We start from the raw sequence: 126,018 nt of genomic DNA on the forward strand, positions 1-126,018 counted from the left end.
GAAACCTCCTATGCCCAGATTCACCACAACTTCTTTATATTTAAACTAAATTTCTCTATTATATTGTGAGATATGTGTGGGTATGAGAGATTGTAAAATAACATATTCTAGTGGATTTTACTCCTAAACAACCTGTAGGCGTAGGCATTATGCTAAACTATATAAATCCCTATGTCTCTCTAAATTTATTTTTATTCATTTATTTATTATTTATATCATGGATGAATGTGAAGAGTACCGTATCAAAACCCAAATCACCATTGTGAGTCGGGGATGATTCTTTCCTCCATTCCGGTCTATTATGCGAATTCTAAGCATTAACAATTGGTACCGTTTGTGGGATCGACTAATCTTCTGCACTAGAATTGGAATTATGATGATTCCTAAGCTCGTGAGATTGTCTCCAAATTAATAGATAAGATTTTTTTTCAATTTTAATATTTTATTTTTTCTTTTACTTCATCAAATTTTATTGCATGGCATGCACAGTTCACGTGACAGATGCACTTTGCACACCATGCACAACAAACATAAGGGTGAATGTCGACGTGCACCCAAGTGTTTCATGTGCAGGGCCAATTGCCTTCATGCACAGTGTAGCCAAGGTCTAACCACGAGGACGACTTCCACTGCCGACTCCTCATTGCAGTGCCACACTGTATGTATCATGCACAATGCCTGTAAAGGGAGCATGTCAACGTGCATGTTGCACTGCTAAGCCTTGATTGTTTCATGTGCAGGGCCAGCCGCCTCCATCCATAGTGTGACCCAAGTCCGACCAGGAGGAAGGACGACTTCCACCACCAATTCCTCACCACAATGGCGTATTGTGCACGTCGAGCACAATGGCGCATTGTGTACGTCGTGCACAGTGGGTGTAGAGACAGCATGTCGAAGTGCTCGTTGCACAATCAAGCTTCTGTCAGCTAGTTAGGCCACCACACTCCGCCTCCTGACCCACAAGAGTTTTCTGTTGTGCCCTAGGGGAGGCCGCCGCCTCTACATCAGTCCACCATGAGAGTCCCCTATATGCAATTTGAGCTATGACTAGTGCCCCTATCAACCACTCAAGCTTAGGCTACATGTAACCCCTATCTAGCTTGTCAGAGATTTTTGTCGCCTGCAAGGTGTTGCTCCTAGCAGAGGTGGTTGCCACCTCCACATCAGTTAGCCATGAGAGTTTTTCTAATGTGATGAGCTGTGAGAATTGCCCTTGCTAGCCACTAGAGAGCTCAGGCCACCAGCGACCCCCACCTGGCTTGCCTGAGATTTCTATCATCGACAAGATGTTGCTTCCTACAGAGGAGGTTGCAACTTCCACACTAGTCAGCCACTAGAGTTCCTCGTCCACATCCAAGTAAGGTGACCGACAACTCGCCAGCCACGTGACAATGTCTTTTGTTGCCAGTGTCTAACTTGTATGTGGAGTCTACAGCCACCACGATGTTCCCTACGCATAGTGAATTGATACTGTCTACGCTCACGAAGCTCGATCATGAGTTCATGCAGCACTTCCCTTCTATCCAACAATGGCTCACCAGCACCATGCTACCCTCAACACTGTGCCACACCTTGCCAGCCTCACTGAGGTAGCATCTCCCCACCCACTTGGCGATCGACATCTCACCGACCTCATAACGGGGCAGACAATCTCATGACTATGGGAGAGGAAGCTAGTTGTCTAGCTCGCCACCCCCGGTAAGTAGGTTCATCACCTTTCCTCACCTAAGTTATCTTGTCACCCATTGGTGAGCAACCATTATAACACGGGCAGGCAAGCAACAATCTGCCATCAGTACATGTGGTGGGCAATGAGCATGCAGCAATAACCCTCACCCAGTGCAACATCTTGTCGCCCTATGGAGACCAAGCTTTCACGCACTGTCAGTTCCTCACTATCCCTCATGTGCTTACCCACTCTAAGTTTCTCGCCCAAATTATTTTGGGCGCCTACTGTAAGTCTGACTCGCCACACTTAGCTATTCGCTCAAGAAAAGAAAAAAAAAATTAAAAACAAAAGAAAGAAGAGAGAAGAGAGAGAATCATTCAGAAACAAACAATCTCCATTGTTGCAAAAAGACAGACAACTTCCCTAAGCAAAAATCATTCATCAGCGAACAATCCCAGTCGGGAAAAATAAAAGCAAGATTGCTCTGAAATATACTTTGCCAGAAATAACCCGTGCAGTACGGAACATCACTTACAATGCCCCTCTTAGGCATCTTAATCTGTCTCCATCGGAATAGACTGTTCGATAACTGCGGGTATCCTAGGATTTCATCAATGCCAAAGCATGGTTGCCCCTAGCCATTGTTTGTGTGTCACCAGTCTTCACCACACTTTAGTGGAATGGCATAGGTTTGCAAATTTCAAACTTGTAATTTGTATTACACTAACTTATGTGGTTTTTGATAAAAACCTCTCATGGCAGTCAAACTCTGCATCCTGCCACAATAGTGTGGTCGAGCATCCCCTCAAACAACAAAATCGAGTCCCCAGACTTTAATTTAATCTCGTCCTCTAAAACGTTGATATATTTCTAGATGCTCAAACCACCATGATGCTGCATTTTCTCTACTTAATAATCCATTCATAAATAGAGAAAGAGATAGAAAATAGCTTTGGCTATTTCTAAGATTATGGGTTTCTAATTTTTTTTCTTTAGTGTAGAAGATATAATACAATCATCCAAGCAATGAAAAGTATTTTTTCCAAAGCACATGGAATAATGTAGATCTGGTGGTCAAACATGAACTTGGTATCTAAATAGAATCCCAAAAGGAATAAACTTTGAAATCCAAAAACAAAAAAATAAAAATAAAAACAAGCAGCCTCATATAGAAAGATCAAAATCGCATAAGGATATTCAAAGAAAGAGAAATGGCAGACTGAGGGAGAGTTCGAAGTCATGGCATCGTATAAAATACAAATCTTTTTTATTGGTTCTCTTATATTAACAAAGACTAGTATATAAATAGAGAGAGAAGAAGGAGAGGTTGAATATTTGAAAGATGGATTCATTTTTTAGCCACGGTTGGTACTGTTTCAGGGGCTTTGGGAAAGGAAGGGGGGAGGGGACAAGGGTGCCTGAGGAAGTGAAAAAGAAATTGATGTGACATAATGCTACGTTAGTTTGTGAGATCCTTTTGTATTCCTAATGTTTTTCATATTTTATAAGATGAACAACTTAAACTAGATGTAGCAAGTTCACTGTTGCTTAGTGAAAAATAGATAAAACACATTGTCTTCCTTTTTGGATGAGAAAAAACGAGGGAGGAGAGAGGTTGTGACCATTGTAGTGTGAAATAAAAGAATAAAATAAAGATATAAGAGCACTCTCATTAAAATAGCTAAACTCAAACCCAAGTTTTAGCTAATATGACATGAATTTTTCTTTGCCTATTTCATTTACATCTAATATCTACATTAGATTATCCATATATTCTTTATAGAATAAAATAATATTAATTTATTTTTTAAAAAATTAAAATTATTTAATTTTATTATATTTTACCATTCTACCGATTATTATATGTTAATTAAATTGATGCAATCAAATCATGGTAAGAAGGAAGAAAATATTTTTATTCCATTTGGCCATTCTACAGTAACTATCAAATTTGACCCACAAGACTAACTTACTGTAGCAAAAAGCAATCATTTTTACATTTGCATAATCCAATGCAACACATTTGAGACTCTATTAGCCAAACACTCTCATTGGATTTGAATTTGCATAATCCAATAAGTGCTCACCATGAAATCGAGATTTTGGTAATATGGAGCATGTGTAGATTTGTTGGTTAAGACATAAGACTATCTATCCTTGTTCATCATCTGCTTTTATTCTGTTTATGATGCTTCGATTTGTTGGAATGGATGGTTCTTTAGTAGATCCACCTGTAGTTTCTTTCATTTGTGCCGGTTTTTGTATATTTATTTCATTTCTAGTGCCTGTGGGATGGCAAACGAGCTTCCAACCAAAAAATGCAATACAATCCGCTTGCCCAATCAACAAATGACGAGGGTTGAGGGACATAGGACCGCTCTGCTCAAGCAGGGGCGGCGGGAGGGCAGCTACCCACCTGCATAGGGCTGACATCATGATAGTTCCAGACATCTAAACCGTGGAGGTATATTCTAATGTGAAATAGGAAATTTTGTTATCCTCAAATTTTATAAATTACCCTGTAATTGTTATTGAAATTCCTCCACTATGCAAATGTGTTTTATTTATTATTTGTCATACTAGAAAATTAAGCTAGTTAACCTCCGATTTTCATGAATCTACGGCCTATGAAACTTCCAACTGAATATGTATAGAAAATATATACTGGAAAGCCTAACCAAAAGTAACCAATAATATTGCACCATCACCCTCGGCTGCCTAAAATCCAGAAGCAAACAATTTCCATTCTTTAGACTGAATGAATGGGATTTTATGGGACAAGCCAAATTCCTATTTTAATTAAGGGTTATTGTGGGATGATTTATTACATGCTTGTTCAAAGTTCTGACAAACAAGTTGCATTGCATACAATATTTATATATACGAAGTGAGTTGACCAACTTTAAAGACAACATTGCAAAACCATGCCCTAACCGGTGTTCTGCATCCCAGCAGCAATACCTTTCATTGTTAAAATAAGGGTGTCTTCCAAACCTGGAGCATACTCGCTCATTGGGTTAAGCTTCACAAGCTCTGCAGCTGTCTTGCTTGATTCTGTGTATTCCTTTGACAAGTGGGGCCTCACCTTCACATGGTAGTCAGGGTCACGGATGCGTTTCAGCGTGTAGGCTTGGCAGACATTAAGAGTTGTGATGTAGGAATCACGAAGACGGAGTCTCTGCCTCAAATATGGGTCTCCTTCCAGTAGATCCTTATGCCCGGCAATCTACAAAAATTACAGGAAAGAAATTGGTTTCCACTGCATGCAGCTGTACATCATTATATCAATTAACTTTTTTAGAAGAAAAGAGAACTGTGAAAAAAGGGAGGGGGTGCTATAATGAATTGTATTCACGCAGCCAAAAAAGAATTTTATTTTTTCTTGAAGGAAACATGGATGAGGTATCCCAATTATGGGGTCCCCATCAGCTGTCATTCTTAGAATATTCTTCTATTGTAACTAACTTCTCATACACTTGCCCAAAATTACTTCTCATATACACAAGGAATGAATAGCAGAGTGCCGGATACTGAAATCAGCTTCTCTTTCCACAAACTCTCCTTCTCACTACCACCAACATGGAATCAAAGCAAGGATTTGATCATTTGCCTCTGTTAGCTTAAACTTCATTTTCTTTTTCCTTTTCTATATTTTCTAGTTTCCCTCAATTCTCATTTTCAGACCTAGATGCCCAACTGCACTGGTTCTGAAATTGTATTCCTGGTTCTGAAGTTGTTGTCAAAAGAATTGGAAGACATCATAATTGGGGTTCTTAGTGATTTGGGCTCAACAGTTTCGATTTGGGACCAGCTCGAGTCATTTTTGGATTTTGGATCAGCCTGGGTCGTTTTTGGATAAGCACATAAAAAGTTCGGATCAGAGATTCAGTCTGGTCTTACCAGCCTAAGTGCATAGTTTCCAACCTAGTTTCAACTCAAATAAACCTGATAAGCATAATGTTGACGATGACACATCTTGAACATTTTTTCTGGTTCAGGTATCCAGTGACCAATACAGATAGAATTTCTGATGGTTCATTGATTTTCGGTTGGTACAATGCCTAATGCTTTCTAGCATAGAACCCAGCATTGGGTCCACTCTATAGCATCTTAGATATGCAAAGGTCATTTGGGATCATTTGCAACGTCTATTCAGGAGTCAAGAATGTCACTTGATGTATCAATTTTAGAAACAAATACTTTGGTCTTGTGGGTGGCAATCAGAGTTTGGTGGAATATATTCTTAGGTCATGAGTGTTCTCAAGGAGAGAAACCTCTAACCCATAACTTTTCACTTACATACTGAATGGTCACGTAGATGACATCAGGTTGAAACAGCTTTTGCAGCAATGCCTCCACACTGTAGACTCGGGAAACTTTTGGTACTTGGGAATTGAGGTTGCAAGATCTTAAGCATTATGTTATGCGAGGGGAAGTAAGTACTTGACATCCTCGAGGTGATGGGATTTCTAGGTATTGGACCCATTGATACTCCCACAGTATAGCCAAGTCAGCTCACTAACAACTCCAATTCCACCTTCCTGTGGTAACCAAGCTGCTCTACACATTGTCTCCAACCCCACATCCTATGAGAACCGAGCAGATTGAGCTATATTGTTAGCATCTTGATCTCCAAAGTCTTGATTGATGATCTTGATTTTTTATCTCCTTATTCTCCTTTCATTCTTTTAAAATTCAATAACATTTACAAATCTATTGATCACAAAACTAAAAGGGCATAAGTTGAGGAAACATTAAAGACACATGTCAGGAAAATTAAAAGGCTACCAAATCTAGATAAAAATTAGTAATTTAAATAGATATATTATTTTTCATTTAATAAGTTCAATTTTAAATAAGAATTTACAGTTTAATTAGATATATATATTTTTCCTTTGACAAGCGTAACTTGTTATATGTATGTACCTATTACCTATCTAATTTCTCAAGCATCTTCTTGTATTCTATTGAGCCATGTCAACATTCTCTTAATAAATTTATCCTTTTACTATTTTCTGAGGTTTTTTTATTCTCACCTATAGTCATTTCATTAAGTTTTATTGTTTCCTTAATTATAATAGCATAACTTCCTTACTATTACAAAAGACCATTAATCCGTTCCTATTTACAGAAGACCTTTCAGTTTCTACTTTCTAAAATAATTGACCATAAATATCAATAATTTAAAAGACATGAGTTTTAAAGGTCAGAAACACCTCGTCTTCTTTTATGAGGCTCAACATTTTCGTAATTATCTTAATATTTTATTGTTCCTTAATTTTCTTACTCTCTAAATTACAACACAACCTTTCCACTTTACCTATTGTGATCATTTACTTGAGACCGTTTATTACACTTCTACTATTTTAATTTAACTAATTATCATTTGTTGCATAAAAAGCCCTTAGATTTTCAATTACCAAAAGAAGTTAAAGAACCATTGATTTCCATTTTCCACTATCCCAACGACCCTTCGGGTTCCACTTCAATTGTAATTATTACAAGAAATCAGGACTTTTTTCTTTTTAATTTGGGTTAATTTAATTAGTCCCTAGGTTTTCGCCCGTTTGCAAAGCACTCACTCAGTTTCATATTTTATTATTTACTCCTTGTTTATGAAAATTTTTGTAATTAGATCCCTCCATCCATCTTCCGTCAATTCATCTAATAGCGAGGTTGCCAACTTGCATTATTGCCCCACACCATCAATTAGAGCATGCGACGTCAACACCATAATTAAGAAAAATCTAAAATTAAGAAAAAAAAATCTAAAAAGTTATAAAAATAGATAAAAAAAAATTAAAAATAAAGGTAACTATTTCAAAAGGTGTAAATATTATTAAGAAAAGTTGAAAATATTTTTAAGAAACTTCAAAAATACTAAAAGGATAAAACAATGAAACATACAAATTAAAACTACAAAATGTTAATAATTAATTTAAAAAAGATAAAATTTAAAAAATAAGTTAAAACTATAAAACTAAAATTTATTATTTTGAAACAAAAAAGAATAAACTATAACATTATTTAAACCTAGATAACAAAAAAAAAAAAAAAAAAAAACTTAGGAACTTATGAAAACTATTTGAAAAATATGTGAATATTAATTTCGAAAAATAAAGTTAAAAATATTTATAAAAATAAAAGTATTTAAAAGGAAAAAAAAAAAAAAAAATCTAGAGGGAGGAGGGGTTTGCCCTCCCCAGAATCGGGCTGGCTCACCAGCCATCCTATGTAGCCTTAGGGAAGGGACCCCCCTCCCCGTGGGTTGCAACATGGGTCGCAGCCACGTACGGGGAGGGTATATTCCCTCCCCAATAGGTGTTTTCTTTTAAAAAAACAAATTATTTATCTTTTTTTTTTAAATTATTATTTTTTCTTTTCATATTATTATATTTTTAATAAGTGTATCACATGTTGCACTCTGAGTGGTTGCCATGTGGCAATAATGCCACTTGGCAACCTTGTCGTTAGATGACCTGACGGAAGATGGTTTGAGGGATCTAACTACAAAAATTTGCATACACAAGGAGTAAATAATAAAAAAAGGAAACTGAGTAAGTGATTTGCAAACGGACTAAAACCAGGGACTCATTTTATGATGATTTTAGGGACTTTTTCCTATTCATAGCGTTGGGGTACGAGTAGTATATATGATTCTCAAAGCACAGTTTTATCCCTATGAAACCACGTCTTCAACTATCCGATTAGAATATTATTTAACAGACAATTATCTTATGCAGCCATATCATACATCATGGATGGATGAATGAATACCAGAGACTTGGATCTGAAACCAGTGCTCTTTCCAAACATTTACTCCATGTCATTAAAACCCTAAAGTAAACAGCATCACAATATGTTTTAAAAGCAAGCATTTCTGAGTGGTATGAAAGGTGATTCGACCAAGTTAGGGTTTATGTTTTGAGCAAAAGTAAGAGCTACTGATTTATAATTTGGTGAAACTAAAGATTATTATGGCAATGGGTTTTCCGCTTAAATTACCTGGAGGAGAAGCTGCTTAGTTTCTTCATAGTTGGCTCTCAATTGCTCTCCAAATGACCACAGTTCTTTTGACACTAGGAGCTTGTCAAAGAGAGCCGCAATTCCTGGGTCTCCCTTGGCAAACACCATCTCAACTAGGTCAATTGTGACCCTGAAGAAAGGCCACTGATTATACATCTCCTGAAGTATGTGCAGATTCTTTTTGTTCTTCTCAATTATGTTCTTAAACGCTGCCCCAAATCCAAGCCACACTGGTAGATGAAACCTTGTTTGGGTCCATGCAAAGATCCAAGGAATTGCACGGAGGGATTCAATGCCGCCACTTGGCTTCCTTTTTGATGGACGACTTCCAATGTTCATCCGACCATATTCCAACTCTGGTGTTGCCTGCAGTGTTAAAGGAAGAGGATCATATAATGCAGTGAACAATCTGACAACTTTCAGGGACTTGCGAATTATTTGAGGAGCACACTATCAATAAAAAACACTGATCGTAAAAGTGGACACCTAATCCAGGTAGCTTTCAATAAAATACATCTAATAAGTAACTGAATTTTAGTGGGGTACAGCAATGGATGACAGGGAAGCATATGAGAGTGAATGTAGATGAGATTGTAACACCCCAATCCAATATTATTAGGGATGTAATATGGATAATTTTATTGGGTCGGTTTAATGGGCCATATTGGATAAGTCCACGAGCTGTTATTTATTGAGATTAGCAAGAAATTTTAATTAGGCCCACAAGTTCTAGAGTTCATTTTAAGGCTCGTCCAGATTTAGATAATGATTTTTGAAGGGTATAATAGGCCAATAATTTTAGAAGCCCAATTGAGGTTTATTAGATTATTTTGAATAGGCCATGGACCCAAAATTTATTATGATGGATAATGTAATCTTTCTATGTTCAAATGAAAATGAAGATGGTACCATGAGGTTAAGGGGTATGTTGCATTGCCAGAATGGACACATTGGTAGTGCATCCGGTATTGTCGTCCTTGTGTATGGATTCCCAACCCATGGCCACGGAAGGAATTAGAATCTTCAAGATTCGCTAAACGTAACACACGGGGATCAACAATGGATACCGACTAATGAGGAAAAGTGAAAGACAAGGCTTTTAATGCACATTTTAGGTTCATGTTCATGTTATTTACCATGTAACAATGATTTTCAAGAAATCCTATGTTTATATTATGTTTACTGTATGATGTGTTGCTTATTGAGTATTGTTAAGATATAAAATAAATAATAAAATCTACATCTTTTCATCAGTTTAAGTTTTTGGGACAGTTGGTGATTTCACAAGTATTGACTCATTTTGGTATGCTTTTATGTTTTAACCACCCTAGATGAGGATCATTTTGAGGATGGACGCGAGACGGGAGGACTTGATTTAGAGAGGCGAGATAGAGGCCTACATCATGTACAAAGCTTTTAAGTTATGATTTTTATAGTACAAGGTTTGAGAAATTTTTAATAAGTGCTTCCGTAGACTCTTTTATATTTTTAGTATTTTGATAAATAATGAATTTGATTATTTTATGGGTTCTTTTGTACCTTGCTCTTTGTTTAGAAGAAAAATTTATAAAGGCGAGGTTAGTAGCACATTGATCCCTCTATTTTCTTAAATTAGCGTTATTCATAACCCTAGGGGGACTGGGTGTTACAGAGATATCAAATTAAAAGCAGTACTGGACTAAACCGCAAGTTAGCATGGACTCATCATTCTAAATGTGGAGGGAAGTTTTATTACGAATGTTACTTCAGATATATTGTAAGAAATCAGGAAGGATTCGTAAAGAACTTACGAGGCGGAAGTATTCAACAAAACGAGGTTCCTGGAAAACTATGGAGCGGTATTCCTTTGTTGCAATAACTGCCATCTCATCCATGAGTGCACGCCATTCGGGCTTTGGTGAGATAGGTGGATGCATGCCGTGCTCAAGAGTAGCAGCTGTGAAACGTTGCAGTGTTCTAAAGCACAAGTGCTCCTCCCCAAATGACTGTTCAATGACTTCGCCTTGAACTGTCACACGAAGTGAACCATGAATGGTGTCAGGTGGCTGAGATAGTATAGCAAGATGGGTGGGTCCTCCTCCTCTACCAACTGTCCCTCCACGGCCATGAAACATTGTAAGCTTAACCCCAAATTGCTTTGACACCTTTATTAGCTCTTCTTGAGCCTTATATAATTGCCAGGCAGCAGATAGCCGGCCTGCATCTTTTCCGGAATCTGAGTACCCTATCATTACTTCTTGCTTTCCATTGATCCTATTTCTGTACCATTCTATTGAGAAGAGTCGAGCCACAGCAGCAGGAGCAGCCTCAAGATCAGCAAGCTTTTCAAACAATGGGACAACTCTTAAAGGCTTCTTCACATGACATTCCCGTTGCAAAAGCTCGACGGCAAGCACATCTGATGGAGCTGTTGCCATTGAGATTATATAGGCACCAAAGTTGTCCAGTGAAAGTTCTGAAATGACATGGAAAGTGTCCAAGACATCAGCAATTTCATCAGTTTTGGGAAGATCAGGCCCAAAAAGAGGACGCTTGCCACTGAGCTCAGACAAGAGCCATTCTTGTCTGTGTTCCTCTGACCATTCTTTATAAGACCCGATGCCCAAGTGCTTTGTGATAGCATCAATAACATCAGTGTGCCTGTCTGATTCTTGCCGGATATCAAGTTTTACAAGTGAAAGCCCAAAGGTAGAAACTTGTCTTAAGAAATCAAGAAGGCTACCATCAGCAATTGGCCGGTCACCACATGAGCAGAGTGACCTGTAACAAAGTTCAAGAGGCTCCAGGAACTACAAGGAGAAACAAAAAAATCAACACCATAGACAACGCACTTTTGAGCCAGGATAAATTACCTGGGTCTCATGTCATGTTCAAGCTATCGCAAATTTGGGGCAAAGCAAATTTGTTGAGGGATTGAAGTTATATGATATAATTACAAAAGACCTAAATGTGCCTATAGCCTTGGCCTTAAAAAAATCTCAGCAATACATTAATGATCTTGGTGGTTACTTGCATATGTCGGAAGCAATAAATCATGCACAGCAAGATGAACATAATTGCAGCTCAATCACTAATTACACAGAGAACTTGTAAATTATAGTAGAGTTAAAAAAAAAAAAAAATCTTTACTATAAAAATATAATATCCACAAGAAACTCTACTACCATGCCAAACAAGATAGATCAGAAACAAAAAATATGAAGTCATTTGAACATAGAAAGATTATCTATGTCAAGTTAAAAGCAAGCCAGCAGCAAAAATTTTCAGTTCTTCATGGCCATTGCTCAAGGAATAGGGAGGTTAAATGATGTATTTATTACAATTAGAACATAAAATTAATAAATAAGGAAAAATACTACAAGGGTTAAAAAAACTAAATAACAGAAAAGGAAAAAGAAAAAAGATTAAACACCCCTTATTTATGAGGTTTTATAAATTGTAAATATTGTTGTCAAACTGAATCATTCGAGGATGTATTCATTTAAAGCTTAACCAGCTATTCTAGGTTTTTTCCTTTTTCCTGTTAAGTAAATAAGCCATAGTTAAGTGGAAAAGTAGAAAGATCCCATGTGCTTTGCCTTTTTGGGCTTTTAGGACCTAAAATTTGGCTTATGTTGAAATCAAGGACCTTCCTCCATATTTCCGTTCTATCAGCAACAAAAAAATTAAAATTATATTCATATTCATCAAAATAAAAGATTAAAAAACAAGTTGTCATTGGCTCACAATGAGGTTCTCTCAACATGGCCAACCCAAGCTAGAGGTTGGCTGTGCTGTAATATCCCCAAATGAGTATAGGAAGGTGGTAAAATGGTATCAGAGCCAATCCTGACCATAAGTATGGGAGGCTTGAGCCATGTCACCTACAGCTGAATGGCCTGATGAGGATGTCGGGAGTTTAAGGGAGGGAGATTGTAATAAGCTATATTGAGTATGTGAGTGAATAAGATCCTACCTTGTTTGGAAGGAAGAAGTTCTTGCCCTTTATAATGATTCCAATTGTAACATTGGGCAATTTTTTTAGAATTATAGGCTCAAATATAGCTTGGGTTTTTATTGGGTTGTTATATGTTCAAACTTGAGCATGGGGATTTTACCCCTTGTGCCGTGCAAACCCAGGGACCACCCCTCATGGGATACCCCTTGCTAAATGTTTGCATGGTCCAACCCATGCGCCGGGGGGGGGGGGCGCTCAGGGATCTGTCCACCTCGCATAGATAGGCTGCATGGAGGCATGAGGAAGTCAAGTTTGTTGTAAATATGATTTCATGTTATTTTTGTTAATAATTGGATAAAAAGTAGAGCAGGGTCCTTGACTTCAACATAGTCAAAGCTAAGGTTCTAGAAGTCCCATTTAAATTCTCTGGTCTTTAAAACAAAAAGGCTGAAAGCACAGTAAGTGTATCTTTATTTTATCTATAAAGGTTGGTTAAGGTTTTTTGTCTGGTACATGACAAGTTAGAATAGACTCTATTGTCAACAAGAGATCACCATTAAAGCTAAATGCAACTGCTCAGTTAATATAACTTCCACAACCAAAATACATAAACACTAGGCAAAAAAAAAAAAACAAAAACTGCCCCCAAGTGCCTAATAACCTAAAGGCAAAGAACGTAAGTATTTGAGCACCCACTAAAGCAAAAATGTTGTGAAACCACATCAGATCACCAGAACAACATATTTCTGCAACATTAAAATGTCATTGGGAAAAAGAACCAAGTATACAGTTTTATATATCTCAAAGAAACTGGATAAAAAATCAGCTAGACTATCCTCACATCCTCAACAAGAGAAATTATTAGAATAGTAAAGACCTGCTCAATGTTAGTGAATGTTGTGTCTTCAGGAATATCAGAGATCCCATTAGCTAATAAGTGACGAGCACGCTCACGTGTGTTATACAGCTTGTCTCTTACATCACCAAGAATAACACGATATGGCTCATTTGGAGGAATTTGTTTCCAAAACTCTGCATCAATTAACCATTAAATGCTTCTGCTAATATTTGATGAGTTCAATTTACAGTAAGAGAATGAGTTTCCATAACCAAAATAATGAAAAATTGTGTTCAGATATACATTTCTATCAATGACGAAACTGCTACAAATGAAAATATTATAATTGTATACCTATGTAGTGTTTTGCATCTTTCTTTGAGGACCTGTGAAGTTCATCAGCATGAACACGAAGTTCATCACTGCAACGCCACATTGATAACTACCGAAAAGGATAAAGAAACAACATTAGATTAAGATTGTGATGATGCTCTCTACAGACTGGGTTTGGCAGTGTCTGTTTGATGCCCCGGGGGGGGGGGGGGGGGGGGGGGGGTAGCTAACAGACATTAATTGAGGAAAAACATGTTCAGGAGTGCCAGTATGGTTTAGATACCTCAAACATGAGATCCTCAATCTGGGAAAAGTACAAATTAGCTGCCATCATTCTAGCCAGTAAGCATACGTCCCTTGTAACTTCAGGAGTAACCCGGGGGTTCCCTGCAGCAAACATAAAATAGTTATAAGCAAAGCACCATGACCACGAGAGGCATGCATGCTTGAGAGAGAGAGAGAGATAATGAAATCAAATAGACAAGGAAATTTATAAACTTTAAGTACATAATGAGGAAACCTGCCAAAACAACTGTATAAAAATTTTATCTCTTCTGGCTGAGGTTGCATCATGGTAAATGATATAAGCAATTCTATACTTTTACTTTGTTTTGATAAATTCCATTCATCTTCTTCCTACCTTTTGTTTCATGTCTCTAATAGAAATAAGATGATTGTGACTAATATATTGAACTTTTTTAATGATCAAGGCAATCAGGAAACAACATGCAAGTTGCGTAAGTTCTAGTGGTCGAAGGGACGCACCATCCCGATCGCCACCCATCCAAGAAGAGAATTGAATGAGAGGAGCATTGTAAGGAACACGTTCATTGATCCCTAGGTTCTTCAAAGCTGTATCAATACGGCGTAAGAATTTTGGTACACCTTTCCAGATTGTCTCATGGAAGTAGCTCATTCCAGCCCTCATCTCATCTTGTGGAGTTGGTGGTGTCCTTCGTATTTCATCCGTACGAAATGCAGCTTGAATCTATATCATAAAAACAGAAAAAAAGTGAACATATTGTGGATAGTTATTCAAAAAATGATGCTGCACAAAATGTTTACCAGCAGTTTATGAACAGAAAATCCATTTAGATCATGAAGAATGTGAATGGTAATGGGCATTTTTCTGCTAATTAGAATGCATTTAGGTGTTTTCTTTTGTATACTTCCTGTGTACATGGGCATCGCCTATTTCATTCTTATTAATAAAATTGTCATTCTTACTTAAAAAAAATAAAATAAAATAAACTAAATAGTCATGCCATTACAGTCTTGAGTTACAAAAAATATGAAGAGAAACTCTCAGCATAACTAAGTCTTAATCCTACCACAAAATCTGACCAGTTATGTAAAGAAGAGATGAAAGGTAAGATAAGAAAGGTCTAGGAGACCAGTGATATACAAGCATGATCAGAACAGGAGGTTCCAAACATTTTGATCATGTACCCATTAGATTAAGAATATATATGCAAACGAATAACCACTAAAGTTTACACCTGAAAACTAGCAAATGAAAACGAATCTTCTGAGCAAAAGATAACATAAAACAATTATCTTTATAGAAAGGGTTAGAGTAAGAGCTTCAGATTGACAAATGATCAGCAGAAAGTAATAAAGAAGTAAGCTTACACCATATGCATAGCTTTCTATATAATTTAAACCATTAGTTATTATTTATATTTGAAGAATCAAGATATCTATATTAACTCTTTTAACTCTCTTTCTTTTGGGCTAAATAATTGAAGGAGAGGAGTGGATGAGACCAATTAAGCATAATGCAGACCCACCTCAAGATGAGAACACTTTATCGGCTAATAGTAGATAATGTATCTCAAAATACAGACAAATAAATGAGTAATGGTCCAAGTCAGTTCTTGTGTCTCCAATGTACTAGAAATTTTCAAAATACAATTGCATGTTCTTTAATGAACGAAGCGAAGAAGGGGAAGAGAAAAGCTTCAGATGAAGGAGAGAAACTAGCAATAATGATTTTAGGAAGTTCTTTTCTTTTTCAAGTCAGCAATGGACTCAAGATTTGAATACATCAAATGCATATATTAATATGGTAGATTTTAATATAAAGTTTCATAAACGTGTATTTCAGAGAGAGAGAGAAGCCTCATATGACTAAAAAAAAATAAAAGATTTCCATGGCAAATTTTGGGCACTAGGCGTCTAACTTGCTGCACAATAGCTCACCAGTCAAAGGTCGTACCCAAGCACACAAGAATTAGATAAGAGAGCCGCCTAACTAGACGGAAAAGAAAAAAGCCACCAAACTATGCCCTAAACCCACCAAGTCCTACGCCACAAAAACAAACTACCCCTCCAAAGATTATACAACACTAAAACCCTACACACTACATATTGAACTTCCCACACACCAAGGACCACCCCCCCAACAAGACAAGTAAAACCAAAATTATGGACTTCATGCCTTATCAAATGCAAGATTATCAGGTTGGAAAGACCCTTTGAAGAAGCTGAGATTTATTAGGTGATTGGTGGAATGGCTAAAGATAAAGCTCCGGGACCAGATGTTTTTTCTATGGGATTTTTCCAAGCTTGTTGGGATATTGTGAAAGATGATGTCATGCGAGTTTTTCTCGAGTTCTATTCTTTTAAGAAGTTTGAGAAATGCCTCAATGCCAATTTTCATCGCTCTCATCCCAAAGAAACATGGGGCTATGGAAGTTAAGGATTTTCTTCCTATAAGTCTTGAGAGTGGGGTTTATAAGATTATTTTGAAGGTTCTAGCAAATCATTTGAGCATGGTTATGGAACAACTTATTTCTAAGCCTCAAAAAGCCTTTGTTCGGGGAGATAAATTCTTGATATGGTTCTCATTGCCAATGAGTGCTTGGATAGTAGATTGATGGATGGAGTTCCAGGGATTCTATGCAAGCTTGACATGGAAAAGGCGTGTGATCACGTGGATTGGGAATTCCTCTTCTATATGCTTGGGAGGTGTGGCTTTGGCGAAAGGTAGATTTTGTGGATTCGGCATTGTGTCTCTACTGCTTACTTTTTAGTACTAGTTAATGGCACCCTTGCTAGATTTTTTAATAGTTCTTGTGGCCTGAGGCAAGGGGATCCGTTGTCTCCCTTTCTCTTTGTTATTGTTATGGAGGCACTTGTTCGGATGGTGGAGGCCGCTGTTGGTGGACGTCTTTTATTCGGATTCTCGGTGGGAAATGGTATAATGGTTTTATCATAACTTCTCATCTCCTTTTTGCAGATGATACTCTTCTTTTTTATGAGGCGGATTGTGGCTAGAGTCAAGCTTTAAGGGCAGTTATGTTATGCTTTGAAGCTGTGTCAGGTCTCAAGGTGAACCTTTGTATTAATAGCTTGGCAAGTTTTTTTACAACAATCTTGGTATTAAAAGCTTGGCGAGTTTTTTGGGTTGAAAAGTGGCTTCTTTGCCTATGAAATATTTGGGTCTTCCACAAATTTTTGGGCCTGTGGAAGCATATAAGAAGAGGCTGGGATACATATTCAAGAAATATCCACTATACAATGGGTAATGGATCCAAGGTCGAGTTTTGGCATGATGTATGAGGCGGCAATAGGGCACTCAAGGAAACTTATCCACAAGTTCATGGTCTGGCAAGGATGAAAGAATCCTCAATTGCAGACCTAATAATAATCTCCAATGGTATTCACCAATGGAATGTTACATTCCTCAGAGAAGCACAAGATTGAGTATTTGATATTTTTTCGGCATTCTTTGACATTGTGTATTCCACCCTTCTGTCGAGGGGAATGGAAGACAGGATTTTATGGTGCCCCTCTAAGAAAGGGATATTCACAATCTACTCTTTCTACCAAACCTTGACCATGCACAACACAAATCCATTTTCCATGGAAAAGCATTTGGAAGACAAAGGCAGCTCTAAAGGCATCATTTTTTGTATGGGCGACTTCTTTGGGGAAGATCCTCACTCTAGATAACTACTTCGAATTATAGTAATTGATTGGTGTTATATGTGCAAGAAGAGTGTAGATGCTACTTCATTGTGAGATTGCTTTTGTGGAACGAAGTCTTTAATTGGTTGGGACTAGCTTTGGTGATGCTGAGAAGGGTAAGTGACCTCCTCACTTCTTGAAGAGGCATCCAGGGCAACTCTCAAATTGCATCCATATGGAAGTTGGTCCCAATACGCATATGGTGGTGCATTTGGAGGGAAAAGAATGCAAGAAGCTTTGAAGATCAAAAGCGGACAATGGATGAAATTAGAAACTTATTTTTTAATACTTTACTCCATTGGTCAATTGTAATTGATTTTCATGGCATGACTTTTCATGAATTCCTTGTATCACTAAACTAGAAAGTTTAGGTGTTGCTCTTGTATATTCCCGTATGGACTCTTGTGTATTCTTTTGATCAATAAAACTTTGTTTATAGATCAAAAAAAATATTTGGGTCTTCTGTTGGGGGCGACTTTTAAGGCTAAAGCCATTTGGGATGGGGTTGTTGAGAAAGTTGAGAAAAGGTTGGTTGGGTGGAAACAGATGTATTTATCGAAAGGGGGTAGACTCACGTTAATTAAGAGTACCCTATCCAACCTCCCCACTTAATTTTATCCTTATTCCCTTTGCCTGCAGGGGTGGCTAATAGGCTTGAGAACTTATTTTGGGCTTTCTTGTGGGGTGGAGTGGGGGAGGAAACTAAGTTACATCTTGTTAATTGGAATAAAGTTTGTTCTCTGATTTCCAATGGAGGCTTAGGGGTTCGTAACTTGACGACATTCAATAAAGCCCTATTAGGAAAATAAACGAGAGGCAAATTAAAGTTTGGTATTGCAAGGATTATTAGCAAGCTAGATATGGAAAATGCATATAATCATGTAAACTAGGACTTCCTTCTTTATTTGTTGAAGAGATGCGGCTTTAGGGAGAAATGGTGTACATGGATTAGATGGTGCATTTCAAAGGCAAGATTCTCAATTCTGATCAATGGCAGCCCAAAGGGTTTCTTCAACAGCTCTCAAGGCCTAAGACATGGAGATCCCCTATCCCCACTTCTTTTTGTTGTCATCATGGAGGCCCTAAGTAGGATGTCATCAGTTGTGGTTAGAAACGGTTTTATGACTGGATTTTCAATAGGTGATCCGAATAGGGGCCTTATCTCGATTTTCAATTTACAATTTGTAGATGACACACTAATTTTTTGTGAGGTAGAGCAAGACCAGCTTAGGGCAATGAAGGCGCTTCTTCTATGCTTCGATGCAACGTTAGGTTTGAGAGTGAAATTCGATAAATCAGAGTTAGTGCAAGTTGGGAGCATCAATACTACTCGGCAATTGGCCAACACACTTGGGTGTAAGTCACATCTTTTCCTATGACATAATTGGGATTGTCGTTGGGGGGCTGCCTCACAGGCCTTATCTAGTTAGGATACAGTTATTAAGAAGACAGAATGAAAATTGGCAGGGTCAAAGAGATTGTACTTGTCGAAAGGAGTTTGGGTGACTCTAATCAAGAGACTCTCTCTAACTTACTGACTTATTTTTTGTCCTTATGTCCAATTCCAATTTGCATGGCGACACGGATTGAAAATCTCTATCATGATTTCTTATGGAGTGGGATGGGGGATGTATTCAAGTTTCATCTAGTCAATTGGGATAAGGTCTGCAAACAAATTCCTTTAGGTGAGTTGGGGATAAAGAACTTGAGAAAGTTTAATCAAGCCCTGCTTGGGAAATGACTTCGGAGATACAATATGGAACCAGAAGCCCTCTGGAAACTAGTGGTTGATTGCAAACATGACAGCTTTTGGGGGGTTGGTGTACAAGAGAGGGGAATGGGTCCTATGGTGTGGGGGTTTGGAAGCACATAAGACGAGGGTGGGGGAGGATACTCGTACAAAATTTTGAAGGGACATTTGGTGTGGGGAGGAGGCTCTAAAGGACTATTTCCCATCCATTTCCTGAGTGGCATGTGATCAAGAAGCTTTGGTGGTGGACCTCATGGTTCGTTCAGGAGAACAAGTCCAATGGAATGTCACCTTTAGTAGAGCAGCCCAAGATTGGGAAATAGACAATTTCAAGGCTTTTTTCAGCCTAGTGTATTCTATGAAGCTAGATGGACAACGAGCTAATAAGTTGTGGTAGACACTTGCAGGTAAGGGTACTTTATCAGTTCACTCCTACTATAAGTGTCTTACACTTCTACCAAATACTCATTTCCCATGGAGAAGACTGTGGAGGAATAAGGTGCCTCCCAAAGCACTCTTCTTCACTTGGATAGTGGCCCTACATAAGATTTTGACAATCGATAATCTGTGAAAGTGCCAAGTAATTATTTCAAATTGGTGTTGTATGTGTAAGAAAGCTGGCGAGACAGTGGATCATCTATTGGTACATTGTGAGACAACTAGAGTCGTGTGGAGCAAAGTGTTCAATCGAATAGAGTTAAACTGGGTGATGCTTGCTATAGTGGTTGAGTTATTGGCCAGATGGAAAATTCCAAGTGGTGCTCCATAAATCAAAGCTATGTGGAAGATGATCTCTATATGCATTATGTGGTGCATATGGCGAGAGTGTAACAAACGAACATTTGAAGATAAGGAGTGGATACTAAAGGAGTTTCAATTTTTATTTTTCTGTGCTTTATTTCTTCGGTCTATAGCTATAGATTTTAATGGCCTAAATTTACAAGATTTTCTTGTTTCCTCTATAGTGACCTGGATAAGTTTTATCTCTTGTATACTACTATCTTGTGTACTTGGGCTATGCTTATCCTTATTAATACTACTGTTTACATAAAATAAAAATAAAAAAAAGAATTGGGAGAAGACTCTCTATCCTTAAGGGAGTAACTTGCTTCAATGGCTTTAAACAAGGCTTCAAGGGACTCCTCCTCAACATCACACGCAAGTGACACCACTTGATGGATATCCTTCAGAGTCTTCAAGACCAGGGTGAAGACGGCTGCTCAATGGGAGAGGATCCTCTTCAGAGAACATTGCCAAGTCCAAACTAGAGTAAGAAGCTAAAACTCCCCACTCCACCCCTTTCAAAACCAAATCCATCCTTGTAGTAACCAAGTTTGCTAAATCCCTAACTTTTGCCTTGGCTCCGCAGGTGGTTTAGCCACAATAGTCTTGTTGGCATTATTTGAAGCAAATGAATGAACGGGCATTTGAAGAATGCTAACAGAATCTGTTACCTCAAACTTACCGAATTACACCCATTGGAAAATCTGTCCTCTAGACTGTGGCTTTGATGGTTCCTTGACACGGTGACTAAACTCTCTAAATCATGGCCCATACCCAATCCTAATTTATTATCTACTCTTTCTATGGTGGAGGAGAGGGTAACCCATTGCAATAGTCTTGCAAGATTGAGGTTTTAACACTTAGGGCAGCCCACAACGACAGAGATAGGTAACAGAGTTTAATCACCTTCTGAACCACATCCTGTAAACCATTGTTACTTGAAACTTGAGACATTGTCATAGTTGGCTGAAGAAGGAAAGGACCTAGGTCATATTCGGGCTACAAATGTTCCTGCCTAAAATCATTGGGCCTTTGGGTTGCTTTTCTTTCAAGATTTAGGCCACACCTTGTACCTGTCCCAATCGAGATGTGGCCCAGCTCTTGATAAAGCCCATTTAAGACATGGTTTTAAGCCAAGCACACATATTTATCTTGGGATTTAGGATGCATTTTAGGTCTTTATCTTGGGATTGATATTCCTCACGTGAAGCCCCAAACATGCCTTTCCTTCTCTATTGCCACCCACTTTAAGCAGGCTTAAAGTTAGGCCCACATAACCTAAAACCAAGTGCACCTCATCTTTCAATCTCCCCAACTGAGAACTCATCCTTTTTGTAAGTATCATTGACAGCAAGCGCCTCTTCCTCTATAACACGCAAAGTGATAAGAGTGTTGGAATTAGGCCCATGAACATGGGTCACATTTGGATGGTCTGAGCATGTCTATGCCCAATGGGAAACTACCAGAGGAAGAGCAGGGTGTCAAAGGAATCTGCTGGCCATTTAAAGTTAGCAGATTCTATACCTTGTACAGCTTTGACAACTATCTTTTATAGTTGTAAATCTTTTATTATTTCCTTAATTACTAGCTGTAGGCTATCTTTAGGTAAATCTGTATATGGTAGTTTAGCTGATTTTAAGGGTTGAAGATTAGCTTGTATTCTGTATATATAAATGGGAATTCTCCACTGAGAGATTAACATTTTTTGCTCAAAAATCTCTAAGTTTGTCATGGCATCAGAGCCACAATTCTGAATTCTCACGTGTCTCTTGTCCAACTCAGCCCCAGTTCAATCTTTGTTCTTCTCACGTGTCTCTTGTTCTCAAGTCCAACTCAGCCCTAGTTCAGTCCCTTGTTCTTGGTTATTCTTGATCAAGTTCTCTCAGCCTCATGTCTTCAGATAAGGATGCTTTCCTGGTTTGTTTTAATGGCAAAAACTACTCAGCCTGGGCATTCCACTTCAAAATATTTGTCAAAGGCAAGGATCTATGGGGCCATGTTGATGGCAGCAACCTTGCTCCCTCCTAACAAAAACAAAGATAAGGATTAGCACGCCAAGTGGGAGGTCAAGGATGCTCAAATCATGGCGTGGATTCTAGACTTGTTGAATCCAACATCATCTTGAACCTTCAACCCTCCAAGACTGCAGCCGAGACATGGACTTACCTCAAGAAGCTCCACAGTCAGCAAAACACTGCTCGTCGGTTCCAGCTTGAACATGACTTGGCCAATCTCCAACAGGACAATCTCTCTATCTCTAATTTTTACTCTAGCTTCATGAATCTTTGGGCTGAATATACTGATATAGTCTATGCTACCTTACCTCCTGAAAGTCTTAGTTTTGTTCAATCTATCCATGAAACTACTAAGAGGGATCAATTTCTTATGAAATTCAGATCTGAATTTGAAGGCACCAGGTCTAATCTTATGAACCTCGAACCTGTCCCCTCCTTGGATGCATGCCTTAATGATTTGTTTCGCGAGAAGCAGTGCCTTCTCACTCAAACCACCATGGAACAACGTAGATCAACCTTTGTTCTTGTGGCTTATGCAGCACATGGCAAGCCAAGAGGTAGGGATATGAGCACTGTTCAGTGCTTTTGTTGCAAAGAATTTGGCCATTTTGCTTCGACCTATCCCAAAAAATTCTGCAACTATTGCAAAAAGGATGGCCATATTATCAAGGAATGCCCTACCCGACCCCCCAAGAGATCTAAAGCAGCATATACTAACCCCTGAAATGATTCAACCAATGATCATTTTTGCATTCTCTGCTTTAGGATTCTTAGGTAAACCCTTCTCTACATCACCTCCTTGGTACTTTGATTTTAGGGCTTCCCATCATATGACAAATAATGTTCATTTCCTTACCAATATAAATAAATATTCTAGAAATCTCAAGATTCATATTGCTAATGGCAACCATTTACCTATCATAGCCACCGGTGATATTTCTCCTTCTCTAAACAATGTCTTTGTCTCTCCTAGTCTTACCACTAATCTAGTTTCTATTGGTCAGTTGGTTGACAATGATTGTAAAGTGGAATTCTCTAAATTTGGTTGTGTTGTGCAGGATCAACAATCAGGGAAGATGATCGCACGGGGCGGGGCAGGGTGGGGCTGAGGGGGGGGGGGGGGAGGGCCTAAAGTAGGACGTCTTTTCCCTCTCCAATTTCCTTTGTATCCATGTTTTTCTTTGCCCTTTGTCACTTGTAATTCTGCTCATGTTGATTACTGAGCATGGCATAAACATCTCGGATGTCCAAACTCTAATGTACTTCATGATTTGCTAAATTTCGGTTTACTTGGGAGTAAAGAGTTACCATCTCTTAGTACTGTTCAATTTGATTGCAATTCTTGTCGACTTGGCAAAAGTAAAACTCTGCCATTTCCCACTCACACACCAAAATTAGTCTAGCCTTTTAATATGATACATAGTGATGTGTGGGGTATGGCACTGGTTACTTCTCATGCTAATTACAAGTACTTCATCACTTTTATTGACGACTATAGTCATTTCACGTGGATTTATTTCTTGATTTCTAAAGATGGATTATTCTCTGTTTTCAAGCTCTTTCGTGATCATATTCAGACCCAATTTTCTGCCAATATCACAATCCTTCGCTCTGACAATGGGGGTGAGTACATGTCTTATTTGTTTAAGGAATTTCTGCAAACTAATGGCATACTCTCTCAATGGTCTTGTCCTTCAATCCCCCAACAAAATGGGGTGGCTGAAAGAAAGAACCGTCACCTTCTAGATGTTGTTCGCACCCTTCATTTAGAGTAATATGTACCCTCTCAGTTCTGGTGTGAAGCTCTCTCCAATGCTGTCCACCTCATCAACAAATTGTCTTCTCCCTCATTGAACCACGTCTCTCTTTACACTCGGTTATTTGGTCACACTTCAAAGTATTCTAACCTTTGTACCTTTGGTTCTATGTGCTATGTTCATCTTCCTGCACAAGAACGCACAAAACTCACGGCTCAGTCAATCCAATGTGCTTTTTTAGGATATTATGTACACCATAAAGGTTTTCTTTGCTATGATCCAAGTCTGCGTCGTATTCGGGTTTCTAGAAATGTCATCTTTCAAGAAAACCAATATTTTTTCTCCACTCACCAAAATCCCCTTTCTCCTTTATTTTATGTTCTTCCCTTATTTACTAACTCTTATACAGATCCCGGACCTTCTAAGCCTCTCCTAGTGTATCAACGAAGCTCCTTCGCCACATCAAATCAGACTTCCGCACCTCTCGAGCCCCCTCAAGTTCATTCCCAAACTGTTGATCTTGTTCCATCAATTGCACCTGCTCCTCTCAGACACAGTACTCGAATTCATAGACCCCTAGATAGGTTTGGTTTCACCCCTCCTTTATCCTTGACAGTCACCTTGTCTTCTACTCCTATTCCATCATCTTATAAGCAGGCAATGGAGCATGAGTGTTGACGGAAAGCTATTGAAATATAATTTCTAGCACTTGAAGAAAACTAGACCTGAGACCCCTTGGCAGTAAGTTGGTGTTTTCTACCAAGCTTCGTTTCGATGGATCCATAGACCATCACAAGGCTTGGTTGGTGGTTCTTGGCAACAAGCAAAGAGTATGGCCTAGACTATGATGAAACCTTCACACCAGTAGCCAAGATGACCATCGTGCAAACCATAGTAGCTCTTGCTGCATCTCAATCATGGTCTTTATATCAAATGGATGTTAAGAACGCATTCTTACATGGTGATCTCAAGGAGGAGGTTTACATGAAACTTCCCTCTGGTATGCCTACTTCCTCACCTAATGATGTTTGCAAACTAAAACACTCTTTGTATGGTTTGAAGCAGGCATCGAGAGTATGGTTTGAAAAGTTTCAATACACTCTCCTTGGCTTTTCCTTCACTCAGAGTCAATATGACTCCTCCCTTTTTCTACAGAAGACATCTAAGGGCATAGTTGTTCTCCTTGTTTGTGTGGACAACATCATTGTCACTAGTTCCGATATGGAGGGCATTTCTAAGATTCAAAAATTATTGCATTCTATTTTCCACATGACAGACATTGGCCAGCTCACCTACTTCTTGGGGTTAGAGGTGCATCATCCAAGGTATCTTCTTGAATTAGCACAAGTATATTTAGGATCTAGTTCAGTTAGCCAGACTCACAGACACTACTTCTATTGATATCCCCATGGAACTTAATGTGAAGTACGAACGTGACGAAAGGGAGCTTCTTTAGGATCCTACTTTCTATCAGAAGCTGGTTGGTAGTCTTATCTATCTAACCATCATTCGACCGGACATCTCTTATGCTGTCCACACCGTCAGCAAGTTCATGGAAGTAATAGGTAGATTTGAGTTCCCCTATCTCTCTAGGAAAGGTGGGGTGTTTGCTCTCTATTGTTCTTCTAGAACGTAGAGTTTTTCCTCCTAGACGCCTGTCTGAAGAGTAATTTGCTACTATTCTTTTTCTCCTTTACCATGGAGGAGGAACTGTCAAGTATGTATAGGGGGCTTAGCCTCACAGAAGAAGAAAAACAAGAAGTCAACCTATCAGAGGTGGAACTCCTAACCTCAAAAGAAAGATGCAAAAAATGCATAGTGCTACTTGTCGCTACTAATAGAAAGGTTAACAGGGGTGCGTTTCAGGCCACTATGACTAAGGCTTGGAAGGCTGAGGGCCTTGTAACTTTTAAAGATATTGGTACCAATAAGTTTTTAGTCAAGTTCCACTCCGAAACAAAGAAGAATAAAGTCCCTGATTGGGTGCCCATGGTCCTTTGATAAAGCTTTGGTATGCCTCCATGAATGTGTTAGTTGCACTACCCCAAAGGATATCAAGTTTACGAAGGAGCCTTTCTGCGTACAGTTACATGATTTACCTTTTGTAGGGATGAATAGAACTATGGGGGAAAGATTGGGTGCAACCATTGGCTCGGTCTTATCTATTGATGTTGATTCTAATGGCATGGCATGGGGTGCCTACCTTAGAGTAAAGATCCTTGTTGATGTTACTAAACCACTAGCTAGAGGACATGTGCTGAACATGGGGGACAAAAGCGTATGGATTCAATTTAAATACGAATGCCCGCCTATGCTCTGCTTCCATTGTGGCATTCTCTTACATGCAAAACTACATTGCCTGAACTTAGATAAAGTTGACAAACCAAGAGGTGGCCAGCATGGCTAGTATGGGCCATGGCTAAGGGCAGAGTTTCAACCAAAGCCTTCCCAAACTTTCAATCGATGGCGGGAAGGATGAGGACCCAGAAAATTGGCGCCAAACCATTGGTGAAGCAAGAAGGTGCAATGATGTGGGGCTGGGAAGTGACGCTTTAGGGTTAGCTGCCTTGGCCTTAGAACGAGTTGGCATAGGGTGCTTTGACAGTAGTCAATTGATGGGCACTAAAAATGGCAAGGGCACCAACCTCGACTATCAAATTCACCCTATCTTACCAATTCGGGTACGTGCAGATAGCCTTGAGACACCCCCTACAGGTGCCATGCAGGTTGAAGACACGGCAGGTACCAACAAAAATCTCCCTCACAACCTTCCCCATGCAGCTCTCTTTGCCAGTCATATGTTCCCCAAGTTAGATCAGGTTTGTACCTCACCTCAAACCTCCTCTGAAAAGGCAAATGAGCCAACTGTTAGAAACGTTACTCCTAATTGGAAGAGGAGGGCTAGGGGAGTTGGTAATGGGGCCCAAGATGTCTCTCTTGAGACTGCAATGCCCAATGGCCCAAACACCAGTAGCAAGAAGAGGAGTGGGTGTTTGCACCCAGGCCCATCTTGACCCAGAAGAGGGCCAAACAAGCTTTGTTGGCAGTGGCTATGCAACAGCCCCTGCCACCCTCCAACACTTAGCTTGGAATGATTGAGGGCTTGGGAACCCTCGATCAGTTCGTGAACTCCACCTCATGGTGAGAGATAAGGCCCCAGAGTTAATCTTGTTAAGTGAAACTAAATGTAGAAGAGGAAAAATTGAAGTGATTCATAATAAACTAAAATTTGATAACAGTTTTGTAGTGGACTGTATTGGGGGCAATGGGGGGACTGGCTCTCCTATGGAGAAAGGATATAGAAGCTGAGTTAGTATCCTACTCACAGAACCACATTTCAGTTTCTGTGAAATGGCTCCACAACTGGTATGGATAGTAAATGGCTCCTCACTGGCTTCTATGGGCAGCCTATGGTAGCCAAAAGGAAAGGGAGTTGGGACCTATTAAGATTACTGAATCTTGGACCTCATGTTCCTTGGCTGTGTATGGGAATGAGATTATCTCCCAAGATGAGAAGTGTGGTGGCCCTACCAGGCCTCACAAACAGATGGAGGACTTCAGTCAAGTTCTTATGGAATGTGACTTAGGGTACCTCAGCTATTTGGGTTCTAAATTCACTTGGTGCAACAAGAGCGAGGGTGGTGACTTCACTATAGAAAGACTAGACAAGGCTCTAGTTAATGGGGCTTGGCATCAGGTGTTTGAAACCAACTAGGTATATGAGCTTCCAGTCTAGTCCTCAGACCACAATTCTCTTCTCATCACCTGTTTGCATCATGGGTCTAAGCCCTTGCGTAGACAGAAAATATTCAGTTATGAAGCTGCCTCGGGTAGGAAGGAAAGATGTGAGAAAATAATTCGAGAGGCATGGAACTAGGGTTTGCTGGGAGGATCTAGAGTTGTTGTAACCAAGGCAGGTTTGGAAAGGTGCAGAGACAAGTTGTTGATTTGGAGTAGGGATACTTATAGAAACCAAAAAGCAGTCATTGATTAGAAAAGGGAAGCTCTTAGGTCCTTACAGGATGCTACTACTGGACACTCTAATGAGCATATTACTAAGCTGCAGTGAGAGGTGGATGATTTCCTTGAGGAGGAAGACCTGAGATGGCACCAAAGGGTCAAACAGAGATAGCTGCAATAGGGGAATAGAAATACTAGCTACTTTCACAAGTGTGCCACCTAGAGAAAACAAGTGAATTCCATAAATAGCATTCTCAATGAGGATGGAGTGCTAACATCTGAGCAAGGGGAAATTGGGAAGTTCTTTTAGTCCTACTATGAGACACTCTTCTCAACCTCACATCCTGTGGGAATCTCAGAGATGCTCTCTAATTTTATGCCCACTGTCACCACAGAGATGAATTTTTCCTTACAAAAGGCCTACTCGACGGAAGAGGTGAAAAAAGCTATCTTTTAGATAAACCCTTTGGGATCACCTGGCCATGATGGTTTCCTAGCCATGTTTTATCATAAACACTAGTCCATTGTAGGAGATGATGTAGCCAAAATAGTTACTGAGATGCTTAACTCAAGGCAAGGCATTCAAGAAGTCAACCATACATTTATCACCCTTATCCCCAAAAAGAGCTCTCCTAGAGCCATGACAGATTTCAGGTCGATTAGCCTATACAATGTCTTCTATAAGATCATTGCTAAGGTCCTAGCTAACTATCTGAAAGGCATCCTCCCCAACCTGATCATCTTTACCCAAAGTGCCTTTGTTCTAGGGAGAATGATTTTAGACAACATTGTAGTAGCTTATGAACTATTACACTCAATGCAGAACAGGATGAAAGGGAGAAAAGATGTTTTATGGCTCTTAAACTCAACACGAGTAAGGCCAATGATCAAGTGGAGTGGGACTTCCTGAAGGTAGTAATGTAGAAAATGGGGTTTCATTGCAACTAGAATGATGTGGTGATGCAATGTGTTAGCAGTGTTAGCTATTCACTGTTGGTGAATGGCATCCCTCAAGACACCTTCAAACCAACTAGGGGCATCAGGCAGGGAGACCCCCTTTCCCCGTATCTTTTTATTTTGTGTTCTAAATTTCTTAATTTTTCCTTGAACCAAGCTGAGCAACAAGGCTTAATCATGGGAATTCCAGTTGCTAGGGGTGCCATCAAGATCAACCACCTGTTTTTTGCTGATAACAGCCTACTTTTCTGCAAGGCAACCCCTCTTGAATGGAGCAGACTACACTATATCCTCTACTCTTATGAATATGCTTCTGGATAGTAGCTCAATTTGGAGAAAACTTCTATTTTCTTTATCAAGAACAAAAAATTGGATATTCAGAATACCATTCTTAATACTGCAGGCATTAAAGCATCTGACCCTTTTGATAAATATTTGGGCCTCCACTCCTATATTGGAAGATTAAAGGCTTGAGCATTCCTCCCTATATTGGATAGGATCAAGGCCAAGATCTCTAGCTGGAAGACCAACTCCTGTTCAAGGCAAGTAAAGAGATCTTGGTCAAATCAATACTCCAGGCTATTTCAACTTACTCCATGGGTATCTTCAAAATTCCCAAGTCTATCCTCAAAGGCCTTAACAGATTGCTGCAAGCCTTTTGGTGGGGACAGAAGGACCACAAGTCAAAACTGCATTGACTAAATTGGCAGACCCTTGGTAAGGCTAAGAGTGCAAGAGGCCTAGGCTTTAGGGATTTTGAGGATTTTAATCTTACTCTACTCGCCGAACAAGGATAGAGAATTGTCCAAAAACAAGCCTCATTGGCAGCTCAGGTTTTGTAGGCCAAGTACTATCCTAAGTCTGACTTCCTCTCTGCCAAAGTTAGAAGCAATGATTCCTTTATGTGGAGGAGTTTCATGTTTGCAAAACACCTACTTTCTAAGGGGCTCATCTGGAAGATTGGAAATGGGAAGACTGTGAGAATTTGGTAGGATAAATGGCTTCCAATCCCAACTTCATTTCGAGTCCAATTCCCTATCAATACCCTTTAGGCTGAGTCCAAAGTGTTTGATCTCATAGTTTAGGACCCTGTCCAATGGAATATTCCTTTGCTCAATACTCTATTCTCTAAACAAGAAGTAGAGGTGATATGTCAAATCCCCATTAGCCCCTGTGGTAGCTCTAACTCGTTAACTTGGAGGTGCTCAGCTAATGGAAAGTTTTCAGTCAGGAGTGCCTACTAACTTCAAGGGTCCATCAGAGACAACAAATCAAGCCAAACCTCGAATACACATTCTGAGCAAGACTTTTGGCTCAAATTGTGGAAACTGAGGGTGCCTAATGCAGTCAAATCCTTTATCTGGAAAGCAGTCAAAGAATCCCTTCCAACTAAACTCAACCTTCATAGGAGGAAGGTGGTAGAATCCCCATGCTGTCCTATTTGCTTGGTAAACCTTTAGTCTGTTGCTCATGCTCTCTGGACCTATAAAGCAGCCTAGGATGTGTGGAGTATGGCTTCAAGGAAGATACAGAAGACCAAAGTCGAGGGAGGCTCATTCAAAGAGGTCATGGTGGCCCTCATGTCCCACCTATCTGATGAGGATCTCACAGAAATAGCTATCACATCCAAACAGATATGGTTTCGAAGGAATTCATGGGTCTTTGACTCAAGCTTTGCCTCACTAGGACAGGTCTCTCAGCTTGCAAAGACAATGATTAGTGACTCTCAAGCCTACCGTGGGAATGAAATTGCTAAAGCAAGGTTGGCTAACCCTGCTTCAGTCAAATGTCATAGCTACCCTATGCTCCCCTAAATCTTTATTTCCTAATCCTCTTCTGAGTGAAGCAGCTGCTGCTTTAAGTGCCACCAATTACTGTGCTGAGTTGGGTATCCAAAACATCATCCTAGAGGGTGACTCCCTCACAGTAGTGAACTCCATCCAGCAGGCAAAGGAAGATTGGAACTCGGCTAGCATACTTGTTAGAGATATCAAACACCTCCTGTTTGGTTTCTAAAGTTGGTTTGTCAGACATGTATCTAGAAATGTCAATATAGTGGTTCATTGCTTAGCCAAATATGCTTTAGGCCTTGAGACCGAGTAGCTACTTGTAGGGGACTATCCCCCTTGTATTCATCATCTACTTTAATTAAAGAAGTACCACCATTTCCAAAAAAAAAAAAAAAAAGCAAGTTCATGCAAGCCACTCTGCATCTCCACCTATCCGCAGTCCGACGTATCATTCAATACATCCTTGGCACACCTAGTCGTAGCTTATTTTTCCCTACTAGTTCTTCACTCCAGCTACAAGCCTACAGTGACGCTGACTGGGCCGGCTGCCCAGACACAAGGAAATCTACTACCGAATGGTGTATGTTTCTTGGTAATGCACTTATCTCTTGGAAGTGCATGAAGCAAAACTATGTCTCCAAATCATCAATTGAAGCAGAGTACCAAGCGATGTTTGCTGCATGCTCCGAGATCATTTGGCTGCACGATCTCCTCACAGAACTTGGTTTCTCCCAAGTTCAAGTTCAACCTACTCCACTACATGCTGACAACACTAGTGCCATCCAAATTGTTGCCAACCCTATCTACCACGAATAAACTAAGCACATAGAGGTTGATTGCCACTCCATCAGGAGGCCTATGACCACCATGTTATCACCCTCGCACATATCTCCACTAATCTACAGATTGCGGATATCTTCACCAAATCCATGACACGTCAGCACCATAATTTCCTTGTTAGCAAATTAATGCTTGTAGATTTACCAGCATCAATTTGAAAACTACAAGCATCAATTTGAGGGGAGATGTCAAAGGAATCTGCTGACCATGTAAAGCCAGCAGATTCTATACCTTGTACAGCTTTGACAACTATCTTCTATATTTGTAAATCTTTTATTCTTTCCTTAATTAGGATATACTAGTTGTAGGCTATCTTATGGCAAATCTGTATATGTTAGTTTGGCTGATTTTAAAGGCTGAAGATTAGCTTGTATTCTGTATATATAAATGGGAATTCTCCACTAAGGGATACACATTTTTTTCCTCAAAGATCTCTAAGTTTGTCATAGGGGCCCTGCACTGCCTCCTGCTTTGGTGAGGGCTTACGAAAATGCAGCTTCGCCTCCTTAAATACACCTCTATGAAAGACCTGCTACCAGTAAAGTTGTCTTCCCCTCCCTATCATCACTAAGGAGGACCCATCCCATACCTTTGTGAGCTAGCGAGGATGACGAGAAAGCGAAGCTCCATAGGTTTTTCCTCAAAGAAAGGGTGGAAAAAATCAGTAAAGAGATGCACTTCTGGAAGAAGGGACGCCCTTCTTGACCATGGCAACAGACAAATCTGACCCAATTAGGAATTCACAGGCAAGAATCAACCCAATATTCTAGCTCCAATGATTACCACAACAAAAGTACGAGAAGAAGTGGAAATTGAAGCGGGGCCAGTTTGATTTCGTTGGTTTGTAATTGAAAAATGCTTCTAGGCAGGTAAGATGGAACAAAACAAGGTTCCAACTGATTTGAAGGTGAAGCTACCAAACCGTCTCCTTGAAATTCTTTTTTAACAAAACAATTTTCTGCCCTAACGTTTTGACAGAATTATAGAATTACAAGGAAAAATTTTTGGGTTTCATTATATGACAATTAGGAACATGCAATTGAAAATATATCTAACAAACTTACATACATGATATCAGGAAAAGATTTCCCATCAATGGTATTCACATACCTCCCTTTGCAAAGCCTCGTCAAGTTCCTGCTTATCATCAGGAGTAATGTCCTTGGCATACAACTGAGTCAAACAATCCCTTATCCTGAAAATATTAACGGAAAACACTAACAAGAATCTTGAAAAAAAAGATCCCATCAAACTCTAATTTGTGTACTATTAGAATGCATAAGCAAGTAGCATACAAAAATACAATGGTGTGCTGGAGACAGATTATACATATCCTCAACAAGTTCATTACCATGTAGACTTATGCAATTGCTCTTCTAGCATAAGACAACTAACTATCAAGGTAAGTGATAAACGAACCTTGCATGCTTTTGCAGCAAAGATCTTCGAACAGACTGAGTGGGATGTGCAGTTAGAACCAAATCTACCGTCTGGTTCTTCACAGCATCAAAAACTTCTTCAGGGGACTTCTTCAGTTGCCCCACAAGCCTCTTGAAAGTCTCCTCAATGTCTGATTCAGTAGTGGCAGAGTTCTCATCAGCAAAATCTCCCTTCTTTAACTTGATCCTCCTCCGGTAAGCTATTTGAACTTCTTCTGCCAAGTTGGCCAAATTAAGCATGTGAGAAAATGATTTAGCAACAACAATTGAGTCCCCAGGATCCAAACTCGTTAGGACATTCCCAAGCTCCTCCAACTTTTGCGGACTATGCTTCCCTTCGTACTCAGCTGAAAGCTCATAACAATCTTGAACCTAATTCATAACATATGGTAATAGTTAATCAATTGCTCCATTATTATCAAAAAATCTCGTACGATTACCCACACAAATTTGTAATCCCTTCATTAAGTCTATCCATCTAGAACATTTTAGAAGAAACTTCATATGTGAAACCTAATTCCAACCTGGAAGACTGGTCACACCAATGACTTCATTAAATAACACTATGGGAAACTTTCTTGATTTTGTGTGTTTTTCTTTTAATATTCATAAAATTATTTTATGGATTTGAAGAAGTGTAATATTAAGGAGAAACAACACCTAATCTATGTTCTATTAGTAGAAATGATTAAAAAAATCCAAGAAAAGCTAGGAATTGTTGCAGGATTTAAAGATTTCTCTTGACTAATCAAATCTGTCAACCCCTTTTTCTACAAAAATTAAAGAATTAAGGACTCCCCTTTTTCAATTTGCTGCCAGATTTTCCAAGAAATTATAGGAGTTATTTGCAAATCTATCTCTAAGGAAACCAACTCCTAAAGGAGTCCAACACCCCTATCTGCTACCAGCTTTGGTAAAGAGCCAAGAAACAAGTTTAGGATTTTCCTTCTTATTCGTTGCCAGCTTGTGCTGGAGATATTTGAATTTGTTCAAAATCTTATCATTAAAAACAGAAAAGAGAAATCTACAGGGAGTAGAACCCTATTTTCGGTAGCCTTGAATATAGGGAAACACCTTCAATGAACTTTGAAATATTTTTTAGCACACTTTATTTCTTTGGTTTTCTGCCATTGTACTCAATGGAACTAGTGCTCATGATTTTCCTTTTTCTTTTTTGGGTTCTTAGAAAGTACTTGGCATTTTCTTTTGTATACTCCCTATATATTGTGGCACTGCCTATTACATTCCTATTAATAAAGTTGTTTTTACCCATAAAAAAGAAGCATCTACATCACGTATGACACCATATGGCACCATGGAACATAAGTGACCTTCAATATCAACTAAAAACTTAAGAATATTTGTTACATCATTTTTTGGGTTGTGAAATAATATTTTACAATTTAAAAAAAAAATTACAAAAATGTGCTTTTCTATGCTTTAAGCTTGCACAAAAAGCCCCAAAAGCGAATCTCTTTAGCATTGGTACTTGCACTTAAGCGTGCTTTTAATTACATGGCTCCTTGCTGACCACTCATGGGGTGGCCAACAACGGGCATCTAAGCCACCCATGGCGTGGCAATGGGGCCACCCTATTCTTTCTTCTTTTATAGTTTTTAATTTAAATAATAAAATTTTTCAAAATATTTCTCCAAAAATTTCACTATCCTAACATATCTTCAATGTGGCCCATAACTTTCACAAAATCATCTAAATTTCACCTCAAACTTTCATCTTAAAGTCTCAATTTTTTCTCCACATCTAGAACATTTGGGTGCAAAATGTCATTTTCCCTTACTCATAAACAAGACCCTAACCCAATTATTTCAAATCATCCATAATTACCCCTTGTTGCCACCCCTTCCAGCTCTCCAAACTCAAATATTATCATAAAAGTCATAGACCTTCTATTTTTGGTCGCTCTTTGGTGGTTTAGGTGAGTTTTCTTCAAGTTTTCTTAAGTTTCTCCTCAAAGATTCAATTGTAATTCTTAAACAACCTTTCTAATGAATTCTTTATCCTTCTTGAATGGTTTTATCATTAACTCAAGGGAAAGAATTAATCTTTCACACAAATCAGTATAATTTCATCAAGATTCTCTACCGGCCATTGGTTGCGTTTTCAATAGGTTTTGGTCAAGAATCCTATAAGGTAAGTGCCTTGTTACACTCTAATGTTGATATTTGGTGGAATCATTTTCAAGGGTTCAGCATAGCAGAAAGATGATAAACTATGCTCCAAGAGTGCTGTTTGGCTTTTTAAATAATCTGTCAGCGATAGGGATAGGCTGATTTCTTGTTTACTAGCATTGATGCATCTTATTGATTTGAAAAAAAAGGTGGAATTCTATTATGATCCTAAGGGTTAAAGGTTTAATCAAATTAGTATCCAACAGTCCTAGGGCTTTTGGATCAATGGTTGGGTCTTTAACAATTGATATCAGAGCAAGGATCAAGTCACGGGTTCAAGTCATAGAGGGGCGACCTATATAGGCTGGATTAAAATGTCTTGGTACTTTGTATGAGCATAGTGTTAAGTCATTGAATACTGATAGATGATGTTGAACTCAAGATTTCAAGTTTCATATGATTATAAATCTACACATGGATTTTGATGATAACAAATGAATTCAAAGAATAAAGGAGTTTCAAGTTCAAGTTGTTCACACAATGGAATCAAGCACATCAAAGAACCAAGTATGAGCAAGAAGGAAACAAGTTCACATTAAAGTCATAGAGTAATGTTGTAAATCTCTTAAAATTTGAAATTAGGATTAATGCTCAAAATTAATATTTTATCATAAAGCATTAAAATACATTTTCTACATGTGCATGAATATTTTTGAAAATTAAATTTGATGATTGATTGTCATCTTTTGCATGTGCATGCCTTGATTAAAGGGTTGAACTTTGAAAATATTAAAGATGATTGATTGTCATCTTTCACATGTGCATGTTTTATTTGAATATTTTCAAAAGTGATTGATGCTTTTTTAGACTTATACAAAAGGTAGATGATTTTGTTTGAAATATTTGAAAAGTAAAGTGTGCTCATTTTGTCATATACAAAAAGTAAAAGATTAGGTTTGAATTTTTTGAAAAGGAAAGTGTGCTCATTTTGTCATATGCCAAAAGTAAAAGATTAGATTTGAATTTTTTGAAAAAGTGAATGATGTTGTCTTTGACATGTGAATCTTTTTAAATTTGAATATGAAGTCTCATATGCCTATAAATAGATCATTTGAGAGCTTCACATTCACAACATCCAGAGCATACAACATTCATTCAAAGCTTTCATTCTCTCTTCTCTAAGCATTGAGCCTTAATCCTTATTCATTTTGAGAGATATAGTTTGTGCTGTATTGTTCTTATTTCACTTATTGAGGAGTGTTTTCTGATAACCTATCCACTATCAGCTTTTGTATCAGAAAAAGGGTGTGTATAACCCTTGTACGTGTAGAAAGTATTCTATACGGGGAATAGTTGAATCACCACTTGTAAGGTGATTGCAAGTGTAGAGGGTGTTCTACACGGATCCTTTGTAGCGGTGTTGTTCAAAGGTGTAATAGGTTTCTATCTCCACCTAAAGGAGATTGAATAGTGAATTTGGGAATCCTCAAGGGGTAACTTGAGGCGAGGACGTAGGCAGTGGGGCCGAACCTCGTTAACATACTGAGTTTGCTTCTCTCTTACCCTTACTCTTTATATTTATTGTTATTTCATATTTTGTTTATATTTTATATTATATATTTGATTTATAATTGTTATTTTTTTTAATACAACTCAATTCACCCCCCCTCTTGTGTTAGTCATCTGGGCAACAGATGAGTAAAGCCGTCAAAAGACAAAAAAGCTACCACCAGGTCAATGTCGATAGAGTGGGCCACCATGGGCGTCTCATTCGGAAGTGTGGTGGAATGTTGAGGGTTAAAGGTTTAGCCAAATTAGTATCTAACAGTCCTAGGGTTTTTGGATCAATGGTTGGGTCTTTAACAATTTCGTAAGAAACAAAGTTCTTATAATTTGTTTGCATATTCCCAACAGCACTAGATTAGGTTTTCATTAAAATGTTTATGACCTGCATGATTTCACAATGAATGAATGAATGTTAAGGCAGCAGCACAAACCATGAGTAAGCATCTTCTTTTTTTCATGCTTCCTAGAAGACTTGGGATGAATTTCTAGGTCTTGTAGAATTTTCTACAACACTGCAGTCCTATACCAAGGTGGCTGTTGGTGTTTTCTTAAGAGTAAAATTTGAGACTAAGCATACAATGAGTTTTCTTGTAAATGGTTCAAACCTAGTATCTTTAGGACACTTGTATAAATTACGGCATCTAATCTTCTATGACACCAATGCAGGTTTCTCAATCAATTCACCTATGCTATAGAAACTAGTTGCAGACCCATGCAAATGAGCGTGAATAATGAAATTTGTAGTGAAAATAGTGTGTGTGTGTGTGTAATTTAAAAAAAAAAATGAAGAGAGAGAGAGAGAGAGAGAGAGAGAGAGAGAGAGAGAGAGAGAGAGAGAGAGAGAGAAGATGTCAAAGCAGCCCCATAGCAAAGATGATGATGGTAAGAAAAAGGAAGGGACTGGTACAAAGAAATTGATTCTAGACCTTGAAGCTTCCAAAACTTGTTAGTTAAGAGTTCAAGATTGATGTGGTAAAAATATCAATACAAACTAATATTCAATATATGCTTGGCAATTAAATGTAAAGAAAGCTACTGGATGCAGAGAACTATATATATATTTTTATAAGTAAGATAACAATATATTAATAGTTGCAAATAGGCATAACCCAAGTACACAGGAGGTATACAAACAGCATACACACCTAGTTACATAAAAGATGCAGAGAGCTATATTGCATGAAGAAAGTTCTGACCAGGTAGAAAAATAGTTTGTGCTTAAATGAAATAAATAACCAGCCAGTTTATGTTCCTCAAATACATTGAAGACTACTTGTTCCTAGGCTTTTATGACTACTGCTTAGACAAATAAGCAGGTAAACCTTTGAGCTTCCAAAATTTATGAGTTGGGAGAAAATGACGTGGTTTCTATTTTTTTTTTTTTTTGGTTCCTTTCTTCTCTTTTCATCAGAAAATGGAATAGTTGGTTAAATAGAAAATCCAAAAGAGGTTCATGGCCAAGGGTAAAGCTAATGTGGCAACTTGTTGAGCATTTGACAAACTCCATCTCATTTTATATATTTTAACTATGATCGTGGTGACAGTATTACGACATTGCATTTGAGCAGAGTTTAAAGCTTAAAGCCACTAGCGGCTACTGCAACAAGCCAAGAAAAAGAGAACCCAAAATCAAATGAATGAAGGATAGAATTTCTATTTAAATCTACCGTATGCAACCTAGTTTAAAAGGCTATCAATAGACAGAGTTTCAGCAAGCTTCAAAACTGAAACTAGGGACTTAAAACCATATTTTAGAGGCCTGATGACTTTAGGAAGGCTACTTTTGAATAAGGTTAGACATGAGCATAAAGCATATCTTAAAACAGATATACATTATATTATATATGTGAGATAAGCTAGACTACATGCATTCTGTGATTATTCAATGCTGAAGCTAATCTTAAAGCATATAACAAATACCTTTTAAGTGTTGGATATGTTAATGAGGGGTAACTATTTACAAATATGATTGGTAAATTTGTAAAGTCAAGTTGATATACATTACATTATATATGTGAGATAAGCTAGATTGCATGCATACTGTGATTATTCAATGCTGAAGCTAATCTTAAAGCATAAAACAAATACCTTTAAGTGTTGGATATGTTAATGAGGGGTAACTATTTATAAATATGATTGGTAAATTTGTAAAGTCAAGTTTGTTATATTCTTGAAGATAAGGAGTGAGGTAAGATGATATGATGATACACCCTTATTAATACAACTTTTTGATAATATGACTTCTCTCAAAAACTTTTCAAGTTATGTATGTGTTATAAAGTATTGATCCTCTCTCTTTTTAATGTAACTTATATGATATACTATGTTACAAAGTTTACTCAAGTTTTTATGATCTTGCTAAGTCGATGCAATGAATATACCACGTTATGAGAAGTTATAAGAAAGAAAAGAACAAGAGAAACTGAAATGAATACATGACATGATGGGAGCTGATACCAAAACTAAAAGGTAGGGGCAGTTATCCTGTATGGACACTGAGGATTCATTTAAGTGCATCAACATTTGTTGAGTAATGTCTATATCTTAGACACGCCTCCACTCGACCATGCAAGATCCTTGTCATTGTCAACACACAGTGTGTAGGCAACTGAAGAGATCAAACGAAAAAACAATTTTTATATGTATGTAATGTTTTAACAGGATTGTGTTTCTCAAGATAAAAGATATTTATAAGTTTTACCGTATTCTTTAGGTTATAATTACCCAAGATACTATTGAAGACAGCACTATAAGGCGAAGAATCTAGAGTATGAGTCTTTGACTCTTTACCTAGAAAATACTTTTAAATAAGTACTTGAAGCACAATGGAAACTTTATGATCAGTATGCTATTCTCAGAATGACGACCAAGTTAGTATGATATTCCTCGAATTAAAAATTGAGTTGAATGTTAAAGTTTCTATTTATAAGTGTGTTACATGGTCTGTTGATTGAGATTATTAATAAAGGTTGCTAGGTGTTTGGTTTAAATATTTTTTAATCTTTGCAACAATGTATGAACAATATTTAGCATCCAGTGTCTGATGGGAAGAGGTATTGCAACTGGAAATATCACAGCCTAAACTACACTAAAATTTGGGCGTGCCAAAACAAAATCCGCCCCATCTATGCTAAAAATCTTATTGTTACCAATACATTAAAAAACTTTATTCTATAAATTTCCATTTCTTCTCTATCTTACCCCAGAGACCAAATAAGGTATCAAAGACAGCTCACTCAAATGGAAAAAAGTTAAAAGTTACAACTAAGAATTGTAAACATCATTTTTCGTCTGGACAACAGTGTTGGGTAAGATTCTTACCACTGATAATCTAAGCAAAAGAAGGATTATCATTGCAGACTGGTGTTTTATGTGCAAAAGTGAAGGAGAGTCAGTCGATCACCTTCTGTTACATTGTGGGGTAGCAAGGACTTTATGGAACGAGGTGTTTGCTTGCTCGGCAATGGTATGGGTGATGCCAAGAACGGTTGAGGCAGCATTGGCTAGTTGGCCAAGCATAAGAGGAAGGCGGCCGATTAAAGCTATGTGGAAGATGATTCTGATTTGCATCGTGTGGAGTTTGTGGCGGGAGCGCAATGAACAAACGTTTGAAGACCAGGAAAGATCTATAGAGGAGCTTAAACTTTTATTTTTTAGAACTCTTTGTAGTTGGGCCATAGCTGTTGATTTTAATGGTATGGCCCTTCGGGACTTTCTAGCCTCTAATGCACCCACTTAGGTGGGGGGCATTAGAGTTGTAATTCAGGCGTTGCCATTCTTTGATTAATAAAATTATTTATTTATCAAAAAAAAAAAAAAGAATTGTAAACATAGTTTATCAGAATGAAGGAAAGAAAAGAAAATACTTCTGGAAAACTTTTTTGATAAGCAATAAAATTTCATTAGAAGGCGCAAAGGCACTACTTAAGAACACGTGATGTATACAAGAGACCTATCAAGTAGGAGGAATGATACAGGAAAATCATGAAAATTGAGCCCATTAAAGTTTATATAAATTCTCCAATGGAAGAGAGTACTGAAAAATAATGTTTTCAACTCCGTAAGAATTCGTTCACAGTTCTCAAAATTTCTATCATTCATCTTTCAAACTAATTTAAATTTTGGGTTGCACCTAACCCTCTCCATGAGCAAAAAAATCTCCACTATTCTTCTAGGCATGACCAAAGCCAAACCAATCCAATTAAAAAATCACTCCACAAAGCACTAGTAATCTCGTAGTGTAGTATAGGATAATCAATGGACTCCCCAATTCTATTGCATATGATACTTGCCTCACAATAGTGTAAGGAGAAGACACATTATTTCCCTCCAAATACACCATATGAGGTAAGTACAAACCATCTTCCAAATTATTTGTAATTTGTAGGTTGCACCTAACACTCTCCATGAGCAAATAAATTCTCCACTACTCTTCTAGGCAGGAGCAAAGCCAAACCAATCCAATTAAAAAAGTCACTCCACAAAGTACTAGTAATCTTGCTGTGTAGTAAAGGATAATCAATAGACTCCTAATTCCTTTACACATGCAAAACCAAGAAATCAAAAAATATATCTTCTCCTTACATTATCCATGGTAAGATTTTTTTTTTTTTTTTTTGGCACCTCTGGGAACAAAGTCTAAACTAATCCCGGGGTGCATAAGCTCAACGTAAGGAGTTTTCCTCAAGTGCACCTCAAGTAATTCAGGGGAAGATTACCCTGGTTCGAGGGTCCCGATAAACTGTTTGCACCCAAGGATTCTTACCTCGACTTTTTTTTTTATTTTTATTTTATTTTATTTTTTATATCGGGGAGCCAATCCAAGGCAGGGGCCTTTGGACCCACCCCTGCAAAGTAAACTCCGGTATTGTGTACCGCACCTTTGGAAGTTTTCCTACACGGAACTGGTTAAATTGCTGACTTTTCAAGAGAGGGTGTGACCCCAAAGGATTGTTTATTACCTTAGACTTGGAGGGAACATATACCAACACCAAGGCCCTTACCACTTGCACCAACCACTAGGGGTTCATGGTAGGAAATTTCTCTACGGAGGCTCTCCACAAAGCAAACAATGCAGCTCTGAATGAGCCAAATACTTTTCTAATTAAATAAGTTGTTATAGGAATGGTGACATTACAGAAAAGAGTGAACACCGAATATCCCTCTCTTGGACGGGGGCCAAAAATTATTCCCATCAAAACATAAACTCAAGAAAGTACCACACCATATATCATACTTAGTGCATAAATTCGAAGTGGGTATCCTCGAAACCAACTACTAATCAATCTAAGACCACAATAGGTTTAAGAAAGAAGGAAACTTCACCAAAGTTTACATGGATATGTAATAAATGTCTACATTATGATAAAATATACATTACAGCCATTATCACGAAGACAATAATATCAACGATTCTGTAAGCAGCCCAAAAGAAAATTAGAACTAGTTACCGTTTCTCTGAGATTCTCCCCATGCAAATCCTGAAGAATATCCAGAAACCTGTCCAACAGTAGAGCATCATACTCCACCAGCTTGTCATCCTCAGACACCTTCCCCGGTGCCAATAGCCTCAATTGAGCATCAATTGAAGCCAACTTCTCCATGTTCCGAGCCGCCATCTCTCCCCCCCTCTGGTGCATTGTCCTCGTCCCGCTAACTTTTTTGTTTACTTAGCAGAGAAACTTCTCAATGAAATTTCTACAGTTACTCGTTTCAACTTTTATCGGAAGAAACAAACCCAATTGATCAAAACCTGGTCTAAACTAAACACTCGAAAAAATAAATGTAAAAGAGTGGGAGAAGAAGTGAAACCCGTGAGGCCCGGATAGATACGCGGAAAAATGGTTTCCCTATGATATCTGCACGAGAAAGTGCAAGAAAAAGATACTTTTTTTCCTCAAGTAAAGAGAGACACCGGTCGTGAAAGAAACAGATAGGGGTAGTGTGACTTAAAGCAAGAATCTTACGTATGGCTCTCCGCCATTGATGGAAAGTGAGAGGGACAGGAAAAGGAAGAGTAGGTGTGCAATGATATTTGCACGAAATATGCATCTTAGGCATGGCAACCACGTAACTTCATATGAAAGTGTTACTGTATTTTTTACATATATAATATAATCTTTAAAATTCATATTAATTAAAACTGGTTATTAAAATTAAGAACTAAAAAAATTATTAACATAATAATGAACTAATCATTAAGACTAGAATTATCAAATAAAAATAATAACTCTTTAACATGATAATGAACTAAACAATATAAAGTGTGAGAGTTTTATCAATTCTAAAAAATAATTATTAATCTGATAATGGCAAAAGTAGCAAACTAATGATAGATAAGTGAATTGAACGTGATTTTTGAATAAATTATATTCAATGCATGTTTGGGATTATGGTGGGAAATATAAGTTATAACTTTAAGATTTATAACTTATAAATTAACTAATAAGTTTTACTAGTAAAAAGTTATTTACTGTTTGGTAACTATATGTTTAAAACACTTTCAAACATGTTACGTTTGTTTGAAAATAAATTAAAAATAATAATTTCTAAGGTAGAAATGACAATTATTTGAATTTTTAAAAATTATGATCATATCCTTAAAAGTTTGAAAGCTATAATTATCTTAAAGTTGTATGGATATTTTCGTCCATTGACAATCTTTTTAAAATTCGAATTATGTTCCGCATTATCCAGAAAAGCACATTTGAAAAAAAAAAATCAAAATGATGCTTTTCCTCAAACAATCTTTTTAACTTGGAGATAAAAAATGTTTTAATATATAACACCCAAATAACTTAATGTTTTTATTAAAAAACTTTTTATTAAAAAATTTTTAAAAATATTTAAACACTTTTTAAAACTCCTAACTCAATCCAACAGGCCAGCCCAAGAGGCATATATATATATATATATATATATATACCTATTGTAAAATTTAATATTTGTTAGTTGCGGGCATTTATGTGTTTCACACATGATTAGACTATTAAGAAGATAGTTTTTTGTCTTCTTTGATAACGACTATTAAGAAGATAGTTAATTTGTTTTAAGGATATGAAATTTTTTTTCATGAAATTGATCTTCCCAACTCATTTATAGTTTTTCTTTACCGCGAGGCTCATGTCTAGTTTGCATTATTTGTACATATGAAGACGATTTTGAAAACTTTTGTTCATAAAATTGATCTTCATAACTCATATATATATATATATATATATAGTTTTTCTTCACTGCAAGACTCATATCTAGGTCTATATTTTTTTTATATTTATGAAGATGATCTTGAAAGTTGGAATGTTTTGAACTAAACTAATGAGAATGTAAAATAGAAGGGAACGTGAATAGAACGTTAGTTTTAACTTCCTTTAATATGTTAACTTTTATGATTGGACCACCTTTCTTTGTAGATGTTAAGAAAAATTATTGAATTGTCTTATTTCTAAATAATTCAAATCATATGGTGTTCTTCATTAAAAAAAAAAAAAAAAAAAAAAAAAAAAAAAAAAAAAAAAAAAAAAATCTCAACAAGAAACCAATCCTTACCAAGTTATGATCGATCAAATTTACCTAAAATTTGTCCAAAAGAAATATGAGGGATAAACATATAAATTTATTTAATAGACTATGTAATTTAATTAAGGCAAAATAAACACTAAGGAAAAGATTAAAACAAACCAAGAGACTAATCATCTAAATGAAAACATTGGTAATTTTTCCCATCTAACAAAAAATATTTAAAACTTGAAGAGCAAACAGATAATTTTACCCATCAAACACAAACCCCAAGGACAAAAAGATAATTTTGCTCATCACACTACAACATTTTGGGGCTTTTTCCAAGGTTGAGAGTGGTCGAAAAAAGCTAGGATTAAGTGATAAAAAAATTTTTCCCACCAAAACTTTTCATGGGATGTTGGTGGCATATAATAAGTGGCGAATACTATTTTGTCACCAAATTTGTTTTTTGTGAGAAAAGATACATTTTTTCCATGATTTCAATTTGTGGTAAAAACTAGTTTAGTTCATGACAAAAGCTGTTTGGATTTAAGCCCTTATGGTCTTTCAAACTTATTTACCCACTAATCTTTTTGGTCGAAAATAATATAATTCCCATGATAATATTCATAGAAAATATGGTGACATAAAGTTTTTTGTGATGTATCTTGTTGTGCCAAAAACATATTTGTAATAGACTTCATGGTGCTAATTATATCACAAAATGAATTATAGTTGTCAAACTACATCTTTTCCCACCATCTCGTATGATTGCTAATGTTCATTTTTCATGAAAGTCTACAGTTTGGTGGCAAATACGTATTAGCTACTAAGCATATAGTGGTTAAAAGTATTTGTCTCGAGTTACATTCATGGCAAAAGCTAAGATATTTTAAGAAAAAAAAAACAGAAAAGAAGAAGAAGAGAGATTTAGCCAAAACTAATCATAACTAATAGTCTAATATAGGCTTAAATAAATATATGCCAACATTAGATATCAAAATTGACACTTATAATAATTTGAAAAGAAAATATTAGAAAAAACCACATTTGTTTTTACAAACTTATCCATTCCCAATACATTTAAGTTTTAGAAACCCCACAAAATTGTGCTTGTCCTGATGGTTAACAATTCTCAACTGTCATAGACATGTTTCCAGCTCCCCATGATATAGCTGCAGAATTAAAAACCCAAGAATTTACAGCATCTCATTCTTAGGCTTGCCTCTAATCTGGAATCTTAAATTTCAGAACATAAAAACATTTATCAAAGAAAATATTAAATTGAGAATAGAAGCACTCACCATGAATTCCCTGCTGCATTAGAAATGATATCATAGACAATCCAGGGATGGATACCAGCTTTGACACCAAGAGAGATAGCCTCCAGAGAAGCAACAAGATGAATGCCCTCAGCAGATCATTGACCATGTTAATTTTACTGCAATGGAAAAAGCAAACTCTAATATGACAAGGTAACATTTAGGGAATGCTATTCATCAACTAAATAGCACATTAGTATGAATTTCATTTATACACGAAAACAATTACATCAATTACCCAATGACCAGGAAAAGAAAAGCATGAAATCAAGCCAATAAAATTTACAGCAGTCTTCGATATGTAAATAAGGTTTCAAGCCAAGAAGAAAGCACACCTTCCAGCACCAACTTCACTCTCAAAAATGTAAAGCTTGTCACACATTGCCACACACAAATCACAATAACAGTTGATATATTGATATCTTAAATGAAAAATAATGGTTCATTAAACGATGTCCTAATACAACCATGTTAGAGTACCAAGAACATATTTTACCAGAGAGAAAAGGCTGAGCCCTTGCAATGGCGTCTGACCTTCCTGATGATGTAATCTAAACAGTTCAAAAATATCAGCACTCTTCCTGTAATACACTAGAATGAATGGACCTCTACATCCACAATGAAACAATCAAGGAAAAAAGAAGATATAATTTTACCATGACTTTTCCATCTAACAACTCAGACTTTCCTCTGGAGACATACGCATCCACAAGATAGGCTGTCGCACAATCATCTGCAAGAAAGATATATGGGTAGATGTTGGCAAAGAATTCACTGCTAATGCGTATGTTCCAGAAAGAAGGCAACAATCAAGATCATAAGTATGAGGTGGTGTGTTGCTGAAACCATCAGTTCATTAGCCAACTTGGTGAAATGGTTGGGCATGTGTGGTGGACCCCTAACTTTTTTATTCATGTAACATCATTTAGTAGTGGATATCTTACTACTAAACATAGACAACTGGTCCATGATGCTCTATTTGGTTGCTGAAGTAAACTTTTCTTTTTCTGTAAGTAAGTTGAGCTTTATTGATAATAAAAAAGGATGTAATCCAGGTACACAAGCAGCATACTTTTAGAAACAACATTAAAGAAACAAAAGTTAAGATTTTAAAAAGACTGCTCAATGGCAACACGTTTCCTAGAAAACCGAAGTTATACAAAGGTAACAATTTTAAAAGACAAATTGCCTGTGAGATGCTTTTCTAGGTTCCGAATATCTAATGGTAATAATGTAGAGCAGAGTATAACGACAACATCCCTGTGCAACCCTGCATATGCATATATAGTTACATGTGCTGTATATATCAAGCAAGGGACTGGTAATTATATTAGATGTTACGGGAAGCTTCATCAAGACCTTTTAGAGCACCCTCATTACCAAATATTACATCATTCAAATTATCTGCATGAGATATCAACACAATCAAAGCTGCAACACCTACATGCAAAAATTGAGCAGAGAAAAAAGAATCATATAGGCAATCCAATGGCACAAAACATACAATGTTCATAATTTACATAGGCCAAGAATAGAAAAAACCATCAGGACAAGCACAATTATGATGATGATGTAATCTATATAAATAAACCCCACAAAATGAATTACAACAGGAACTATATGCATTAAAGAATCTTAGTTCAAAATGAATTATCTAAATTGTGATTATTACTTGTAATATTGGCAATATAGCTAATACCTATGTGTAGCAGTGATGTACAACCTATAAAAAGAAATCTATCAAAGCATCAGGAAAAAAGAATACTAACCATTTGCAAGATGACCTTCCCACTTGAAATACAAAACTATCTTATAACAGTTCAACTTGATATAAGGATTAAGTTCTACCTTAAGGACATGCATGGATCATTGATGCAAACTGACATGTAATGAAGCTAGTCCTTAATCAGTTTTTTGTATTTTACACATTACAGTAACCCTTTTTCATACACAAGTTTTACAAAAACCATCATTTTTAAAAAACAAACAAATTACAGCAACCCTTTTTTAAAAAAAAAAACAAGTTTTACAATTTTAAGTGGAATAGCATTTAGAGTATGGGATGCCACATCACATATTACAGCAACCCTTTTTTAAACACAAAATTTGCAGTTAAACAGGGTAAATTGCTTCCCTTATGCCCATTACAGTTTGTACAATAATGAAGTTATAAATGAAAAAGGACCCACAACTTAGAATTAGGAGACCCATGGTGTGAGTCCATAAAGAAAAACTCGTTGGCAAGAGAGTCCATAGGTTTCGGAAACTTACTCAAATTTTCCAGAAGTTCTCTGTTCCTCACTTTTGGTACATTCAACCTCTCACAAATTCCTTCACTGAATTATGTAAAAAATAACCACTTCCAACAACAATTAAAGCAAACCCAAATCAAAATAAAACTCAATTTATTTTAAATTGATCAGAGAAGAGATTGCATGAACTATCTATAAAGGAAATAAAATAAAAGTATAAAGTTTAGGTTTCAGATAATGTGGACTGGAGTATACGGGTGAAAACCTATTTGATGGGTCAAGATATTTGGGACATCGTTGAAGAAACAATCGAACAACCCAAACAAGAAGATGGAGTTGCTTTTAAGGTTTGGAGCAAGGTTTGCAACAACCCAAACAACTATTCAAAAATCGGTATATGGTTGCAGTAGGATGGAGCATAATACCCAGCTACGTTCAAAAATCCCGATTGGAATGAGGATTCTTTTTTTCCCTACAAATCACAGAGGAAACCCTAAAGATGCCGATTGAAACTAAAGTAGCTACTTCTCTTGCAAAGGGAGAGAGAGAGAGAGAGAGAGAGAGAGAGAGAACGAAGAGAAGAGCTAGAGAGAGAGAGAGAGAGAGAGACGAACGGTAAGAGAGAGACTCACCGGCCAGGGGAGGCGACGACAATGCGGCTGTGGGCAGGGGCAACAGTGGGCACAGTGTGAGGGAGAGAGAGAGACTACGAAAATGAAAGAAAAAAGCGGGACAGGGAAGAAAAATAAAAGTCTAATTTTGAAATCGTGACTTTTTAAGGCGCTAATACTTATTTGCAACTAATGTTTTCATCACTAAAACAAATATGCTACGTTGCCGAGTATACAAATTAAATAGTTTTTTTAGGACGACTTTATTTCATGGTAAAAGACAATCTAACTCATCACAATAACTATTTTTTTACTAAAGATTTATATACTGTCCATATTTATTAACCAGAAAATAAATTGGTCATAAAAACTATAGACGTGGTCACAAAAAATCTTTTGCCATCAAATATTATCAACCATGATAATCTCATGAGAAAATGCCTTTATTTATTCTCTCCAATAATTTTGATGGCAAAAGGCCATTTTTTCCCACGATATTATGCCGTGGAAAAAAAACTCGTGGCAAAAGTCCCGATATGTTGTAGTGTCACAAGCCTCAAGGACAAAAAGGTAATTTTATCCATTAAATACAAGACGCTGTGCGTATGCCAATAGGCATTTTTATAATAAAAGATATCTATATAAATATATATATATATATATATATAAATGAGTTCTTCTACGTACAAATATTTTGGAGGACCAATTCGCACACCAAGATGACATTGGCGGCTGGAATGTTAGGATTTTTTTTATAAAAAAATAAAAACGAAGAAAGAAAAATATGAACAAAAAAGAAGAAACACTACATTCGTCTTCCTTGTTCTCAATTTCACAACAAGAAAGAGAAAAAGAGAAACCATTTTCATCTCCCCTCTATCTCCCCTCCCATCTTTACACCCTATTTTCACAAGAGAAACAAGAGAGAAGGAACAAGAGAAACTGCAAGTGATGATGGAGAGCCAGGATATTTCACCAGCCCACGCAAACACATCTCGTTCGTCCTTGGGTTTCCCTCTCGATACTGCCCTGAAGATGATGGAGTTCTGAAAGAAAAATTGAAACAAATTGATGACATATTCTACTCAATGGATTTTCTCTTGTATCAGAAATTCTCGAAAATAATGGACTTATGGACTCCTTTGAGAAGGCACCATACACATCTCCTGCAAACTCAAGGTGAGTGTAAAAGTGAAGAGATTGTTAGAGGCAAAATTGCGTGGAAGAAAAAGATGTCCACCCTGCCTTTCTCCTCCTCGTAAAAACAAATAAGCCAACTTAAAGGGTTTTAGTAGTAGTAAATTCAGACTTCTCAGAGTAGAAAAAAGAGCTTTTATCAAGGAGAAATTGGAATACCCTTGTCCCTCATATATGCATGAATGAGTTGATTCACCAAAGTAAGATGAAGATCCTAATAATTTTGCCCAAGGTGTGATGCAGAGTACTTCAACTATACCGCATTAGTTACCTAAAAGGCTAAAATCCCAAAAGTATATATTGCTCCATTAATTTTTACTTGGAATTCACCTGTTTGCGGAGAGAGAGAAGGAACGCAGAGAAGAATGGAGGAGAATGCAGAAAGAGAACGAAAGCGGAGAAGATGAGTAGGTGATTTTTTTTCCCTTCCAAAACTCAATTCACTCCTTCAAAATAAAAGTGCATCATTTTATTAAAAAGTATAGGAGGAATTGGTGCACAATCCGTCCCCCAATTTGCCTTCATTCAGACTTCTTCTTCAGATTTTTATCTCATTTTGCCTTAACATTTGGGGTTAAATTATAAAGCGAACCACTATTTTTAATCATATGATTTTAGTATGCTATTTTTACCCTTAAAATCAATTGTTTATAAATGTTTTAAGACATGCTACTTTTTCAAATTAAGAGTAGCTCAGTGCGTGTCAGATAGGTAGCTTTTTTCAAACTAAGACTAGTTCAATTCAGGGAGCAAGTATGATGTCGTACCCTTACGCCATCCTGATTGCAACTCCAACTTTCTTTCATTTTAGCTTGGTCTTCTTTCCTTTCGGTGTCAAGCTTTTTGCTTCCTATCAACATCAAACCTCAAAGCAACACTGGCTCATGGAACTATAATGAGAAAAATAAAGAGTTGTAGATTATATAGAACGAAAATGGACCGAGTTTTGGCGAAATGGTGACACTCTCATGGGAGTATTTGTCTTTCAAGTTGGTGATGGACAGAGGAGTTTCTAATTGCATTGATTGTGTACAAATGGGCCCTATTTATAGACCCCACGAGGCACTGGTTGGCAATGGGTACAACCATTGGTAAGTGACAACCATTTAACCAAATCAAATGGTTGTGTCTCTTAATACTTCCTCAACATCACTCTAATGGGAACCATCACTATGGATGATGTATTGTAAGGGGTCCACCATTTGGTGCGATCACACCTTTTAAAATTACATTTCCTATTTGATCACACAAAAACGGTGATGACAAGCCTTGGTACTAATACAAGCTTTCGACTACTCAACTCTTACTCCTATCTCTTACTCCTATAGATTGGCGTCAGAGCATGACAAGCCTCTATATGTGTACGCTTTTGTTATCACTTTATCTAACCACACCCTTTACCATATGTGATCCCAATGGCCACATATTAGGAGTGACTTCATTTTACCAAAACTTTAATCAACAACATCAATTCTCCATGATTGAATTACTGTACTTGTCATAATTGATGACTTCAGCTTTATACATAATACATGTATTGATCTATGCTGAATGTTTTTTTTTAAATACTTCCTCTAAAGATTATTCTTGAGGTTTTTCATAATCATCTTACCAACGATTTTACAAATAATCAACCATTTACTTGGTTAATTAACCTACACTGAAATTGTATTAAGTACTCACCCTAAGGCCATTCATGAGGTTTTCCTTGATTACCTTATCAGCAACTTTACAAATAACCAAATCTTTTATTTGGGTAAATCATCATAACTCCATTTATCTAGGCCTCTCCAAAATTTCCTGAGTTATGCATATTAACCATGAGGTTACTTTATCTATGTATCTTTCAAGCCCATTCTCAACACACATTCTTTGAATTTCTCTAGAGACAACTCTTTGGTCATTGGATCTACTAGCATTTCAATCGAAGAAATAAAATTAACCTTAACCTCACATCTAGTGATAATGCACATTAATGTGATAATTCACATTAATGAGATAATGCACATCTAGTGCTACCATCCTAAATATAGCGATAATGCATATCAATGTATTTTCCTTTGGAACTTTATGTTCCACTTTTAATTTATCAATGAGATGATAGATTGATTATCACAAAACACACTATTGATTCTGTGGATGTACACAAATCTAAGCTTTTAATAAAGCGTTTCATCCACACAACATTACTCATTGTATTTTCCTTTGGAACTTTATGTTCCACTTTTAATTTATCAATGAGATGATAGATTGATTATCACAAAACACACTATTGATTCTGTGGATGTACACAAATCTAAGCTTTTAATAAAGCGTTTCATCCACACAACATTACTCATTATAGTACTACAAGCAATATATTCTGCTTCTATAGTAGACTTAGCAATACAACCCTATTTCTTACTTAACCTAGGAACTATTGTTCCAGCATATAGAAATATCCACTTGTAGATTTTTTATCATCTACATCACTTCCAAAATCAGCATTATTATAACTGATTAATTCTATATCACTAATAACAAAGTACAATTTCATATTTTTGGTATCTTGTAAATACCTTGGCAATTTCATAGTTTTCAAAGAAAGGAATGATATGATCATTCATACAATGTAAAATTAAACTTTTGCTCATGCATTGTGTTTTGCCCACTTGTTACTACTTTGTGTGTTGCTTCCATTTTCGTCAAAGCCATAATGAGAAAGGGAAGAAGCCATTTTTGGCTAGAGTGAAGAGGGTGCCACATGGCACACATGCAAGGGACTTTTTGAATTTTAAAAAAGGGTCTAATGATGGAAAGCATGGAAGGTTTGGCTAATCAAGAGAAGGCACCACATGGCACCCATGCATGGATGTTTCTTACATCATCAAGGAAGCAATGATTAGGTAGTAAGAGAAAAGTTTCATTAATGGCAGAGCATGCCACTTGGTGCCATATTCATGTGAAACTCTTAAGTTTTCCAAGAGGATAATCATGAAGAAGGCATTATGGGGTTTCGGGTAGTGCCACTAGGCACACATGCAAAGTGTTCTTAGGTTTCCTAGGAGAGGACCACTTGTGAGGAAGATGAAGGAGATTTTAGATTTCCAAGGACCAATGCCACTTGTCAAAGGGATTCTTTCAAAAAACACTTTTCAGATTTTTGTTCCCCATGCCCTAGCTTAGTGTGCTACCCATATCACCAATAAGATTAGGGGCTTTTGGTAAGTGTAATTGTTAAGGTCAAATCTTGCTTATTCTCACAAGAAAGCTGGACAAATGTGAGAAATGGAAGACAATGAGATGGCCAAAATCCGCCCTTTAGGGTTCCATCTATTGCGGCCCACCATCACCCAATAACACTCAAGCATTTAAAGCTTAGTGATGGTTGATAGAGCATTTATGAAAGGTCATTAATAGAGCTCATGGTAAATTGTATAGCATTTAAGGAGAGTCATTAATGGAGCTAGTGGGAAATTGCACAGCATTATGAAGAGTCATTAATGGAACATGAGAAACTACAATTGTGTGTCACTTGTCTAACATGCATCAGCTAAGTTCTGCTATACCCCAGCTAAAGTTCTACTATGCACCACCTATCCAACATACATAAGGTAAGTTCTGCTATGCGCCACTAGTCCATCATGCAGTAGCCAAGATCTAAAGCCATCCACTTGGCAATAAAACTAAAGCAAGGGAGACAGAGAGTTAGGGAAAATTTTAGTATAAAATACCCCCCTTATCTTCTATTTTTAGGGGGCACACAAAAATCACTTAGTTCCTTGATTTTCTCTTCTTTTTCGCTCAATTCACGTACACACACAAAGTTTCAGCCACACCACATTCAAATCAAGAGCAAATCACACAAAAATGGTTAAACCCAACAGCTGTTGGTAGAACAGTGCAAACTGAGCCTCCTCTTCAAGGTTTTCAAGTTTGTGAGTAATATTTCTCTAATTATTTTCTCAATAGATATTAGGGGGTTGTGTTAGTGATCTAATGGAATCATTTTTTGAAAGAAGGAAGTCGATTCGTGGTGTTTATGATGGCTCTAGGTTTTGATTAAAAGCAGTGTTGTTAGTTTGAGCCTAAACTTGATAAAAATCATATAAGACTTCAACGGTGTATTAAGATCTTTTATAAGCTTAGAAATGGAGTTTGTTATGTGAATGAAAGGTTCTTGCATGAGATTCAAGGTATTAGGGTTTATAATACCATCTAGAGTTAATACATGCCTCAATTAGTATCTTGGTGATTAAATATTGTTGATTTGAGGTTGATCTCCTAGATGTTGGATTTTTATGGATGATCTATGAAGTGTAAGGACTCAGATTAAGTTTTGTAAATAATTTGCTTGGTTTAGATCTATGAGGAAAGTTAGTTACTTTAACTAACTTTGATATATTTTACGAGTCAGAAGTACAAGGAAAGCAAGGTATGTACCTTGGAGGATGATTTCTCTTAAATTTGGTCATAAGTTGTGTGAATCAAGAGGATGAAAATATTTTTGGAGTCATTTTCTAGAGTTAAATCAAGTACTTAATTTTGGGTGATTTCAAGTGTGAAATTAGGTTAAGGTGCATTTATTGAATGATTGGGATCAAAGGTTTCCTATTTAGCATTTCCTTCAGTTTAATGTATGAGAGATCACATCTTGAGGTTGGAAATGGGTCTAGCATGGATGCTACATGAAGCTTGTTTGTTAAGCTTGAAGAAATTTGGGGTCAAATGGCAATATTGAAGGTTTAGAGCTTAATGTGCAATCTTTAAGAGTTAAGGGGTTAAAGTGAAATCTCTCTAGGTTTAATAAGTTTAGAGTTTTGTAATCCTTTATGTTTCAATTGAGAATCTCTTTAACATTAGTACATTTTTATTTCAACCCATGGAGATTATATTATTTAAGCAAGTAAAAATTTGTAAGTTGGCTTCTAACTTACTTTTGGATAATGTACTTACGTTTATATGTAAACTTTGCATTTTAGTTGCTTAAATTGGATTATTGAATTGCTACTTGTCTCATGTTATGATTAATTTTTAGCTTGTATATTCATGTTATGTTCAAATGATACTTGCTAAAATCGTTGGTTCAAATGACATGTTTGGAGTTTTGAAAAGATGTAATATGCCCTGTTGAGCTTTCATATGTTATGTTTATGCATATGTTTTGTAATGTTCTAATGATTTCAAGCTATACACGTGATGCATACTTTTTATATATTATAAGTACATGACATTATTACATTACATGGTTTCATCACAAGTCACATGTCACATGTTTTCATATTATGCATTAAAAGGGAAAAAAAAGTTCTTTTCAAGATACCAAATGCTAGGATGGGAGAATATCTTAGAGAAACTCTTCTGTCCACTTTGGAGTGTCTCAATTAGAGTGGTAACCCTTAGGTTGACAAAGTACAGTCAACGAACTTCGAATGAGTTTTTTTTAAAGGATTTCAAAGTGAAGTAGTACCAAATGCTAGTTGGTGCAACACATTGAAAATGTGATGGAAGGCGAATTGTGAACTGCCATATCATATTGTAAATGCGGCATAGGCAAATTGTGAATTACCGCATCTTATTTAATTAAATGTACTCACATAATCAAAGGGTTGGTGACGTGATGCAGTAACTAGTAGGGAGCCCATGATGCTTAAGAAGCAGTGAAGTATCCACTCACATTGTTATATTGAATAAGATTACAAGAGATCAATAAGAAATGGAACTGTGATATTTTGTTACATTGTTACTTTGTTACATGGTCACAAGATCAATGTTTTTGAAAAGGAAAGAATACATATAGGACAAAATATGTTTTCGGTCAAAATTCATATTCATGCTTATGTATCATGTTCATGGTTTACCTTATACATGCTTACATTATGTCTGTATATATTTTTGGTTTAATTTGCTGAGATTTCATGAAATCTCACTGTTGTAGTCCCAACTACCATTCCCCTCATAATTGTAGAACTTTTAGCAGGGCCGAAAATTACCAACTTGGATGATGATTAAGGTTATTTAGAAGAGGAAGATTGAGATGAGCCCGACTCGAAGAAGAGACTGAAGCTGGTTGTGATTTACTTGGAAACTACTCATATTCAATAGCAGATATTAGAAAGATGCTTTAATGATTTCCTTATTAGTAAAAGGCATTTGAAGACAATACTTGTAATGTTAAAGTGTAACTAAGAGCTAGATAAGTCCATTACTATGATGTACAATTTAAAGCTATGAATGAAGTTGGGATATTAGTTTTATTCCGGTACAACGTTTTATGAAATGACTTATTCCGTTGTAATTATTGCATACTATTATGCTAGGTACATTGCGTATTAATTGTCATAAATGAGGGGTATGTAGCCTTGCATTGCATGTCCTGATGTTCCAAGTCTTTGTTCCATCCCAAGTAGGGGTTGGAGGTGTCACATCTTTCAAGAAACTTTTAGCGATAGTTTTGACCAATAGGTGCCCCACTGTGTTTTGGCACAAAATTAGCAGTGCAACGGCTTTTGAATGGACCAGATTAGGCTTGAAATGACGTAGAACGGCCAAAAACACCAAAAATGGTATGAACTAGTTCAAAAAAACCAAGTTAGGTGGTTTAGGCAGCTTAAATCGAGTCCAAGAGTAGAAAATTGGCTAATAATAGCTCCGTACATGGCTCGGTCTTTGGCTCAGCGCGCTATTTCTAGTTGTGGGTCGGCTTGTGGGCTGGTGACTGGGGCTTGGGCTTAGGTCAAGTCCCTTACAAGCCCATTGGCTTCAACAAAGTGGGCTGGAGGCAAGGCCCATATTGGCTTTGTTTGGTGAAGGCTTGGTCCAAACGAAACAACATCGTTTGGTGTGTCCAAAATGACATCGTGCTACTTCTTTCAAGCAACTTCCAAGATCCTCAAAATGATGTCATTTGGTACCTTATTTGTAACGTCATCGTTTAGTATAGAATCTAGATTCTTTGAAGTGGCCAAAAGTTGTTGCTTTGAGTGGTAAAATGACAATGTCGTTTACCCAAGAATTATTTGAATCTTCCTAACCGTCGACCAACATAGCCTTCTTCTTCTTCCTTACGTAGGGACATTTCAAAGTCTATAAAACTTAGATGACTCAAGTTCTAACATGTCCCCAATGTTTTTGAATCTCGGTGGTGGTGAGTGACTTTGGCGACCTCTCGGAACAGTGTTTGAAAATTTTCTTGAATTCTTTGTTTCGGGCAGTATAGAATTTCTTCTTCGTGTGAAACTATTCCAATAATTTACTTCAAAGTAGTATCTTGTTACTAGATTTTGAAGATTCCTAGTATACTCGAGGCCTCCCATCATGAATTGGAAAAGTTTTTCCCTTAAAGCCGAGAGTCTCTAAAGATTTTGTAATATGCAAGTGTGGTTGCCAAATCAAGCACTTGCCTATTGATAGTATTTCATATGTGAGAAAACAACCCCTGTGTCATGACCAGGCTCTTGATACCATTGTAGAATTATATATAATAAAAATGGAAAGAGTTTGGGCAAAATGTTGACAGTCTCTTAAGGATATTTGTCCCATAAGTTGGTGATGAATAAATAAGTTTGCAAGTGCTTTGATTGTGCACAAATGACCCCTATTTATAGACCATGAGGCATTGGTTGGTAAGGGAGACAACCATTTGATAATGGTTGTCTCTTGACACTTCCTCGACCATTAACCCCTAAAATTACAAGAGCTGCATCTCCTCATACAAGAGCCCCAACCATCACATTCACACTCAGCCTCCCTTGCTAAGACTCTCCCACCCACATTTGATTATGCTCTTTCTTACTGCAAAAGAAAGGTTCAATTTATCTCCTCCAAGTGGTACCTCACTACCCCACAACTGCAATAACATGTTTAGGGAAGGTTTTTCATCTCTCTCTCTCTCTCTCTCTCTCTCTCTCTCTCTCTCTCTCTCTCTCTCTCTCTCTCTCTCTCTCTCTCTCTCTCTCTCCACTAGCATACGTTTTGGGTTGCATGTTTCGAAAATATGTTCTTTGCATTTTTTTTATGAATATCTCTATTGGGAATGTTTTGTTTTAGACTATAATTACGAGATCATGAATTGTAATATTGTGGATTGTTGTTGTCTCTCACACCCATTTGTTGTTTCTCAATGCATTGCTTGTGTCTTATCTCTTAGGAGGCAAAAAAACCCTAACTTTTGGGCTTGATCTAACTTCAATTTTTTTTAATGATTAATTATGTGATTTGGTGGTGTTGCTCGACCTTGTCTTTCTTCTAGATATGTGCTACAAAAATTGTGGGTTATAGAAAACCCTCCCCTTATTCGTTGATTATTGCTTTACTTGTTCCATAGTCTATTGATGATTTATTTGGTCTTTGTGTTTTGTTGCATTACTGGTTCTTTTCTCTTTGAGTAAAATAGTATTGAATCTAGGATGTGGGCTTGATCTAAACTTTATTTTTGGTTTTTGCTTTATAGTCTCTTTGAGGTCATTAGCTATTTTTGGATTTTATTTGTTGTTTGGATCTGGATATCTGATGGAGTTTTTCATTTGTTTGCCCTGATAGTTAGATGGGCGTCATGGCCTAAGAATGAGATTTTTTTGGTGATTGCACAAAGTTTCTTCATCATCTCTAATTCCCAGAGTACCTTGTACAGAAGATCTCTCCGTGGTGCTCGCTTGGTTGTGAGCACTTTGTAGAGTTCTCTGTGGTGCTTGCAAGGGGGCAACTGCTTTTGTACCTCGTAGATGCAACATGGGTGGTGAGCAATGTGAAGGAATATGAATGTACTTTAGCGAGCAACATACGGAGTAAAAGTACTCACCACCCAAACATGCACTATGGGGTGCCTCATGCTTGGCAACAGATGGAGTGTTCATTTCCTTGTGATGTCCACTTTTAGCATAAGGACTTGTAATGATCTTCTTATTGATTTGTAAGTGATCGCCAAGACCATTCAACAAGGGCATAGGTCTTGAAAGAGGCACATCCACGACAAGAGAGCATTGAACATTTACATTATCAGAATTTAACCCTTGTAGAGACATCTTCACTTTACCCACACAAAAACTTATCGACATGCTACTGAAACCCCAGTTAATGGGACCCAAGGTCTTCAACCATTGGACCCCTAAAACAATATCACAACCCCTAATGATAAAACATGGAAAGGTGCTGTGAATTTGGCCCATTGAGTTGTAATTACCTCTTCACAACTTCCCTTATTTAGAACTTTAACCCCATTGGCCACCCTCACTTGCAAACTTGAATAAAAATACATATTAAGCTTGGCTACATTTACACTAGGCGGTGCTACGTGAAGGGAAAAGCTTGCGGTCCTTGGTGCTGTAGCGTCTGTTGTTAGGTTCTTTCCATTGGTGGCTTGGCTTCAATACACTAGGGAGAGGGGCTTGCCGTGTGAGGCTTTAATGTGGCTTGAGAAAGGCTAATCTGCAGCTGAAGTGGTGGTTTTCAACCTATTGTGGCTTGAGTGAAGGATGCTTGCTGGAGAGAAACCATGGAGTGGTTGCGGCAACCCTAGAGCTTGAAAGAGGCTATCAATACATGGGGTCTAACGTGTTCTATATATACATAGAGCAATGATATTTGTAACCACCCATCTACAATTTATCTACTACTTCTTCATAAAATATAATTTTTTCAAATTTTAGATACATCAAATCAAAATCAAATTTTAAAAAAATATTACTTTATTCAATAGTAGTTTAAGAGTAGTAAATTAGTTGATAGTTTATCATTTCTTATATACATATTATACATGGGTCGGGTTCAGGGTCTTGGGTGTAGGCTTCATAAAAGGGTTGACCCATTTAATGAGTCCAATTAAGGTCTCCTATAATTTCAAGGGCCACGTATTTAATAGATTCCAATGGGCTCGGTCTTCAGTCCAAAATAAGTTCAACTCATCTAGTAAATACTTTTGAGTTTTAAATAATTTTTTGAGCCCAATACCCGTTAAATAGGGCCCCCTTGGCCCATAAATATTAAGTAGGACTTGACCTAATTATTGAGCCAAGATAACCCCATAATCCAACATAATAAAACTTTGGGTATGTAGCCTATTCAAAATTATCTAATAACATTAATTGGGCTTCCCAAATTATTGGACCATTAATACAAATTTAGGCCCAATAATATCATCCATGTTCCTCCCTAGAAATATTTAACCAGACTGTTATAGCAAAAGTACTACCCACCGGGTGAGCACTACAGAGGGAAAAAATGCTTGCCACCCAAGTGAGCAACTTGGATGAAGCACAATGCTTCCCATCTCAACGAGCACTGTGAAGAGCTCGTCACCTCAACTTTACATCATGAATGGCCATGAAGCTTGCCCCCATGTGGGTCCCATGGAGGGCAAAAGTACTCGCCTCTAGGCGAGTGCCTTGGAGAGCAAAATAGATTATGAGTGGTGCTACACGTACCGAGGGTGTAGCTCGAGGATGGGTGTCGATAAGGGGATTTGGTCTTTTTTTTTTTTTTTAAATACCCTTACATATTTTAAAAAAAATCACAACATTATTAAAAAACATCTCCTTATCTATCATGTTTATATTATTTCTGTATATATTGATTGTTAAATTATTGAGATTTCAAAGAATCTCACTGTAGTAGTCCCCAACTACCATATCTCCAAAATGGTAGAAGTCTCGACAAAGCCGATTTCTCCTAGGTAGGATGGTGTTGAAGAAAGCATCTTGGATGAAGTTAATTGAGGATGAGCCCGACCCAGATAGAAAGATGGAGTTGATCGTGATGTTTCCATTGATGGTTTTGGCTACCATCAAGAAAAGAAAAGAGATGGTTTAATTTTTCTGATTATTTTAGCTGAGGACATGTCATGTTATTGTTTTGTAACAAGGACTTGATACTCCTTGACTATGTTATGTTTCAGTTTATACCTTTCTTGGCAAACCTTTAGCAAGATGTATTTTCTACTTAATTTGAAGTTGGGGTATTAATTGTTTTAGTACTATAATTATATTGAATCACTTAAATTTTGCTGTGATTAATTTGTGGTAATATAATTATATTGAATCACTTAAATTTCGTTGCAGTTATTACATGCTGCTAGAAGTATACTAAGTACATTGCATTCTTATTTGTCATATATGAGGGTATGTAATTTTGTATTGCATATCCTTACACTTCAATCTCCATCAAATCCAAGTGAGGATTGGGGGTGTTGCATCTAGCCTCAAAATGTAAACCTTAACAATGGGTTCGAATGAAAAACCTTATAGTAACCTAAAGCCCGATTTCTAACGTAAAGCACCACATAAAATAATAACCTCAAATAAATGGCAAAGTAAAAACTCCTTACAAAGTTCGTGGTGTTACAAATTCTGTCCAACAAATGCCAAATTTTGGTTTGGTTGTGAACCCGTAAGCTTGCAAAGAAGAAATAAATTGATTGTAAGTTGGAAATGGTGACTAAGACATCATAGTAGTAACGAAAGTGTCCTAGTTTTATCAAGACAATGAGACAATCACGCAGTTTTGCCTTCATCTGATATATGCTTCAGAATTGCAGCAAGATTATCACATGTCAACTTGAATCGCACGAGATAGTCACTGTGTGAAATGGAATTAGATTTGGGTATTTGGACAAAGCTACGATGCACTTGCACTCCAAATATGCATACTAGTGTAAATGATTTTTTTTTTCTTTTGAGCATTTTTTAAACATCCTTAATTATTGAGAAAAAATAAATAAAATATAAATTCACTAATAGTCACTTCTTTAATCATTAAATAATAATAATAATAATAATAATAATAATAATAATAATAATAAAATTTAAAATACATGAGTTGGCACATTTGGGAATCATAGCATTTTCCTTTTCTTAGTTGTCGTTTTATTGAGCTTCTCGTTCTTAGGGGGCTTGAAGGTAAGTTTCTTCAAGGCATTGCCAAACCTCTCGGGCAGTGCTCCTGCAAAGAGTATGCCACACGACTTCCTCTGTTAATGTCTCAATAATATAGCTCCTAGAAACAACATCAGTGGAACTCCATTCTTTAAAAACTTGGGTTGACAAATTCTTTCTCATCATCAACGAGAATGGTGGATATTGTGCACCATTGATGAGATGATGCATCAACTTTAAATTTTGAATAAGGGGTAGAATCTGCATGCACCATATAAGATAATTGGTGGATTTCAACTTTGGGGATGCTTGAGTAATGATATGAGATGAGAAATCTATGAATAATATAGAAATGATTTGTGAATAGTAGTGAAATTGTTTGAATTATAATGTTTTATAGAGTTTTGGGAAATGAGAGAGAAAAAGTTGAATAAAAATATTATAAAGTTAAAATATTGTTAGAATATAAATTTTTATATTATTTTTATTTTGAAATTTGAAAAAGTTGATTTTTTTTTTAAGTTAATAAAATTGTAATGATTAGATGAAGAAGTTGAAAATTTGAAATTTAAAAGTGTATATTCAAAGTAGTGTTTGGATGTTGAGATGAGATGGGATGAGATGAAACCATCTCAACATCCAAACAACCCCTAAAGTCGGAACTGCCAAGATCAAATTTGAAAAATTAGAAATATAAAGTGTAAAAGACCAGCCATTTGTCGGTGAGGAATCAAGAGCTTTTGGCTATTGATACCATGAAGAAGATGATAGAACTTAGATGAGGAGAAGACACAATTTTCTCTATAACATTGAGAAGCTCTTGCCATGCGATGGTATTTATTTAAAAACTTTTAAATTGTAAGTAGCCGGTGTTAAGAAAATTTACAGAGCAGCAACAAGGAAAGATCAAAGACGTGCTATATCTTGAGTGATGCGATTTTCCATACACAAGTGTATTTCCAACCGTTGAAAAGTCTTCAAGAAATTCCTTCATTAGTAGTGGCAATGGCTTCCATCATATATTGATACAACTTTATGCAACGGCTCCATAATCTTGTTTTCTTGTTTTGATGTATACACCATCTTCTCCTTGAATTTTGTAGCTCTTAATGTTTCCATCCTAAGGCCTGATCATGTTATTTTTCTATCATCCACAAGTCCAAAACCTTTCTTAAGTACCATGGCTCTTCTTATTGTTTCGGTATATACATTAAAGCTTGAAGCCAATATAAGGTGACGGCCCTTTTGAAATTTCCAAACCCTTTTTCCTTCATCTAGAATTAAGTGAAGGGCAAAATAGGAGACTGCAATTAACTTGACAACATATTGTTCTATTGTTAGAGACTAGGACTAAGCCAAAATCGGAAAATCCAATTCTAAATCCAACTCCAACAAAACGGAGTCAGAGACAAAGTTGGAGGTGTTGCTGGACTGACTCCAACTCTGATCTAGGGGTAGGCAGCATGACCTTGCATCTTGCTGCCCCACCCCCATTCGCCCCACCTCAGCATGGGTAGGGTGAACCACTGTTCACTAGATGCAGGGGCCACCATCAAGGCTTTTGGCTCCCTAGCGAAGGCGAGGGGTGGGCAAGGCCCAACCCCGCCCTGCATTCTGTTTATATAATTATATATTTACATTCATAAATATTTATATTTTACAAATTATATATATAAATATATATTCCAATTTGTTAAGACTTGTGAACAAAATTGTGCATTGCATTGGTCTTCTAGGCCAACTTTATATAGAATTTCAAGATTGTACAAGAGTGTTACTTGACCGGTGCAAAACTGCAAGTGCACAGTATCGTAGTTTTATAGTAAAGTAATAAGTAGAGTATCGTCCTCAGGGATTGGTACCTTACTCTTGCCAAATACCAAAATTTTACTAATCTCAATTTTATCTAGAGGAATCGCTAAGGTTTTTGTAGTTGCAAATAAACTTAGATCAACTCAAAGAGAAATAAGCAAAGAAAATAAAACTGACTTTCAAAGATCAAATTCAATGGGGAAGAAACCTTCTAGGAAATCGATTTCACCATAATTCTTCACTATGCTTTTCTCATCCAGCTAATTTAACTTAAACCTCTTTTGTCTATTAGCAAAACTCTAATTCATCCAAAAGCCTCTTTCGATAGTCAATTGGAAGTGATTCTAGTTTATCAAATCACACAAGAGTATGCAAATTAAATAATCAAGAACGCAATAAGACCAATGATTTAATTACTACACAGGTTCATACAAGTCTTTCGATCTCTATACTTACCTATGCTGAAATATCCAAGATCTACCCTATGATTCCCTCTTTCGATAGCAAATCACAAGATTAATAATCATCTAATCAATGGCCAGTTAATTAGAAGCATTAAACTCAGAATAAATCAGATAAACAAATAGAGAATTGCATTAAATTAGCATGGACAAACAAGCATAGTTCGGAATTAGGTTACATCGTTTTCCTAGAAAGAAGAAAATTTAGCTCATGCTAGAATTGGAATTCAACATAAACGAATTCACCATAATTGTTCTGAGAAGATGGGAAGAAGAAAATAAACACTGAAAAATCCTCCTTGCAGCCTCAACTGGTCGTCAAAAGCTCAAGGGAACGATTCAACGCCTTTCTCCCGTCCGTGCTCGTGTATGAATCCAACGTACGTGCAATAAATTGGAATTCCGCCTCCAAAACAAATGATTTGAATCCCTCTAGCTATGTTTTTCTCTCCCAAAGAGTGTTCTCCAGTCAAAAACCGCGGCTCTAGAGTGAAGAATGGCCTTTTATATGGTCCCACGGCGGAAAACCTAAAATCTGTCAAAATACGATGTTCGCTCGAGCGGGGTGTCGAGCGCGCGTCGAGCGTTCGACTCTGCCTGATTTCGCTCGAGCGGCCAATGTCTCCGCTCGAGCGATCTTCGTTTTTCAGCAACCCGCTCGAGCTCCCTGTCGAGCGGCAGTCGAGCGTTTGAATCTGCCTAAATTCGCTCGAGCGGCCAAAAGCCTCCGCTCGAGCGAACTTGTAAAATCTGCAATATGAAATTTTTGCAAGCCATCAGTGACTCAATGTGAAAATTGATAACATAATTTTTATATAAAAAAATTATTTTAATATATATAAATTTTAATTTTTAATTTAAATTATATAATAATTTGGGTATAAAAAGGTCCAATAGGACATCAGTACCCTTGAAGTGGGTGAGGGGCGGGGCGGATGAGATAATTGCCCCTGCCCCCCGACACTGGGATGGGGGACCCCATCCCCACCACACGGGGAATGGTGCGGGGTGAAGGGGAAAAGATTACCCCACCCCTGCATATGCCAGTAGCACCCATCCTCTAATCCAATCCAACTTTGATTTTATGTTCCAACTTCCAACTTCGAATCCAACTCTAATATTGTACATATGTTATAAAAAGATGTATTTATCTAGACATTTATCATATATACTAGTATATTTATATAGCTATATAACTAGAACTTATACAGTTAAATTCAATAATATACTAGTATAAGCTAATTATTATAAAATAAGATAATTAAACTATAATATAAATAAACTAATGATAGTTTATTATATATATGTAAACATCATAGTATTGCTACCATACATAATTAAGTATAGAAATAAGTTAGACACTAATATTGAAATAAGCCTAGTATAATAAGTTAATAACACATAATACTAATTTATTAAAGTATAATACTATGTAATTAGACACTAAAAAGTCTAGTATATAATTAAGTTATAAATAAGTTAGACATTAGTATAATATAATAACATGTAATAGTATAGTATAATAACATGTAATAGTATAGTATACACTATAGTATAAGTATAATATAAAAATAAGTTAGTACATAAGCAAATTAGTAGTGAATACTTTAGTTTTAGTTTTTAATTTTTGGAAAACCTAAAATTTGAGAGCCCACAAAAGTCATCTTTTAAAAATGGACTAAATATGAAGTTTCAAAAAAGTCCAAATCTGATTTCGCTCTGACTAGTTAGAGTCGGATTAAAGTTTACACAAGTCGGAGTCAAAGTTGGACTTAGGGAAATCAAACTCCAACTATGTCGGTGCTCACCCCTATCGGAGACCAACCAAATCTGTAAATTCTCTTTCTTTCCAATCTTTTATCATGGCAGGGTATTTAGTCTCGTTAAAGATTTCCCTATTTTGCAAGGTAATTGTAGTGATAGAGTGAAGTTCCTCCTTTAATAGCAATTTTGTTTGTCGATAATTTATCCATCTTTCCATCTTGGCAATAATTTCTTTACCACCACTGGATTTGTTTCCCATAGAAGGGGTTTTGTTTCTTAAACTCAGAATATTCTATCGTCAATCTCATCTATCTCAGGACTGATAAATCATAGACCTTTCTTCCTCCAAGTAACATTTAAAAGCAGAAAATTTGGCAACGACCTTCTTTTGCTTTGATGGCCTATTCAACCTAGATGGCCTATTCTTCATGACTTAAGAAGATCAACACCTATGGTTCTATTAATTTTTGAACCTATGTTGTGATATACGTCCAAATCATTCCAAGGAGTCTACAAAATCATACCCTCAGCCTTGATACCCATTGTAGAGCCCCGAATCAAGAACTACGATTGGACAGAGTTTTGGCCATAATTTGAAGTTCCTATTTAGGAAATTGCCAATACAGGATTTCCAAGATACTTCGCAACCATATATAAAAATAGAAAATATAGGATTGCTAGCTTCCAATAACCATGAAGGGAAAAAAAAAGTAAACAAAAGACAATAAATAACAAAATCTAAAAATAAAGGATATACAGGGAGAAAGCCAATCCCAAGAGGTTAGCAATCAATAAAGAATAATGCTACATACAGTCCTAGGATATGCAAGCTCCGCGTACTCTTTTTGAAAAAAACTAAAGTCTACAATTAAAAAAATAAATTTTTCATGTGGATCTCATATTTATTTACTTTTTTCAAAAGGAGTATGCAAGACTTACATATTTTAAAACTGTAAATATTATTTTGTTTGAATGGTAGCAGCTTCAGTTGTTCATGGAGGATTAGAAAAGGGTTTCATTTATAGAAGAAATGTGGGTGTTTGGTGGCGGTAGGAGGCAGAGAAAAAAAAAAGAAAAAAGAAAAAAGAAAAGAAAAAGATGAAATGAAAAGAGGCAAAAAAATGTGAAGGAAACTAGTGCTTCAAGAGTTAAAGGAGAGGAAGAGGATTTCTTCGGAAGGGGAGTGGATTGGTAGGGGAAATGAAAGGAGTAGTGGTGAATCATGTCGGGGTATGCCTTACACTCGGTATGCAAGTAGCCAATATATGTGTTTCAGCACTCATATCCTCACAACAACATGATCACAAGGGATTATGAGTTTCTAAAACTGATCTAAGCTATATCCTGCATAATCAATCACCTCCTCAATAACTTAGGAAGCAATTTTGCTCACTTTCTCCTGAATTAAGTAACCCAAATTGGCTTTTTCTTTACAGAAAATGCAGTTGTCCTCCACATCAAGGTTGGTAGTCCATCCCTACATGCTCTCCATACAAACACTTTCACTTTGTTAGGGATCTTTAGCTTCCATAGAGCAAACCATAGTGGATTGTGGTGATTTTCCATCAATGGTTGTCCAATATGTTCCTCATTGCTAACCTTGAAGAATCTATAGGCACTCTTAACACTGAACCTGCCATTTCTTTCCTTGTCTAAGATCCACTTGTCTTCCTCATTACTTGGACTTTGGGCAATTTTTAAGACCTCAGTAGTTAAGTTTGGATTGAATAGAGCTCTAATCCTGTTGATATCCCACCATTTAGTATTGCCATCAATGAGATCCCCCAGCTTAGCATTAATGGAATTTGACTCTGCACAAGCAGTATCCCTTTGCAAGACCTGATGTCTTAGGACCCACTAATCCTTCCAAATCTTGACAATCATGCCATTTCCAATACTCCATTTGCCCCCCTTGAGAAGAAGATGCCTGGCCTTCCAAATTCCTCTCCAAGCATAAGAGGGATTAGCATCTAGAGGAGCAAAAAAAAAAAACTAAACTTTTGGAAAGTATTTGGCCTTGTAGATTTTGTACAATGTCCTTTCTCTTGCAGAATTCTCCACCCTTGCTTTCTTAATAAGGCCAAGTTAAACACACGTAGGTTTTTAAAACCCAGACCTCCTCTATACTTGGATTCACACATCTTCGCCCAACTGATCTTTCTCTCTTCCTTCCTCTGCCCCACCAGAATCTGGCCATCATCGATTCAAGTTGTGTACAAAGGCTACCAGGTAGTTTGAAGCAGCTCCTGGCATAGGTTGGATAAACAGTGCCACAACTTTGATCAAGACCTCCCTTCCTCCTTGTGAAAACAACTTCTCTTTCCATCCTTGAAGTTTCAACCAAACCCCATGTTTAATCTCTAAGAAAGTGTGAGACTTCGACTTGCCAATCACAGGTGGTAGACCAAAATACTTTTCATACTACTGTGCCTACATTACACCCCACAAAGATAGCATCTCTTGCTGGTTCCCCACATTTAATTTTCTACTAAAAACCATTGCAGTTTTCTCCTTATTAATATGTTGGCCTGATGCCCTCTCATACTGTATACTTCTTCCTCAGTGTAAGCTTTAGTTAGCGCCTCATTCATACTACTAGTAACCTTCCTCTCCACATTATCAATGATGTCCATATAGCACTTTTGCTCAGAAGCACAAAAAAAAATAAAAATAAAAATAAAAAATAAAAAAGAGAGAAAGAATTGAAATAGCTTATGATAAGCCTATCCAGATCCTCCTCCTCTTGCCATACACCACAATCATTTTGTAGATTCAAAATACTATTTTTTTTTTCCTTCTTTGTGAAGCTTTAGCATGAAAAAACTTAGAATTTTGGTCTCCTTCCTCCAACCGCTCTTGATGTCTACTTCCACATAATCCCCTCCCTCTCCATCCACCTCATCCCTTGTTAAGATAGTAGCTTCTCTATCAACACCTCTAGGATCTGTCTCTTGTAGCAATTTGAGGTTATGTTTTGCCTTTTGAGGTTGAGTCTTTACCCTGTCAAACTTATGTTTATTCCACAACTCCAATTGTTGGCTACTTCCTTTAATCATATCAGCAACATTACCCATACTACTATGTGGAGTCCCAACCTTCCAAGTATCTTCCACAATCTGTATACAATCCTTCTATCCAAGCCACATAGCCTCAAGTCTAAGTAGTTTTTTCCTTTTTTTCACACAATGTACACCATCTACTTCCAACCAAATGGGCAAGTGGTCAGAATAAGCTGATGAACCATGAATAACAGTGACATTTTGGTATAATTGGCACCAACTTTGATTTGCAATAAAACGATCAAGCCTCTCACTAATAGAAGATGGGCCACCTCTTTTATTACACCAAGTGAACAAAGGGCTTGTGTATCCCAAATCTTTGAGTTCACATTCAGACAAAACCATTCTAAAGTCAATTAGTTGTTGTTCAGGTCTAGCTCTAGCTCCCCATTTCTCACTTTGAGCAACAATTTCATTAAAATTTCCAAATATTATAGCCGAGGCTTATCATCACCTCTTCTTAGGGTACGAATAAGGTGCCAAGTTTTACATCTCTTAGTAGCCTCAGGGTGTCCATAAATAACCATTAGATACCACTTTTTTATGAGGAACATACTCATCCAATATTAAGGCATCAATGGGATATTTTGAATAATTCAACACTAACAAGTTAATCTCTTGTTTCCATAGTAAGGCCAACCCCCCACTATGCCACAATCAATATATAAGCAATAAGCAAAACCCACTAAAAACTTACACCTTTCCATAGCATGAGCAGCAAGTTATGTTTCTTGGAAAAACAAAACATCTGGATCTTCCTTCTTGATCAAATCTTGAAGGGTTTGAATACCATGTGGGTTCCTAAGCCCACGGCTATTCCAGCTTAAGATCTTCATAGTTTATGACGGGGCTGAGAACCAGCCTCCACTGATAACCTTTGTTGTTCATCAAAGCATTCTGTCACCTTCCTTTGGTGGGCCTTCAGTCACTTTGAAGATCTTCCATGTTCCTCATCACCCACCTCTAACTTCTGTTTCCCCAGTGTTGTTGAGTTTCAAGACGGTTGGTCATGATAGGCATGTAACGACACTTTCCTTTTCCATTTAAGTGTCCCTTCTTTATTATGAGGAACTAACAGACATGCTATTGGGACCTTAGCATCTAGCACTTTACTACGGGCCAGCCCAACAACCCGTGGGCCTTCAATCTGCATCTTACCCTATTAAAGCTCGGCCACTAACCCTTCCTCCCCCGCAGTGATCAACGTCATGTTACTGCCATTTTCAAAATCTCCTAACTTTCTGCTTTTAGACTCTTGATTGATATGAATCACCAAATTTTTCTCCCTAACATCTGCCTTATGTAACGGTTTAGATATGGATTGGGACCCAACATTTACTCCCTCTACAATTTTCTCTGTAAATCCCACTGAGTGTAAATTTTCCAGATCCCTTTTCGAAATGGAAACTTGCTTAGCCCTTGAGCTATCAACTATCGTGGTGTCCACCAGCTGCAGTGGTTGCACCCTTTCCTTCTGCTGATCCTGCCTTCCTTTTTGCAAACCACTACTGTTCCTTGCACGTAACCAAGGGCTCTATGGGAACATCTCAATTGCTTGCGACTTCATTTCCACTAACCAAGACAAAAAATCACGATGATTATGATCTAACATCCTACATGTGTAGCAAGAATTTGGGAGCTGCTCATACGTGAAATTGACCCACACAGGCTATGACCTGCCAGGTTAATCTTCTCACCCCGTAGCAAAGGCTTAGTGATATTCACTCTGACTCTGACTCGCATGAACCTCCCCATGCCATCTCACCCTTATCCAGACTTACCTTCCCTATAACATTCCCTATAACATTGCCCATGTATTCATTCCTAGCCATTAGAAAAAGATTATGAATCCTAACCTACAAAAGAGCCTCCACCAACCTGATCTGATGTACTTGTTTAAATCCCTCCACCTCACTCACCATGACAAGGTGTTTATCAAACATCCACTACCCATCTCTCTGCACCATTTCCTTATCCTGAGCATCTTCAAATTTAGCTATGAATAGAGTTGAAGTCGATGCATGGAATCCAGGTCACTAACATGCACAGACTTCATAGGCCTCCATACTTTCCTCATAGTTTGCTTGAAAGCCATCTTGTTTAAATGTCTATTAATGAGCAATTTGAAGATCGAACATTTTCCACTCCTTGCTATCGTAGCATCAAGCTTGGTTGGATCAACATTATCTCCTCCTCTTGTTCAGTAAGGGAGAGACGCTGATAAAGTCCCTCCAAGTCCATTATCACCTCGACGTCCACTTCTTAAGAGCACACACCCCAAAAGAAAATATGAGGTAGTGCTTTGTTAGGTCCTTTACAAGATAGGAGGAAACCCCAATATACCCTGCTCCTTTGTCCTTGTACTCAAGCTCACTGGACTAGATATCTACCTTTGGTTCAACATGTGGATTAGTTTCTATCTTTCAGAGAAGTAGCAATGACCATAAACAATAATGGCACAATAGATAAGTTGACTCCACTTGTACTGATTGCATGAGGTTTTTGATTTAAAAGGAACAAGATGATACATGAGAAGGATTGCATGTATCATGCCCAAGTGATTGATTTTGTGTTTTGCAATGAAGGTGTCTCATAGCAGAAGACTAATCCCAACCCCCAAGCAGCAGCCAAGCTATCATTGGCTTCCACCACCTGCAAGATCCTACAAACTCAATGTAGATGGTGCTATATTCTATGATCAAAAGAAGGTTGTGGTAGGGATTATTCTTAGGGAATTCATTGGGTATGTTTTGCTGGCAGCTAGCAAGAGGGAAGAAGTTTCTTATCCATGATCCATCTACTGTTGAAATCCTTGACATGTTTGGGGGATTGTAAATATGTGCTAATATGGGAATTCAAAACCTCATCCTTGAGAATGATTGTTTAATGATGATATCTTATTTGCAAACAAATAGTGACTTTTGTGCCTCAACGTGCTAGTGCAAGAGACTTGAAGACTAATGCAGTTGTTCCTGAATTGTAGTGCTCAACATATCAATCTCCTTTGTAATGAGGCTGCTCATAGGTTAGCTAGACATGCTTAGAATGTTGAAGATAAAAGAGTTGTGCGATGGTGTTCTCTCTCATGTTTATCATGCCTTACACCTCTTGCCTGTGTGTGTGCATGGAGTATGGAGTCCGTAATGTAATGAGATGCAGAAAAAATAATTGCACTATGGGATACCAAAAAAAAAAATATAGCATACATTTTAATGACAGTTACGCCGGAACCATTTTCCCGGACAGTCTTTTCTGCATCCACGGAGGTAAAGCATGAAAACAGATGCGTCCAGAGATTCTTACCACAGTTGAGAATTACATGTAAAAAAGAGGGAAAGACACTTTCAAATTAAAAAAAATAAAATAAAAACATGACATGTAACCGCCTCTTGTCGACATGCACTGGCTCTACTCCAGCCCACTTCAAAGATTTCGAACTTTAGAAAAGATATCGAACAGAGAATATACCATTTGCAATTCCAGTCAGCTATATAAACTATGAAAATAGTCGCAGGAAGTTGTTTGCATATGCCATTGGCATCACTTCGGGGTGTGGCTGCAAATGAATTACAAACATACGACCCAATAAAAATATTGTAATAAAAACAGTTTAAAACACAGAGAGAGAAAAGAAGGGGGGGGGGGGGGGGGGGGGGGGGGGGGGGGGGGGCGGGGGAGGCAGCCATTTGAAACAAGAGCTACTGACCACTGCTGAGAACGTAACAATGTTAGGCTTCAGATCAGGTGCTTCAAAACGAATGAAGGCACCCTTGTTACCCATCTGCAATACACAAGTTGCAGACTCGCATTATGCATCAGTTTTGGCACACTAATCTGGATATGCTCAAGATGTATACGCCATGGTCACAGTATTTCAATTTATGAAGCAATCAGGACCAACACAATGGTATGCCATTCGTGGACTTACAATACACATTTTTTCCAACTTGAATTACACAAAGTGAACTATATGAAACAACCAACAGCCCCGAAACAATGGACAGTCTGTAACTTGTTTATTAACACGTGCATAGAACATCTAATCAAGCTGGTTGGAAAAAGGAATTCATAGTGAGAGGACCCAAAACACACTCCCCAGCAAAAGCAAAAATATCCACAGAGACAGCTTCGCCACACATTCACGGGAAGGATTACAATTAACCTCGAGCAACCACCAATTGCTAGCACAAGGTTTATACAACCCTGCCATAAAGATCGGTGTGATTGTAATAAAAAGTGATAAGCAATGACTAAATTACCTGATCACAGTAGTTTGGAGCAGAAAACACGGTAATAAGTTTACCATCATGCTCAACCTCATAACCCTCATCCTTAACTTCGTGAGATCTCACAACTAAATCTATCCATTGAAAGAAAATGTGTGAAATCATTGGCTTAAATACGGTATGAAAACACTTAATTGAGACAAGAAAATATTGAAACTCACGAAAATAAATATACCTAAATTGTTTTCCTGCAGAAACCTCTTTGTCACATCTGCACCAAAAGAGAGACCAACACCACGCTTGCTGGGACCTCTTCCAGGGTGGGGTTGTGGATCACTCCAAAGTAATTCACACATCAAACCTGAGTAAATCCATCATAGTATATATAAGCCTAGCGATAAAAATTAAAATCCCTACATTCAAAGTGATTATGATAGCATAACTCAAGAATTCAGGGCATAATTCACAGAAAAAGCAAAACAGAGTTGTTTGGGTGACCGGGGGCGCAACATACCTTCCTCAGGTGGTTCACAAAAGCGGTCAATTGCTCTTATGTCAGAGAGTTTCACTCCATCAACACTAAAGAGACCTCCATGAACTACAAATATCTTCTCATTTATTACGTGTGCTAAAGGCAAACAACAGAACACTTCGGCAAATAGTTCCACAAATGTTTCGCTCAACTTAGACCGAACCTCACCCTCAAAACCATATATCTTATTCATGCTCTTGCTCTCATGATTTCCTCTAGCGAGATATATGGCTGAAAGTAAAAGGAATAGAGTTAAAAAAAAATATAATACAAATGATACTGAAGATTTAAATAAAGTAAATGAAGGCATGAAGGTGCAAGCAGGGTGGAAAGAGCTGTTATTAGGTCAAACTGGATTCTGTTCTACTAGAACAGGAGGCAGAAAAATTAGTGACTAATGACATGGCAAAAATGACTGCTATAATTTCGGAAAATTGCTTTAAGAATAAAAATGCGTGCACCAGAAATGCTAAAGTTAAATGAAAAGGTTGAATGATTAAAGGTACTCTTAAACAGATCAAGAAGTAATTCAAGTTCACCTGACGGAGACATGCACTTAAACGCAAACAAAGTGAGTATGACCTCCAAAGAAAATGATCCCCTGTCCACAAAGTCACCGTTGAAAAGGTATGGATTGTCATCTGAGGGAAGCCCATTAAGCTCAAAAATGTTTAAGAGATCGTAGAACTGCATGCATTAGAAGAAAACATAGATCAATGCCTCAGTAAGAGACACACACATGCACAAAAAGAATAAAGAAAACAAGGCTTGATGAAACACCAGACAGTTTGCAACATGACCTAACAAACAACATACAGATCAATGAGAAGTATCAATATATAGTGTAAGAAAGATAGATGCCTATACCTCTCACGACAAATAGAAACACTGATTACTTGGGGGGAAAATGGCAGCACTGATGGCTAAATGAAGCAGAGAAAGATATTAAGTAGCGACTACATATTTGGAAGACATAGATTACACTTTCACAAGGGCAAGGCCTTCTTTTATCCTTTGGTTTTTTTTTTTTTTTTTTTTTTTTTTTTTTTTTTAAATAAGGAATCAAAATTGTCAATGGGCTAGTAGTCTGGCCAATAGGGAAAACTAGATACAGGGTGGTATGGGTGAGGCCGCTCTAACAGTGCATGAAGGTGGGGAGTTTTTGGGACTATGCATACAGGATGGAGGGAGGTTAGGAACAACCCTGTCCCTCTGTGTTCTCTGCCCCTGGGACCAAATGCAGTTACTTGACCTTCCAAGGGAAATGGTTGTGGCATTATAACCTATAGAGGGAGGCTACCAGACTCTCTCGACAAAAAGGCCTGACAAGGGAAGGGGATGAACACTCAAAAGCCAAGGATCTCTTTCGTCTTGTCCTGTCGGTAAACAGTCTTTAGTTTCTTCTGGCCAGAAGTCCCTCAATTCTGCAAGCTCGGATGGTGCCATGCGATATGCTCTAGCGGGTGGTTTGGCTCCAGGAACCACCTGCTGCTGCCCTTCAGGCACACCTCCTATGCTTGCCACTCTTAGTGTGCTAGCCGCTGCTTCATTTTGTATAGTAATAATGATTTCTCTTTCTTAGCACTCCTTGTGGAAGGTTGTTAAAGATTTCAAGTATGGGTGCTATTGGGGAGGGGGAGAAGAAGAGAGGGGGGGGGGGGGGGGAGGTATTGTTTCCAATGAGGTCCAAGATGCCCAAGGAGTGAGGATGTGGAAAAGAATCAGAAGAGGCTGGGGGACATTTTCTACACTAGATTGGTGGTGGAGAATGATTCTGGGATCAGTTTTTGGCATTAAATATGGATACCTAGCTTGCAATCAATATGATCGGGAGAGAGCAGGAGGCTTTAGTGGCTGAGTTAAGGGAAATATATAATGGCTGACCACAGTGGAACATCGGCTTCTTCCCAGTGCTGCTATTCAATTGCTTTGTAAAGTAATGATTATTTAGTCTACTGAGTTTTAAATGTCACACACAAATGCATATTGTTTGAGTGCTCCAGCGAATCCTTCATGTAATTCAAACAATATCTCCTGTTGAATTTCTGCAATCAGAATAACTGAACATGATGGTATTGATGGCAAATCAAGAGTGTTCACATGGTAGTAAAGTGATGGTTCTGGCTTCATTAATTTTTTATGCTTTGAAGTGTATCTTTTTTTCCAATGAAGCCATCTTATTCAACGTTCATAGGGCACAACCCTAGGACACATAACGGATACAATACGAAACTACAAACTATGGGAAGAAAAAAAAGAACACAAGTTCATGAAATCTACAAAATTGGAGAAACAAAAGCTACCCTCTGCAGCCATCCACACACAGATTTCAATGCATTGGCTCTTAAGCACCATCCCTTTTGCAATCTTCGAAGTTTCGAGCTAATGTTCAAACCAAAAGTACACTATTTTAGGCTAGCTGTTGGAGGTAGTAGAAGCACTATTTTAAGCTGTAGGGCTGAATTTGTAACGCTCCAATGAAAGGCTCTAACAATATGACCTATACTCCAAAAAGACTAGTCAATGATGTAATTGGAGCTCCATTGGAACCTTATAAAGAGCAAGAACTTCTCATATCTAAGCAATAGGGGATCTCATACACCACCTATCACTATCCTTATCATATGGGGTATCACAATCTTCCCCTCTTAAATTCCCGACGTCCTCGTCGAGCCCTTCTATCGTAGGTGGTACGGTTCAAGTCCCACATTTCTGGTTGGGATAGACTTTGATATCATTTGTAACGCACCCCAATGAAGGCCCAAACCACATGGCCTATACTGCAAAAGGACTAGTCAATGATATAATTGGAGTCTTATTGGAACCTTATAAAAAGAAAAAACTTCTCCTTCCAAAGCAATGTGGGATCTCATTCACCACATACCCTTATCCTTATTATATGGGGTATCACAGAAATATTGGGTTGAAATATTGAAGCCAAGGCCTTCGAACTATGGGCAATGGAGGGCATTTCGGTGGTACGTGTATAGCATGATGTAGAGGTTCAGTCTAAGAAGTATCTTTGGGTAATATCAGTGTGGGGTGGCTGTTGGAGGTGCCTTGTTTCAAGGGGAAAGGGTTAAAGGAATATGTGAAAACATCATGAGTTGGCAACACAACCTTAATTCCTCAGCATTGCTCCAACAGACAACATGGATTATGTCTATGCAAAATATGGAGAGCGTTCATTATCAAACCACAAGTAACATTCGGTCAAGGTTGGAAGCAAATTTCTTGCTTATGACTGGCCTCAAGTATCTTCTAGGCGTGGTTCAATGATGGTCCTGAATTGGAGCATTCTCAAAACTCTTTGGGTGGATGCCTTACGCATTGAAATGATGGGATTTTTTTTTTTTTTCCTTTTGTGTGGAGATAGTGGCACAGTTTACTGGTGAATTGACATTGGTCAAGGTGCTTGTTGCGGCGGAAATGAGCCCGTCAAGGTGGAGGTTGTCTCTAGAAGTCTCAACAATCCATTTGGGAATCGCCCTAAAAATGCAAAAATTCCACCTGGCCTTGCACAACTTGCCGACATGCCAAAGTTGTTGACGAGCCTGTGCAGGACCATAATTGCATCGGGGCACTCTTGTAATGATGCATTGAAAGACTATACTAGGCCAAGGCACTCAAGGCTTGGGAGGAGTGCTAGGCCTAGGAAGGTTAGAAGTGGAAACACAACCCATAGGCTTTGGTCTCCACAACCATAGGCCTTTTTTTTATTATTAAGAAAGAAAAAAGAAAAAAAAAGAAATGGTATATTTGATGTCAATTAAAAAACAAAGCACCTGTTCAAGAGTGATAAAGATATCAATGTCATCTAACTACCTGACCATGTACATCGCCACAAACAGTGAAATGATTGCCATCAGGAACACTAATATCAACAAGCGAAGGCAAGGCTCGTAATATTTCTCTTATTTGCAAGACAATCTGGTATGCATAGCTGCAATGTCAACAAGAAGATTCAGAGCAACGATATTTGAACAAAATTTGTAACACTGAGCATCATGCTTGATACACATACCGTTTATGTAAGCACTTCTCATGCTTGAAATCATCGATCATTTTCTTCACAAAATCCAGAGTAACTACATCTCCATCGATTCTTGCACCAGAATATTCTGGCTCAACATCTATATTTCAAATAGAAAAGAAATTTCACAAGGCTGAGGAGATGAAAGCAGCTATAATTAAAATCATTCTTTGAAATCTAGCTATAATAAAAATTATAAACTGTACCGAAATCAGTTTTATCATAAATAATGGGGCAATCTATAGCAATACACATTCTTAAAATAAAGCCAACTCTAACTCAAACCAAAACAGAGAGGGAAAAAACTAATCCTCGTCCCAATTGATAGGTCAACAAAACTCCTTTCAAATAAGTTCCATGTAAGACTACCATTAATAAGCCACTGTCAATCAGGTCCCATCAAATTACTCTATAGTAGCGAAATGCAATGCATGAACATAAAAAATCCCCCAGTGACCCACCACGTTTGGTTCACATGCCAGCAGAAAAGGCTAAACATTCCATTCAGTGCATAATGTTGCACACATTTTTATAAGCCAAATATAATCCCGCACTCTTTTTTTCACCCCCTTGCATTATGAAAAGGTATGATGGATGGTAACACATTCTCAAGGAAAAATGCCACATATATTGAAATCCTAAAAGTAGAGATTTTCTGGTGTTTGGAATTATTAGAATGATTCATGGCCATTCTACAATACTTCATTGACTGCAAGCTCAAACCTAGGTCATGTATTCGACTCCCAGGGACGACACCACCATTGCGGCCATCCCACCAATGTGCCCCAAGGACCACCACCACCACTATTATTGCTACCACTGTGGCCGCTGTTGTTCCCACTATCATCATCACGGCTGCCACTACTGCGACTGCCACTGCTGCTATGGTCACTTCGGTGGGCACTGATGATGAACTAGGACTCGTTCCTATAACGATATATAAAATAGTAATTATTAATACTAATTGTTATCTAATACCAACGAACCTTATATTAGATGTACCTATAAATTATTAAAATAAATACAATCGATCAAACAAGCCTAGTGAAGACCACCTCAGGAGACAGAATTATTCAAATGAAACTCCAGGCCTAGACCCAGGGTCCCAGACCAACCCAAAAGCTTTTTTTGTCTGCTTAAGTAAAACAAAGCAGAAATAAAAGAACTCAATTAAACTTAAATTAAATCTCTCTTTCAAATCAGAACCAAAAAACAACTCAAAATATGCATGCAAGGCAAAAACCACACTAGTTGAACCTTTGTTAAGATGAAAACATTACTATCACCGTTATTGCTGCAATGGACAATATTACAATCAATGCCACTACCAATACCACCATCGACTCCCCCATTGACATAGAAAATCCAACAGCCATAATGATTGTCACAGTTAAAGCTTCAACCAACAGGGTCACCATCACAACTATATTGAAAATTAGTGGAGCTGTCATCATATTTAGCCAATGTTCAATCTACTAAAAGTATGCTAAGTTATACTGCAGATACTTGCTACCAGAAATTTTGTAGCAGCGCCACAGGAAAGTTCAAAATGTCATCTCAACGAAGCACATATTGTATTGTCATCAGGTTCTGAAGCTCCCGAAAGCGTCCCAACAGCCTTTAGACCAGAGTCTCATGCCAGCAAGCTTGTGCATGTAAAGCTTACGAGTGGATAAAAATAATAATTATCATAATGTAGTGAAGTATTTACTCTAAGTGGAGGGGAAGCACCTTGGTAGACACAGAAAACCTGCCGAAGACATGTTTTTTTCATCCCTAGATTGAGACTTTCACAAATCAGATTTTGGTGTCGGGCCCCCTCTCAGTGCTCTCTCTTTCCCACTCTATTAGCAAATTCACAGAACAAGAGGCCATGGTGCAAACCAGTTGATATTGGAGAAAGTAGTAGTTCAGGCGAAAGAGGCCTCATTGAAGAGGAAGCATCTTAAAGGGATAAAGATAGGGCGTAATTGGTTGTTGGTGTAAAGGGGAGAAGAAGGTGACATTGGGCTTCGATCCACTACCTCCTCAAGCGAACACTTCTGTGCCTTTGTGTAGGGGGGAGGAACAATAAGGGGAGTGAATTATCATTGATGGTTGGGACTGAGCTAGGCAGTAATGCAAGGGCTTGTTTTAATGCAAGCAAGGATTCTCAAGAGGAACTAATACGCCATGAGCCATTGGCCAGGAGTGATCTGTTTCCCTAGTGAAAACAATTATTTTGGTTAAAAAAAGGTCGGAAAAGTCGAATAGGGTTACGAAGAAAGTGTGGGGCTTTAGACATTTTGCGGGGATATCATGTGATAGTTTTGAAGAGAACTTAATGGCCTTGTTTACAGCCATCGAGGCTAGTCATTAGCAGGAGATGATGGTGGTTCCCAACCCTAAATTAAACAGCAAGGGCCATAAAAGATTGTAAATGCTAACATGCTAAATTAATATGATTCAAATGGTAGTAGTTCAAGTCAAAGTATAATGAAGCCGAAAATACTATCCTAGAATATTTGAGGGCTGAACAAGCAACACAAGCACCTTAGGGTGAGAATATGCTCAATGACTGGAAGGTTGACATCATTTTTCTTCAAGAAACTGAACTAAAGCATGTGACCAGCAGCATTATCTGTAGTTTATGAGAATGTGGATACCACCAAGTAGATAGGTGTCGTAAAAATCTCACAGGCCTCTGGAGGAATCTAGCTAATGTGAGACAGGAATAGTGGAAAAGATGGATATGTGCATAACAAAATTCGCGGTGGCTTGCTCAGGAAGATATGTGGAAGATTGCTCTACATGGGCATTTGAAAAATCTATGGCCCTAACCTGAATCTACATGGGCAGTGTGATTAGTTGGTGAGGTTTGAATTAGTGCATTGGGAGTAATTTAATGTCATCAGGCCCATCAGCAGGAAATCATGTGACGTTCTAGCCCCAATATGGTGCAATTCTTTGATTAAACCTGATTGATCTCCCAACTGGCAGGGGGAAGTTCAAGTGGTCCAACAATCGAGATATACCTTTGTCATCAAGGATTGATTGATTCCTCATATCCCTTGAATGAAAATTGTTGTTCATTGAAGTGCCCTACAAAGATAACAATGACTTTGCTCTGATAATTTTCCCATCCTCAATTGCAAACACTTTTTTCCATTAAGTTCAAGAATATGTGGCTGAAATCAGAGGGTTTTGTGGAGAAGGTAAAAGTGTGGTGGACTTCGTACCGCCTTCAGGTGCCAAGTAATGTCTTAGAATGCAAGCTCCAAACTTTAAGCTGGATTTGAAGGTTTTGAATGAGGTGTTTGGCCATATGGCGAAAAAATAAATAAATAAAATAAAAAAAATTAAAAAAAAAAAAAAATTCCTTGTGGATGAGCTACGTACCCTTGCACAAGGAGGAGAGGGCTTTCGATGACGAGGAGAAAATGAGGGATCTCACTTGTAGTGAGTTGGAACATTTACCTTATTGGAGGGAGTCCTTTTGGCAACAAAAGTCAAGGCTGTTTTGGTTGGGGAGGGTGATAAGTGGAACTAAGTTCTTTCGCCGAGTGCTTAATTCACCTAGGAGAAACAATTATATAGACTCCTTGTATCTATAGGGCAGTGAGCTATCAGATGCTAAGATATTGGTGATCATATTGTACAACTTTTTCAAAAGATTGTACACTGACAGTATAGCTGGAGGTGATATATGCATGGAAAGGCCACAAGATTATTTGGTAGTGGAAGCCACAAGATGCACAGAAAGGCCACAAGATTTTTTGATAGTAAAAGCTGCAAGATGCACGGAAAGGCCATTTGAAGAAGATGAGGATCGTGGGATAGTGAAATATTTGAATGGAGATAAGGCCTCAGGTCTAGAAGGCAATATCATGGCTTTCTTCCAAGCCTACTGGGTTGCGGTGAAGAAAAATAAGGTTTTTCCATGCTTTTCATGTCTGTCAGATTCGCTAAATGCCTTACTGTAACTTTCATAGCCCTAATTCAGGAAAAAAAACAGGTGTTTTAGATATTGAAGATTTCCAATTGATAACCTTTGTGAATAGAGTTCACAAAATATTGGCTAAAGTTCTTGCCAATAGATTGAAGATGGTGTTCAGGAAGATTATTTCTAAATTCCAAATCACATTCATTCAATATAGGTGAATTCTAGATTCACTTCTTATCGCCAATAAGCACATGGACAACCAAATTAGAATGAGGAAGCTGGATGTTCTTTGAAAGTTGGACCTTGAGAAAGCAAAGCGAATGACCATGTGAATTGCGATTTTTTTACTTATATGCTTAGGAACGGTTTTGAGGAGAAAATGTATGGTTGGATAGTTCACTGCAATCCACGATGCGTTTCTCGCTCTTGATAAATGGCTCTCCTACAGGCTTCTTTGCTAGTTCACATGAGCTAAGATAGGGAGATCCTTATCAATGTTATTATTTGTTATTACTATGGAAGCTCTCAGTAGAATGATATTGGCTTTAGTCAATGAGGGTAATTTTTTTTTTTCTTTTTTAAACATAAAAAAATGATTTTATTCATGATATAAATAAGCATAACCTAAGTACATAGGACATATACAAGAGTGACACCTAACTCCTAAGCATGAGTGTCTAACAATACAAGAAAATCATGGCTATTCAAGCCATTGAAATCTATCGCAATTGACCAAAAAAATAGAGTACTAGAAAAAGAGTTTTAAGCTCATCCACGTTTTCTTTTATTGGAAAGTGTCCAAGAACAGCATCCTGACTAATCCCGGGGTTGCACAAGCCCTCTACAAAGAATGTCCCACAATTACACCTCGGGTAATTCAAGAGAAAAATCCCACAATCCAATGGCCCTTAGGAATTGTTTGCACCCAAGAGGATTCAAACCTTAGACCTAGAGGGAGCATACCACCAAGACCAAGGCCTTTACACTTGAGCCAAACCTTAGGAGTTTAAAGCTAGTCCACTGAAGGTTCACGATCCTTGAAACTTATTTCATTCCTCTCCCTCCAAAGACACCACCATAGACAAATTGGGAAAATCTTCCATATTGCTGCAATCTGAGCATTACCATGTAGGCCATTTCTGCTAGGAAGTCAACCACCCTTCTTGGCATCACCCAAGCTAATCCCACTCTAGCAAAGAGGTCATTCCAGTGTGTCATGGCCACCTCACAATGAAGTAGAAAATGATCAACAGTCGACCCACTCTTTATGCACATGCAACACCAATCCATCATAATAAACCGGCATTTTCTTAGATTTCCCAATGAGGCTGTCCATACGAAGAAGCTGCTTTTAAGGGTGCTTTAGTCTTCAAAATGCGCTTCCATGGGAAATGGTTTGCGTTGTACATCTTGAGAGACTTGTCGAACGAACAAACAGTAAATTTTCCTTTTGCACCCTCAATCCAGTAGAGTGCACAAGATTGTAATCTTCAATGAATGCATCGACTTCCCAATCTTGTGCAGCTCTAAAACAACAGTAATTTTCCATTAAGGAATATCACTAGATAGGTCAAAAAGATATGCAACTGAAGCTTCCTACACCCTCGCAATTCCATAAAGAACTAGGAAGGCTTCCTTGAGGGCCCCCGGTTGCCCCGTTGCCACACCAAAAATCTTGCCAAAATTTAATTTTGGACCCATCAAACACCTTGAAGCAAGTGTACCTAGAGAAAGTACCCATCCTCTTCTTATATGTATGCTTCCAAAGCCCCACAACATGTGGTCCACTCACCTCATTTGAGTACCATCCATCCCAAACCCCACCAATGAGGGTAGTTTAATAGGTATCTTAGTGGGAACCAGGAAAGCAAGAGAAGCATCACACCTTCATATAAAAAGGATACATTGATTTTCTGCAAGGGAAACCCTGAGTATTTGCATTCCTTGTGGTGCATGTTTCTTCTTTTAAGGTGGTAGTAGGGTTTAAGATCAGTTTTGGCTAAGGCTGAGTTGCTTATGCTAGCAATTCAAATGATGTAATAGGCTAGCCCATAATTCGTTCCCTGACTTATCTCAATCTCCCATTGGGTGCACATTTCAAAGCCAACTCAATTAGGGAAAGTATACAAAGAAGTGGAACATTTGTTGGTTGGATGAAAGAGGGTGCACCTATCAAAGGGTGGTAGAATAACTTTTATTGAGAATACTCTCTAATCTTCCCACTGATTTTCTTTCCTTAAGCTACAAGGAGACTTATTATAGGATGGTAAGGGGGAGGAGTTGAAATTCCTCCAAGTGAACTGGCCTAAAGTGCGCTCCCCTCAATCCTTGAAAAGTTTCAGTATCAAAAGATTGATTACATTCAACTAAGCCCTCTAGGAAAAGTGACTAAAGGTAAAGCAATTGGAGAGAGAGCCCATGGAGAACAATGACTGATACAAATAATGGTAGTGCATGGGGCAGATGGAGCTCTAATGTGGCGAATGGAACAAATGGGATTGGACTAGGAAACATATTAGAAGGGGTTGGGGAGAGTTTCCGACAGACTATATATGAAATGGGAGACAAATCTACAATAATGTTCTAGTACATGTTACATGAAGATCAACTCTTAAAGGGGCTTCCAAAACCTATTTTGCTTGCTTGAGTTAAGAGAGCATTTGTGGCAAATAACTTACAACATTCAAATGGATCTCCTCCATGGGTAGTAGATTTTATCAGAGCGACACATGATTGGCAAACGGCCTCTTCAATTCAATCCATGCTCAATTGTATTCTGCATGCAAGAATCGAAAAGAAGACAACATACAATGGGCCATATCCAAGAAAAGGGGTTGAAGTCAATTTGTTCTCTAATGCATTCATCCCTCGTGCCATTGTTATCTTCCCCAGATGTAGTGAAGTAGAAGGCCCAATGAGGGAGGCCTTCTTTGTTTAGACAACTGCAATAGGCAAGATCCTTACCTTAACAAGCTATATAATTGTGGATGGCTGCCAACTTATACTTCTCTAGATTTAATTTTCAGGATTTTCTCATTCTTTTACTCCCTCATTAGGTAAATCTGATGTATACTTTCATAGTAATGCTACAAACCACACCCTCATCCCACTCTCATCCCACTATGTAAAATGTGACACTTTAATCACCCTTGGATCATCCTCCATTTTTTAAAGAAGAATTTAAAGGTTGATAGACAATGCCACCTCATCATAGTGGGATGAAGGTGTGTTTGTAGAATTTTTCATATTCCCAATGTACTTGGATAGTGCCTTTTATCATTAAAAAAAAAAAAAATTATCATACTTGAAAAGATTCTACTTTCCTTTAGAACAAGTACCAGACAACATCTATAATAACATATGCTTGTAAATACATTTCAACATATAAGCTTCAAGTTTTGCAAACAACTTAGCTGAGAAAGGAAAGCTTATACAATCAGGGATCAATAATTATATCCATAGTCTCTAAAAGGAATGAATCTTTAAGAAACAATTAATAGGGTAAAGGTGTACAAAGAAAAGGCATTAAGTGTAACTCAATGCCAACACAATTTCTTTGCAAAAGACACCTACATTCACAATGAGCCAATGCCACCACTAGCAGATCTTCCAACACTAGACAATAATTATATCCATGTGTTTAAATTCACACGTTCATACCATGAAAATGGGCATATAGCCATATACAGATATATGTACATGTATACATCAGAAGAAATATAGCAGTGATTGTTCTAAGCTAGGAAAAGATTAGAACAATACTGTATGATTCAAATGTAGGAGACAAACTGAAGATACTCAAAAAATGAATAAAAAAATACATTTTACTTAACAAAAAATTATAATACCTATAGAATGATAGTCTATAGAATCAGCCACAGAGCGCCTTTGAGACTGAGGTGCAGAAATTGCTTCCTCAAATTTAAGCTTCATCACTGCTTTCTCACATTCCTTCAATTTCCTGGTAGCATCAGGATCATTCGGTCGGATTTTCTTTACCTAAATTTAAAGAATGAAAGATGAGCTATATCATTTGTTGAAGTATTTTCTCGAACAGCTTGAATTCATTTGCCAAAAGAAAATAGAATCATAACAAATAAATAAACTCTGGATTGATGCACTTACGTTGCACCATGGACATTGAAATGAGAGAGGGGAGAAAGGGGTGTCCGCTATAATTTTGTGTATCTTAAAAAAGTCATGTTCATATTGATAAACTGAATTTAAAAAACTTAAGAAAACATATCAGATGAAAACAACCGCAGACTGCAAATAAGATGATTATTTAGATTTACAACATTTTTTTTTTTAGAAGTATATAAAAAACATATTGAGAAAAATGTAATCGCAGAAATCAGCTCCATAGACCAATGGCATCAGATCCACAGATTCCTATTAGCATACGTAACATGGAATCACTGTTGGTCCAATCATAGCATCACCGGTCACCGCCATTTACAGCTACTAGATTTACAACATTAAAATATACATAAAAGAACCACATGGCATAAAAATGTCCAAACATCCCTTTACAGGAAATGATGTTCAGTCCTTATAACTTTTATCACATTAAAACATAATGCTTGGAAAATAGGCTTAGGTCGGGAGTGCCAAGGTTACTTTGCAAGCTGGACATGGAAAAGCCCTATTGAGTCAATTGGAAATTCATGTTTCACATGCTCGAGATGTGGTCTAGGGGATAAATGGTGTTCTTGGATTGAGCATTGTATCATTTCTGTCCATGGGCTTCTCCAAAAGTTCCCAAGGATTAAGACAAGGTGATCATTATCTCCATTACTCTTTGTTTTTGTAACGGAAGCATTTTGTAAAATGATCTGTATTGGCAGCTGTGGAGCTACCAACAAGAAAGGGAGACTTTGTGGAGGCTGTTATAGATTCAAAATTTGGTGGTGCTTAGGGTGGATAGTGTTTGAATGAGGTGAGTGGGCCACATGAAGTGGGGCCTTGGAAGCACATGAGAAAAGGATAGGGAGTTTTCTCTGGATCTATTCGTTTGAGGTAGGGGTAATGGGTCCACAATCAAATTCTAGTATGACCTATGGTATGGCGAAAGGGCTCTCAAGGATCCCTTTCCAGAACTCTATGGAATTGCACAGATGCAGGATACCTCAATTGTAGATCTTCTAGAGCTATCCAGTTGCTCTCCTTCAATGGAATGTCCCTTTCTTCATAGCTGCACAAGATTGGGAAGTTGATGCATTAACCAAGTTCAATAATCTTGTGTACTGAACTAGATTGAGAGTGAGAAATGCAGATAAGACTACATGGTATCCTTCGAAGAAAGGGAAGTAAGGCACACCTAAGTAGCTTTCTTTGTTTAGACAGCCTTCCGAGGAAGATTCTCACTCTAGAAAATCTTGGGAAACATTGAATTATTGGGATAGATTGGTGTTATATGTGCAAATCACAACCGATCAACAGATGAGCTTACTTTGTTTATGGTTGTTCCTTTGCAAGGAGAGAAATGAAATCGTTCTTTGTGTCATTCCCTTTTATTCTTTCTTTAGATCATGGATTATTATGGATTAGTTTGTGCACTTTTGGGTGGAATCGAAGGCTTTTGAGTTTTCACCAAAATCATGGAGGCCCTCGCTAAAGGTTGTGGTGAAGAGCATAAGGGTTTGGAGATTTGTAGTTCTAAGTTGTAGTGGTATAAGGTGATTGGTGGCTAAAATGGAAGCAGTGATGCAAGTAGAGGCAATTGGAATTCATAAAACACATGGGTGAAGGACACAGGGGTCACCGATACTCCAACATACATGGTAGAAGATATTTAATTGTTACCGAATATGGTGGAGGAGGTTGGCAAGGCGTTCTAATCATTTCAGAAGGGTATGAAGGTCTAGGTTGGGAGAAATTTGTTGTCAAGTTACGCAGATTCGCTGCTCTGTTTTTCTCCATTCATGGTGTTGGGTCATAGGTCAACAACCAAAAGAACACATTGGACATGAGAACAACAATATGGGAAATGAAGCAAAAAGACCTGAGCGCAACCACGGTGGCAAGGCGATCATATGCGGCAGCTCTGAATACAGGTCATGCTTCAGTGCCTTAGTTTGATACTAAAAGCAAGAAGGGGAACCATGAAATGGTCTGAAGCCTCAGCAGATCATGCAAGGACAGAACTCAAGGCATAAGGGATCTGACTCCTCTGAAAGCTTGAGAACCATTTCTTATGCAACAAGGGATGGTTTTGGTCTTCCCAGTGGCAATATGGCTGAAAGAGAGATACAAAGTACACTTAAAGAGATGCAAAATCAACTTGTTGAGTTGAATGCAACGGTTGCCTTGTAATCTACGAAAACATGACTTACTTTTGGGAGGTGGTAATGGGTTTGTAAGTCCCAATGAGAGGGAGCCCAAGATAGGCTCGAATCATAAGTCATTTTTACACAAAGGAGTGGACTGGGTGTGATCAAACAATCCTCTGGGGCCAAACCTCTTGGTGAAAAGCTAGTGATTTAACCAGTTTTGTGTAGGGAAACTTACAAGGGAGGGGTGCATTGGATCGGGGTTTACTTTGCAAGAGTGGTTCTGAAGGGCACTACCTTGGATAGGTTCCCCCACATCGAAAAAAAAAAAAGTATCAGCGTAGAAACAGCCAAAACGGACTGCCCTCCACCATGGGAGATACAGAGAAGTTCATCTATGAGCGCTACACCCTGGTCAATGTTATCTCTAACGAAACAACAGCACCCACGTCGAGGCTGAAGGAAGATGGTGTAACACGACACGCCAAGGCTTGGGGGAGTTGTAGGGTTTATCAGAGTGGCACAGAAAGGATCGCCAGTTAGTCGTGCACCCCCAATCAATGTTCCCTACAATGAAACAACGGCATCCACATTGGAGATGAAGGAACTTGATATATTGCCGAGACTTGGGGGACTTTGGAGGTTTTCTACCAATCCAGAACTTTCAATGGTGACCATGGCCCCACCACCCATGACAAAGCGAACCGATTTGTTGGTATCTCTTCAGGCACCTTGTGTGTCAACACATAACTTCAGACAAGGTAGCGCAGCAACAATGAAGTTGTTGAGGAGGTGCAAGACTTGTATGCAAGATATGGTGTAGAGGAGATGAGAAGATGGGGTTGTCATTGGTGTATTGCAAGGAGGAATGTTTAGGGCCTCATGTATAGTTTGGAGTTGAGTCTGGGGAAGATGTTGTCCCCTTGATATCTCTTCCACCGATCAACAATATAGCTGATTCATCATTGGATTGGGTTTTGCAAAAGGTTAACGAGATACAACACTGTGTGGGGATTACATGTGGAGGATTTGAAGACCAATTCACAGCACTAATCCTTGCAAGTAAGGCGGGTCACTTTCTTGAAACAAAATCAAGATCTAAGAAGAGGAGGGAGTTAAAGCGTCTTACTCGGGCAATTAACTATGATACTAAAGGTGGTAGTCCAAGTCGAGGGAGGACTAATGGAAGGGCAGAACATATTGTATAATGAAGCCCACGATTTTAACTTGAAATGTCTAGGGACTAAACGAGTTTAATAAGCATCTCCTAATTAAAAACTTGCTCTGCTCGTGGAAAGTTGATATTGTATCATGTTTTCTGGAAAGGAAAATGGAATATATTTATTATTGGATCACTTTTGAGTCTGTGGAGTTGTCATACATAGGATGGTCCTATTTAACTTCTAGGGGAGCTTTAGGTGGAGTTTTAGTTATGTGGGATACAATAGTGGTGGAGTGTTCAAGAGTGTGTTGGGGAATTTACAGCGGCTAGCTTTTTTGAAAAATGAGGTAGATGATTTCGAGTGGGACTTTGCCGGAGTTTATGGGCCAAACCTGGATTGGTGGGACATGCCTTGATACATTGGTGGTGGCTTCAACATTAGCTAGTTCCCAAGTGAGAGATCAGGGGAGGCACGTCTTTGTCCCAAGCAAGAGATTGGAGGATCATTCTATGTACTTGGCTATTTCCAATGTCTCGATTGGATAGGTTTCTAATTTCTCCCTCTTGGGCTTTGTTCTTGTTGAGAAAACGATGACAGACAAAGCAAAAACAAACACAAGCAAATCAATCACACAACAAAAAATTAACGTGGTTCCGCAATGTGCCTACGTCCACAGAGCTACAGAGGATTTTATTGTACTGAAAGATCACAAAAACACTTAAGGGCGAAATCTCACTGTCAGAACCCTCAGAACTCCTATACTATTCACTAAGTACATATTTTATAGTGTCACAAGCAATGTTTTGAATACCGTACCGGATGCCGTACCGGTCAAGGCACTGGAACGAAATATTTCGGTACCGGTACCGTTTCGTGTACCGTTTCGGGATAGTCGATATATAAATAAATTATATATATAAATATATATATATTAATTATATTTCAAAAGAATAATTTATATATAAATAAATTATACATAAATACATATATCTATATAAATTATAAATAGTTTAGTCTAAATTGGGGGTAAAAAAATAAATTTGTAGTTTGAAAAAATGAAAAAAAAAAAAAAAAAAAAACGAAACCGAAATACCGGCCGGTACGGGCCGGTACATAGGCCGGTACAGGCCGAAATCTCGGCCGGTACGGCCGGTATTTGAACCGGTACGAAATTACAAAATTTCTGTACCGGTCCGGTGGCCGGTACGGAATATACCGGCCGGTACGGTACGAATTTTAAAACAATGGTCACAAGGCAAAAACCCTAATTTTCACTTTAATGCGTTGTTCACTCAAACTCTCTGTCCAACATTTACTCTAGCGAAACTCAAGCAAACTCTCTGCCTAAGCTTCTTTCAAACTACTTGTCGCGCGAACATCGAACAAACTTTCACTTCAAAAAATTTTCCAAAAAATCATAGCACACACTTGTCGGGTCGGGTCATCAAATAGAGTTGACACGCCAACAAACCAGACTCCACAAACCCAACAGTTCAGACCATTTCCCTATCATGGGCTTAATGTTCATAATTTCCTTGTATCTATTTCTACTTCTTAGATAGGTGTTTTCTCTTGTATACATTTAATGTACTTGGCTACGCTTGTTGATATTAAAAAAAATAAAGCATTTTTCACTTTGGGTGCCTAATGGAGATAAAATGCCTCCAAATACTTCAAATATACTTCATTGACTTGAAGTTAGGTTAAAACAACTTATCCCCTAACATATATTATTCAAAATCACACTATTACTAATTTCTCCCTCTGCATCCAAAAATAGTACAAGGATAACCTTTAGAGGTTATGGGAGGCTCTGATAAAGTAATATTAAAAACTCAATAAAGTGTTTCTATAAAATAAATAGCATGAAAAGCTCTCTGAGAATCTGTTCTTTGTATAGCTGCAAACCATACCAAAGCTTCAAGGAAGAAGGAATCACAAAGAGTTTTTGTGTTGAGACTTGAGACATGACACCTCACTTTTTGGATATGCTTTCTCCATTAGCAAAATATTTTTTTTGTTGAGAAAGGAGTGCCAAAGCAATGATTAGTAAAAATGGCTATATATTGGTAGAAAAGCAGATAAACTCCATCCCATTAGATAAGTTTTCTTTGCAAACGGAAAAGTTGCTAATAAAAATAAAAAATCCATCAACGCTCTTAATTGTTTACCAAAATCCGTGGACTTCGATGGTTCTCTGGCCTAGAACTTAGTTTGAAAATTAGTAACATGACAATCATATATCATAATGATGAGAACTTATTCTAACACAAAATTGTTTGTATTGACAAGAAAGTACTTGGGTAACTGAAACAAGAACACACATGGTACATGCTCAACTTGAACAATATTGAAGGTAGAAGAAACTAAACTACAGCCATAAAAATTGAAAGAATTGAATGTATTTAACTGTCAAGAGTCAATTGTGTCAGAATTAGGGCCAATAAAATTCAATTAAATATTTTACAACATTATTAAAAAAATTCCAAATATTTAATGGGAGAAACATTGAACCAATGGCAAACAAAGTACCTGCTGAAAATCCTTAAGTGCTTCTTTAAACTTCCCCATGGAAAGATAGGCAGCTCCTCGTCTGTAATAGCCCTGTAGGAAAAAGACAACCATCAGAACATAATCACAAAGATTAAATTGCATAGTCTTTATTTTCAGATTCCAAGCTTGCCTTCGAATATTTGGGATCGACATTTATAGCATTTGATGCATCCTGTATGGCACTACCATATTCCTCGAGTTTAATGTGTGCAAATGCACGGTTCGCCCAGTATACAGCATTCTGATTGTTCAGTTCAATTGCTTGGGTATACAGATCAATAGCTTGTGCATATTTGTGAGCTGAAAGAAAATTTGGCAGGAACAGCACATATCAAAACCATGAAAACATCGGCAGCAAACTGTCCTTAAAAACCTTAACCAGCAAAAAACCAACAAAAAGTTTTACCTCAAAGTGTGTTCCAAAGCAAATATATATAGAACCTAAAATATCTCTTCTCATGAGCAATTCTATTCAGTTTACTTGTCTATAGAGCGATTAAACCATATTTAACTGAGGCTAAGAGGGCTCAAAAACTTAGAATCCAATCTGATGAGTTCAGATTTCCAGTACTTTATTCAAATTATGCTAAGAGGATAATGCAGTAATTTATATTCACACATGCAAAAAAGAATTTATAATACCAATACACACGCACATATATATAGAAGTAACCTAAGAAGCATAAAGCAGGCACATTAATACCTTTGAATGCTTCATTGGCTAGAACTTTGACTTCTTCGGCACGTGAAATGTTAGACTTCTCAGTTTCCATAATGGGCATAACCTTTGTTATCTACAAGGAGTAGGTTGAATCTTAGTAGATAATAAATTTCATGACCATCCTAATATCCTCTCTTTACAGTGCTTTACCTGCTCCATAAGAAAATTAAGAAACAATAAATTAGCTAACAATTTTGGAAATCCGTGTGCCAAGGGGAATTGGAGAGACAAATGATGTTTTAAGCTTAGAAAAGAGCTCATCAAGCATTGATGACTGATATTTTTTATTTTATTTTTGTAAGTAACAAATTTTATTAATGAGAAAAGGCATAGCCCAAGTACTCAAGAGGTGTACAAGAGTTTACACCTAGTTAAGAGGAAGAAATAGAAACAAGAAAATCATGAAACACTAGACCATTGCAATCTACAACATTCGCCCATAGGGACAAAGAAGAATCTAATCTCCTCTAATGGTCGCTTCTTATCTTCAAAAGGCCAATCATTTCTTTCCTTCCACAACCACTAAAGAATGCATATAGGCACCATCTTCCACACAGCCGTGATTTGTGGAATTCCGCCCAAAGCCTTCCAACTGGTCAGGAGTTTAACCACTGTAGCAACATAACCCAAGCTACCTCCAATCATCTAAAGACATCAACCCATAGCGATCTAGCAACCTCACAATGCAGTAGAAGATGATCCATAGTCTCACCATTTTTCCTGCACATATAGCACCAGTACACAACAATCACTAGGCATTTCCGTAAGATATTCATGGTCAAGATCTTGCCCAGAGATGCTGTCCAGGCAAAAAAACTACCTTACGAGGCGCCTTATTTCTCCAAATCCTTTTCCACGGAAAGAGATTGTGTTTGTGGGTCAATGACGATCTTATAGAGGGAGCAACACAAAATGCGCCTTTTCTAGCAGCCATCCACCACAATTAATCAGTTCCTTGACTGCTCAATCTCATGGCATAAAAGGTTTTGAAAACATCAGCAAAGCTACCAACTTCCCAATCATGAGCCATCCTCATAAAGTTCACATTCCAGTGGATTGAACAACCATACATCTCTATTAGATCCACCACTAATGCTTCCAGTTCACATGCAATCTTAAAAACTGTAGAGAATGTGTCTTTATGGGCTCGATCTCCACACCATAAATCATGCCAAAATTTTATTCTAGCACTGTCACCCATCACAATTCTACCCCCTACTTATGTGCTTCCAAACTCCCACTCCATTCGCCCCTTGTACCTCCCAATAGAAATTAGCAAGTATACCCTATCCCACTTGACCAAGTGGAACCTAAACTCATCCCCCAACCCACTGAAGATCATGCTAAAGTTTCTCTATTTGGATTGCCACACTTGCCAGAATTGGGAACAAAGATAGCAGATGAGTTGGGAAATTGGACAGCGTGCATTTGATTAAGGTGGTCCTACCACCTTTTGACAAATACAATCTCTTCCAAATTGCCAATCTGTGTTCAATCTTCTCTATTACTTCATCACATATAGATTTAGCCCTGGAAGAGGCCCCCAAAGGAAGGCCAAGGTATTTCATGGGAAATGAGTAGACCTTGCATCCAAGAATATTTGCCAACCTATGGCGAACATTTCCTACTAGAACCAACTCTAACTTGGAAAGATTCACCTTTAATCTAGACACTGCTTCGACGCAAAGAAAGAGTGGCCTTAAGGAACAAATCTGATTTTGGTTTGCCTTACAAAATATCAAAGTGTCATCTGCAAACAACAAATGATAAATGTTAAGAGTACCCCCCGATTGGTGTCACCAATAAAAAATCCAGCCATATAGCCATTGTCAACCATAGCGGACATCATTCTACTAAGCGCCTCCATAACAATGACAGAGAATCGGGGCAATAGAACACCCTGTCTTAGGCCACGTGAACTGGTAAAGAAACCAACTGGATTGCCATTCACCAAAATCAAGAACCTCTCAGTCAAGATGCAATACCTAATCCATGAGCACCATCTCTGCCCAAATCCACACCTCCCAAGCAAGAATATTAGGAAGTCCTAGTTAACATGATCATAAGCCTTGTCCATATCTAGCTTACATAAAAACACCCAATTCTCCATATTTTAATCTGCTTTCTAAACATTTGTTGGCAATTAACACTAGATCCATTATTTGTCTTCCTTTAGAAAGGCATTATGGCGTCTCAAAATAATCCTCCCTAAGACCTCCCCCAAGCGGTTTGCTAAAACCTTTGAGATAATCTTATACACCCCATTCAAGAGACTAATAGGCCAAAAATCTTTAACATTCAAAGCCCCAACCTTCTTGAAAATAAGCGCAATAAAAGTGGCATTAATACTTTTCTCAAACTTACTAAATGAGAAAAATTCCCAGAAACCTTTATCAAATCACCATTCACCACCTCCCAACAGGATTGGAAGAATCACATAGAGAAACCATCTGAACCAGGTGTCTTGTCTGGGACCATCTTTCTCACACTGAATAAACCTTTGTCTCATCGAAAGGCCGCTTCAGCCAACAAACTTTGTTGCCTAATGGCCTCAAATGCTAGTTCATCGAGTTTTGGCCGCCACTCTACCTGTTCAGTAAGCAATTGTTCAAAAAAACCAGCAACATGCTCTTGAATCACTAGAAGCTCCGTTGACACAACATCATCAATGTTTAGCATCTCAATGGTTTTAGTACTACTATGTGAATTGGCCATTCTATATAAGAACTTCATGCTTTGTTCTCCTTCATTTAACCACAATGCCCAAGGTTTTTGGCCCAAGAAATCTCCTCCAATAAAGTAACTCTCTCAAGTTCTTAAACTAATTCTATCTGATGTGATAGTTCCTCCATAGATAGTGCCCAACCCTCATCTGCCCTCTCTACCTCTTGTAACTCCAATAGATACTTTTTTTTATCACCTTCATCTCCAAAAACTTGTGTATTCCATATCTTGAGATCTCTTGCTAAAGCTTTCAACTTACCTGCTAAAACAAAACTTCGGGTGCCATGGATTAGATAGGAGGCACACCATTACCTAACCCTTTCCACAAAGCCTTCAATTTTCAGCCACATTCTCAAACTTGAAGTACCTACGCCTTTGATGAATACCTCCACAATCCAACAAGATAGTAAAAGAATTCGAACAGAGGCTAGTTAGCCTTTTCTGACATAACTCCGAATAATGAGTTTCCTAATCCAAGGAGAATAAGGCCTCGTTTGTTTTCAGAGATGAGTTGAGATTAAGGCCCAGTTTGGTTCCTCAACTCATCTCATTTAATCATTACAACTTTCTCAAATTCCAACAAAATATATAATAACAATTCAACTTTTTGAAATCCTAAAATAATAATAATATTAAAAAACAATATTTTATTCAATTTTCAACTTTTATCTCAACTTAACTCAACATCCAAACGCAGCCTAAAGTTGAATAAAATATTATTAAAATATATAATTTTAATATTATTTTGTATTGGAATTTAAAAAAGTTAAATTGTTTATTTTATTTTGTATGGGAATTTGAGAAAGTTGCAATGAGTAGATGAGATTGGATGAAATGAGATGAAAAGTTTTGTAAAAGTGAACGAGACCTAAAAGTCTGGCCAATGTAGACCATGTTTGGTTGTTTTCCATGTGTATACTCCACCCATGAGAGGAATGTCTACCAAACCCAAATCAAATTAAAAATCTGAAAACTCCATCATTGTAGCCAAAGCCTACTCTCCCGATTTGGGAACTTTACAACATAAAATCGCATCCTATTCACCAAGGCATGTCCCACCAACCATGCAACCCAACAATCTCCCCCCATAAAAGTCTTCTTTGGTTGTCTAGATTCGGCCCATAAATTCCAGCAAAAGCCCACATAAAGTGATCTTCCACGTTTTTAAATGAACGTGCCACTATATATGCCCCAATGTATTCCTCAATTTTATTCACTACCCTTCGATACCACATAACTAATATACCCCCAGAGGTCCCAAGAGATGAAAGATAACAATCAACATATGGATAGTTCCACAAGCTACACACTGTGCTTCTTGAAATACCTTCCAACTTAATTTCATACAAGCAAATAATGTCCACCCACCACTGCCAAAGCAAATTTTATCCAAAGACGCTTGGTTTCCTCACTAACTCCTGGAACATTCCACGATACAATCTTCAACTTCATAAAGAATTGTCGACCCCCTCTCATTGGCTTTTCCTCTACTTGAGCTACCCTCAAAATTAATAGACCATGTCAATCTATTTAGCTCCCTCTATTTTTCAGAATCCCACTTCTTAGACTTTGAGCATGTCTTCAATGGTCGTGAGCAATGCCATAAATTGTTCCTCAAAACCTTCACACTCAATCCCCACACAATTTTGAATTTCCTTCACCTTGTGTAACACCCATTCGGAGGAAACTAATATAGTTTGACACAGCGGCAGAGAATTTAGAGGAATGGGTTCATCTACCATCTCCATACCTTCCCTTGGTGCCCACTGCAATTCCATCAAGTCCCCCATCTCTCCTTCAGAAAACATAGACTTGTCCTCATTCATCTACCAATCTTGATCCTCATTCATAGCTACCAGCAACCGTAAGTCACCCTCAAGCTCAACACTACCCTCTGTAACGCTCCTAACCCTCTACAAGTCCTTCTCCAGAGGTGACGCCCCCTGGGACTCCAGTGGAGGAGGTTTACTACAATCTATCATCACTTTCTATCCCTTCTGAGCTGACAAACCAAAGCTTGATGGTAACTCAGCCCTACACTTAGTAAGCCTCCCTATGGTCTATAAATCCTTCGCCAAAGATGATGTCCCCTATAGCTCCTTCATAGAGGTTCCCTACAATCCATCATTATTGTCTGTCCATTCTAGGCCGATGAACCAATATCGAGCAAAGAGTTTCCAAGCTTGACCCGCGATTGTGGCTATTACTAGCTCTACCGCCATTTCCTCTGCGGTTTTTTCCATATGAATCTCCAAAAACATTTTGTTGGCCTATCTCGAGGTCAACTGAGGCCTTTCTGGCATGGGTGGCTGGTTCTTAGCGGCTGATGACCCTACAAGTTCACTCTCCTCAAGCCGGCCACCTATGTTGGGATAAATCATGGCCCGATTCCATTTTCTTTTTTCCCTTTGTCTTGGCCCTTTGCTTGAGGCCCATTGGAGTGACCCACTATAGGGACATAAAGCTTGACCGTTCGTTTCTTCTTTGCCCCATCAAAGCCCGAGGGTCCATCCACTGTGTTGAGCACTAAGCCATTGAGAAAGGAAGGGGAATGGGCTTGGGCTTCAATGCGGGCAGTGGCCTAGGGGGAATAAGTTATGACACCAACCCAAGGGCCCAAAACTTAATCCCAATTGTCCACTTTATCCTGCAAACTCTTCAACCTCAATTTCATTATAGAGTACAACAGACACCACTCGTTGCCAAAATTCCATCGTCCCGGACAACACCTCCCTTCCACACTCAGCAATGGGCGAGCCTGCAGTATCTTGTGCTTTCATTGCGCCTAACACATCTGTATAATCTCCTCCCCTGTACTTATTTGGGGCTACTACCATTAGTTGCTTCAACACCTCCTTGTAGGAGCAATGATAAGCCTCCACCATTGACCTTCCATTTCTTCCGGTATGAATAAAAAGTTTCATTTGCGACCGCCACCATACTCCACTAGGTGCCATAAAACCCCCGTGGACATTAGAGCATCTCTGACCTATAAAGCTTTGATTGTCATCCCTCAAAGAAGCATAAAATTCCTTTCTATTGCTTGAACACAATCCCTCCATTTTGCTGAACCATTTCACCATATGCAACCCCAAAAACAACTCCTTCATGACTTTCCCACTCTCCTCAATGATGTGAATGGATTTGCCTTCCATCGTGACTGTAAAAACTTTAGACTAACAAAAGCTGTTTCGAAGCACCCATGCTTCTCACTAACCATAAATTAGTCTATCAAAAGAGAATTTCACATTAAACAACGTAGGCCATCATCAGAGAGGATGTTGTACAGAGAGAAAACAAAAAGACCCCAATGAATTGACCTTCCCATTGATTTTGATAAACCTTCCCATTGATGACCAATATTATATGATTAAAGCCCAACATAACTACGCAATCAACCCTTTCAACTTGAACTTGCTGAAAAAATATTACCAAGGTCAACTAGGCACAAAACATGTGGGGAAAAGGAACTATAAAATAAAACACATATACAACTTTGAAGTGCCATACATTCACACATTATATAACTAGACCTATGGCTCACAGGCCATAAGATATCGTGGAAGAAATTAACCTTTGGACAAAAGAAGCGGGCAAAACCAATGCAAATGTAAACAAGATACTACCAGCACTAACCCTGAACATGGAACCCTTACAAGAGAGTCCCTTAAAAGAATCACAATCTGAAGTTCATATTCAAAAAAATAAAATAAAAATAACAAAGGGAGGAGAAGAAAAGCACCACAAGAGCATAGAGACAATAAGAAAACACCTTTGAAAAGAATGTCTAAGCAATGAAATGCTATGTTCTAACCTCCCATACGTTGAACTGTTGCATTCTGTAGAAATGGTACACGAGGCACAATGGGCAGTATTTCACATAACAAAACCTTTTTTCGTAAATAATTCATAAAGAAGGTAAGTTTGTTTGCTAGCATAGTTTTATCATATATTTACATAATAAAACTATAGTGGCAAACAAACTTCCTTCTTTGATAAGAAATGACAATTTCATTAAAAAGCCCAAGAGGAAAAATCCAAGCACAACCACAAACAGAAAGTCATCTAGCTAGAAGTACAAGAAAGTCATCCAGCTAAAAATAGAAAAACTACAAGAAAATTAAGGAAATTAGGACTATTAATTTATCAAAAAAAAAAAATTAGGACTATTAAAGTCTCTAGAAGCTGTCCAAAGTAGGAGTGTTAAAAATGAATTGTCTTTGGCCTTAGAACTCACCAGCCTCAAAACTTATAACAAAGACAGCTTCTAAATTTTCTTTGGCATCACTCCAAACATAAAGAAGAGAGTCACAACCACAACTCTCTAGCCACAAAACAATGCAGGAGAAGATGCCTAACTGCTTACCCAGAGAATTTACACATGCAACACCTGTTTTCTAGGATATCATAGCACCTGATAAGATTACCTATTATCAATAATGTGCTCCAAGCAGCTATCCACCAAAAAATAGCACCCATTCTTTCTCCAAACTCCATATCTTACTCCACGGGAAACTAACTAATGCTTTTGGAACAATGCGAGGAAGCAAATACATATTTACTTCAAGGCAATAAATAACTTTAGACTAAAACCAGCAGGTGTCACATTCAGCTCTGGAAAGTTATGCCAAGATTATGGCTATCAACTCCTTTAAAAAATTTCATAGTCCATTGTAACACTAAGTAGGTTAGAAATTCTGACACTGCATAATCTGTTAAAAAAGTAAAGAAGAGTTTAATAATACGTGCAAGAAACAGAACTTCTCCACAAAAATGGTTTCCAAGAATAAGGAAACGCAAGTCAAGAACAAATTACACAAAAAAGCTGGCATTCTTCCGAAGAAAAGTCAGATAGCAACCTATTCTGAGAATGAAAATACCCTAAAGATATATACTTGTATCACAACCCTAATTCCGTTGCTATCTCTCACTCTACTTGCACAAGTTATTGCCACTCCATGTGCCATAAATACCACCCCCAATTTATACCGCATTCAGTCCAAGCAGTCTTTCATGAAAGAAGGCTTGCCTTTCTGTCACATTTTTTATATTTAATTTGACAAAAAATTTAAATGGATGCAATAAAAAAATTTCAGTTCAAAAAGAAAACTGCCGAGAACAGATTTAGGTGATACCAAACTATTTTTTGACTGAAAAATGATGAACTTCAATAGCTTAGGGGATGTTTGGACACTGAGATGAAACATTAAATTCTCAAAACTCTCGAAACTTCACATAATTTCATTCTCAAACACAAAACACTTTCCAATTTAAAAGCTTCAACTTTTTCATCTAATCATTATCCAAACACAAAAACCAATACAACTTTTACAAACTTGAAAACAAAACACAAAAATCAATACAACTTTTACAAACTTCAAAAAAAAATAATATTCAAACAATTTTTTACTTGATAATATTTTTATTCAACTTTTTCTCTCTCATTTCCCAAAACTCAAATAAAACATCTTAACTCAAACCATTTCCATATTATTCATAGAATTCTGAGATATTCTTATAGTTTTTTGTTTTAACACATTTAGCATGCCGGTATCCATTTCCTTTTTAGGCTTTTGCAGGTATGAATCATTGGTTTTGGTATCTTATTTTTGTCGTATTTTGTATTCCCAATAACAAGAATTTTTCGGCGCCTTGTTTCTAAGGGCTCGTTTGGACACTGGCAGGTTTGGCAAGTAGGATGAGACAAAATTCTCATCTCATCATTACAACTTTTTCACACTCCCACACAAAATATAATAAAAAATTCAACTTTTTCAAATCCAAAACAATAATAATATTAAAAAATAATATTTTAAACTTTCATCTAAAACTAAAAATTCTCATCTCACTATCCAAACCTATCCTAAAGCTTAGTTTTGGTGAAAGCTCTAGGCGCACTAAAGCATAGACACCGTCTAGAACCTAGGCGCAAAGCGTAAAAACCCCAAGCACGCACCTTATTAAATATAAAGGGCACATCTTTAAGGATGATGTATGATAACCCAAAAAACGCATAAAATAAAATTAAAAAAAAAAGGTTTTAAAAGAAATTTATTAGAGTATTATGGTTAAAATAAAAACAAAATGGTTTAAAGATGATGGTAACATGTTTATACTGTTCACACAATTTATTGAAGTATTATGCAACACGAAAAATGAAGTAATCAACTAATTACAAAACATTTAAACATAAAATTTTCTATAATTCTCTTGAGCTTTATTAAATATACAAATCTATGATATTTGATAGCCGTATCAAATTAAAGTACATGATTCAGTCAAAATATACCAAAAAGGGCCATTACCAAAAAAGCTTAAAAAATTTTATTGACTTTTATACTAACATAAGCAATCAAATATCAAACCATCTAGAAAGCTACCATGAATGATTATATTGGGTTCAAAGCATATAAATCACATGTGAAGGGCTTTTTAAAGCAAGACTTGGCACTTTGTGCTTAAGCACACGTTTACCAATGCCGATAAAGCAAGACTTGAAATTGTATGAATTCGATCAGTATTTACTATTTTCTCACTAGAAAAATAACTCAAATAAGTGAATGAACTTAGGCTCTTTCTTTTTTCTTTTTTCTTTTTTTTTTATAGGAAGTGAATCAACTTAGGCCAAAATCCATAATTCACATAAATCTAAATACAATAATTTTATATAAAAAGTATAATTTTGATTAATGAAAACGCTTGAAAACAATTGTCAATGCTAATTTAAAATAGACCTAAATGTTGCTCAAATGCTGCATGCAGCAGCCACACGCACATACATATCTGAAGCTATGGATGGGGCATGAGAAAATAAACGTTTCCAAATATATGAACCCCACTAGAGCTCTGACGCTAGCCTAGGTGAGCTTTCTACTGAAAAATCCAAATCACTATCACTCTTAAACTCAAGACTTCAGTTTTTTCCCGTTTGGTTGCTTGCCGAGAAATCAAAGGAAACAGTAATGCAATGAAATCGAAGTTCCTCTTTAAACTGCAAAAAACGTCATTTTTCTTTATTTTTCCTTCACTTATCAAGTAAAGAGGAGAAGCAATTAAATGAAAAGAACAAAAGTAGTAAGGAACAGTGACCAGAATAGTACCGATAGAAGAACCTGCTGGATTAAGCAGTAGTACCGATCTTGCCAGACAGAGAGAGACGGTTGGAGGGAAAGGAAAAACCCTAACTATGTGAAGACGCCTATAAATATGCGTTGTTTTCGTTTGGTGTAACTGTAATTGGAAGAGTTTTAAAGTTGAATATACTTTGGATTTTTGTGGGGAAGGGTCTAGAATCTTCATATTTTTAATCGTTGCCTTGTTTCGACTTCAATTCCGGAAAGAGCCAGTGTCTAAAAATTCCAAAAAAAGAACCTTTTTTTTCTTTTTTTCTTTTTTTAAATAACAAAGAAACGTATCATTAATAAATAAAGCATTGCATCCATCATACAAATGTTGGAAGATCGTTCCAGTGGTTCCAATGCATCTCAATGTTTCTCTTATCCAATAGACACGTTGGATTTTATGCTCACCGAAAAATAAACTGCTCATAATTTATTCAAATTAATATATATATATAATATTTAAAAGCTAAAAGTTGAACAATAACTTTTAATATTTTGTTATTTTTGAGGATTGTAATCTAACTAAGCTAGTATTTGGCTTACAAAATACGGCTCAATTTAAAAAAATAAAATTCAAACGAGATTTTTATGAATTATTTATTTGAGTTTAGTTCATTAAGCTAAAATCCAGCTCAAGTTTGGGTTCGACTAAAAACCAAGCTTGAGCTCTACCCAAAAACAAGTTCGAGTCGCATCAAGCTCGAGCACAGCTCAAATTATTTATTTTTTTTAATTTTTTGAATAAGATTTAATAATTAATAAATTAGATATATAAAAAATAAAAAAGTTAATATTGTATTTGTATAACTAACAAATAAAATCTCTATTGAATTATAAGATTTTAAAAATTTATAAATAATTAATAGGTAATTAATTGATATTTATCCATAATAACAATATATTATATGCCTACATAATTCATTAATACATACACATAATATAATAGCATATATCTATTTCATATATGGTTCCTACGTAGTGGTATATGAAATTATTAAAATTTTATCAACTAACTATTATAAAAATTATAAAATATAACTCCTAAGCATAGTCAATATATAGGCATAAGTGACTAGACACAAGTAATTAGGTTATATATCATATATTTAATTATAAAAGTGTTATGTTTATATTATTAGCTAATACATGCATATAGCGATATATATATATAGGTGTATGTATATATTTATTAATATATGAATGAATTTTTAATCGAATCGAACTAACAAGTAGGTCTTTACTAGCCTTAATCAAGTCGAGTCGAGTTTAATTAGGTATGCGTCATTTACTAAGTGAGTATCTGTTTTCACAAGAGAGCTCTTTCTTTCACAAGTCTATTTCAATTCGAAATTAACCGAATAAGTATTGAGCAGACTATTGAATATATTGGTACTAGTTTATTAAAATAAACTAAGATAAAATTATAGGGTACTTCCCATTATAATGGTTAACCAATGTCCTTCACATATCAAAAAATAAAAAACTAGTGTCCTTCACCCAAATTCTCTTTTCATGTGCTCAACCACTCTTTTATATATCTTTATATATATAAAGTTTCTATAAAATGGTAAATCTTGTTTTAATGGTTTTTTTATTGTTTTTCTGTTAAAATTAATGTTGTTCGTCTAAAACCGTTCGAGGAAGAATTGCAAACGAGCGGTAATGCAAAAGCTCCACATGATTAGAATTCCATTTTCCCGATTCCTTTTCGCATGCGTTCTCCACTTTGCTTGAAATATCTTCAATTATTTTTTTCCCTTCCCACAAATCATGCAAGGACTGCTCCAAATGGAGTTCCTAGGAAGGTCCATGAAGAAAGAGTTCAAGGGCTACGAAGTATTTTCGGGGACTGTGAGATCCTACGATGCCTCATCTAGGTTATTCGAGATCGTATATGAGGATGGCGATCCCGAGGAATTGGAGTTTTCTGAAGTGGTTGCTCTCTTCGAGGGCAGAGAAGAAGCCTCCGTTGCCTCTAAATTGCCTCACGAAAAACTACGGCTCAGATGTAAGGCCAAGAAGCACCGCCATATCGAGCGGATGTGTGAAGTTTGAAGCAATTCAGGTAATTTACTTAATACTACTGAAGGAAATTTGAGGGAAACTATGGAGACCTGTGGCAATATACATGAAAACGGTAATTTAAATGATGGATTTGTAAGGATTTTAGAAATGGGACACAAGTTTGGAGGGAATTTTAGAGAAAGTGTGGAGGTTAATCTGAATCTGAATATTAATATTGAACAAACCCCTGAAAACGCAAGTGGGTTTAGGGTGGATTTGAAAGAGAGTGTTTCCGTTGGTGGAAATGTTAATGGAAAAGATAATTTGAAAGAAGGGCTTGATTTGAATGTTGGGCTTAATGTGAATGCTGGGTTTGATTTGAACTTGTTTTGGATTCCCTTTCGAATGAAGGTTCTGATCTAAAATGTTAGGGGCAAGCCTTATCTATAAAAGTGTTATAAAGTGTATAAAGCCCATCATGGAATTCAAGGGATATTGAAGAAAGGTAGGACATAGTAGAAGAGGTTGTAAAAACTGACACTACTTGATACAATTGAGTTCTTGTTTTGATTGTTACCCAACTTTCACGAACCTGTTTAATATATATTTCAAGATTGTTTGGCTTATAATTTTTACATAAAACTTAAGAAGTGAGGATAAAGATTTTGAGAAGGAATGGACTTTCTTTTTCTACAAGGGAGTTTCTCATTTTTATTCCTCTACCTTTGATGAAATGGCCTCAAATGTTAAATAAATAAAATATTTCTATTTTGGAGGCTGTTGTAGCAAAATTCTTACTTCGTTTTTGGATCAATTGATATACAACTTATGACTGAAAATGGGGAAAAAGAGATAAAAGGACACAAGTTACTCTAAAATGAGTTTTCTGGAGGCTCATTAATTCAAGGGTGGCTTGCTTTTTGTGATCATCTAAAATCCCTTATACCTTCTAAGTCTTCTGTACAACAATTAGAAAAAGATGTTGATGGTTTATTTTATGATGACAAACTTGATTTCTAGTATGTGCTAGATTAAAAACGTGAGAGCAACATAAGAATAAAAGACTATATTTTTTCAATGCTCCTTGGGTCATCTTGAGTAGTGTGGTTTATTAATCGTGAGATAAATTTTTTCTTCATGCGATCAAATTTTGGAAAGTATCTTTACTAGCCATCTTTATGACAACGAAAGAAAGAAACCATAACGTGCTTATGACCGATCGAGGAGTAGAGAAACAAACCATCTTACAATCATAATTGTGCTTGAAATGCAAAAGTGAAGTTGATTGAGTACCTATTGGTCCAGGGCACATTTTTATGGCTGAGTACCTACTGATCCATGGCTCAGAATTGAAACCTGGATTTGATATTAGTCGCTTCAAACTATTCAGAACTAACTACTACAAAAACCTGCTCCTATGAAGGTCGAGGTACTTCGACGTCTGTCTGATGATATGATTGAAGTGGAAGCTATAAGGTTCGAGCTTAGCAGAAGATCGTTGGTAGCTGAGCCTGACATGGTTTTCGATCGGAGTATGAACCTTGATGTTTGCAAGAAAAGAAGAGTTACAGTAGATGTTTCTGTGGGCTCTTGCTTGATAGAAGAGATTGTTGAGGACACCACTGACTGGAATAGTGATGAATGCTACCTTTGTAAGATGGATGAAAACTTAATATGTTGTGATGGCTGTCCTACTACTTACCATTCAAAGTATGTAGGAATTAGTTGTGATCTTTTGCCAGAGGGTGACTGGTACTGTCTTGAATGTCAAATTGACCAAAGTAAGCCCTGGATGAAACACCAGAAGTCACCCTAAGGGGTAGAGTTACTGAGAATTGATCCTCATGGACGGCTATTTTTTAGCAACTGTGGTTACTTGTTGGTGTAAGTTGGTTATTATTTGAATATGATTGATATCCGTACATAAGTGTTACTAATAGCCATTCTTATTTATATGGTAAATCACCTTAATATCGTGTTCCCTAATCTTCTGCAATCAAATCCTTCCCATAAAAGGCTAATATTTAATTTTAGTGATCTCCACAATTACTAAGGATGGTTTATGTCATTCTTTGCATACACCTCAAAATTGCAAGATTCATGTGTACAAGGTTAATCAGTCTATCTCTTATCAGCTGTTGGATCTTTAATTGTCCTTAAAGTCCATGACATCTCGGGTTGTTAGTTCTGTTGTCCTTGTTTTATTGTTTGGATTTAAACAGTAGAGTGGCTACCTAATTTAGTTTTACAATTTAAATGAATTGATTGCCATGGTATTTGATTGGAGTTCTATTAACCCTTTTTTTAGGAAAAAAAAAATATAAAAGTTAATGAGGAATGGGAATTTTCTTTAAATTACAATTCATTTTGTTGGACCATTAATTTCATTTTTTCCTCTATTTTTTAAGCAATTATACTTTGTTTCATCCTTTGTTAAGCATAACCCTAATGTTGTGCATCTTCTTATGCTCCTCTTGATTATTAAATGTATAATTCATGCTAGGCTATGCCTCATTTTCTTATGTTATATTTTGAACTAATATTTTTATCTTCTAATCTATGCAAGCATGTAACTATTTAACTATCATTACGCCCAAATATATATTATTATTTAATGAAATATATATATATATATATATTTTTTTTTAAACTAATCATTTCACCTAACTAGATAAACGTACTTTACACGTTGATCTTGTCCTAGTATGTATATATATGTATGTATATACATATATACATATATAACACAAGATACATAAAGGTAGAAGATAGAAGGACACCAATTCTCAGCAAATAAAATACTTACAGTAAATTGAATATATTATTATCTATATGTTATTAGCTTCAAAATAATACTTTTAGATGCAGATCAAGATTTTAATCAAATTAGTTAATTACCTATTAAGTGAGTTGTATTTATTAAATTAATAATTAATAGTTTTAATATTTAATAATAAAGTATGTAGGATATTAGTATTAAATAATAAAAATAAATAATTAAGATAACAATTCAAATAAACAGAATTTTGGAATAGGCTGAATTCTACCATACTAGTTAATTATTTTCCTTGAAACATCGACATCGACTTACTCATTTGCATAGGGTGAAAAACAAGCATTTTTTTTTCTGAGTTCCCAATACAAGTTACTAAAGTGTATCATTTATTATTGCAAGTAATAAATGAGCAAATAGAAAGGGATAACAACATTTTGGACTATTAACTCAACAATTGTTCTTGGTGACTTTTTTTGAACTATTGACACTAAGGGTGCTACATGCCACCTATGGGGCAAGGTAGCCCCCTTTCCGCCCCCCACCCCCGTGGGCGGCCCACGGGGGGTGGGGTTTTCCACCCTAAAACCTGCCCCCAATGTGTAGGGGCAGGATACCCCGTCCAGGTACGGGGTGAGGGGTAGACACACCATCTGTCTGCTCCTCTCCCAAAGGCCCAAAACATGTTTCTAGGCTAATAACTGAAATGGGCCCAAAATGGCCCAATTTTGGGCCCTGAAATTAACACAAAAAAAATACAAATAAAAAATAAATTTACAATAATAAAAATAATATACAAATTAAGAAAAAAACAAGTATTATGTAATAAATAATAATAACTAAGCTATTACAATAATACAAATTAAGAGAAAACAATTATAAAATTATAAATATAAAAAGAGACATTGTATCAACATTACAAAATAAGTGAATCACTGAATACAACTAAGTGAGTTGTTTGACATTTGGGGTGAGTGGCTAAGGGTGGAAAGACATGTAATTAGTGCAACCTGCTGTGAGATCATAAAATATGAAATATTAATAATTTAATAGGAAAATAAATTAGAATTATAAATAAGAACAAAAATTAAAATTACAAACATATATTAGAAATGAAAAAATTGCACATTAAAATTACAAACCAAGATGAGATGGGGATCAAGATGAGAATAGATCATTTGAATTTTTGTCCTTGGGCTTAAGATTAGGATTGAGGCTTGAGCTGCACATATGGCAGTAAGGTTATATAAGTTAAAAAAAAAACAAGAAAAACAATTAGCTAATAAAACTTATATAGATATAAAAAATAATTAAGAGATAATACAAATTATACAAACTTATGGCAAATGGCAATGATGGGTCCAATACCACGAAGTCATACTGTAGCAGAGGTAGACATTGTTTCATGTATTGCTACAAAAATTAAATTTGAAATTAATACCGTTAAAATAAATCTAAATAAATCAAAATAATAAAATGAAATCAACAATTACCATATCCAAGTTGATCCCTCCTTCTCGTCGGTCTCCTTAAAGTCAAGAACATTCGGAACATGAATTTACATCTCGTTGATCCAATTTTGCTTGCAAATCAATGCTTCCATAATGGTAGCAAACAATGAATTTTAGAATGGATCTAATATGCGCCCTCAAGTACTAAAAGTCGATTATGAGGCAATGGTGCTAATAGGGATGGCTAAGATATTGTGAGCTATCTCTCTAAGGACAAGATATTTCATGGCATTGGTCTTCCATCATGCTAATATGTCAAATTCTTGTGTATATGGGAGAATATCCCTTGTCAAATATCTGTCTACCTCCGACTTCGCCTCCGTAGATTGATGAACTAGTAAAAGATTCTGTGAGAGGCTCTCACCCCACGCCAATAGGCTCAGCCCATGCGTTCCCGTGCACAAGTCCCAAACTATATATCATGCCCTCATTCTTGATCTAGAGGTCAAGAGCAATAACCACATATAACAAAATATTTAGCCTACTCAAAATTTTCCAATACTTGTCATATTTGATCATTATCTTCAATGTCCTCTCCCACATCCTAATATGGTCACTCCTACACATTTCATCCAATTTTTCTTTCACCTTATATATTTATTGACAGAAATCAGTTGATGTAGGGTATAAAGAACCAGATAGCCTCAATGTGATCTTGTAGAAAAACCTAAAAAAATCTACAAAAGTAGCAACAACCTCCCAATTAACATTAATAGTCTTTCCTAACCCTAGCGTTTATCAAAATATTTGACATATTGAATGTTTTTATCACCCAATAATTCAAAAGCCATCTTATATTCTTAGGCTGCCTCCAACATCAAGAATGTTGAGTTCCATTTTATAGAAACATCTGTACAAAGGCTCTTTTTGGATGTTATGCCTGCATTCCTCACAGAACCCCCTTTTTGGATCGTCTCATGTTTTTCAAGATAAGTTTTTTCATCTGTCACTTCAATTTTTTATTTTTCAAGCTTTTTGCTCATATGGGCAACTCTGAAAGTAGAACTAGTTGCAGGTTGAGGTCAAGAAATCACTGACACACACAAATAAAAAAAAATTCAAAGCTTGAACATAACACTAGCGTGATATAGAAATGTGATCTGCCTATGTCCACAGATCAAATTGGTCGGAAGATGTAGGACCATGTAAAGCAGGAAGCCAACCTCCACATAATCCAGCTATGTGACTGGAAGCTAAGCTCTCATGTTATCCTCCCAACTTGATCAAGTGCATGGGAGTCGAGCTTTCATGTGATCGGGGTACCTTTATTTGAGATTAAGAGAAATGTTACATGCTCAAATCGAATACATGGGAACCAAGCTTCAACATAATCAGAGCAACTTGACCGGGTGCACAGGAGTCAAGCTTCCATATCATGGTACTTCTTTTTGGAGATCAAGGTAAGGCTTACATGCACAGATCGGGTACGCAATACATGGTTAGCTCCGCTTTTGGCCCGCACTACATAATCAGATCAGGTTCTCCAATTTAAATGGTGGACATGGTCGAAAGCGGAGCACTGTGTAGCTCAAACTGCATGAAATGTTGGATAAAGCTTAGCTCCTGATCACGTTGATTGGATTGCATAATGATTTGATCAGGAGCCAAGCATCCACATAATCCCAGTGAGTGGAGCTGAGCTCCCATGCAATCCAAGTGGATGATCAAAAGCTGAGCACCAACGTGATCTGAGCAATTTGGTCAAGATTCGAGATCTTGTAATCGGTGGATGTGGTGCCTCGTTCCCTGATAAAGAGTTTGGCAAGGATTCGTGGTGACAGAGATGCTAGCCAATCGGAAACACCCCAGTTGTTATTGTCGGATCTAAAAACATAATTATGAATTGAGTACTCAGTAAGCAAAAGAAGTCGCAATGGAATAAGTAAAAGATTAGTTAGAGATTAATTGCTAATTGTACTAGATGCCCAAACCAATAAGAAGTTCATCCATTAATAATAATATTTATAATGATTAATATCTGTGTCAAACTTCTATATCTACAACTCGGGCATGATCGATCTTCCTTCCTTGGGAAACTTCACTTTTGCTACATTTGTATCAAGCTCTAGGGCTCTAGTGAACACCGCAGATTGGACCACTACAATGAGACTTCTAAGAAATCCTAGTAGGTTAAACACCCATAACCATACTTAATGAAAGACAATGGCGATGAATATACATACATGGTTTTATGTAAACTGATATGTGAACATATATATTTATGCATGGCGAGGAATCATTCTCCATGAAGAAACATATATATTAATAGTTATGGTGAGGAACTATCCTCAGAATAATTCATAACTATATAAGCATAGCGATGAATCACCCTCAGATTAAACCTCATGTATGCATAACTATTATCAAGGTGAGGAACCACACTCTTATCAAAACAAATAAAACCCATCATATCTCATCATATAAGTAACAAGCAAGGAATCACTCCACCATTTAATGCAAGGAATCTTTATACTCAGCTAACGTGCAAGTTAATTTACCAATTTCAAACCATTCAACATGAGGAATGTAACATCCATCCTTGTGGTGGGATCTTTAGAAAATGATTTTAAGAAATACGACGGGAATTGCCGTTCGTTTAAAACGTTTTCCTTCAATACCAGGATACGAAAGACTCCATGTTTATAAAATGAAACATGTTTCTTAATTTAAAGAGAGTTACAACGGAAAACGTTAAATTTTATTATTAAAAATCTTTCATACAAAACACTGTGCCTAGGCTTTCATGTTCTTTCCCTTGACTCGTGTCTGTCTTGATGCGTATTGCTCGTTTTGTCCCTGGGAGGGCACACATAAAAATTAAAATGAGTTGAAAACTTGTAAGCATTATTTCGTATAGTTAAAATATCATAACATAGGTTTTCAGTCATGCATTTATCATTCCATACATACTGTACATAAGACATTTGTTCAGTTAAAATATTTTGAGGCTGGATTTTTCTTGAAAATGATTTTTTTTAGTAAAACGTTTCTTTGCTTTTCGTAAAATATTTGCCCATGCCTCGTGCCTTCATTTCTTAAAGAGTCTAACCATACATGAATTATTTTTTAACATGCATACATTCTTTTTTTATCATTTTTATTGGCCATTACACACTATTACGCCCCGTGTGCAAGGGTTAGCGATCTTCCTTTGGACCTTGACTCCGCCCATGGCCATGGGTTAGGAAACCCTTTTCAGTCAGGGAGTAGCACTAGGTGCATTACCAGTATTACTTACCCAGCATTACAATCTGCTCATTCATTCATTCGGTACCCATTCATTAATTCATATGGCTATTACGTATTTTCATACATTAAAACATTCATTTATTCAGTCATTTCTTTCATTCATAAACGATGTTTAAAAGTAAGGCTGTACACCAAACCGAAAAACCGGCCTACACTGACGGAAACTGACTGCCGGATGTCGTAACCGGCCAAGAACCAATCAGCGGTCAAGTTAAATATATAGGAACCAACGTTGGCTGGTTCAGTTTGCAGTTCGACCCCAGAAAATATCGTTGAACCAGCCGACGTTGGCTATAATGTTTTTTTTCCTACCTATAGAGAAACGACGCCGTTTCACTTTAATGAGTGAAAAGACGTCGTTTAAGACCAATGACTGAGAAAAAAAAATTAGTGTAACGGCGCCGTTTGGCTTAAGCCAAAAGATGTCGTTCTAAAATGGCATTAAACGAACTCCCCCCTTCCTTCTTCTCTGTCTTCTTCTTCAAGCTCCAGGGGTTCTTCTATTTCTCTCTACCAGAGCTTCTTCGTACACCCATGGCAGAGTTGCAGACGGTGCTCCTCCATCACAGACGATGCCAACAGTAGACTTGTTAGGGATCTCAATCTTGTCCCTAACACTAAGGACCACGAGCTCGCCTTGGTGATGTTGGTGATCGAGTGATCTTGCCAACTTGCTTGGTCTTCAACAAAGGATAGTGTTTGGGTGGAGGAATGATAGTGGATATGGTGAAATTGGATAGGCTAAGTGTTGATTCGGTGTGTTTAATGCAAGGTGGAATGACTTGATGGTTGCCTTTGATGTTGGGGCCACTTGGATGATGCTTATGGTGGGTATGGTAAAGTGTAGCTAGGATTTTGGGTGGTGGCTAGGGGGGATTACGAAATTGGAAAGTGATGGATTATGGTTGGAGTGTAAGATAGATTGCTCATTGACTTTAAGAATTGGCTAAGGTAAGATAGGAAATATAGGATTTGGATAAGGTAGAAGGATGAGAATCTTTGGTAGGAATTGAAAAGATAGAGATGATTGAGGGAGAATTCCTAAGCTGTAGGAATTTATCAAGGAAAGAAAGGGTTTTGGTTTTGGCAAGTGGAGAGGGTTTTGCTTGACTTGAGGAATTCTAGGAATATAGTGATTTTAGGGATCGAGTGGTTTGAGGGATTGAGTGATTTGAGTGGATGGAGGATAGGGTTTTGGGAGGATTCCTAAGTGGTAGGAATCCTTGAGGATTTGGTGGGGCTAGTTTGGTAAGTCAAAGTGGACTTGAGAGATTTAAGGGATGAGAGATTTAAGCAATTGAAGATGATTGACAATACCTTAAATTAAGGGATGAGGGATTTAAGGGATTGGGGAGGATTATCAATTCCTTAAATTCAGGGATTGGAATTGGAGGAAGTCAAGGCTCCTATAAGGAATGAGTTTCCTTATGGAGCATTGGGGGTGGACTAGGGCAAACGCTATAGTGGGCGGCACTAAGTGCTTGGATGGATCAAATGAGGCAAATGAAGAATGAACACCAAGAACAAAATGATGAACACTTAAGAACAAAATGGTGAACACTCAAGAACAAAGTAAAATGCTTAAGAACTTGAATGAACAAAAGGTAACAAATAAACTAATGATTCACGGATTGCACAATAGTTGAAATAAATCTCATAAATTGGTAATTTGATAAAAGCAAGGATAACAACAACTTGGATTCACGAATTGCACCAAGTTGCAAGAACAAGATAAATGAATCACACCTATTCACGAATTACAAGGTGTGATCCTCTTTTTGGGATTCACGAATTGCACCCAGAAAGTCCAAATGCCTAGCACCGATTGTTGATCTCCTAAACAAAATAATCCTCCTCTAGGAAATTTGTCAAAAGATGTAAATGCAAAGACTAAGGGTCCTATTTATAATGATTACAACTTGGAAATCCCCAATAGGTCTCTTGAAAAATAAATAATTAAATTAAAATAAACAATAAGCAATAACATAGTTGGCATGGACCAAGTTGACCCATGACATGCATGAGCCCATGGGTGGGCTAGGTTGGCCCTTCTCTTCATAAGGTCCTATCAAGACCGAAGAGCTCGCTGACTCAAGTCGAGACCGATGAAATCGATTTTCTCTCCGCCAGTCAATCGGTGGGGTTGTAAGCAACATCCTCCCATGTCGGTGGGGTTGTAAGCAACATCCTCCCATGTCGGTGGGGTTTCGGTTTGGGGTCGAAACCGAGGCGGATGCATCAGTTTTCAGCCCTATTTAAAAGTGTGAGGTTAAACATCATCTTTCAAGGCATCTCTTAAACATCATCTTTCATAGGTACATTTTAAAACATCAGTTTATAGGGACATTTTAAAACACTTTCTTTGAGTTGTTTAAAGCATCGCTTAAAGCATGAGGCCTTTGCATCGCATTTCATTTCATGAAAGTACATCCAGTACATACTATATATAACATCCATTCACATGCATGCACTTAATACTTTGGGGTGCATAAAAAGAGGTTGCCAAGAAGGGCCATTACATACATATACTTGAAAACTTATACTTTGATACTTTCTTAAAACATCTTTCATGTCATTTTGTAAGGGAAAAACAGTTCATTTTCATTTTCATTTTCATTTCATTTTCATTTCATTTCATTCGTTTATTTTATAAAACTCTAGAAGAATATGAACATAAAACTTACCTAGACTCTATGCCATACTCATTTCATGAAGTCCATTCATGTGCGTGTCAGATGGCAACCTAAATGCATACACATAACCTTAGCGTCATTCTCTATCTAAAGGCATAAGCGACTAAACAAAATAGAACTACACTTCACTTGGAAACACATTCCTTCTATCCCATGCTCTTACGTGCCACTTACTATGCTAAATTCTTCGGGATCCACTTACAGCCACTACCTTCGTCTTCTATGTCTTTCTTATCACGTTTCCTCTTTCTAGGATACACTTGGGTCACCTTTTCTAAATTCAGTATTCTACTTCGAGGTCTTATCATCTAAAGTGAACCTCCATGATTCACCTTAGCGTTAAGATACTAAAACCTTCGTCTTACTCTCCTATTAACCACGTTTCAATGCATGATTCAAACTGACTAACTCACGCATCCCAATCATAAACAGTACACTCGTCACTTCCATCACACATCCTAGCACATACTAAATCCTCATTCTCTTCCATACATACCACATGGCTTTAAGCCAACTATGATGCTTAAATATCGTGTAACCATGCTTAGGACAAATTACCCCTTATATATGGTAAATTCATCCAGTACACGTATCTCACCAGATGCACATGTATCTTACTCCCTCATCACCTAAGATCAACTTATAATACGTTGAACGCCAACTTATGAAAATGAGCTCCATACTCTGATACCAGCTTCTACTCAAACTCGGTCAGCAGGACCTTCCTACATCCTGACCCTTTACAAGTTCATCCCAACACTTAAACGACAAGAACCCCATTCACACGACACTTCCGTTATGTCACATAGCTCGAGACAAATCTCACGCTACATCGCGACACTCATCACTATGGCAGGGTCACCTCACAACTACTTTAGGACATTGCTCAACAGTTCTCGACACTACCCACACGTTCTACGCTCCTCAATTACACCATCTAACCTTGATGACACGCCATCCGATGCATCACGACACCACACAGAGTACACTCCACGTGAACTCTCTTCCATTCACACTATGCCACACACTGCTACGACGCACACCACACGGTGCATCGCTACACAACATGGAGTACACGCCACATATACTCCCTTCACATGACTACGCTGCACACTACTTCAGCACACACTTCATAGCATAGTCCATAACACTTCAAAGCACACTATACAACTAAGCCCAACACTTCACTACACAACGATCTCCACAACAACCAACTAATATCTAACATAAATAATGAGGGAGAGTGAGAAAGAGAGAGAGTTATACCATCGTCGGGATTAACTTGTGCATTACTTGATACCTGTCAGGCTGTCACGGTCAAAGACATTGAAAGAGTCGTACGTGGTGGCTAAATCACGTACGGTGGCTGTTTTGGGCATTTGGGAGCATTTGGGCTATTAAAGATGGCTACAAGTGTATATCTAAGCGTATGAGGGTTGGTTCATGATCCTGGGATGGTGGCCTCGTGGTGGTGCCGAGGTGGCACACAGTGGAGGCATGGTGGCGTTAGTGGTGGTGGAGGTCGTGCATGGTCTAACTGAGAAATGGAGAGGGAGAGCTAAGGGAGTTTGGCTAGGTGTAGAGGAGCTTGAGGGAGGTGTAGTGGAGCTGTGGTGGCCAAGTGGAGGCTACACGGCGACCTACAGTGGCGGATCTGGCCAAATGGATGGAGAAGAGCTGTGGTAGAGTGAGAGGGCATGAAAGAGATGGAGGGCTTGGTTGGCACAGAGAAACTTGGGGAGGAGTCGTGGTGGTTAAGGGAGGTGCTCGGTGGGGCTAGAACCTATGCACGATGGCACTAGGGCCGTCGGTGGTGGTGAAACCATGTGGAAGACCCATTTATGGGTTGTGTGTGTGTGTGTGTGTGTGTGTGTGTGTGTGTGTGTGTGTGTGACAAAGAGGGAGAGGGTCCATCAATTTGAGAGGCGACTTGCGGCTAGTCCATGGTGGCACTAAGAGCTGCGGTGAGGGAGAGAAGCCATGAGAAGGGGCTGCTCGTGTGGGGAAAGGGAGCTACCGTGGGTGGTTCCCCTAGCTGGGGCCGGTGCCAGAGGTGGCTAGAAGGTGGCCGGCATGAGGTGGTAGCTAATGGTAGTCGTCGGTGGCTTGGGTGAGCTGAGCGAGGGAATCAGGTGAGGGAGGGGCTACTGCCCATGCAAGCTAAGGGAGGCGGGGAGGGAGGGGCTACTGCCCATGCAAGCTAAGGGAGAGAGAGAGAGAGAGAGAGAGAGAGAGAGAGAGAGAGAGAGAGAGAGAGAGAGAGAGAGAGAGAGAGAGAGAGAGAGAGAGAGAGAGAGAGAGGCTAGGGTCTTAGGTAGTTAATCTAGGCCCTGGATCTTGGGTTCTTCAAAACAATCTAATAGTGGGGAATTAAAACACTAATTTGAAAATGTGTAAACATTAATTTAACTGAAAACATAAAGAGGAGTTAAAATCAAATATTTTTTTAACTAAACTTTAATTTATAAAATAAAATCTTAATCCTTAATTAAATGATGAAGTTTTGCTAATTAATTTCAAGAGAATAAAACCATTTAAATAAATTAGATTTTTTAACATAAATTTAAATCTCATAATAGTTTTAATTGACCAAAATCATTTAAATAAAATGATTTTTTAGAATTATAATATTTTTGGAGCTCTTAAAAAATATTATAATTATCTTATTTAAAACCAAGCTTGATCCAATAATACTAGAAATATTCCATATAAATATTTTCAGGATATTTAAAATATTTGAAGGCTTTAAAATGATGGGCTTACTTTAAACATCACTTGATATCTTTAAAAACTTGCCATCGGAGTTTGATACGTAGAACGAGACTCATAACCATAAGAGAAAGAAGGAGCGGAATGTTACAAGAAATCACTTAACCCTGTTAACACGCCCAAAACCAATGCACATGATCAACCTAGAGAATCTCTTTATCAGGTTAACCAACTCGAAGACGCCATGCATAATAGATCCAAGGTCTCTCTACTTGTGCTATCAAGTGTGGTCAATATGAAGACATTCCACCCCTATCATTATGAGGAATCACTCGTATCAAACTTACGGTAACGTGCCATATGAATAGTGCAAGACTCGCTAACCCATCCATGATGATCGACACACAATAAGACTTAACACTCGAAAATCTCAATCATCATCAATTCACATAAATCAAACTCATCTTCTCAAAATCACAACATAAAGATAATTGATAAACATAATAAAGAAGATGTATTATTTTCATGTAAAAAAGAGGAGTTATAGAATGCGAAATGCCTAACTTTACAAAGTACTTACAAACATTTACCCCACATTCCCAATATGGTTGTAAGGGCTAAACCAACATTAGCATTATTTTTAACACTATGGTAACATTGGCACCGCTCCTTTTGTCTCACCCTTTGAAGCCACTTGCTTTCTTGAAGACTGAATATATACAAAGGTAAACACTTAGTAGTCATAAAAGTGAGATTTTGGCTTTTATCCAAAGCCTTTTAAAACTGTGGGATTGTCAATCGTATCTCTAACATCTATTTGACTCCAGATGTGGCGCCCCCAACCCCCACTTGGGATTTGGTGGTGACTGAAATGCCGGGACATGTAACGTAAGGCTACACCCCCAATAAATGATAGGTAATATGCAATACTCTTAGATATACTAGCAGTATGCAATAAATGTACAACAGAAAATAGCAAAAGGTAAAGTGATCTAAGCAATGTTGCAGAGAAATGCGTAGTACATGGTACAGACTAAATTTTTTTTTACCAAACTTTGTCACATCATTGTCATCATCAATCAAAGATAGTCATCAAAACATAATATAAGTCTGTGTCTCCCAAAACACGGGACCAAATACTTCTCAAAAGATATCTCAAGTCTCAAAACATTCTCTTTTTTTTTTCCCAATGGTTCATCCTTCACTCGCTTCTCCATAGCCAGTTCTTATGCCTATTATTGAGGCATCAGAACTCCTTAATAAACTGGAGGATCTTAAAGATCTCCTAATCTATAGCCTCCAAGTGTTCCAAAATAGTGGGTTTGGGGCCTACTTATGTCCATCTTAGGCACGATCCTCTCTGGAGGATGTGTCGTTCTCTTCCTCTTGGCCATCGGTGTCACCTTCTAAACATGTAACAATTTCTACCATTCCAGTCAGGGAATGATAGTGAAAAAATTGCAATAGTGAGATTTTAAGAAATCTCAATAAGTAATCACACAACATACCATAGTTAACACGATGTATACAAGAGGTATATCATGCAATGCGTCCATGGATATAAACTTAACTCATGACTAAAACCGAACCATGACTCATGCATTGTTCACTTTTGAAAACTTGTAATACAGACTTTGCATCATTGGAAAAACATACTTTTGTCATCATTCTCATCTTAGTTAATCATGTGATTCAGAACATATCATATCATATCATATCGCATGATTCATATCGTGTGATCCATATCATATCATGTAGGCACATTGCCTTATTCTTATAACGCATGTGGATACATCACGGCTCCCCTATGCACCGTGTGTTCTTGTTAGTTACTGCACCATTACTGGTCAGTACACCGTGATGACTATGTCTTAAATAGAAACATAATTTATTAACTTGACAGTACTTCATCAGTTACATGTCCTATGCACTCACTAGTGTTAGGTGCTACCCCACTCCATCATTTGTTAAAAAGAATCCATTTGAGGTATGTCGATGATTTTTTGTCGACCTAGGGGTTACCACTCCATTTTTAAGCATTCCAGAGTGGATAGAGGAGTTCCACTAGGAAATTCCCCCACCCTAACACTTGGCGTCGTGATAAAACTCTTTAAAACTCATTTCATTTCCAAAATCTTTTTGTTTTTTAAAACTCTTTTTTTTAAAAAAAAAAAAATCACTTTTGCCAAATGCATATGATATGAGACTTAAGACATGCATGATAATACTTTGACATTATGCCATATGAGCTATCGTGCATGAAATAACCAAGCATAACATATTCAATTCATAGCATGATACCATAGAGCTCATAAGATATTAAAACACAAACATGGAACTAGGTAAACTAGCCTTGGCCGAAACATATAGGTACAAAAACATGGAAATCATCACTTAAACATACTCCAAACTTCATTCATATCATTTAGAAATCAGAGTCTAGTAAAACAAGACATGAAATCATAGCATTTGAACAAGATCCAAATCAATCAAGGCATGGTATAGCTGAATCATTATGGGTCTCAAATTAACACCATTATTTTCCTTAAAACCGATACATGCAAAGGATCTTCTTACCATTTTCATCACAAACCAAATCACATTAATCCTTTCATATTCATATTCCAAGTTCATGTAAGAGTATTCAAGCAAACAAACAAGAAATAACAACCAAAGCAATAGAAGCAAACAAAAGGATCTACACAATATATATACATGCATTAACCAAGAGTAGGTCTAGTGTATACTTACAAAAATCTCTTTGAGAATAATAGCGAAAATCTAAAAATTACCATGTAACGTGTTAGAAGTTATTTTAGATTCGGAGAAAGTAAGTGAGTGAGTGAAAGTTTGGAAACCATTCTCAAACTTGAAACCCTAGGGTTGAAAGCCTTGAAGGTCAAAACCCTAGTTTTCCTTCCAAGTGAGAAACCAAAACACATCTCACTCAAATCTCGAGTTCAAGTTTTTATTCTAAGAGAAAAAGCTTAGGGTTCCATCTTTCTAGAAGAGAAACCCTAGAACCAAAAGAAAGAAAGAAGTTTCCCCACTTAGACCATGGATGAAAAACAAAGAAAAGATGGAAAAACTCTTACCTTTAGGTGCTATCCTTCTGCTCAAAGTCTGAAGGGTGATTCCTTGGTGATGGTAGCAGTGAGAAAGGTGTTGTTTGGTTGGTAGAAAAGTGAGGCAAAGTGTTTGGTCTTGGAAAATCCTCTAACTGAAGTGAGAGAAAGATGGAGCATAGAACAAAACCTAGAAAATCGAAAATGAACAAGAAGGAAAATGGATGTGGTCGTGTGGTATGGGGGTCTTTTTATAGCCTTCATCCTTGAAGCTAAGTGGTCAAGAAAGAGCCAATGCATGTTGAACAAATGGCGTAACCCTTCCCATTCCATCCTTGGCCGAACCCTAATGTCCTCTATGCCTTTCTCCTACGTCTAGGTTCAATGTAACTCTTGTGCATTTGTGTAATTTTGCCTCAAAGCCTCTTCATTTTCCCAAGAAGATGGTGGTGCATGCATGCCAAGTGGCATGGGCATGTGGTGTCTTCTAGGTGCTGCCCCTTTTCTCTTCTCCCCATTAAGATCTTTCCTTTTCCATGCACATTCCCTAGGTGACTCTCCCACTTTCCTATGCTTCCTCAAAACCCTAACACGACATGTGGCAAGTGAAGATGAGTGGTGATTGAAAAAGTGAGAGTAGGTTTGTCCGTTTACATGGTTGTCTCCTCTCAAATCTTCTAGAAGGTCTTTAGCATGGTTGACAAGTTTCACATTCTTAAAAAATCGGATAGGTGTGTGGGATGGAAAACCAAACCATCCTCTTTGCCCCTTGGCTTTCCTCACAAATATTTCTTGGAAATCCTCTTGGTCTTCCCTAGGTGCCATTTCCCTATGCATATATCTTTTGAAAATTGAAAGGGCTTGGCCAAGTGCCTCTTGGTTTTCCCTAGGAGATCTTATCATGAGATGCTTCTAGAAGGTTTTTAGCATGAGTGACAAGTGGCACCTCCACTAGGGTTGGTGTGTAAGCCTTCCCGTAGGCTTCCCAAAACTTTTCTCTCCTCCTTAGCCCATTATCAAGACTAGATACAGTTAGGATTTGAATCTTGGGCTACAATCCAAATGGAATTGGGTTTTCCTTAAAGGCCAAATTACAAGGGATTTTAGGGCTAAATTTCTCCTTTGGGCTCAAATTCACAATTAATCCTCTAAGACTTTTTCTTCCCTTAAATCACTAGGGCCCTCAATTAATAAGGCTTCTAAAAATAAACTATGACTCATGCTTCAACATATCAGGTTATCACACCAGACATGCCTAAATAGGAGACCTTTGATCCCGTCCATCCATTTACCCTCTAGTCTTGCAAGTGGTAGAACCTAACGAGAGAGAGAAAGGCGTGCACGTATTTTGCAGTTTGCATACGTCAAATCTCACAATCAATCTCCAAATGAGGGTCTCCCACATGGTGCTAGACCATACTTTTGTGATAAGACAACATGGTCTGCAGGTTCCTAATATTTTTTTTTTTCTTGCAGGCTCACCCTACATGTGATAACTCTTCTGGAGTATGGGCCTATGTATACGACACCTGCCGCCTCTGAGCATTTCCATGTTGTCTTGGAAAGCTCTCACATCTGTATTGGTCTTGTCCTTGAAGTTGCTCGCCCATATACTTCAAGCCTTCCTTTTGTAGAACTACCAACCTATTCAACTCTTCATTCTTACCCTTATACGGTCAACACGTTCTTTGCTTGCCTAGTATCAGACGAACCACCTTAGTCGCCCAATGTCGAACCATGTCTTCCAAGCTTTCTACTTATTGTTGTTCGCCCATCTCTTGGACTCGCTGCACTTTGCTTGTCCTGCTGTCTCATTTTCCATGGTACCTTTCTTGTTAAAAGGGGGTCTCATCCCTTGCTTCTACTCAATCCTCACACCTCCCTTTCTTAAAAAGAAATTTTGTCCACAAAAATTCGTGGGAACTATCCTTGGAGATGTAACTTTCCAGGGATATGCTTGAGGTTAGGCATTCTTCAGCTTTCTTTGTCAACGTTGATTGAGGTGATGACTGCGTTGACCCATTCTTTCCTCAGTCCACCTCAAACCTTCATAATCTGTGATTGGGACAAGAGTTCCCTCCTCTTGTCTTCTTTGTTGGTTGCTTTGATTGCAACCACCTCTACTACACTCTCATTTCCTAGCTCCTTTGCTAGATTCGGCATTACAAGACATTAGCAAGATTTCACATTTGTCATCTTCTTAACTATCACGCTCTTGCATCATCTGCTTCTCTCCTCATTGTCTCATAGCTTTGTCGGTGTGATCCATCATCTCTAAGATCAGAGTCGTAACCCTCTAGTGATCATCTTCATTTGGATGGGGTTCCTCCTCGATTTACTGGCATTCTCTCTCCAGCCTTGCCTTTCGTGTCATTCTCTTTCTCTCACTGTGACAATAGTTTCAGAATTCTAGATACTGTAACCAATGGGGCAGTCTGGAGGCTTATTGATAGTAACACTCTTGCCTTTGATTTGATCAATCTACTCTTATTGCTTTGTAGGTTAGTTACTATAGCTTGAATAAATAGGGAAAATTCTCTCGTGTGACCTGCTCACTTTTCCATGTAAACTCCTCATTTCCCAAGCTTCCTCATTGCACCTTTACCAACGATATGGTTTTTTACCATAGCTTCTGTTCCTTTCAGTCTATGATTCATATTGGCATTTCCTCATAGGTGAGATGTGGTTACAATGAAACTAGATTTAGATTAATCATTCGGGATTGTTGTTTCCCAAAACTTTTCCTCAATGAGAAAACATTAAACACATTATGGATCCCTTCATATTCCTCCAATAATGCCACTTAGTACACTATTAGGTCTATCTTCTCCAATATTTGATAGGGTCAATGTACATTAAGCTTAGCTTCCCTCGTAGCCCGAACCTTCTTACTCCTTTCATATGTGATATCTTGAGATACACCCAATCACATTCTTCAAGGGCCAATTCTCTCATCCTTACATTGGCAAAGGTCTTTTGTCTACTTTGAGCATCGACATTCTTTCCCATATGAGCTTAACTTTCGCTCTCGTCTCATGTATGATCTTTGGCCCAATTATCTTAGCCTCTCCAAATTAATCTCAACATACTGTAAATTTACATTTTCTTCCATACAAGGCCTTGTATGGGGCCATCTTAATAGTCCTCTGATAAATGTTGTTGGAGGAAAACTCAATAAGTGGGATGGCTTTCTCATGAGCCTCTAAAGTCCAACACACATGCCCTTAGCATATCTTCTAGCATCTGGATTGTCCTCTCCGACTGTCTGTCAGTCTGCGAATAACATGCATTACTAAATCTCAACTTACTGCTCATCGCCTCTAGCAAGATCTTAAAAAATGGGATGTGAATCTTGGGTCCCAATCTAACACTATGGTCTTAGGCACTCCACGAAGTATAACTATTTCATTTATGTACATTCAAGTCAACCTACACAAAGTTTCCGTAGTAGTAACTTGTAGAAAATGGGTGCTCTTGGTCAGTTTATTTGTCATTACCCAAATCACATTCTTACCGCTAGTGGTTTGGGGTAATTCGACCACAAAGTTCATAACTATGTCTTCCCACTTCCATTATGTAATGGCAAAGGCTTGCAAGTTCTTGACAAGTCTTTGATACTCAGCTTTTACTTGCCTATACATGGCACACTTCTCGATGAAATAGGCAATGTCTAGTTTCATTCCTTCCCCACCAAAAGCTCTTTCTAATATGTCTATACATTTTCGTACTCCCTAGGTATATTGAAGATGATGATGAATGGGCTTCAACAACTATTCTTTCCACAATCTGTGAATTTGATGGAACCACTCTTCCTAATTCCATGAAACGAGCTGCATACTGCTCCATGGTTTGATTCCCTTCCGCTAGACTAGTAAACTCCTAGGCCTTATGTTGCTTGGTAGATTTTGGGAAGAATCTGTTATCGAATTCTTCTTTAAACCTCTCACATGTAAGAGCGGTTATATTCCCAAGATCCATTATTAGTAGTTGTCTCTTGGTGTCCCACCAGACACCTACCTCTCCTTGAAGTAGGTGTCCGGCATATTGGACTTTCTGCTCCTCTATATGTCCACTTATATTGACTGATTTTTTCCAAGTCAATGAGCCACTTGTTGGCTCTTATATCTCACTCTTTACCCATGAAATTCTAGTTTCGATATATGAGAACGTGACAGCCTGAACTTAGCCAAGTCGTCTATTACTTTCATTATGTTTAGTTGCTATGCCTAAACTTTAACTCAAACTAATAAACCAAAAGTTTAGAGCAGTTTTACCTGCAAGTATATAGGTGTTGTAGTACCTAACACGGTCGAATCCACAGAGATTGATTTATATGATAAGGAAAATAAACTCAAACAATAAAAAGAAATTACTAAAAGAAATGTGCAATCAAATATAAGATAAAATTACTGAGACGAAGATTTTTGAAGTAACAAAATAAAACTAAAATGATAAACAAATTGATATGGAGAATGACTAAGATTTTGAGGATCCGTCTAATAATTTAGAATATTATTTCTAATCAATTTACTTCAATTAAACTAAAATAATGATTCCGCTTAATTAGAAAATTTAGCATATAAGGTCAAGAAGAATAGTCACTAATGATTAAACATGAACGATTGATGGTTAAAACATTCACAAACTCATTTGAATATCACAAGAATTTTTTCAAGCATTCATTGTGTAAAGGCAAAAAAAGTTGGCTAGGATTAGATGAGTAAATGATAAGGCTTATCTTATCATATTATTTATTATTGTTGGATGAATGTAAAAATAATTATTGATTTATTTCTAAACAATGCTGAGTCTATCTAGAAATGTTAGGAGTTGTTTAGATAAGTCCCTGAAGTCAAAATCGAGTTTTGATAGCATTACACTTATCCAGAACAAATCTGAACAGAGTTTAGTATATATCAGAAGAAGTTATCATGAAATGTTAGCAGTCCGTTGGGACGCATTTTCGCGTTTGTTGCTAACCATCAGCAGAGTCCTACTGCAACTAGAACTCTTTTCAGATCTTCTATTTAAAGGGATTCGGTTTTGTATCTCTTCAAGGACTTCAAGCCACTTATTTTACAGAGGAGATTCTGTGTGTTTATGAGAGAAAATTCTCTTGAGAATTTTTATGGGATTTTTCATATCTTCTTGAGTGTGATCGTGCTTTGAGTGCGAAGCAACATCGATTGGGTTTCAGCCTTTGGAGTTTTAGAAGGGAGGTCAATATTTGAAGATCGCCAGAGGTTCTGGCTGCTACTGTGGTAGAAGACAAACGGGTCGTTTGTCTAGGCAAGTAAGAGAGTCGAATTGCAAAGGTTTTGTAATTGATTATTACTTGTAATTGTTCTTCAAATAATGAGATTGACTTTCCTGGGTTTGGCTGCCCCGTAGGGTTTTACCTTTAAAGAGTTCTTTAAAGGGTTTCCCTTCGTAACCAATCGTTGTGTCTTGCAAGTTTGATTATTTATTTTAAAGTATTTGATTCGTTTCATAATCTTTATAATTGAGATCTAACTTATTTGTTCAAGGAAATTAGTAGACAATTTCGTGGTTTTACAGGGGTACATTGGGAATTTCAATTGGCATCAGAGCGTGTTTCACTCTTTCGAGTGTGATCCGTGCCCCTGCAATATGTCATCATTGACTGCCCCACCGCACTTCAATGGTGAAAATTATGCATATTGGAAAGTACGCATGCGAGCCTTTCTCAAATCATTGGATGAGCGAGTGTGGAACGCGGTTGTACGAGGTTGGATCAGACCAGAAACAAACATTGATGATTGGACGAAAGAAGAAATCACCAACTGTAATTGGAATAGCAAGGGGCTGAATGCTATATTCATGGCTGTATCTCCAGAAGAATTTAAGAGAATCTCCATGTGTGAGATTGCTAAAGAGGCATGGGATATCCTGGAGGTTACACTGAAGGAACAAAAATTGTGAAGAACTCAAAATTACAATTGTTAACTTCTAAATTTGAGGAGATTAAAATGCTGGAAGAGGAAAGTTTTGATGATTTTTATTCTAAACTAAATGATATTGTGAATTCCAGGTTTAATCTTGGAGAAAAGGTGGAAGATTCAAGAGTTGTAAGAAAGATTCTAAGGTCTTTACCTGAAAGATTTCGACCCAAAGTTACTGCAATTGAAGAAAGTAAAGATCTGG

The 126,018-nt window shown here is 37.4% G+C and overlaps 3 protein-coding genes, 2 long non-coding RNA genes and 1 other non-coding gene across 8 annotated transcripts; 1 reads left to right on the forward strand and 5 right to left on the reverse strand.

Moving 5' to 3' along the window:
- Positions 1–4,424: 4,424 nt before the first annotated feature.
- Positions 4,425–42,617, reverse strand: LOC122304106 (phosphoenolpyruvate carboxylase 2-like). Its single transcript, XM_043116152.1, has 10 exons — positions 42,212–42,617; positions 33,047–33,438; positions 32,738–32,822; positions 14,569–14,791; positions 14,087–14,190; positions 13,825–13,912; positions 13,510–13,664; positions 10,486–11,484; positions 8,675–9,061; positions 4,425–4,895 (listed from the first exon to the last, which is right to left on the reverse strand). The coding sequence occupies exons 1-10, from the start codon at positions 42,398–42,400 to the stop codon at positions 4,599–4,601; spliced, it is 2,919 nt and encodes a 972-aa protein (XP_042972086.1). The 5' UTR covers positions 42,401–42,617; the 3' UTR covers positions 4,425–4,598.
- A 2,757-nt stretch (positions 42,618–45,374) lies between these two features.
- LOC122302334 lies at positions 45,375–46,503 on the reverse strand. Its single transcript, XR_006240440.1, has 3 exons — positions 46,237–46,503; positions 45,916–46,131; positions 45,375–45,699 (listed from the first exon to the last, which is right to left on the reverse strand). It is a non-coding gene; the product is annotated as an uncharacterized LOC122302334 (long non-coding RNA).
- A 6,884-nt stretch (positions 46,504–53,387) lies between these two features.
- On the forward strand, positions 53,388–55,879 carry LOC122304107. The gene is made up of 2 exons (XR_006240914.1): positions 53,388–53,557; positions 55,600–55,879. It is a non-coding gene; the product is annotated as an uncharacterized LOC122304107 (long non-coding RNA).
- Positions 55,880–71,763: 15,884 nt separating this feature from the next.
- LOC122304108 (serine/threonine-protein phosphatase 5) lies at positions 71,764–101,980 on the reverse strand. 3 transcript variants are annotated; one of them, XM_043116154.1, is made up of 14 exons: positions 101,829–101,980; positions 91,987–92,077; positions 91,414–91,583; positions 91,263–91,334; positions 85,144–85,294; positions 78,097–78,300; positions 77,365–77,473; positions 77,166–77,283; positions 73,880–74,027; positions 73,323–73,571; positions 73,044–73,169; positions 72,842–72,942; positions 72,289–72,363; positions 71,764–72,138 (listed from the first exon to the last, which is right to left on the reverse strand). In XM_043116154.1, exons 2-14 carry the CDS (start codon positions 92,063–92,065, stop codon positions 72,079–72,081), a joined length of 1,662 nt encoding a protein of 553 aa, XP_042972088.1. In that variant the 5' UTR covers positions 92,066–92,077; positions 101,829–101,980; the 3' UTR covers positions 71,764–72,078. The 3 variants fall into 3 exon arrangements, with proteins under 3 accessions (XP_042972088.1, XP_042972087.1, XP_042972090.1); XM_043116153.1 differs by having other exon boundaries at positions 91,987–92,154; XM_043116156.1 differs by lacking the exon at positions 78,097–78,300 and having other exon boundaries at positions 91,987–92,154; positions 101,829–101,979.
- LOC122305958 lies at positions 85,633–85,780 on the reverse strand. The gene has a single exon (XR_006241383.1). It is a non-coding gene; the product is annotated as a small nucleolar RNA snoR2/U65 (small nucleolar RNA).
- LOC122304731 lies at positions 93,348–94,719 on the reverse strand. Its single transcript, XM_043117000.1, has 3 exons — positions 94,594–94,719; positions 93,788–94,009; positions 93,348–93,731 (listed from the first exon to the last, which is right to left on the reverse strand). Exons 1-3 carry the CDS (start codon positions 94,717–94,719, stop codon positions 93,348–93,350), a joined length of 732 nt encoding a protein of 243 aa, XP_042972934.1.
- Positions 101,981–126,018: the final 24,038 nt, after the last annotated feature.

The sequence above is a fragment of the Carya illinoinensis genome, chromosome 3, assembly GCF_018687715.1.
Source record: "Carya illinoinensis cultivar Pawnee chromosome 3, C.illinoinensisPawnee_v1, whole genome shotgun sequence".
Taxonomy (NCBI): Eukaryota; Viridiplantae; Streptophyta; class Magnoliopsida; order Fagales; family Juglandaceae; genus Carya; species Carya illinoinensis.

Coding starts and splice junctions, on each gene's coding strand:
- LOC122304108 (XM_043116154.1), bottom strand. CDS start 92,065: ATGCCCATTATGGAAACTGAGAAGTCTAACATTTCACGTGCCGAAGAA. Junction 85,295..91,262: donor CACTTAAGGATTTTCAGCAG/GTACTTTGTTTG, acceptor CTTTAAATTTAG/GTAAAGAAAATCCGACCGAA. Junction 72,364..72,841: donor CTCCAAACTACTGTGATCAG/GTAATTTAGTCA, acceptor TGTGTATTGCAG/ATGGGTAACAAGGGTGCCTT.
- LOC122304731 (XM_043117000.1), bottom strand. CDS start 94,719: ATGGCCAATTCACATAGTAGTACTAAAACCATTGAGATGCTAAACATT. Junction 94,010..94,593: donor AACAATTGCTTACTGAACAG/GTAGAGTGGCGG, acceptor GGATTTGGGCAG/AGATGGTGCTCATGGATTAG. Junction 93,732..93,787: donor TTGGTGACACCAATCGGGGG/GTACTCTTAACA, acceptor ATATTTTGTAAG/GCAAACCAAAATCAGATTTG.
- LOC122304106 (XM_043116152.1), bottom strand. CDS start 42,400: ATGCACCAGAGGGGGGGAGAGATGGCGGCTCGGAACATGGAGAAGTTG. Junction 33,439..42,211: donor GGGAGAATCTCAGAGAAACG/GTAACTAGTTCT, acceptor GTTATGAATTAG/GTTCAAGATTGTTATGAGCT. Junction 11,485..13,509: donor CATTCACTAACATTGAGCAG/GTCTTTACTATT, acceptor TTCTCCTTGTAG/TTCCTGGAGCCTCTTGAACT.